Here is a 144,179-nt window from a genome sequence, read left to right as displayed (position 1 = left end):
TTTGTATACCTCAATTAGGTCCCCTCTCCTCCTCCTTTTCTCCAATGAAAAAAGTCCGAGCTCAGTCAACCTCTCTTCATAAGATAAGCCCTCCAGTCCAGGCAGCATCCTGGTAAATCTCCTCTGAACCCTCTCCAAAACATCCACATCTTTTGTGTAATAGGGCGACCAGAACTGGATGCAGTATTCCAAGTGCGGTTTAACCAAAGTTTTATAGAGCTGCAACAAGATCTCACCACTCTTAAACTCAATCCCCCTGTTAATGAAAGCCAAAACATCATATGCTTTCTTAACAACCCTGTCCACTTGGGTGGCCATTTTAAGGAATCTATGTACCTGCACACCAAGATCCCTCTGTTCCTCCACACTGCCAAAATCCTATCCTTAATCCTGTATTCAGCTTTCAAATTCGACCTTCCAAAATGCATCACCTCGCATTTATCCAGGTTGAACTCCATCTGCCACCTCTCAGCCCATCTCTGATCCTGTCAATGTCCCGCTGCAGCCTACAACAGCCCTCTAAACTGTCAACGACACCTCCCGCCTTTGTGTCATCTGCAAACTTGCTGACCCATCCTTCAATCCCCTCATCCAAGTCATTAATAAAAATTAAAAACAGTAGAGGCCCAAGGACAGAGCCCTGTGGAACACCACTCACCACTGACTTCCAGGCAGAATATTTTCCTTCTACTACCACTCGCTGTCTTCTGTTGGCCAGCCAATTCTGTATCCAGACAGCTAAGTTCCCCTGTATCCCATTCCTCCTGACCTTCTGAATGAGCCTACCATGGGGAACCTTATCAAATGCCTTGCTGAAGTCCATATACACTACATCCACAGCTCGACCCTCATCAACCTTTCTAGTCACATCCTCAAAGAACTCGATAAGGTTTGTGAGGCATTTAATCAAGCCATGCTCTTCCAGATGGTCATAAATCCTATCCCTGAGAATCCTTTCTAACACCTTGCAGACGACAGACATGAGACTTACTGGTCTGTAATTGCCGGGGATTTCCCTAGTTCCTTTCTTGAAGAGAGGAATTACATTTGCCTCTCTCCAGTCCTCAGGTACAACCCCAGTGGAGAGCAAGGATGCAAAGGTCTTCACAAGTGGCGAAGCAATTGCATTTCTTGTTTCCCAAAGCAGCCAAGGACAAATCTGGTCCGGGCCTGGCGACTTGTCAATCTTAATGTTTGACAAAATTTTCAGCACATCAACTTCCTCTATCTCTATCTATTCCAGCATGCACACCTGCTCTTCAAAGGTTTCATTCACTACAAAGTTCATTTCTTTTGTAAAGACAGAAGCAAAAAACTCATTTAGGGCTTCTCCTACCTCCTCAGACTCCACACACAAGTTCCCTGTGCTATCCCTGATCGGCCCTACTCTTTCTTTGTCCATTCTCTTATTCCTCACATAAGTGTAAAATGCCTTTGTGTTCTCCCTAATCCATTCTGTCAAGCCTTTCTCATACCCCTCCTGGCTCTCCTCAGACCATTTTTGAGCTCCTTCTTCGCCTGCCTGTAATCCTCTAGAGCTGAGCTTGACCCTAGCTTCCTCCACCTTATCTAAGCTACTTTCTTCATTTTAACGAGAAGCTCCACCGCTCTCGTCATCCAATGTTCCTTTACCTTACCACTTCTTGCCTGTCTCAGAGGGACATATTTATTCATCACTTGCAACAACTGTTCCTTAAACAGTCTCCATATGTCTATAGTGCCTTTATCATGGAACAATTGCTCCCAGTCCATGCTTCCTAACTCATGTCTAATCGCATCATAGTTTCCTCTTCCCCAATTAAATATCCTCCCATTTTGCCCAATTCTCTCCTTCTCCATAGCTATGTAGAATGTGAGGCAGTTGTGGTCACTATCACCAAAATGCTCTCCCACCACAAGATCTGATACCTGCCCCGGCTCGTTTCCGAGCACCAAGTCTAGAATGGCCTCTCCCCTCGTCGGCCTGTCAACGTACTGAGTTAGGAAACCCTCCTGAACACACCTGACAAAAACAGCTCCATTCAAATCTTCTGCTCGAAGGAGGTTCCAATCAATATTGGGAAAATTAAAGTCACCCATTACAACAACCCTACTACGCCCACACATTTCCAAAATCTGCCGACCAATGCTTTCTTCAATCTCCCTGCTGCTATTGGGGGGCCTGTAGTAAACCCCTAACGAGGTGACTGCTCCCTTGCTGTTCCTAATTTCCACCCATACTGACTCGGTAGGCAGATCTTCCTCGACAATGGAAGCTTCTGTAGCTGTGATACCCTCTCTGATTAGTAGTGCTACACCCCCTCCTCTTTTTCCCCCCTCCCTATTCTTTTTAAATGCTCTAAACCCTGGAACATCCAGAAACCATTCCTGCCCCTGAGAAACCCATGTCTCTGTTATGGCCAGAACATCATAGCACCAGGTACTGATCCATGCTCTAAGTTCATCACTTTTATTCCTGATACTCCTTGTGTTAAAGCAAACACACTTTAACTGATCCCTTGGTTCCTTCCCAGGAAAATCCTTCCCACTAGCTGGTCTACCTCTTGCTATTGCCTTATCTGCATCAACTCTCACCTCCGGTATACAGCTCAGGTTCCCACCCCCCTGCCATACTAGTTTAAACCCTCTCGAACTACTCGAGCAAACCTTCCACCCAGGACATTGGTCCCCTTCCAGTTCAGATGCAGCCCGTCCTTCTTGTACAGGTCCCACCTTCCCCAGAAGGCATCCCAATTATCTACATATCTGAAGCCCTCCCTCCTACACCAGCTGCGCAGCCACATGTTAAGCTGCGCCCGCTCCCAGTTCCTCGCCTCGCTATCTTGTGGCACAGGTAGTAAACTAGAGAACATTACCCTGTTCGTCCTGCTTTGCCGCTTCCCTGAAATCATTTTTTATATCCTCAATCCTTTTCCTGCTATATCATTAGTGCCAATATGTAACACGATTTCTGGCTGTTTGCCCTCCCCTTTTAGAACCTTATACACCCAATCGGAGACGTCCCGGACCCTGGCACCAGGGAGGCAACATACCTTCCGGGAATCCCGATCCTGACCACAAACTCTCCCGTCGATTCCCCTAACTATCAAGTCCCCTACCACCAGTACTTTCTATTCTGCCCCCTTCCCTTCTTTGCTACAGTGTCAGGCTCAGTGCCAGAGAACTGACTACTATGGCTTTCCTCTGGTAGGTCATCCTCCCCAGCAGTATCCAAAATGGTATACTTATTGCTGGGGGGAATGTCCACAGGGGATCTCTGCACTGTTTGTCCCCTATCCTCCCCCTAACTGTAACCCATCTATCCCCTGCTTTCCTTTATTGGTCAGAGTATTGAGTACAGAAGTTGGGAGGTCATGTTGCGGCTGTACAGGACATTGGTCAGGCCACTGTTGGAATATTGCATGCAATTCTGGTCTCCTTCCTATCGGAAAGATGTTGTGAAACTTGAAAGGGTTCAGAAAAGATTTACAAGGATGTTGCCAGGGTTGGAGGGTCTGAGCTACAGGAAGAGGCTGAACAGGCTGGGGCTGTTTTCCGTGGAGCGTCGGAGGCTGAGGGGTGACCTCATAGAGGTTTACAAAATTATGAGGGGCATGGATAGGGTAAATAGGCAAAGTCTTTTCCCTGAGATCGGGGAGTCCAGAACTAAAGGGCATAGGTTTAGGGTGAGAGGGGAAAGATATAAAAGAGACCTAAGGGGCAACTTTTTCACACAGAGGGTGGTACATGTATGGAATGAGCTGCCAGAGGATGTGGTGGAGGCTGGTACAATTGCAACATTTAAGAGGCATTTGGATGGGTATATGAATAGGAAGGGTTTGGAGGGATATGGGCCGGGTGCTGGCAGGTGGGACTAGATTGGGTTGGGATATCTGGTCGGCATGGACGGGTTGGACCGAAGGGTCCGTTTCCATGCTGTACATCTCTATGATTCTATCCTGAGATCAAGTTAGTGAAACTCTTTTGAATTGCCTCCATTGCTATTACAGGCCTCCTCAAGTAAAGGGACCGAAAATCTACAGAATACTCTTGGTGCGGTTGGAATAGTGATTTGCACTGTCGCAGCAAAATAACCCTACTTTTATACTCTATTCCATTCAGAAAAAATGTCAAAAATCCATATGCCTTCCTTATTATCTGCTGCAGCTGCAGACTGAGATTCATGCAAAAGGACATCCGGATCCCTCCGCACTGAACCGCTCTGAAGTTTCCCTCCATTTAGCTATTAAGTTTCCTTTCTATTCCTCCAACCAAAATAGATAAACTCAAACTTATCCACTTTAAACTTCTTCTGCCAAATTTTGACCATTCATCTAATCTATCTATACCCATTTGTAAACTTCTACTTATTCATTGCAACTTAGTTTATCAACTATTTTAGTGCCACCTATTTCTATCCCTGCATCCACAATCTTACCTTGTATCTTTATCTTTTGTGTGGTACCTCATCAAATGCCTTCTGGAAGTCCAAATATACTACATTCACATGATCCTTATTCATCTTTCTTGTTACATCTTCAAATAACTACAGCAAATTAGTAAAACATGCTGACTCTGAGGGATTGTGTTTTGACTTTCCAAATGTCTTGTTATTACATCCTTAATAATGGATTCTAACAATTTCTCAACAACACATGTTAAGCTAACAGGCATTATATTCGCATTTTTCCAATCATCTGAAATCTTTCCCAAGCCAATTTTAGACAATTATAACTGAAAGATCATTGTCACTGCTGCCACCTCCTTTAAGACCATAGGATGTAGGCCATTGGCCCTGGGGACTTGTCTGCCTTTAATTGCGATAGTTTGCTCAATACTTTTTTTTCCTAGTGATGTTGATTGTTCTAAGTTCCTCCTTTTCTATAACTTCTACACTATCAGTTATTACTGGAATGGTACTAGTGTCCTCCACCATTTAAACTGAAGCAACATATTTATTTAGTGTCCCCGTCATTTTTGTGTTCCTTACTATTAATTCCTTAGTCTCATGCTCCAGGGGAACAACATTCACTTTCGCTATTCTCTTCTCTTCCATGCATTTATAGAGGCTTTTGCTATCCATTTTTATACTTTGCATAAGTTTTCTGTCAGAATTTACCTTCACATTTTTATTATGGTTTTAGTAACCCTTTGTTGTCTTTAAAATTTCCTCAACTTTGGATTATGGGATTCATTAGTTTTTGTCTTTATAATATCCTTAACTTCTTGCTTAGCTATGGATGTTTTATCCACCTCTCATAAACTTTCTTCCTTTCTGCATTTGTTTCAGTTAGGAGCAATTCAGTATCTGCCTAAAGATCTGCCACTCCTCATTAACTATCTTAACTTTTAGTTTTCCTGCCCAGTCCACGAAAGCCAGATTTATCCTCATGCTTAGGTTTAGCCTTTGTTTAACTCCAGAACACTAGTGTGGGACTCCAGTTTCTCACCCTCAAACTGAAATTCTATCTTGCTATGAGCATTGATTATTACAGGATCCTTTACTAGGAGACTAGTAATTAATCCCAACTCATTACTCAGTACCACATCAAGAATAGCCTACTCCCTGGTTGGTTTCAGAACATATTGCACCAAGAAACAATCTCTAATGCATTTAATGAAATCTCCCTCAAGGCTACCCTTACCAATTTGATTAATCCATTCTTTATACATATTAAAATCACCCATGATTATTGTTGCACCTTTCTTACAAGCTTCCAGTATTTTTTACTTTACTGTGCCCCACTGCAAGACTGTCATTTGCAGACCCATGGATTATTCCCACCAAGAACTTTTCCTTTGCTATTTCTTATTTTTATTCAGACTGATTCCACATTTTGTTCACCAGCCCGATATTATTTCTCACTACAGCACTTTACTATCAAAACTACACCACCTCCTCTTCCTTCCTGCCTATCCTTCCAAAATACAGAGTACTCTTGGATTTCAATTTCCATACCTGGTCTCCTTGGAATTTTGGCTCCCATGGGTTTGAAGAAGGCAGGTAGATTGGAGAGCATCTCTGGAGAGACCTGAGAGGAGACTTCTGGGGTGCCAGCACAAGGTTTCTCATCCTGCTGAATGCCAACTTGCACCAACTTTTCTCTTTGAGAGAAAGGAGCACCTTAGAGTGACATCAGCCTCTCTCATATCTGTTGCTTTGCCAAAGGTGCTAAACACAAAGGGCTGGAGAAATCAAGTACATGTCTGTGTATTATCCGACACACAATGAGTCTGCTTGACCTAGATATCCATGGCAGCTGCCAATCTGCCCATGGAGGTAGCCATGGGTGCTCGCATGCTGGAGGCAGCATGAAACAGATTACATATGTGAACTTCTCCAACCTTTGAGTCAGTTTCTTGACTGCCTCTGACAAACCTGCCTGCTCTTCCTGTGATTGTTTGTGCATTTGAATGTAATCTTTAGTGAATGACACCATGAGGCACCCATCTGGGAGCAGGTGCATAGTCCTTTCATGACAGCATGGAGGAGTGGCAGTGAGGTGCTCACCTGAATGTGCTCCTGGCTATATACTAACTAAAGTACCTACCTAGGTGTCAGTATCTCAGCTGCTGAAGAACATAGGAGACAGGCTCACATGAAGTGCCAGTGCGTATCTTCTTCCTCAGAAGTAAAAGAGGGGATTATGTTCTACAGAGTTGGTGTCTACGAGGCAGTGACTGTATGGATGCCACAAATACCTGTAGGAGATGAGAGAAATAAAGAGATAGAGAGAGAGAGGTAGAGAGAGATAGGTAGAGAGAAAGAGAGAGACAGAGAGACAAAAACAGAGTAATGGCAGAACAGAATAGCACTTGAAATGAACCTTACTTATTGGCTAGGACATGGAGGTCTTGGTATCACGTGAGCAGCCATGATCTTTTCCCTTTAGGGCAAAGATTCTCTCCTCATAAGGGGTCATAGATGAATCTCGGGTATCCAACATTCATCTTTTCTCCCTCTGCTCTGTTGTGTGATCTTTTCTCCTGGAATAAGACAAAGAGAGGATTTAGTGAGATGAAGAATGCTGGTACAGATCAAGGAAAGGTGGTGAGATGTTCTGAGTGAGTGAGTAGGCATCACAGAAGGCATGCAGGATTAGAAATCTGGGGGGTTGTGGTAGGTGACAGAGAATGGGGGAGGATGATGTATGAATTATTGAGAATGCTGGACAATAAACCTTGGTGGGAGGTGGATACAGAAGCATACAGATTGAAGGTGAGCTAGCAAAGAGAAAATGGAGGCACTTACCCTTGTGGGGCACAGATCATTAACCTTCATCCTGCGCTGCATGGGATTCCTCCATACAATGGATATCACACTCACCTGACAGGCAACTTCAAGCCAGGTGGCAGGGTCTGTTGCCATGGTCTCATCTGAAGCTCCTGAGTAAAGAAGATGGCCCTCCTCTTCACCACACTGTCCACCAGAACCTCCAGGTCCTAATCAAAAAGTGAGATGCCAAGTTGCTTGTCAGCTATCTCCAAGGAAACATCTATGCCACTGAAACTGTGAATGACAGCTCCTAGCTGGCAACAATTGACCTGGTGCACATCTGGGGTTTAAATATGGTGCCACCTGCAAGAAACCCAGAAGGTCCTGGCAGTGACAAGAACTTCTGCTGGTGGCAAGTGCAATATAACATGAGAGCAATGCCATAGAGGCACTGTGCATACAAAATGAGATGATCAGAATATTATTATGTAAGAAAATGACAGGCCACATGGAGAGAAACCTTTCATGAACTTCCCGAAAATTGACCATCAATTTTTGATAAAATTCAGTCCATGATATCTGCACACTCATGCTAATTTAATTTCAGCCAAAGATTGCGGCTCTGGACCCAAGCTATGACTGCAAATTATGGAGAATGGAGAAACCATATCATAAGGATATGATACCCAGGTCCATTCATAGATGCCCAAGGTTGTAGCAGACACTACCATCCTAGGATTAGGTCCTGTATGAAGTATGAATTTTAAAACAAACACATTGTCATAGGATAATAATAATGCAAATAGAGGACACTTAATACAACAAATACAACACAATAATTTAAAATACAAATGTAGCATATCTCTTTGAAATAACAAGGCTGTGCAATAAGGGATAAACATAAGACAATGAATTGTGAGGCAAATATAGTGCATCACTTTAAAATTCAAATGTATACCATTTTACTGTTGAAAACAACTACCAGCAATATCAGCAGAAAATATATTAATGCATTCATATGACACACTTTTGTTCTTCAATTTCAATACAGATCTAAACAATTTAAAATGAAAATTTGTCCATGTCTGTACCAAACCGTGAGATGAGTAAATCAAGGGAGCTCAAGGAGGATTCAAGTGCTAATAATGTAATACTATGCAGGCAGATTCATTGCTTGTTCTTACCTTTGTGTTTACAGCTTGCCCCATATCAGGAAAATTGATCCAAATAAATTAATGAAGCAGTATGGATCAAAGATCCAGGGACTATGGGAGATGAGTATAATGAACAATCTGAAAGAATAAAGAGTTCAGCACAAATAATGGTATGCAGAGACAATGAGAGAAAAATGTGCAAAAAACACATAGGAAAAGTGCAATGTGAAAGAGTAGAAAACCAACAGAAAGATTTAAGCTAAAAAGACAGAAAGAATTTCGGTGTGCCAGCAGAAACACAATTACAGGGAAGGAGAGGCCAAATTATTTTGGTTGTCTTTTGAACGATCCTACTTGAAAAGAGAAATTATTCAACAAACATGTGTGAAAACAGCTGTTTCCAGATTAATGTATGTGCTGCACAAGTTTCAATTTTCTCTATAAATTTACAGGACCACTATTGATCACTAACTTAAATTTACTAACTACTCAATTAACAAATTTATCTTGGAAATTTTTGTTGAGCTATTAAATACCCTACCTCCTGAGTAAGGGTTTTACAGAGCCCACATTTAACTCACACATTCGTGATGGCACGGGATTGTGCCAACAGTTGAAGCTTTTCATTGTATCGTACCGTATAATTCACTATAAAATGCAAGTGACAATAAATCATTCACTTCAAACATTCCCACTTACAACTCCCACAGATATCTAACCCAACCGTCCAGGAGACTCCACATTCCTCCCACTCTGTTCTGCACCTGACCTCTCACCATGCACAGCCGAAGCCCATTTACTGCCAGACTCAATCTAATTAATACTCCCATTCCCCATGGAACCCGACCAGTCAAACCCTGGACCAGAATAGTCCTGAACCAGACTGGATCCAGCCCAAACCCTCAACCACCAACAGAACCAACCTGATACAGTCCTCCCTTTGACTGACATGACACAACCAATCCACAACCATTGTAACAAAACTCGAACCCCTCCAGGCCTATCAGAGATTCTCCCAGTGAAGCCAGTTTCTCCCACCCATCTCAAAAACTGCATCACTTATCTAGCCGCCTTCCAGTCTGGCACCCTAAACAATTAACATGCTACTTCCTTCTCACTTGGCGATCTCGCCATTTCCCAGGTGACAATCGGCTTACCTGGCATCTTAACCCCAACTCATTTGGCACCCAATTTCCTACTCCTGGCATCCTATCACTGGCATCCAAACATCGCCACAGATATTATCCATTCTGCATAACTGATACACTATTCTCCCCACCCATCTGGCACTGTATTCTCCCAGCACCCTATCATCACACCTACCTAATACCTTACAGTGTGACAACAGCTGTCAGAGTGGCTGTCAGGACAGATACATTTCAGAACACATCACCTGATTGCTGTGAAAAGGGGGCATGGTTTGCCTTCTTCTAGTAGTTCTGCTTTATGGAAGAAATAAAAAGTACCGCTCTGCATTTTTGAGGGAGCCCTAAGCATTCCTCTGAGAAATGCAGAGCTCTATTCTTTCTTAAAATGTAAATCTGAGAGAGATTGTCCCTCCTTGGAAAATCCAGCCTATTATCAGTTTCTTTAATTTCATTAATTGCATTTTAAAACATCCTTCCTAACAGATTCCACATTTTATCTCACTAAAGGTGTTAATTTTCTGAGCAAAATGCTGAACACTTTGTAAAATATTGATCCTTAAAATTACTGTCATAAATTGGTGACCTTACCAACACAGATAGAAGGGATAAATTGCACACAAAGTCTAGATCAGATGACATGATGGTGGGGTTCAACAGCTTGCAGGTAATTGGACCAATGCGCAAGGATTTAATTCAGTTCCCATTTCTTTCATTTCGTCCTTACATTTATGTAATATTTTGATTTGATATTATCAAAGTTACCGTGCATCTAAATTTTATATTGCAATGGTGTTTTTAGTTTTGGTTAACACTGTTTCTGCTGAACAGAAGATATTCAGTCCCATAATGCATTGTACATTATCACTGAAATGTCATGCATGTGCAAAAGAAATAATAAATAATACACGTTGTTTGTCAGTTTATTGCTTCCAGGTATCTGTCGAATGGGGTACAGAAATATTAGAAATGTTAATCTAGATTTCCAAAATGTCAACAGCTTTTTATTAGCGATTAGTTTTAGTTGTGGAGTTGAAGACATCTTCTGTACCTTTAAGAGAAAGTGAAAGTTGAAAAGGTGGCGAGCACCTATCATGTGATTAAGTGCAGGCACAGAGTGTACTGGACAATTTGAAGATGTAACATTTGAGGTGTAACTCAAGTGATAAATTGTTTTCACAACCATTTGAATTTAACTAATCAGTTTAAATTATGTCCCAAGACACTAAAACCCAATCGAATTCGAATTTTACTGTTTTGTCAACATCAAACCAATGAGACGATCCATTGTTTTGGGGTATAAAATGCAGATATTTTGAACAGTTAGCCAGAGACAAAGAACACCCACTGCCATTGACAGGCTGCCCACAGACCTGTTGGTACCTTTTTCACATGAAACATCTTTGCAGCAAAGGACCAAAGTTGACCCAGGGGAAATCTACAAACAGAGGAAGTTCGACACTCGAAGACGACAACTGGTTTTGAAAATTGATTCGCTGTAAATTTTATAGGGGCTTTATTGGATCAGTATATTGTTATAGAGTGGGAGGTAGATAAATAGTTAAGACAAAGGAGGCCTACAGTTGTAGATAGCTGTTGTTTAATATTCTCTTTTGGAGTTAAAGAATAAATTGTTAATTTTTTTCTTTAAATAGTGGAATTTTGGTAGTTCTCTGTCACTCATACTTTGATTATGAGGCAAAGTGAGCTTTTCTGTGAGTATGGTTTAAATTAGCAGAAGGGTTTACCCTGTGTCATAGAGATGTACAGCATGGAAACAGACCCTTCAGTCCACTTGTCCTTGCTAACCAGATATCCCAACCCAATCTAGTCCCACCTGCCAGTACCTAGCCCATATCCCTCCAAACCCTTCCTATTCATTTACCCATCCTGATGTCTTTGAAATGTTGCAATTGTACGTGTCATAACATTTTTCAGAGCTGACAGGTAAAGAACTCATTTATAACATTCTAAAGAAGAATGTGCCATCAGTATACTAAATAGTACTGAAGTATCCTGGAAAATGTAACAGTACATGCTTGAACCCATTCAAGTTAGAGTCACAGAAGAATAGTTCTCAGTAAAATATCATTCAAGCCCAGGATTTTGGTCAAAGCCGAAGCCTTCAAGTCAAAAATTAATGATGGTCTTAAAAGACCAAAAAAACCTTGATGTAAAAGTGTTATCATGTTGTATTAGAAGAAATATCTAAATAGGTAAAATGGCAGACAGTTAGAAAAAAGTTAAAACACATTTATTGCAACATGCAAATTATTGGAATTAAACTGGAAGTAATGGAAGCTGTTTTAGGAAACTGCTTGGGTTCATAATGGTAGCACAAACTGGCTGCAAACTGCACATAAATGAAAAGATTAGGACATTAGAATTGAAATTTGTTGAAAAATGAATGCCACGTGAACAATACACACCATTGCTAATGTTTAGTCTTCCAGCTTGTGCAAAGGAAGGTGAAATAACTCCTCAGCGGCTGGTATCCCATCACCAAGTCACCCTTTATTTACACTGTTTCTTTAGAGTTCGCTCTCAAACTGCCAGAATGTCTGACACTCCTCTTTTTATCGCAGCCAGCACTTCCTGATTGGACCAGATTAATAGCCCCAATCAGGGAACGCACACTCAATGAGGTCCACCTGCAGACCTTATTACAATCATTACATCTCACCCCTCTGGGTCCAAGAACATAGGCTGCTTTTCTTTCTTGGAGAGCCTTCTGGGGCAGTTTAGCACTGTGTCAGGTTCCTCTGACTCATTGGCTGAAATAGGTGGCATGTAATGCATGAGAGCCCACGCCAGGTGCACCCCAGTAGAATTTTACATTCTTCATCCAACAGCAAAGGGATTGAGATACTACATTCATCATATCCATTCTGATTCAGAGGACTCGTCAATGATTGATGAAGAAGGTGAACCCACAGCTTCTGATAGTCCTTCCAACTGTTCCAAGGAGTAGGGCACCGTTTGCAAATTTGTGGCTTTTGTATGGTCAATGTGCTTGTTCAGGATCTACCCAAACTTTATAGGACACTAATCCTGACCTCACGTAGACTATGTCTCTTACACATGCGAGGCCATTTCTGTGATTCTTAAACCAAACTTCATCCCCTGTATCAAACTGTCACTCTCACTTGGTGCAGTCTAGTGTCTGGCATTGATAACTCTGATGCCATTTCACCCTCCCCCTCAGGTTCGGGAAGATCAAATTTAACCTGGTGTGGAGTCTTAGCAACTCTGCTGGTGCTTTCCCTGTAATTTTACATGATATGGTCTTATAATCAAATAAGAACGAGGACAGTTGGTATCTAATGACGATGTAGGCTGTTTCTTCAAGCCAGCCCTCAAAGCTTGAACTGCTTTTTCTGCCAGGCCATTGGATGATGGGTGGTATGGAGCTGTCCTTATATGTCAAATCCATCAGACTTTAGGAAATACCCAAATTCCCAGCTGGTAAATGATGGCCTATTATCTGCAACCACACTACCAGACACTGTGTATTGAAAACGTTGAGCACAATTTTTCTATCGTCATCCCATATTTGATGGATGGACTCGATGCATATCCAACCACTTTGACTAGGCATCTACAATGATTTAGAATATTGGGCCCTTGAGAGAACCTGAAGAATCAACGTGCAACTGAGATCAAGGTTTACCAGGCCATTCCCACAATGTGGAGTACTACTGGAGGCAATGTTTGGCCCTGTTGGCACTCTTGGCACTGCCCCACCAATGCAGTTATGTCTGCATCCAGGCCTGGCCATTAGACATAACCTCTAGCAAACATCTTCATTTTGGAGACCCCTGGATGGGCCTGATGGAGTTTAGCCAGTATTTGATGGTGACCTTTGCATGGGATAATCACTTTTGTTCCCCATAACAAAATACCATCCTCTAGCATGAGCTGGTCTCGCTGGGTCCAAAAAGAGTTGAAGTCTAATTGTGATGGTCCTTTGGTTTCCTGCATCACTACCAGTTATTTCAGTTTTGATAGAACAAGATCTTTCTTCTGTCCAAAATCTGATATTGTCAGTTGTGACTGGGAGTATGTCCAGAAGATTTAATACCATTACAGATTCTTCCATTGGGGGTAATACTAGTAATGTCTCTAGCAGCGGGAAGTGGCTCAATGCATCTGCATTTGCTACTTAACCTTACAGATGGTGTTCCAACTTGTAATTCTATGCAGTTAGTATTACAACTTATTGCCAAAGCTATGGGCAGCAACACCTTGTCCTCTTTAAGCAGGCCAAGTAGGGGTTTGTGGTTCATTATTGTCATAAATATTTATCCATAAAGGCTTTGGTGGAACTTCCTGACTTCAACTCTGTCCGCTAAACCTTCCTTCTTTATGTGGGCATATTTATGCTCTGCATTAGCCAAAGTCCTGGGCTACCTATGAGCTAATACCACCCTGATGCCATATGGGGAGCCATTGCACATCTTTACCAGAATTTTCTTGGGAACGTAACCTGTGAAGATGATAACTGTTTCTCTACTTCACTGAAAGCTAGGACTTGTCTATGCAACCATTTCCAAGGCTGACTCCTTTTTTAGGAGTTATGCATGAGCTTTCTGTAATAATTTACCAGCCAAAGAAATGACATAAGTTCCTGAACAGATGTGGGAGCTGGGGCACATTTGATCAGCCTCACTTTATCTTCCAATGGGTGTAACTCCATCTTGTCAACTCTGTAGCCCATGCAGGTCATTTGAGGGGCCCAGAACACATGTTTTTCCCTTCTTAAGCATACACCCACCTTGGAAAAATGCCTTGGGCTATATTCAGGTTTTCTACGTGCTCCTTAACGGTTTCTCTGTTATTAGAATGTCATTTGGATGCATGGTCACCTGAGGTAGGCCTTACAATATATTCTCAATTTTTAGCAGAAAGATTGAACAGGCTGATGATACCCAAAATTGGCAGTCTTGTATACTGGTACAAGCCCTTATGGGTATTAATTGTAGCATACTTCTGGAATCCTTGTCTAAATGCAATTTCAAGTAAATATGGTTCATGTCCAACTTTGTGAAGGACAGCCTCCTGGCAGCTTTGCATATACATCCTCTATCCGAGGGATTGCATATTTATCCAGCAGTAAAAAGCAATTTACCATTTGTTTAAAATCCTCACAAAGGTGAACTGACCTGTTGTGTTCAAAATTAATATGACCGCTGCTGCCCATTCCACAAAGAGGACTGGTTTGATGATTCCTTCAGTTTCCAGCCTTCTGATTTCTACCTCTATAATTGCCTGAAATGGCACTGGGCAAGCCTTGAAGAATTGTGGAATTGCAAGGTGGCCTTGGCTCCTTTGATAGTCCCTAGACCTTTCCGAAAAACCTTCAGACATTTAATTACGGCTTCACTCAGGCTGCCATTTTCTAATTGAAAAATGTTGAGCCAATCTAAGTAAGCTCCTTGCAGCTAATTTCATCCGATCAAGCTTGGGCCTGAGCTTTTTACTAATAACTGATAATTGAACCAGCTGCTTTTCTTAAGAGCCAAGAATCAAAGTTGTATTCTTAATTTGTAAAGGTTCCCTGGTACAGTTTCTCCGTCTAGCCAAAGTCCTGTGCACACTTATGGGCTGGAGGCCAGAGTGAATTTTCTTAAAAACTGGTTCTGCAATCACTAATACTACCACGGCGGTATCAATCTCCATTAGAACCAGATGACCATTTAACCAGATGTTTATTTTGATTGGTTCTGATTTGGATGTTGCTAAGTGATTTAACTGTTCCAAACTAACTAGGTGGACTTACCAGAATATGAACTCTCCACAATACCAGCCTAAGAGTTCTCATACTCAATTTAGGTCTAGTAGGACTCCTTAGCTCTTGAGTTTGCATATTTGCAGCAACTACAATAGCTTGCCAGCCCGGATCTCGAAGACAATTTTAACCATTTGGCCAAGACTTGGCTTTGTTTTGAGATTTGGTATGGGCCAACCTAAAGTCCCTCTGATCAGCACATGCCCTGAGTGAAGCTATGTAATTGCCTGCACTCAAATGGTGTTCCTGAAGCTCAGTCAGACTGGCAAGGGTGTCCACTTCCTTTAGAATACCCTGCAACTCATATCCTCCACTTGCCACATTTCCCAATGATAAAGTCCCATAGCCTAAAGACTTCTGCCAAACCAAAAACTGCTTATCTGCTGGTATAGCTTCTTCTTTTCCAGACTCCACCTACTTATGGCTTCAAACATGTTGATTGCATACAATTTGATTGATGTTGTCACATGTACCAGTTAAATTTGGGTGCCCCCTACTTGAGGAGGGATATAGTTGCATTGGAAGCAGTTCAGAGGATGTTCAGTAGATTGATTCCAGAGGTTAGGGGTTTGTCTTATAAAGAGATGGAGCAAGTTAGGCCTACACTTTTCAGAGTTTAGAAGAACAAGAGATCTAATTGAAGTACATAAAATGACAAAGGGGATTAAAAAGATGTAAAAGGGTAGTTCTTCTTTATAGAATAAGAGGGTCATAGTTTTAGTATAAGGGGTGACAGATTTAAAATGGAGGTGAGGACAAATTATTTTTCTCAAAGGGTTGTGAATCTGTGGAATTCATTGCTCTAAGCGCAATGGCAGCATCTGTTGGGAGAACAACTCTGAAGAAGAGTCACTGGACTGAAGACATCAATTGTGCTTTTGCCCCACAGGTGCTGCCAGACCTGTTGAGTTTCGCCAACTTTTTTTTGTTTCAGATCTCCAGCATCTACAATTCTTTTAAGAAATAATTAAGCTGTTAACAGTCTAAGGGTCGCATGTAGAAACGTTATAAAGTCTGGCACTGAGTGAATGCAAATTTCACTGGCAAGAAACACTCACAGTTATGCTCATTAATATGAAAACAGGATGACTTTTCACTGAGATCTTTGTGTGTAAAATTGTTTGAAGGCTGTAAAAAGGTTAAATCTTTACTTCTGTTGTTTGTAATAAGACTTTCCACTCGTTATATAGTGCCAGTTATTTATTTTTCCTTTTTTGTGTGTAATAAACTTCAAATTTTTTTGAAAGTACATTGTTAGCCTTTTGTGAATATGTTCAGTGACTAAATTTAACTGGTACATGTGACAACATCAATCAAATTGTATGCAATCAACATGTTTGAAGCCATAAGTAGGTGGAGTCTAAAGAAATTACAACAATATAGTCAATCAAGCCAGATTTCACACTGGAATCTGACTTGTTCAGTATTACCATCAGCAGGGACCATAATGATACATTTCAACTTAATGTTTTAAAGTTGATTGCTACCAAGATAGGTCCTAAAGTATCTAAACAGTACACTGTTTCTTTTATCTTTAGTGATTTATTTAGTTTGCAAGTTATTTCAGCTACAAATGCACAGTATTGCAAACTTATGTTCCATATTTCGACTTGTACATTGTCTTATCACAGGAATAAATGTCTGAAGGAGTCTAAAGAAATTCCAGTTTTAACATTGATTTCTACGCAAAACTGATACATTTGTAGTCACAAATTTCAGGAACGCAACAGGAACTTTAAGTAAGAATGTACTGTACGAAAATTGGTGTTTCTTAATTTGATGAGAGAAATACCTTGTCAATAAGGAGTTCGGGAATTATGCATAGAGATTGTTTCCGAGCCCCACAACCTTATCCCAAATCCTCTAACGAAACATGATCTCTCTCTCTCTCCCACTTATTCCCAATTGGAATACTTGTTGATTGATGTGACCCAGTCGCTTAGAGGTCCACTTCGTTCTCCTGTGATGATACTGTCACTTTAAAAAGGTTATTTTGTTCTTGGTATTTTTGAAGAGAGGTTGTAAAGGCAGAGGTGCTGAGGAGTCTAGATAATTTAACAGTTTAACAAAGGAAGGGTAGTGGCCAGTTCTCCCAGAACAGGATTTTTCAGGTTTTTTAGCTCTAGTAATCACAAATGCTAGAGTCCAGAAGAGTTGTAAGCTTCAGTAAAGAATTCCTTTGACTTTCTCTGAGATCACTCTCCCAGGACATTGTTCCTTCCTGCTTGTAAGAATCTGTGTTTGAATTTCCCTTTTTACCAAGAGTATGTTTATGGGATGTGGCTGTATTGGAAAAGTTACTTAGTTAAGTTCCTGTATTGGGTCGGTTACGTTTCCAATAGTTAAGGTTTCTAAGTTCCGCTTTATTTTGTTTGTGTTTCAACTGTAGTATTTTAATAAATTCTGCTTTGTTTAAAGCCTAGTGGTTTGACCAGTTTCCTCATCACATCTGGGAACACCCATGTGATAACTGCCTTTAAAATAAGAAAATGTTATGGTCTTCACTACCTTCTTAACATATGTTGAGGGGTTCTAGCCTGGTCCATAACACTCCTCCTAATGAATCTGAGCCACAATGTGAGATATGATAATGCGAGACATGGAAAATGTCCATTCAAAACTTGTTCAGTCCCTTCCAAATGAACTGCAAGCCAGATAAAAATATATGGGCATATTCGAGGCAGGCACTGAAGCTGCCTTTGCAAATCTTGTTCACTCCTTTTGCCATCTAGCATACTGTGAGCCAAGTCTAATAGACAATATGCTTATCGTGGTGTGTTGGATTCAATTCCAGGACTTCCCAACAAAGTCTCCATTCCATGACTACCTTTATACCCAAGAACTCATAATCCAGTATCATGAGCCACAGTTTGGGAATCTTTGCCTAAAACCAAGATTTCCATGGCCTTTAAGCATCCTCTGCCCCATTGTTGGCATGTTATTCAGTACAAGGCTGAGTTCTAGACTTTCTTTCCTAAACCTCTTCATCTCTCAAAATAAGCATTTTGATTTGGTTTCCAATTTCTTTTGATAATGCTCCTATGAAGTACTTTTACTTTGTTAAAGGTTGAATATAAATACAAATTATTAGTGTGTCAAATGGAACTCAATACTACAAGAAGCGGTTGAGGTAAGTAACTCAAACGAAAACCACATAAATGCATGAAAGAGAAAGGGGTACAAGGATGTGCTGTAGGGTTGAAAGATTTGGATTCATTCAGTGCCTTTCACATACTCGGGCCATCCCACGTACTTTACAACTAGTGAGTATTTTTGCAACATTGCTGTTATAATTTGGCAGTGCTGAGATAAAGCAGATACAAAGACCCCAATGGAGTAAAAAATATCTGCATGGTTAAGATGTGGCAAATAGAGTATACAGCATGACTACAGACAATACAATTTAATGCCTCTTCTTCTGAAATCTTTCATTTGGTGAGATAATGCATTATTACCTGCCCAACAACTCCTCTAATCATCTTATGGATTCAGTGTGGATTTTATGAAGCAGTCTAGTTCTTCCCCACCTCAGCTAAAATGTCAAAGGAAGGGGAGCTCACAAATGATCCTAACAGTTGCATAGCAGTACTTTAATGCTGGCAATATCATGGATTGATTTAAGGCAAAACATCTAATTCTAACTTGTTGGCATGTATTGCTTTAGGATGTTGCTGGCCAACTGGCCCAAGAGCAGATGTGCCACTTAATTGTTCCCCCACATCCCTATTAAATTTCAGATATAGAAAGATGACTATCAACTGAATTTTACATGTCTCTTGCGTTCAATACAGCCAGAGGGTGGTGAATCTTTGGAGCACACAACTACAGAAGGCAGTTGAGGCCAAGTCTTTGAGTCTTTAAGACAGAGATATGTAGGTTCTTGATCAAGGGTTACACAGAGAAGGCAGGAGAATGGTGTTGAGAAACATGTGATAATGCTGCTCTTTTAACAAGGCTATGTTGTCCTTGGCTTTTTTTCAGAGAGGTCATAAAAGACACAGACTCCGAAAGTCTGGGGATGAAGGGTTTTAGGGCCAGTTTGATTATAGCTAACAGATACTGCCTCAGGTAACAGCTTTTAAGTTTTTGAAAAGAAAAGCCCTTGTACAATGAAAGGGGAGCAGCCCGTTTGGTTTGGTTTTTAGCAGTAGTGTTGAAAAAGCTGCTGGATCCCAAAGAAGCAGGTCTGTGCTGATCTCTCATTGACATCACTCCTGTATTTGATTTACCTTGTGCCAAGGGATGTTTATGGGGATTGTTGCAAGTATCAGGAAGAGCATCATTAAGTTGGTATAATTTGTTGGGTTTTCAGATAGGTTGTTATTTGCTATTCTGTTCTCTTTTGGTTGTGTTTCATTTGGTAATCTTGTAAATAAATTATTTAAATCTACGTGGTTTGATCAATTGCATCCCTCCCGGAATATTCACATTACACCTGCTTAAAACAAAGAGCAAAGTTAGGATCTGGGCCATTTTCTTGAAATGGTTTGAGGGGGTCTGGCCTGATCCATAACACACATCAGCCATGATTGAATGGGTGAGGAGACTTGATGGATATAATCGCCTAATTATGCTCTTATATCTTATTTATGTAACCTGTAAACTCAAGCCCCTCAGAAGACCATAAGACATAAGAACAGAAATTAGGCCATTCAGCCCATCAAGTCTGCTCCACCATTCATTCATGGCTGATAAGTTTTTCAACCCCATTCTCTCCACAACCCTTGATCCCCTTGACAATCAAGAACCTATCTATTTCTGTCTTAAATATACTCAATGACCTGGCCATCACCGTTTTCTGTGGCAATAAATTCCATAGATTCACCATTCTCTGGTTGAAGTTTCTCCTTATTTCCGTTCTAAAGGATCTTCCCTTTACTCTAAGGCTGTGCCCTTGGGTCCTACTCTCCCCGACCAATGGAGACATCTTCCCAATATCCACTCTGTCCAGGCTGTTTAGTATTCTGTATGTTTCAATTAGATCCCCCTCATCCTTCTGAAGTTCATCGAGTATAGACCCAATGTCCTCAAACATTCCTCATATGTTAAGCCCTTCACTTCTGAGATCATTCTCGGGAACCTCCTCTGGACATGTTCCAGAATTAGTACATTCTTCCTGAGGTATGGGGCTCACAATACTCTGATTGTGTTCTGACCAGAGCTTTATAAAGCCTCAGAAGTACATCCCTACTTTTTTATTCTGGTCCTCTCAAAATAAATGTCAACATTGTATTCGCCTTCCAACGTCTGACTCAACCTGCAGGTTTATCTTAAGAGAACCCTGGACTGGGACTCCCAAGTTCCTTTGCACTTCAAATTTCTGAATTTTCTCCCAATTCAGAAAATTATCTATGCTTCTACTCTTCCTACCAAACTGCATGACCTCACATTTTCCTACATTTTATTCTGTCTGCCACTTCTTTACCCACTCTCCTAACCTGTCTAAATCCTTCTCTTTAATGCTACCTGTCCCTCCACCTATCTTTGTATCATCTGCAAATTTAGCCAGAATGTCCTGAGTTCCTTCATCCAGGTCATTAATGTATAAAGTGAAAGGTTGTGATCCCAATACTGGCCCTTGTGGAACACCACTTGTCACCAGCTACCATCCTCAGAAGGACCCTTATATCCCCACTCTCTGCTTTCTGCCAGACAGCCAATCTTCTATCCATGGCAGTACCTTGCCTCTAATACCATGGGCCCTTATCATACTCAGCAGCTTCCTGTGCAGCACATTGTCAAAGGCCTTCTGGAAGTCCAGATACACAACATCCATTGGCTCTCCTTGGTCTAGCATGCTCATTACCTCCACAAAGAATTCTAACAGATTTGTCAGGCATGACCCCTCCTTGATGAAACCATTTTGCGCTGTTTTATCATGCACTTCCAAGTATTCAGAAATCTCATCCTTCACAAAGGATTCCAAAATCTTGACAATAACTGAGGTAAGGTTAATCAGCTTGTAATTTCCTGTCCTTTGCCTTACTTCCTTCTTAAACAGGGGGTGACATTAGCAATTTACCACTCCTCTGGCACACTCCCTGACTCCAGTGATTTCTGAAAGATCATCACTAACCCTCCACTGTCTCTTCAGCTATCTCCTTCAGAAATCTGGGGTAAGGTCCATCTGGTCCAGATGATCCACTTTCAGACCTTTCAGTTTTTCTAGCACCTTCTCTGTGATGATGGCCACCATACTCACCTCTGCCCACCTCTCCCCACCAACTCTCTTGAATTTTTGTGATGTTACTCATGTCTTCAACCATGAAGACTGCTGCAAAGTACTTATTCAGTTCCTCAGCCATTTCTTTGTTCCCCATCAAGGAAAGTCTCCCTTATCTGCGTTCTTCAGAGACCATTCCCTCAGCAACTCCCTTGTTAGATTCACACCCCCCAGCAACTCACCCTCCACTTCAGGCATCTGCCTTTGCCACCTCAAGAGGTGTAAAACCTCCTCCCACACCACCGCCCCCCTTACCTCCATCCAAGGCCCAAAAGGATCCTTCCACATCTGGCAGAGATTTTCCTGTAACCTCCAAACACCTCATCTATGTTGCTCTCAATGTAGTCTCCTCTACGTTGGAGGGACAGGACACCAACTTGCAGAATGTTTCAGAGAACATCTCTGGGGTGCACACACTAAAAAACCCCACTGCCCTGTGGCCGAACACTTAAATTCACCCTGCCACTCTACCAAAAACATGCAATTCTTGGGCCTCTTCCACAACCAAATTCTAGCCATTTTCCGCCTTGGGAACCTTGAACAACACAGGATCACTGTCGATTTCACCAGTTTCCTCATCTGCTCCTCCCTCCACCTAATCCCAGATTGAACCCTCAACTCAGCACCGCCCTCTTGACCTGTTCTATCTGTCCATCTAATTTGCCACCTATCTGCTCCACCCTCCACTCCAACCTGTCACCATCGACCCCCACCTTCATCTACCTACCACATTTCCAGCTGCCTTCCCCCTAGCCACACACCCCACCCATTTATCTTTCCACCCCCTTGCCCCCCCCCATCCCCACATTCCTGATGAAGAGCTTATGCTCGAAATGTTGACTCTCCTGCTCCTCGGATGCTGGCTGACCAGCTATGCTTTTCATGCATCACACATTTTGACTCTGATCTCCAGCATCTCACTTTCTCCTAGTTGATTATAACCTTACAGCGAAGCCTCTTCCAAGGATGCCCATCTTGAATAAATTCTCCTCCTCCCTCTACAAGGATCTCAGTGAGTTTCTCTCTCACAGCACCCCCAGGTTGTCCCCTCTGCTCTGAAGCTTTTCAGCCATGTCCTGAAGCACTACGACAGCCCCATCTCCTTCCTCAGTGCCTGCCTACGCAACTGATTGATCCCGCATGGACTCCAGACTAGATTCAGACCATCACAGTTTGGACCTGTGATGTCCAAGTGTGGTGTGGAAAAGTACAGCCGGTCAGGCAGCATCCGAGAAGTAGAAGAATCGATGTTTCGGGCATAAGCCCTTCATCGTGAATTCCTGATGAAGGGCTTATGCCCGAAATGTTGATTTTCCTGCTCCTCGGATGCTGCCTGACTGGCTGTGCTTTTCTAACACTACACTCTTTGACTCTGATCTCTAGCATCTACAGTGCTCATTTTCTCCCATGAGACAATGGGTTGAGCAGGGCAGTCAGATTTGTGAATTTTGGATAAGAGTAGAACCAGGCGGTGCAAGGTTCCTGGACTTTGAAGTGGTCGCTGTGGATGGGAGATCCCCTGAGGTGATGAGGTTGTGGATAGTCTAGGAGATGATAGTTTGGTTATGGGAGGTGAGGTTGTGATCAAGGGGGCTGTAGGACGACGTGTCCTTGTGTTGTCACCTGGCTTCAGTGGTGTACAGGTTGGTGCACCAAACTACCACTGTGCCCACCTTGTCTGCTGATTTGATGGTGATGTTGGGCTGGAATGGCAGGAGTAGAGTGCTGAACATTGTGAGGGTGAGAGGTTGGAGTGGATGAGGAGGTGGACAGGTTGAAGCAGTCAGTATCACGGCGGCAATTGGAGATGAAGAGTTCTCCAAGTTTTAGCTTTGGTATTACTGTACTGTGAAACCAATTAAAACTTTGAAAAATATATTGGATTAATATAAGCATTTCCAAGTCTTCAGATGTCCCAAAACATATTATGGCTAAAGAGATACTTTAAAGTCAAGTCACAGTAGTCATACAGGAATTGCAGTGGCTGTTTGCACACATGATCCCACAAAACAGCAGATAATGGCTAGATTATGTAATCAAGTTCCTCGAGATAGGAATTAAGTTCGTATTCTTCTGACTGAGTGGAAAAAGCACAACCACGGAGCAACAACTGACATGAAATATGCACTGTGATTATGGCTTTGCTTTCAAATCATAGGCAAAGCAAGGACAAAAGCATTAATTCCTTCACTTCATCAAAATCATAAGAAGAAAGTTATGATTAAGGCTGTGAGGGATGAGGGATTTACTTTCAATGTCATTATGTTTATGATCTGGTAGAGAAATGGCCAAGAGAAAATGTCACTATCGAATCAAGCCTGAGGTGTTTTTACAGATAACCCTTACCAAATAGGAAGATATAGAATTTTTTGAAAGTCAAAACTATATATCAAAGTTACAAGTGGCAAAAGTAAACTATTCCTCCTTATCCCTTGCAACATATTTGGAGCACACAAAGTTGATCACAACGTTGTCCAGTAGCACCTCTCTGGGGTCATCCAGCTAGATGGAACCGCACTTACCTGGTTTCATGGGAGAAAGTGAGCACTGTAGATGCTAGAGATCAGAGTCGAAAAGTGTAGTGCTAGAAAAGCACAGCCAGTCAGGCAGCATCCGAGGAGCAGAAAAATCAACATTTCGGGCATAAGCCCTTCATCAGGAATTCACGATGAAGGGCTTATGCCCGAAACATCGATTCTTCGACTTCTCGGATGCTGCCTGACCGGCTGTACTTTTCCACACCACACTCTTACCTGGTTTCATCCTTATCCATTCATCATAACCAGTGAGTCAACTGCAATGGTTTCTCTTCCCACTCCCATGATAACCTTTGGTGTTGGCCAAGTATTTATCCTTGGCCCCTTCTATTTCAGATATCACCTCATTTTCCAGAAGACAATGCCATACATGGATCTTGGAGGAACACATAGTGGCAGGAAAAATTACAGAGAACAAATGAGTTTGTTGAATGTTTGTGAGTTTCTTGAAGAAACCAGGGATGAAGATCTTAGTTCCAGCATTGTGTAATGAAGGAAGGTTTTTGAGTAATATTATAGTAAGTTGCAGGCTAGATAATCCAAGTTGGGTTCCATGATTATCCAGAATGGAGATATTGATGGAACCTTGTTCTTCATTTGTTATTTACCTTCCACTATTATTCACAATAGAATTTGGTAGGATTGTAGAGGTTTGATCAGATCCCTTTAATCTGGTATCACTTAGCTTCTACAGTACACAGCATCCAATGTTTAACATATTTGTAATCCTGTGTTAAACGGTTGGTTAGCTCATATGGCTGGTATGTGATGCAGAATTAAGTCAACAGCACTGATTTAATTGCTGTAATAACTCAGGTCAACATGAAAGTCTAGCCTTTTCAAATTTATGCAGAGACCCTCAGATTAAACACACCACCAGTCGCCTGTCTCTAATAAGAAGCAGCTGTATGGTCCTCTGGGATTATGGTGACTTTACCTTTAATCCTGTTCTATAACTTCACCAGGTTAGTACCTCATTTTTAAATAGGGTTAACTTCGGGTTAGATGATAGATGCTGCTTCTATCAGGCTGTGCTATACTCTTTAGTGAACTAAATTTGATTCATTGCCTATGTCATATAAAAACAGAAGATGCCGGAAGTAATAAGTCTGGCAACATCTGTGGGAAGTGAAACAGAGGTGAAGTTTCAGATCAATGGTCTTTCAATAGAACTTGATCTCTTGGTTTAATGGTAATGTCATTCTGAAAAATATGCTGAGCCATGAGATAGATATTTTCTAATCAACTCGATCAGAGATGTTATGTCACACCTCTGGAGCAGGTAGGTTTTGAACCAAGGTCTCCTGACTCAGAGGGAGGGACACTACCACTCTGCCACCAGAGACTCTTGGACCATAAGGTAGGTATTTCTAATCAGCCTGCTCAGACATGTTCTTGTACACCTCTTGAGCAGATGAGACTTGAACCCAGTATCCTAGATGAGAGGTAGGAACATGACCACTGTGCCATAAGAGCCCTGAGGGCAATTAGGTATTTCTATTTATATCCAGAAATGTTCTTACACACAACTGCAAGTTTTGTTTTCTCATGACCAAATCATTGGAGGTATTTTTTCATCTAAAGAACGTAACTCTTTTTCTTAATTTTCTAATCAACATATTGTTGTCATCACATACCTCATGGTTCAAACGTGCCACTGCACCACAGGCCCCTGGGCCACGAGGTATACAGATTGTAGTTGAATTAATATGGGTGCTATTGATGGCCCACAACCTCTCATAGATAACTGGCTTGTGCTGTTATATTCTGAATCTATTGCATTGAGAACGATGGTGATAATACAACATGATATTGTACGAACAAAAAAATTAGGAGAAGTATACCATTTGGCCTCTCAAGCCTGCTGTGCCAGTCAGTAAGATCATGGTTCGAGACAAAAAAAAACTGCAGATCCTGGAATCCAAATAGACAGGCAAGAGACTGGAAGAACACAGCAAGCCAGGCAGCATCAGGAGGTGGTGAAGTCAAAGGTCCTGAAGAAGGGTTACACCTGAAGCATCAACTTCTCCACCTCCTGATGTTGCCTGGCTTGCTGTGTTCTTCCAGCCTCCTGCCTGTCTAATTCAATAAGATCATGGCTAATGGTTATTGTTTTGAATTCCACATTCTATCAACCCCAGTGGACTTTGGGTCTCTTGACTAACGTGAATCTAATTCAGCTTTAAAAATATTAATGACCCCACTTCCAATGCCTTCAGGCAGAGAGTTCCAAATTTTCACAACCCTCAGAAAATAATTCTCATCTTTTCAAAAACGGTGACACCTAATAAATTTGATGAGTCCCAACAATAAACAACTTGCAAATGTACTTTAGTTTTTGAAGTGCAGATAATTCCTTAAAGACACTTTTCCCCTTCAACAACCATAAAGTAACATAATTGATACAGTTGGCTGCACGGTTCTGGTACAAATTTCAGTGGTTGTCTGTCATCATTAGGCCAGCATTTTGTTCCAGATTTTTACTAAAGTCAAATTTAACCGTCTGCCACAAACTATGTCCATAAAAAAATTAGCCTAGGTTCTAAATTACTACTTCAGTGACATCACAATACTGCCACTTCAACTGGATGGGGAGGAATGATACGGCAATGCACTCAGTTGTACTACACTGTTCCAGAAACATGAAATAAGAACACAAGATGGACCACCCTGTTATTACTAACCAAAAGGCATACTTGCCCAGTTAAACTTATAAGGCCTCTTTGTCAACATTCAGAGACTTATTTGGGAGAAATTCCCACAGCAATACTCGCAGATGTACAATCATAACTTATGGCCAATGTTTCTAACACCTACATCATCATCCCTGATTATGTCCTGTTCTATTTCCAGGACAGATTATCCAAAGGTTATAATGCAGTTGGGAGCAGTCATGGGAGTTCTCAACATTGATTCCAGACTTCATTGAATCTCATGAAATAGTATAAATACTGGCAGGGAAACCCACTGATTACAACCTTCTTCCATGTCTTAGCTAATGGTCAGTTCTTGTCCATATTGAAAACCACTTGGAAGAAGCCAGAGCATAGAATGTTCTGTTAATTGGTATGAAACATAACTGCTTGTCTCCACACATGGCGTCTAACCTGTTGAGTGCTTGCCACATCTTTTGTTCTTACTTCAGGTTTCCAGCATCCAAAGTACTTTAATTTTGTATTAGGGCACAGAATGTACTCAGGCAGTGGGGACTTTATTCGTTACCAAGAGTGGTTCAATAATGCCACTACTGAGCTTGTGGAATCCTAATGGATATACAAGGCTGAGCTTGAGACAGGTGGTGGCAGAACCAAGGGAAAAAAACTCAACTGACTTCATGAATCCAACTGTCATAGATGTAATTATTGATAATATTTATCGTGCTGACCACTTTGCAATCCCTATGTAATCAAGTCTTGACAGATTGCCCAAAGATGGTAGTACAGCTGAGAGTAGTCATGGAATTTTCATCATTGACAATTTCAAAAAAGCAGTTATGGGCAAGTTACAGGAATCCATTCTGAAACACAGCCATGGAAACTTGGACAAGTATCAAAGCGGATTTGTTGTGGGTAAATCACGTCTGATCAATCTCAGTGAATATTTTGAGGCAGGTGTGAGCAACAGGCTTCTCATTTCTTAGTGGAGTACATGGATGATTTATTTTGTGCACAACTACTCAAAGATTGTTCTGGGTGGAATGGCTTTCGGTTTGTGGGGTGCAGGCACCAGTACTGGCATAGGTGAGAGCTGTTGTAATGAGATGAGCTTAAACTGTACTGGGACTATGGCTGTAGAGAGAGCTTTAAACTAATTGTGTATGTGGTTGGGTGCTGGGGGAAGAGGGAAGAATTAAGAAGGGAGAGGGGAAATGTAGGTTTCCATAGCAATAGGATATGAAGCTATTTGGATAACGATAGCCAAAGTGGAACAGAAATTGACAGGGGATAAAAGCATAGAAAAACAGCAGCAATACGGTGTAAAGGAGAAATAAAGGGAAAAAAGCAAAATTAATGGCTGTTTGCCTGAATGCACACAATGTTTGAAACAAAATAAATGAATTAATACAGATACAGCTTAATAAGTATGATCTTGTAGCCATAACAAAGACATGGTTATAAGGAAATCAAAGCTGTGAATAAAATATTTAAGGATATTTGACTGTTTGAAATGAAAGGCAGGAAGGGAAGACTTTTGGGGTAGCATTGTTGCTACAGGATTGAATAAATATAGCAAGAATCGAAAGATGTTGAATCCATATGAATGTAAGATATAAAACAGGTAAGACAGCACTAACCATCGTCTATAGATGCTGTAACAGTAGCTACATAGCCGGATTGGGAATAAATTCAGGAGATAATGAGGGTAGTAACAAAGGTGAAAGTTTAATCACGGGTGGCTTTAACCTCATGTAAATTGGGATTGTCAGATTGACAGACGAAGGATTCATTGAATGTATTACAGAAGAGGAAGCGCTGGAGGTCTTAAAAAACATAAAGGTAGATAAATCTCAGGATCTGATCAAGTGTATCCCAGGATGTTGCTGGAAGTTAAGGAAGAAATTCTCGGGCCACTAACAGAGATATTTGTATAATCTACAGCCATTGGTGAGAAGCCAGAGGACTGGAGGGTAATGCTGTGCCTTTATTTAAGAAAGGCTAGAAGCAGAAGCCTGTGAGTCTGACCTCAGTGGTGGTATGGTTGTTGGAAGGGATTCTGAGAAATAGGAATTCCATGCATTTGGAGAGGCAAGGACTGATTAGGGATAGACAGCATGGTTTTGTGCGTGGGAAATTGTATTTTGAGGACCAAAAAAATTGATGAGTGCAGAGCAGTAGATGTTTTCTACATAGACTTCAATAAAGCCTTTGATAAGGTTCCACATGGCAGATTAAGTTAGATCACATGAAACTCAGGGAGACCTTGCCAATTGGATCCAAAATTGGCTTAACAACAGGAGACAGAGGTGGTTGTGGAATTTTGTTTTTCAGACTAGAAGCCGGTGACCAGAAGTGTTCCACAAGAATTGGTGCTGGGTCTACTTTTGTTTGTCATTTATATAAACGACTTTAGGAGGCATGGTTAGTAAGTTTGCGGATGACACCAAAATTGATGGTATAGTCAAAAGTGAAAGTTATCTAAAGTTATAAAGGGATCTTGATCAATTGGGTCAATGGGCTAAAAAGTGGCAAAGGAGTATAATTTGCATAAATGTGAGAGATTGCATTTTGATAAGACAAATAAGCGCTGAAAATGTGTTGCTGGAAAAGCGCAGCAGGTCAGGCAGCATCCAGGGAACAGGAGAATCGATGTTTCGGGCATAATCCCTTCTTCAGGAATTGTTCTTCAGACAAATAAGGGCAAGACTTGTCCAGTTAATGGTAGAGCCCTTGGTAACGTTATCAAATGGAGAGACCTAGGGGTTCAGGGTACATAGTTTTTTGGAAGTTGCATCACAGGTAGACAATGGTTAAGAAGATGTTCAGCATGCTTGCCTTCATTGCTCAGACCATTGAGTATAATAGTTTGGACATCATGTTGAGGTTGTATTGGACAGTAGTGAGACCACATTTGGAGTACTGTGTACAGTTCTGGTCAACCTGCTATAGGTAGTATATTATAAATTGAAGAGGTTTCAGGAAAGCTTTACCAGGATTACGGCGTTTGGCTTATATGGATAGACATGGGACTTTTTCCAATGGAGTGCAAGAGGTTAAGGGGTGACCTTATAGAGGTTTATAAAATCATGAAGGGCTCAAATAAGGTGAATAGCAAATGCCTTTCTCTAGATGGAACAGTTCAAAACTAGGGTACATAGGTTTAAGGTGGGAGGAGAAAGATTTAAAAGGAACCTCAGAGGCAACCTTTCTACACAGAAGGTGGTTCATATGTGGAATGAACTGCCATAGGAAATGGTAGATGCAGGTACAGCGATAACATTCAAAAAACATTTGAATAGGTACATGAATAGGAAAGGTTTTGAGGGATATGAGCCAAACGCAGGCAAGTGGATGTACTTTAGTTTGGGAAACTTGTTCGGCATGGCTGAGTTGGGCCGAAGGGTCTGTTTCCATGCTGTATGACTCTATAGTACGTTGTGGATCCAACCAGGTATCAGGTGATTTTTGGATCTTGTAATATGTAATGAGTAAAAGACGGAGGTGGGGAAAAAATTGTGGCTGTAAGAGCTGCTCCTTTTTTTTGAGGCATTTTAGGTCTTGCCCATGATTTTCTTGAATGCCAGGAGCAGTAATTATAGTTTATAAGCTGTCGTATTGTTTTGGAATTTTGGAGAAAAACAGATCAAAACAACGGATATGGGAGATTAAGGGGAGACTTTCAATGTTACTGATGATTATGTCTGCAGAAAGTGTGTTTGGTTGTGAATCCTATCATATCACATGGGTTGATTGGAGCGGCAGTCAAAGCCAATGAAGAATTTATAGGAGTGGGGAGGAGGGATGCATGGCAGTTATAGGTAGGAAGCAAAAATGCAATATAGTCAGGTAGATGGATTACCATCAGGAAAGGTAGGAGAGGGAGGCAAGAGTCTCCTCTGGCTACCCCATCTCAAATATCTGTGCTGCTCTGGAAAATGTAGGTGGTGATGGACTCTCAGGGGAATGTAGCACAAACAGCCAAATTCCTGGTACTGAGACTGGCTATATGTAACGAGGGGCACATCAAGTTCCAAGTGATTGATTGTGTTCGGGAACTCTCTGGTCAGAGGCACAGACAGACATTTCTGCGGCCGACAGCCAGAAATAAGAATGGTGTGTTGCCTTCCCGCTGCCAGGATCAAGGATAACTCAGAGACAGTGCAAAATATTCTCAAACGGCAGCAGCAGGTCATTGTACACATTGGAACTAATGACACAGGAAGGAAAAAGGATGAGATTCTGAAGGGAGAATGTAGGATGTTAGGCAGGAATTAAAAAGGAGGTCCTTGAGGATAGTAATATCTGGATTATTCCCAGTGCTACAAGCTAGTGAGGGTAAAAATAGGAGGATAGAGCAAATGAATTCATGGCTGAGGAGCTGTGCAGGAGAAGGGTTCACATTTTTGGATCATTGGAATCTCTTCTGGGGTAGAAGTGGCCTGTAAAAGAAGGATGGATTTCAGCTGAACTGGAACGGCACTAATATATTAGTAGGGAGATTTGCTAGAGCTGCTTGGGAGGATTTAAACTTGTATGGTGGGGTGGGGTGGGGGAACCCAGGGAAATAGTGAAGAAAGAGATCAATCTGAGACTGGTACAGTTGGGAAAAAGAGCAAGTCAAACAGTCAAGGCAGGCAGGAACAAAGCTGAGAATGAGGTAGAACTGATGAATTAAATTGCATTTATTTCAATGCAAGAGGCCGAACAGGGAAGGCAGATGAATTCAAGGCATGGTTAGGAACATGGAACTGGGATATCATAGCAATTACAGAGACATTACTCAGGAATGGACAGGACTGGCAGCTTAATGTTCCAAAATACAAATACTTTAGGGAGAATAGAGAGTGGGAAAGACAGGAGGAGAGAACCCGTATTTGATAAGATATAACATTACGCTGTACCTTGGGAGGATATTCCTAGGAATATGTTCAGGGAAGTTATTTGGGTGAACTGAGAAATAAGAAAGGGATGATAACCTTATTGAAATTGTACTATCGACCCCTCAGTAGTCAGCAGACAATTGAGAAGGAAATTTGTAAGGATAATAAGGTGGTTATGGTACGGGATTTTCTCTTTCCAAACACAGATTGGGACTGCCATAGTATTAAGAGTTTAGACAGAGAGGAATTTATTAAATGTGTACAAGAAAATTTTCTGATTCAGTATGTGGACGTACCTACTAGAGAAGTTGCAAAACTTGACCTACTTTTGGGAAATAAGGCAGGGTAGGTGACTGAGGTGTCAGTGGGGGAGCACTTTGGGGCCAGTGACCATAATTCTATTAGTTTTAAAACATTGATGGAAAAGGATAGACTGGATCTAAAAGTTGAAGTTCTAAATTGGAGGAAAGCCAATTTTGATGGTATTTGGCAAGAACATCCAAAAGCTGATTGGGGGAGAGGTGAGATGTTCACAGGTAAAGGGACAGCTAGAAAATGGGAAGCCTTCAAAAATGAAATAACGTGAATCCAGAGACAGTCTCTTCCTAGTAGGATGAAAAGCAATGCTGGTAGGTGCAGGGAATGCAGGATGACTAGAAAAATTGAGGTTTTGGTTAAGAAAAAGAATGAAGCATATGTCAGGTATAGACAGCGAAGATCGAGTGAATCCTTAGAACAGTATAAAGGCAGTAGGAGTACACTTAAGAGGGAAGTGAGGAGGACAAAAAGGGGACAGGAGATAGCTTTGGCAAATATGGTTAAGGAGAATCCAAAGGAATTTTATAAATATGTTAAGGATGAAAAGGTAACTAGGGAGAAAACAGGACTCCTCAAAGATCAGAAAGGCAGCCTCTATGTGGAACTGCAGGAGATGGGGAGATAATAAACAAATACTTTGCATCAGCATTTACTATGGAGAAGAACATGGAAGATACAGAATGTGGGGAAATAGATGACGACATCTTGAAAATGTCCATATTACAGAGGAGCAGCAGCTGTATGTCTTAAAATGCATAAAGGTGGATAAATACCCGGGATCTGAACAGGTGTACCCTAAAGCTTTGTGGGAAGTTAGGGAAGAGATTGCTGGGCCCCTTGCTGAGATATTTGTATCACTGATAGTTGCAGATGAGGAGCCAGAAGACTGAAGTTGGCTAATGCAGTGCCACTATTTAAGAAAGTTAGTAAGGAAAAGCCAAGGAACTACAACTGCACCTGACATTGGTGATTGGCAAGTTGTTGGAGGGAATCCTGAGGAACAGGATTTACATGTATTTGAATCGGCAAGGAATGATTAGAGATAGTCAGTACAGCTTTGTGCGTAGGAAATCATGTCTCACTAACTTGATTGAATTTTTGAAGTAACAAAGGATTGATGAGGGCAGTGTGGTAGACGTGATCAACATTACTTTAGTAAGGCATTTGACAAGGTTCATAATGGTAGATTGGTTAGCAAGGTTAGATCACATTGAATACTGGGAGAACTAGCCATTTGGATACAGAACTGGCTCGAAGGTAGAAGACAGAGAGTAGCCACAGACGGTTGCTTTTCAGATTGGAGGCCTGTGACCAGTGAGGTGCCACAAGGATCGGTGCTGGGTCCGCTGCTTTATGTAATTTACAAAATGATTTTGATGTGAATACAAGAGGTAGTTTGCAGATGATACCAAAATTGGACATGTAGTGGATAGCAAAGAAGGTTATCTCAAAGTACAATGGGTCAGATGGTCCAATGGGCCGAGGAGCGGCAGTTGGAGTTTAATATAAATAAATGTAAGGTGTTGTATTTTGGAAAGGCAAATCAGCACAGGCCTGGTCCACTTAATGGTAAGGTCTTGAGAAGTGTTGTTGAACAAAAAGACCTTGGAGTGCAGGTTCATAGTTCCTTGAAAGTGGAGCTGCAGGTAGATAGAATACTGAAGGTGTTTAGTATGCTTTACTTTATTGGTCAGTGCATTGAGTATATAAGTTGGGAGGTCACGTTACAGCTGTGCAGAACATTTTTTGGGCCACTTTTGGAATATTGTGTGCAATTCTGGTCTCCGTCCTGTAAGAATGGTATGAAAGGGCTCAGAAAAGACTTATATGGATGTTGGCAGGGTTGGAGGGTTTGAGCTATAGTGAGAGGCTGAAATGGCTAGGGCTGTTTTCCCAGGAACACGGAGGCTAAGGAGTGACCTTATAGAAGTTTATAAAATCATGAGTGGCATGGATGGGGTAAATAGACAAGGTATTTTCCCTGGGTTGCGGGAGTCTAGAACATAGGTTTAGGGCAAGAAGGGAAGATTTAAAAGGGACCTAAGGGGCAACTTGTATGGAATGAACTGCCAGAGGCAGTAGTGGAGGCTGTTACAGTTACAAAATGTAAAAGGTATCTGGATGGGTATATGAGTAGGAAGGATTTAGAGGGATATGGACCAAGTGCTAGCAAATGGGACTAGATTAATTTAAAATATCTGGACCAAAGGGTCTGTTTCTGTGCTGTACACCTCTATGACTCTATAAAAGATTCCCTCAGGAACACTGATCACAACATGGAAGAATTAAGCATTGAGTTTGAGAAGGAAAAACTTGAGTTGGAGATAACCATTTTAAATTTAAATATGGGTAATTACAAAAGAATGAGGACATGGAATATATGTGGAAATGTGACTTTATGTACTTTGGTAAGAATAGAGATGAATATTATTTGTCTGTAAATTACAAAAAATTAGCAGTAAACAGCAAGGCAAATGGAATATTGATCTTTACTTCAAAGGGAATAGAATATAGAGGGAAGGGGGTTTTGCTAAAACTGTTCCAAGACACTAATCAAATCTCATCTGGAAAACTAAAGTTTCAGACATCTTATCCAAGGGAAGATATACTGGTATTGGAGGAAGATCTGAGAAATATTGGGCTGACATCAAGTATGGAGGGACTGCCTTCTGAAGAGTGATTAAGTAATTGGGCATGTACTCGTTGAAATGAAAAAAAACAGATTTTTTGAAACATACAAGATTCTTAAAAAACTTGACAGGGTAGATGCAGAAAGATCATTTCCCCTTGTGGGAGAGTCTAGGATCAGAGGGCATAATGTCAGAATGAACGATTGCCAATTTAAGACAGAATGAGGAATTTCTTTGCTGACAATTGTGAATCTGTGGAATTCTTTACCGCAGAGGACTACTGAACTGGGTCATTAAGTATGTTCAAAGTTGAAATAGATTTATTTTGAACTGGATCAGCAAGGGCATCAAGGGTTATGGAGAAAGGGCAGGAAAGTGGAGTTGAACACTTTTGTATCTTATTAAATGGTGGAGCAAGCTCATGGGGATGAATAGCCAACTTTTGTTCCCACGTCATATGGTCTTAATGAAGTGGGCAGCCTTTTTCTGGCAACAGCATACAGACAATTTAAAGAAACCAATTTGTACATAGCTTCACTGGGGACTTTTGTGTTGGTATGCAGTGTAGAGGCAACAATGGTACTGAATATTGTAACTACTCTAAATGATCAAAATCAAAAATCAATGTATGTGGAATTGGATGCAACTTTATGACAGATATTGGCAATTGGCTTGGATGGACCTGGTAGCAAATTGCAATGAAGTGCTTGATTTGCTGAAGTAGACAAATAGTAGCCAATATACTGAGCTAACTGAAGCCGTTGGCTTTTCAGGATATATCTACAACTCAGAAGGAACATACATCCAAGTTTGAAGATATTAATTTAGGTTGTACTGGTACAACTGAAGACATTGGTAGACTCAGTGATGAGACAAAAACACAGACGCTGGAATACAAGGTAGAGAAGCAGAAGACTGGAAGAATACAGCAAGCCAGGCAGCATCAGGTGGAGAAGTGGTGGCTTAATATAAAAGCAGGAGGTTTTTATTTTTCAAACATGAATCTCTTATGTTTTAACATTCCATTTCTTTAAATATCTGGAGAAAATCAAAGTTCTACATACCTCATGAATGTATCCCTGAGTGCAAACATTTAATTTGAAGACAGAAGTTTCTGGCTTTTAAATTTCAAAACACACTTGAGGAAAAACACTTTGAAGAAATTCGTGCCCAGTTCTTCTTTCTCACCGCCTGAGGTCAAGTCGGAAGGTGATAGATGCAGAAAGTGATAAAAGCTGGAAACTTCCTTCCTCGGATTAAATATTTGCACTCAGGGATACATTCACAAAAAGGTTAACTCTACTTTCACTCCGCTGCCAGACCCGCTAAGTTTTTCTAGCAATTTCTGCTTTTGTTTCGAGTTCCTATTTTTGTACGCTGATCTTCTAATGGCATATTCCACCCAATGAATGTTTGAACCTTCAGGTCTCTATCCGTTGCTCTGCGGGTTCCCACTGTGTGGGCATATTCCCATTCCAGGTTCTTCATTCCCCACCCCCTCCAAAGAAAACTACATACATTACCTCACCCTAACCCATCTTACATTGGGAGGGTAGGGAAGAGAGACATAACTTATCTCTCCAACCCTTCAGGCTCTCTGCCTTTATTCCTGATGAAGGGCTTTTGCCCGAAACGTTGAGTTTACTGCTCCTCGGATGCTGCCTGAACTGCTGTGCTCTTCCAGCACCACTGATCCAGAATCTGGTTTCCAGCATCTTCAACCACATCGCATCAAGCGACACAAAATAATCGAGGAAGTAAAACGCTGGGAACTGACGACAACTCACAACCCTGCAAGGACCGACAGCTCATCCACAAACTTCCGGCCAACGCACCAACATTCCACACTTCCCCCTCCCCCACCCCGTGTCGTCATCAACCCCGCCCTCTCGACCCGCACGGCCGCAGCAAACCCCATCCACGGCTCCCAACATGCCCCGGGAACATGGACCAACCGAAACCGGCCACGTGTCCTACCCACGAACCACATTACAGTCCGCCCCCTGCAGGCGTCTTTGGGATGTGCTGGATGTAGAGTCCCGCTCTGCAAGTTACTGTATTTTTACAAGTCAAGTTAACGTCGCTCCAAATATTTTAAGCCTCTGTTTTTAAACAGGTTACGCTCACGTTAGATAGGCTGCATTACACAGATGCTGGATTCTGCAGTCATTGTTTTTACCTCTGCATTACACAGATGGTTTCAATGTCATGATTTGGAGGTGCTGCTGATGGACTGGGGTGTACAGAATTAAAATTCACACAACACCAGGTTTATAGTCCAACAAGTTTATTTAGAAGCACTAGCTTTCCGAGCGCTTCTCCTTCATCAGATGGTTGTGGAGTGTAAGATTGTAAGACACAAAATTTATAGCAAAAGATTACAGTGTTATATAACTGAAACAATATATTGAAAAAGACCTAGATTGTTTGTTAAGTCTCTCATCTTTTAGTTCTTTTATCTGTAAACTCCAGAACTTTTTAATATTTAATTTAATTACATTCTTAAGTGAACTTCAACAGTACTGTCTCCGAGGTCCTTTCTCACTGGGACCGTGCAAAGAAAGTTCTCCAAAGGGCGCTCCCCAACTGCGTTACCATGGCTGCCGCTCATGTCCTGCGAGCGCGAACACATAATGGAGAGGCGGAAGATCCGGCTCCGGCTTTTGCTCCGCCCCCTCCAGGTGACGCGATTGTTGGGATTGTATCTAAACAGTGGAACAATTGCTGCCGACGGTGGGGGGGGAAACAGGTCGTGGTAGAGAACGTGAGCCGGTAAGAGAATGTGAGCCCAGAGCATTCCGACAGCATCTGCAGCAATCGCGGTTGCTGTTCTTTTGGAGGGACTGCGATCCCGTGGCAGAGCTGGAAACCGGTCAACTCTGTGAAAGGAATGTATCTGTAAACAGCTTTCAAAACAAACCCGGGTCGCCTCTATATGGTTCCCAACGTGATTCAGATCGGAGTGTTGTTCTTCTGCTGTTAATAGCATAGTTATCATATTTCTGGAATGTAATTAGGCAAAGTCATCTAGGCAATTGAAGTTGATGTTTAGTTTTATTTGTTTTTGATCAACTGCCTTAGTTCCTCATCGTTAAGCCTTTACTTACTTACCTTGTCCACACTGTAGTGTTTGTTGAAAGAAAGTGAAAGTTTTTTTAAAAGGTGTCGTGTGCATTTCTCAGTTCGCAAGTTACGACATAAAAGTCGGTGGACCGACGCTACGACTGTTCTGTTATAATTTGGTGGAGACTGTCAATGCATAATGTTTTTCTTTGCGGGGAGTGGCGTTTGTTGAGACAACGCATTTCAACAGTATGCGGGGAAGTCTAAATTGATATTTAATGTCAACATTTTGTATCATCATTTTAAGTACGAACTGTTTATTCTGTGTATGTATCAGCCGTATCATGTGTTTCAAATTTCAATCAACCATTGTCAATGGTATAATATGGAAGGAAGTAGTGAAATCTTACGTACCTTCAAAAATACATTTGAAAACTTCTGGTGAAAGTCTTCAGTTTCTATTCAAATTTTGCTTCCGATGGAGAGAGATGTTTATAAATAGCTGCCCTAAAATTTACATACTGTGCAGCTGTTTTGATAAGCTTCAGTGCACTGAGTTGACTTGATTCTTTTAAATATTCTTTTTGTACAAAATGAGCCGAACGTTCAGTTAAACACGAACATTTCACAGAAAAAAGAGCCTTTCATGACCATGGTATATTACAAAACGTTTGCCACTAAGCACAATACTTTTGAAGTGAAGGTACTAAATTGCAGGGAATGGCAGAGTTGCATGCAAGTTCCCACAACATAAGGTGGACCAAATAACCATGATAATCCTTTTTAAATTCATGTATGGATTGTGGATGTCACAGGATAAGCCAGCATTTTATTATCCGTCCTTGAGTACCCAGAAGGTGATTGACAGATAGAATTGAGAGAAAGTGAGGGCTGCAGATGCTGGAGATCAGAGCTGAAAATGTGTTGCTGGAAAAGCGCAGCAGGTCAGGCAGCATCCAAGGAACAGGAGAATCGACGTTTCGGGCATAAGCCCTTCTAGAATTGACCAGGTAAGGACAGCAAATTTCCTTCCCTAGATGACATTAGTGGATCTGTTAAGTTTTTAAGACAATCATCATTGCCATTAGGTTAGCTTTTTATTTCAGATTTTTATTGAATTCAAGTTTACCCATCTGCAATAGTAGGGTTTGAACCCACAAACCCAGAGCATTAACCTGGACCATCTGTTCAGTGATAGTATCCACTATGTCAATGTCTCCTGACAATTTTTGTTATGTTGCTGGAGGAATAAAAGTTGGCCAAAGTACTGTCTTTAAATAACTCTCATAGAAATTCTTATGTGGTTCCCAAGAAAGCACATCAGACCTAAGATTAAATATCTGAAAATACATGATAATTGGAAATTGCTAAAAGCTACTAAGCTCCGATCCAAAGCTTGCTCTAAAAAAAAGTTGAGAAACCTTTTATGGGTAGAGAAAAGTGTAATTCAGGAAGGAATTCCAGATATTGGGGCTGAAGTAGTTGAAAACTGACGGAATGTTAGACTACAAAAACAAAGATTAAATGAGGGAAGCTTACAGTTATGACCAGAAGAGGACATTATATAACGAATATAGGGAATGCAGAGGATTGAAGCTGAAGGGTGACAGTTAAAATTAATACATTATCGACATAAGGAACATGGTTATGCTTGTTGGAAAACAGTTAACTCACTAAGAACTTTGCTGCACCAATTGCTCAGGGAGTTATTTGAGGTGCAAATATCTCCCAACAATCATCCCTCCAATGTATATTCAGGATTGAGAAGGTTCACTGATGCTTTAATCAAATGAATGTTCAGTTTCTTTTACAAATAATAAAAGCAAATTACTGCGGATGTTGGAATCTGAAACCAAAAGAGAAAATGCTGGAAAATCTCAGCAGGTCTGGCAGCATCTGTAAGGAGAGCAAAGAGCTGACATTTCGAGTCTAACTGACCCTTTGTCAAAGCTTTGACAAAGGGTCAGTTAGACTCGAAACGTCAGCTTGTTTCTCTCCTTACAGATGCTGCCATACCTGCTGAGATTTTCCAGCATTTTCTCTTTTGGTTTCTTTTACAAATACCGTGGGTAATAAAGTAGTTCATGCCTACGTGCTGCAAGGTGTAGAAAACATCTAGGTCACACTGAAAGTGGCAATTAAGGTTTGTGCCAAACAATGATCATTTCTGTAAAAGAAGCCTGACCACCTCCCCTTGACATTTAGTGGCCATTGCTGAATCTCTGAACGTCCTTGGAATGGCTCAGCCATATAAATACTATACTTCAAGAGTAGTTCAAAGGCTAGGTATTCTGTGATAAGTGACTCATCTCCACAGTATCAAGTGTCACAAGTTATAATAGAATGCCTTCCATTTAACTGCATGAGTATAGAACCAACAACACTCAAGAAGGAAGGATCTGAAGAGAGAGCTAAGAGCAGCAAGGAGGGGACATGAAAAGTCCTTAGTTGGTAGGATTAGGGAAAACCCAAAGGCTTTATATAGGTAAGTCAGGAATAAAAGAATGACTAGGGTAGGAATAGGTCCAGTCAAGGATAGTAGTGGGAAGTTGCGTGTGGAGGCTGAAGAGATTGAGGAGACACTGAATGAATACTTTTCGTCAATATTCACTCAGGAACAGGACATTGTTGCCGATGTGAATACTGAGTCACAATTAATAGAATGGACGGCTTTGAGGTATGTAGGGAAGAGGTGTTGGAAATTCTGGAAAGGGTGAAAATAGATAAGTCCCCTGGGCCTGATGGCATTTATCCTAGGATTCTCTGGGAAGCAAGGGAGGAGATTGCAGAGCCATTGGCTTTGATTTTTATGTCCTCGTCTACAGGAATAGTGCCAGAAGACTGGAGGATAGCAAATGTGGTTCCCTTGTTCAAGAAGGGGAGTAGGGATAACCCTAGTAACTATAGGCTGGTGAGTCTAACTTCTGTTGTGGGCAAAGTCTCAGAGAGAATTGTAAGGGATAGGATTTATGAACATCTGGATAGGAATAATGTGATCAAGGATAGTCAGCATGGTTTTGTGAAGGGCAGGTCGTGCCTCACAAACCTTATTGAATTCTTTGAGAAGGTGACTAAGGAGGTGGACGAGGGTAAAGCTGTATATGTGGTGTATATGTATAAGGCATTTGATAAGGTTCCCCATGGTAGGCTACTGCAAAAAATACGGAGGTATGGCATTGATGGTGAGTTGGAGGTTTGGATTAGGAATTGGCTGGCTGGAGGAAGACAGGGGGTAGTAGTTGATGGTAAAGGTACATCTTGGAGTGCAGTTACTAGCGGTGTTCTCCAAGGATCTGTTTTGGGACCATTGCTGTTTGTCATTTTTATAAATGACCTGGAGGAGGGGCTAGAAGGTTGGGTGAGCAAGTTTGCAGATGATACGAAAGTCAGTGGAGTTGACAGTGAGGAAGGATGTGTCAGGTTACAGCAGGATATAGATAAGCTGCAGAGCTGGGCAGAAAGGTGGCAAATGGAGTTCAATGTGGGTAAGTGTCAGGTGATTCACTTTGGTATGAGTAACAAAAAGATGGGGTACTGGGCTAATGGTCGGATACTTGGTAGTGCGGATGAGCAGAGAGATCTTGGTGTCCATGTACACAAATCTTTGAATGTTGCCACCCAGGTAAATAGTGCGGTGAAGAAGGCATATGGCGTACTGGCTTTTATTGGTAGAGGAATTGAGTTCCAGAGTCCTGAGGTCATGTTGCAGTTGTATGAGACTCTGGTGTGGCCGCATCTGGAGTATTATGTGCAGTTTTGGTCTCCATACTATAGGAAGGATGTGGAGGCACTGGAACGGGTGCAGAGGAGGTTTACCAGGATGTTGCCTGGTATGGTGGGAAGATCGTATGAGGAAAGGCTGAGGCACTTGGGGCTGTTTTCATTGGAGAAAAGAAGGTTTAGGGGTGACTTGATAGAGGTGTACAAGATGATTAGGGGTTTTTATAGGGTTGACCATGAGAACAGTTTTCCACGTATGGAGTCAGCTATTACGAGGGGGAATAGCTTTAAATTAAGGGATGGTAGATATAGGACAGATGTTAGGGGTAGATTCTTTACTCAGCGAGTCGTGAGTTCTTGGAATGCCCTGCCAGTAGCAGTGGTGGACTCTCCACCGCTGGGCATTTAAACGGCCATTGGATAGGCATATGGAGGATAGTGGGCTAGTGTAGGTTAGGTGGGCTTGGATCGGTGCAACATCGAGGGCCAAAGGGCCTGTACTGCGCTGTATTTTTCTATGTTCTATGTTCTAAGAAGCTCATCATTATCTTGGAAAATGTAGTTACTTGTTTGGCAACTCCCCAGCATCTGAAGATTCAATCTCTCGTTATAGTTAATGTATTCCATCTTCGAGGGGCCGTGTAGCAATTTACCAAAACTTCGTCAGCAATTCCCATGCCCATGACTAACTGGAAGGGCTTACATGCATGTGGAAACATCACAGTCTTCAAACTCACCTCCAAGTGACATGCCATCCTGACTTGAAATATATTGCCAATCCTACACTGTTGCTAGGTCAGAATACCAGAATTCCCCACTTATCGGTGTTTTTGCCACATGTTGCAGCAGTTCAAGAAGACAGCTCACTCTCCTCCTCCAGGGCAACTGTGAGTTGTCAGTAAATGCTGGCCTTGCTAGTGACCTACATCCCATTAATGAGTTTAAAAAGTGTTGCTATGGACAGATGTCATAGGGGAGTCTGATTAGAATTGGGCAGCTATATTTTGGGCATTTATGAGGGTTGGGCCAGCAAGGAAATAATAGAGTCCAGAGAACAAGACAGAAGTTTTAGCAGATGAAGTATTTGAAGTGTAGGCAGAGATAGGCAAAATCTAGGAATAAAATTCAGTATTGTTGGTGATTAATGGGATTGAAGTAATCAGTGATTGTTACTATTTCTCAGGCAAACAAGCACCAAGACTTAACCATCTAAGTTTAGCCTAAGTGAGTGGTTTAGGGAAGGAAACAGAATTAGTTATAAGGGATTAGAAATTACAACGAACGGATCAAGGCAATAGCTTCAGTCATCCTGATTTTGAGTTAAATGAAACTGAAGGTCTTTTAAGCCTTATACCACAGAGGTTACCTGTCATCTGGTAGGGGCCAAAAGATGGTAGGAGTAGAAGTACTTGTCATTGCTGGATGTACGTAAGTGATCATCATTCCAATGTCAGAAGTTCTACAACACCAGGTTATAGCCCAACAGGTTTATTTGAAATCACAAGCTTTTGGAATGCTGACCCTTCGTCAGGTGAAGTGATGAAGTGGTGTCATGTGACTTTTGACTTTGCCACCAGTCCAACACTGGAAATTCAATATCATAATTCCAATGAACAGTATTGTGATGCAGAGCATCAAAATTAATGTTAGAGACTATTTTCTGCCAAAATGCATAACCTCACATTTCCCCACTTTATATTCCATCTCCTCATTCCTCTATAATTACCTTTATTCAAATTTAGCTAAGTTGTTCATTCTTCTCAAACTGAAAATTCCACCATGTTACGGTCACTGTTTCTGAGGGAATCATAGAATCCCTTCAATGCAGAAGCAAGCCAGATCCATGGTTGAATCTGATTTGGAGACTGCCCTGAATACTCTAAATTCTTCTTCATAATTTCTTTTGTCAATCTGTCTATCCCAATCTACACAAAGAATAAAGTCACCCATGATTAATGTACAGACCTTTTTACATGTCCTCATTATCTCCAGCTTTTATCTCTGTTCCATCATGTAGGTACTGCTGTTACAGGGCCAGTAGACTACTCATACCAGTGTCTTGCCCTTTTTGTTCCTTCCTGCGACCATATGGAGTCTGTCTTCCGATTCAAGATTATCTCTTGCTTTTGTACTTTTTCCATACCAATAATGCTACTCCACCAGCCTGTCCTTTTGAAATCATGTATCCTTGAATATTTAGTCCCCAGTTTTATTCTCCTTATAACAGTCTTTCTGTATAGCTGTAAGATCATACCCTTTAAACAATATCTGTGTGGTTAATTCATTACTTTTGTTCTGAATGCTATGTACATTCAAGTAAAGAACCATTAATTTTCCCTTTTAATGATTATTTCCCCTTTTGACCCTATTTACTGCTTTTTTGTTTTGTTTGTGTTATTTGTCCCTTGTTCCACTCATGGTATCATTATCCAAAAAGCTGCCTTGTAATTCTGACATATTCTGTTGATGTGTAAACATACATTTCCCTTCTCCTAAGCCTTAACCTCCTACCCAATCACAAATTAGTCTAAAACTCTCTCTACAGTCCTTGTTATTTGATTTGCCAGGACACTGATCCCAGCATGCTTCATGTGAAGCCCAGCTCACCAGAACAGCTCCCTTCTCTTAACAGCTTCTCAGTTAATTTGTATTTGTTCAAATTTGGCATTCAAAATTAAAACACATTCCATGCTTTTCATAGCTTGGTGGGTTTGAATATGTGTTTGAACAGTTTAACTTGCCACCTGTTGTCCTACCAATTTGTAAAATTTACCAATCACAGTTTTTTTCATATACTTCAGAAGATCATGTCATGATCTGCAGTAAGCTGAAGTAATTTCCCAGGGTTGTTTTCTTCCTACCCTACTAACCTGCTAAATTTTAGTATAACTAGAACTAATAGCATTTGTACTGTGGAAGATTTTTTATGTTTTTTATAAAACCTTTTAGCAATGAGTACTGTCATGACACTTTCATAGCTTTGTTTTGGTTGATCCTTTGGCGTACATGACCCCAAAACAGTGCGCATATTTTGATCTTAACATTTGTTGTGTCACGTAAATGTGGGAAGAAGATATGTATTATTTCTCATTAATGGGTATCAACTAGTATATAAAACTAAGATGGGCTTATGTGAATGGTCATATTTTTATCTGAATGCAGCATGGTTCGTCCTGAGGTTGGAGATGAGATACATTGTTGAGGAAATATCAAACAAAGTTTTACTTTGACTAACATGCAAATGATGAATGTAGATAATGCATGAAATATTTGAGAAATACATAGGACTAACACTTGCTCTTTCTACATCAACCTCCCCCGCTAACCCCCCAAAAATTTGAAAGAACCCAAAGTTTCCTCATTCTAAGCAGAGGAGAAATTTCAACCTATTCAATGCTTTGTGGGGTTGGGCAGGGAGTAAAATTGCAACTGGCTTATTGAATCAGCAACCCATTTTATATAAGCATGTTTTGTGTTTAATTTCACTGCCAGATCTTTTATGAAACCTTATAATGTGCTCTCATCAGATCCAAAACTAAACTCTACATGATATGCATATGCAAAATAATGAGCAATGTAATTTTACAAACCTTGGACTTGCACTGTAGGCCTTACTATGTTTTTTAACTATTTTATTGATTTGATAATTAGAACATAGAACATAGAAGAATACAGCGCAGTACAGGCCCTTCGGCCCTCGATGTTGCGCCGATCCAAGCCCACCTAACCTACACTAGCCCACTATCCTCCATATGCCTATCCAATGGCCGCTTAAATGCCCATAATGAGGGAGAGTCCACCACTGCTACTGGCAGGGCATTCCATGAACTCACGACTCGCTGAGTAAAGAACCTACCCCTAACATCTGTCCTATACCTACCCTCCCTTAATTTAAAGCTATGCCCCCTTGTAATAGCTGACTCCATACGTGGAAAAAGATTCTCACTGTCGACCCTATCTAAACCCCTAATCATCTTATACACCTCTATCAAGTCACCCCTAAACCTTCTTTTCTCCAATGAAAACAACCCCAAGTGCCTCAGCCTTTCCTCATACGATCTTTCTACCATACCAGGCAACATCCTGGTAAACCTCCTCTGCACCCGTTCCAGTGCCTCCACATCCTTCCTATAGTATGGCAACCAAAACTGCACACAATACTCCAGATGTGGCCGCACCAGAGTCTTATACAACCTCAACATGACCTCAGTACTCCGGAACTCAATTCCTCTACCAATAAAAGCCAGTACGCCATATGCCTTCTTCACCGCACTATTTACCTGGGTGGCAACTTTCAAAGATTTGTGTACATGGACACCAAGATCCCTCTGCTCATCCACACTACCAAGTATCCGACCGTTAGCCCAGTACCCCATCTTTTTATTACTCTTACCAAAGTGAATCACCTCACACTTAGCTACATTGAACTCCATTTGCCACCTTTCTGCCCAGTTCTGCAGCTTATCTATATCCCGCTGTAACCTGCCACATCCTTCCTCACTGTCTACAACTCCTCCGACTTTCGTATCATCCGCAAACTTACTCACCCAACCTTCTAACCCCTCCTCCAGGTCATTTATAAAAATGACAAACAGCAATGGTCCCAAAACAGATCCTTGCGGAACACCGCTAGTGACGGCACTCCAAGATGAACCTTTGCCATCAACTACTACCCTCTGTCTTCTTCCAGCCAGCCAACTCCTAATCCAAACCTCCAACTCACCCTCAATGCCATACCTCCGTATTTTTTGCAGTAGTCTACCATGGGGAACCTTATCAAACGCCTTACTAAAATCCATATACACCACACCTACTGCTTTCCCCTCGTCCACCTCCTTAGTCACCTTCTCAAAGAATTCAATAAGGTTTGTGAGGCACGACCTGCCCTTCACAAAACCATGCTGGCTATCCTTGATCACATTATTCCTATCCAGATGTTCATAAATCCTATCCCTTACAATTCTCTCTAAGATTTTGCCCACAACAGAAGTGAGACTCACCGGCCTATAGTTACTAGGGTTATCCCTACTCCCCTTCTTGAACAAGGGAACCACATTTGCTAGCCTCCAATCTTCTGGCAGTACTCCTGTAGACAACGAGGACATAAAAATCAAGGCCAATGGCTCTGCAATCTCTTCCCTTGCTTCCCAGAGAATCCTAGGATAAATGCCATCAGGCCCAGGGGACGTATCTATTTTCACCCTTTCCAGAATTTCCAACACCTCTTCTCTACATACCTCAAAGCCATCCATTCTACTTAGTTGTGACTCAGTACTCACATTGACAACAATGTCCTGTTCCTGATTGAATACTGACGAAAAGTATTCATTCAGTGTCTCCCCAATCTCTTCAGCCTCCACACGCAACTTCCCAATACTATCCTTGACTGGACCTATTCCTACCCTAGTCATTCTTTTATTCCTGACATACCTATAGAAAGCCTTAGGGTTTTCCCTAATCCTACCAACTAAGGACCTTTCATGTCCCCTCCTTGCTGCTCTTAGCTCTCTCTTCAGGTCCTTCCTGGCTACCTTATAACTCTCAATCGCCCCAATTGAACCTTCACGCCTCATCTTTACATAGGCCGCCCTCTTCCATTTAACAAGGGATTCCAATTCCTTATTAAACCACGGCTCCCTCACACGACCCTTTCCTCCCTGCCTGACGGGCACATACTTATCAAGGACACTCAATAGTTGCTCCTTGAACAAGCTCCACATATCAATTACACCCTTGCCTTGAAGCTTACTTTTCCAGGCCACACATCCTAAGTCATGCCTCACAGCATCATAATTTCCCTGCCCCCATCTATAACTCTTGCCCTGTAGTGCACACTTATCCCTCTCCATCACTAGAGTAAAGGTCACCGAATTGTGGTCACTGTCCCCGAAGTGCTCACCTACCTCTAATTCTAACACCTGGCCTGGAAATGAGGAGGTGTATGGCTCGTGTGCAGGCAGCTGGGATCAAGGGAATCCCGAGAGATATAAAGGGGATTAGATTAGATTATTTACAGTGTGGAAACAGGCCCTTCGGCCCAACAAGTTCACACCGAACCGCCGAAGCGCAACCCACCCATGCCCCTACATTTACCCCTTACCTAACATTACGGGCAATTTAGCATGGCCAATTCACCTGACCTGCACATCTTTGGACTGTGGGAGGAAACCGGAGCACCCAGAGGAAACCCACGCAGACACGGGGAGAACGTGCAAACTCCACACAGTCAGTTGCCTGAGGCGGGAATTGAACCCGGGTCTCTGGCGCTGCGAGGCAGCAGTGCTAACCACTGTGCCACCGTGCCGCCCTAAGGCACAAATTACAAATTTGAAATCATTAAAGCAGTACATTACTGGTTGGCAAATTTGGAATCGTGTTATATTATTTCTGTTGTAATTGTTCTCATTGCTTTAAATATTAGACTCTGGTAGAAGAAACGTGGTCCCACCATGGCAGAAGGAGGCTATGACCCTTGTGAATGCATCTGTTCACATGAACATGCTATGAGAAGGCTGATAAACTTGGTAAGAAATTGCAAACTTTAATTAAAATTTATGTATTTAGTTTCCATAATTTAAGGACAGCAGGCAGATTTAAAATTGAAGGCTAATACAATTTTACTTTGCATTAAATAACTTTTATTTAGCATCTTAAACAGTATTGGTATTGTTGTTCTAAGGAGAGAAAAATGTTCTTTCTGTCTGTATAATACGGCCCTATGTATTTATGTGCAGCTTCCAGTACATGCATGTGTGAGCCTGCATTGTGAGCCTGACTGACAGTCCTAAGTTAATTTTCAGCAAAATTCTTAGCACACCCAGGAATATTTAGCAAGTGTTGCCGAAATTCAGAATTCCATCTAAAGTTGACATTTGTTTGAATTTTGCAAGCACAGGTTGGTACGGTACAGTCAGTACCTTGCCTGTTTGGAACATCTGAAGGGGACCTGCTGTTTGATACGATCTGCCGATTTGTGTGTCATTCGGCCTACGTACTTGGCATCGCACTGGCACTGAAATTTATATTTTGTTTTGTGACAGAGTGTCTTTTACCATAATAGATGTGCCTTGAGTCTGCAATTGGTCAACATTTGCTTGTGCCAGATGTAAAACCTTGACAAATGTTGTCTTCTTTGCAAAACTTTAATTTTTGCTGAAACAATATATTTTCAATATAACCTGATAGTAAGGCTCATTATTTTATTGAGGGCTGATGATTAACCCAAGGATCTTTAACAGAACAGAGCTGTTACTAGTCAGTTGTAGCTTTTTGAACCAGTACATGTTACTTGTAAGGATTGCTATAGGTCATTTTTTTTAACTAGATCTATTGAATTCTGATTCCTATACATCGCTGAGTTTTAATTTTAAAGCACATTAATAATTTTCATACAAGTCATTGGATGAAAACTAAATTAGGAGAAAGTGAAGACTGCAGAATCAATTGGATGATTCTAATGTTTACCATATATTTTCCATATTTGGCAGCTCGAGGACAAATATTTCAAGTTGAAAATTGCAATGACTGCAATAAAAATTCATTTACCATGTTCCACTCAGTACAAATTCAATATCCTTAAAGTTTAGCTTGTATATTCCTTATGATGCCTACACCTAAGGTATTCCACAGTCTCGAGCCCCTCTCTGTATTTTAGCTGAAAGGCTTTGGAGAGTGACCTTCTCCATTGTGCCTCTCTTGAGGCTGCCTCAAATATTTGCACATCCATCACCATGTAATCCTGGACTTTGGAGCATGCCAGTCCGCAACACTTGATTGAGGACATCTATTTTGTATTGGAAGAATATCAAATTAAAGCATGTCTTTAACTAAGTTGGTAGTACTCCAGCAGGGGTTGATGTTTATGTGCATGTCCATGGGAAAAAAAATCTGTAGAGCATAGTATCTATCCTGTGTCTTAGAGTTGCCTGTGGTGAACCTTGACTGCTGCATCTTTCTTCAGACCTTTGCCAAAGCACATTCCATAAGGAAGTAAAGATTTATCCCTTCCCCACCTCCGCCACCTTGAGGGCAAGGTACCGAGGGGCTGAAGCCTAGACTTGTAGGAAGGATCTGACAGGAATGGACTTTTTCGCCATGCGCCAAGACACTCATGAGTGCTCCTTTGTACTTTCTGGTGAATGAGGCATTCGACCAAATAATGTTTAATGTCTGCTCAAGGAACCATGCAACAGGATCTAACTATCTCATTTTCAGTTAGAGTCTCTAGAATGTTATGTACTGACTGATGGACATGTGGGCAATAGTGTTTTTCTCAAAAATAAACCTTTTCTCACAGTCCAATCTCACTGAGAATTCTGCAGTGATGTGGTCAGACCTATCCTTGGCATCACTGGGGATGGGTAGAATCAAAGCATGTGGTAACACTTCATTTTGTGCTGAGGCTCCACATACAACATGTTGAAACTGCACACAAATAATGAGGACAATGTTGATATTTTAGTTTCCTTCTTAACTCAAAGATTTGTATATCGTTTCCCTAGTTATGGTTCATATCCAACCTCTCCATAAAGTGAGGGGACTAGGTAATTGTATTGAGTATAGGAGTTGGGAGGTCATGTTGCAGCTGTACAGGATGTTGGTTAGGCCACTTTTCGAATATTGCATGCAATTCTGGTCTCCTTCCTTTTGGAAGGATGTTGTGAAATTTGAAAGGGTTCAAAAAAAATTTACAAGGATGTTGCCAGGGTTGGAGGATTTGAGCTATAGGGAGAGACTGAATAGGCTGGAGCGGTTTTCCCTGGAGCGTCGGAAGCTGTGGGGTGACCTTTATAGAGGTTTATAAATTAATGAGGGCCATGGATAGAGTAAATAGACAAAGTCTTTTCCCTGGGGTGAGGGAGTCCAGAACTGGAGGGCATAGGTTTAGGGTGAGAGGGGCAAGATATAAAAGGGACCTAAGGGTCAACCTTTTCATGCAGAAGGTGGTGTGTGTATGGAATGAGCTGCCTGAAGAAGTGGTGGAGGCTAGTAGAACTGCAACATTTAAAAGGCATCTGGATGGGTTGATAATTAGGAAGGGTTTAGAAGGATATGGGCCAAGTGCTGACAGATGGGACTAGATTAGATTGGGATATCTGGTCGGCATGGACGAGTTGGACCGATGTACATCTCTGGCTCTAATTGCCATAACATAGGACAGACGAGTAGGTCACAACTCTGCCTTGGTACAGTAAGGCGTTTGATAAGGTTCCCCATGGTTGACTATTGCACAAAATACAGAGCCATGGGATTGAGGGTGATTTAGCGGTTTGGATCAGAAATTGGCTAGCTGAAAGAAGACAGAAGGTGGTGGGTGATGGAAAATGTTCATCCTGGAATTCAGTTACTAGTGGTGTACCGCAAGGATCTGTTTTGGGGCAACAGCTGTTTGTCATTTTTATAAATGACCTGGATGAAGGCATAGAAGGATGGGTTAGTAAATTTGCAGATGACACTAAAGTCAGTGGAGTTAAGGATAGTGCTGAAGGATGCTGCAGGTTACAGAGGGACTTAGATAAACTACACAGCTGAGCTAAGAGGTGGCAAATGGAGTTTAATGTGGAAAAATGTGAGGTGATTCACTGTGGAAGGAGCAACAGGAATGCAGAGTTCTGGGCTAGTGGTAAGATTCTTGATAGTGTAGATGAGCAGAGAGATCTCGGTGTCTGGGTAGATAGGTCCCTGAAAGTTGCCACCCAGTTTGATAGAGTTGCAAGAAGGCACACAGTGTGTTAGCTTTTATTGGTAGAGGGATTGAGTTTTGGAGCCATGAGGTCATGTTGCAGCTGTACAAAACTCTGGTGCGGCCGCACCTGGAGTATTGTATACAGTTCTGACCATTGCATTATAGGAAGGATGTGGAAGCTTTGGAAAGGGTTCAGAGGAGATTTACCAGGAAGTTGCCTGGTATGGAGGGAAGGTCTTATGAGGAAAGGCTGAGGGACTTGAGGCTGTTTTCATTAGAGAGAAGAAGGCTGAGAGGTGACTTGATTGAGAATATAAGATACTCAGAGGGTTAGATAGGATGGACAGTGAGAGCCTTTTTCCTCGGATGGTGATGGCTAGCACGAGGGGACATAGCTTTAAATTGAGAGGTGACAGATATAGGACAGATGTCAGAGGTAGTTTCTTTACTCAGTAGCAGACTCGCCAACTTTAAGGGCATTTAAATGGTCATTGGATAAACATATGGATGAAAATGGAATAGTGTAGGATAGATAGGCTTCAGATTGGTTTTAGAGGGCAGTGCAACATCGAAAGGCCTATACTGCGCTGTAATGTTGTACGTAGTTCCACGAATATACACTGTTTATTAAAGCAATTGAAGTTATTCCTGAAATCAGGCAGCCATGTATTTTATTATGATAAGCATCCAAATTCTCAGTATATGCAGTGTGCCACCAGAAATTGGTGGATAATGACTAGCATTTAACAGCTGACGTCACATTCTGTACATCACACGTGACGAAGCCAACTGTAATTCATTTAACTGGGGACAGGCAGTGGCTCAAACCTGGGAGCTTTTTATTCTGAATGGATCAGCTACTCATACTTAAAATATCTCAGCTGTTGGAGGAGGTCAACAGCAGAGTTTAGTTTGGTTTTATACTTTACCTCAGTTTGGCATTGCAATGTTTGCAGCAAAAACAGGTGGTATGGAAAACCAGTTTATCATAAAAACCAGGTGTTCCATGGGGTACACAGTTTTATTGCAAGAAGCACAGGACTCTTTCGATACAGTCCTTAAAGCCTGGAAAGAAAAGCACAGTACACCTCGTTAGCCTCGAATGTCTGGTGAAAAATGAAATTCAACAACAATAACAAACAAAGTTAACATTGCTTCAAATTCACACAAGAAAATAACTGATGATCAACTGAAAAACCCTAATTTCCCTCCACCCCCAACCTGAGGAACAGAATGGAATGGTTTTTAACAGGATAGCTTCAAGATGTGGCAGCAGCAAACCTGAATTCAAAGTGAGCTCATCTTGAAAAATCTGAACATAGGATGAAGAAAGCAGATGTACAAACATTCATTTTAGAGGGGCAAACTTGCACATTCATCTCTTCAGGAAATAGATACCCATCATTGTCGTTCCTCGAAACATCATAATGAGGAGAGATTGCTGTTCAGTCCACGTGTTGCATATTTTTGTTTAATAAGATGTTAGTTTGCAGAAGGTTTGTGGCTACCAACTGCCTCTTCTTAACCAAGGACATGTAGTCACTTTAAATGTCCGTCCCCATGAGGATGGTCTTGGTGATCTCCACTTCTTCCTGGAAAGAAGACTCCAACTATTGCCATAATGCACCACCCACCCTCCTTCACCTGACTGAGCTCATCCTCACTTTGACATGAAGAAAGTGAAAGGAGTTAAGGGAGAAGTTCTTCAAAGATGTTGCCATGGATACTCACCATGGGCCCCAGTTATGCCTGTCTCTTTGTAGGCTACGTGGAACATTCCTTGTTCGAATCCTAATCTGAATCCTCCCATGATTCGTTTCCCAGTTCATCAATGACATCACACTGCTTCCCCCTCTCATAGGGAAATGATAGAATTGATAAATTTTGCTTAACATCTTGCTGTCACCTTTACCTGGTCCATCTCTGACTCCTCCCTTCCCTTCCTCAACATCTCTTTTCATTTTGGGGTTATCAGACTTTTGAACCGACCTCTCAAATGTTAATATTGATCTCTCTGCACCTTCTTTGTAATTGTAACACTATTCTGCACTCTTCTGCTAGCCTTAAGGACCTTTTTATGGTACAGTCTGCCTTTATAGCATGCAAAACAACACTTGTCACTGTATCGCAGTACATGTGAAAATAATAAATTAAATCAAATTGCACCCTGCTTCCCATAACGACACTATTCCATTCTCCAGGTTTCTCCATCTCTGTTACATCTGTTCTGATTATGCCACCTTCTGCAGCAGGGCCTCAGAAATGTTCATCTTCTTCCTCATCTAAGCATTCCCCACCACCGTGGTTGGCAGGGTCTTTAGCTGTGTCCAAACTAAGTCTGCAAGGTGTTAGAAAGGACTCTGAGGGATAGGATTTATGACCATCTGGAAGAGCATGGCTTGATTAAATGCAGTCAACACGGTTTTGTGAGGGGCAGGTCATGCCTCACAAGCCTTATCGAATTCTTCGAGGATGTGACTAGAAAAGTTGATGAGGGTCGAGCTGTGGATGTGGTGTATATGGACTTCAGCAAGGCATTTGATAAGGTTCCCCATGGTAGGCTCATTCAGAAGGTCAGGAGGAATGGGTACAGGGGAACTTAGCGGTTTGGATACAGAATTGGCTGGCCTACAGAAGACAGCGAGTGGTAGTAGAAGGAAAATATTCTGCCTGAAAGTCAGTGGTGAGTGGTGTTCCACAGGATTCTGTCCTTGTGCCTCTACTGTTTGTAATTTTTATTGATGACTCGGATGAGGGGATTGAAGGATGGGTCAGCAAGTTTGCAGACGACACAAAGGTTGGAGGTGTCGTTGACAGTATAGAGGGCTGTTGTAGGCTGCAGCGGGACATTGACAGGATGCAGAGATGGGCTGAGAGGTGGCAGATGGAGTTCAATCTGGATAAATGTGAGGACGTGCATTTTGGAAGGTCGAATTTGAAAGCTGAGTACAAGATTAAGGATAGGATTCTTGGCAGTGTGGAGGAACAGAGGGATCTTGGTGTGCAGGTACATAGATCCCTTAAAATGGCCACTCAAGTGGACAGGGTTGTTAAGAAAGCATATGGTGTTTTGGCTTTCATTAACAGGAGGATTGAGTTTAAGAGTCATGAGGTCTTGTTGCAGCTCTATAAAATTTTGGTTAGACCGCACTTGGAATACTGTGTCCAGTTCTGGTCGCCTTATTATAGGAAAGATGTGGATGCTATGGAGAGGGTTCAGAGGAGGTTTACTAGGATGCTGCCTGGACTGGAGGGCTTATCTTATGAAGAGAGGTTGACTGAGTCGGACTTTTTCATTGGAGAAAAGGAGGAGGAGAGGGGACCTAATTGAGGTATACAAGATAATGAGAGGCATAGATAAAGTCGATAGGCATAGATAAAGTCGATAGCCAGAGACTATTTCCCAGGGCAGAAATGGCTAACACGACGGGTCATAGTTTTAAGCTGGTTGGAGGAAAGTATAGAGGGGATGTCAGTGGCGGGTTCTTTACACAGAGAGTTGTGAGAGCATGGAATGCGTTGCCAGCAGCAGTTGTGGAAGCAAGGTCATTGGGGACATTTATGAGACTGCTGGACATGCATATGGTCACAGAAATTTGAGGGTGCATACATGAGGATCAATGGTCAGCACAACATCGTGGGCTGAAGGGCCTGTTCTGTGCTGTACTGTTCTATGTTCAATATTCTGTGTTCTAACACTGAGTGCCTTGCATATGATGGTTGGATTTTTACCAACAGTGGAAAAGAAGCATAGATTCTACATGCCCAACTTTCTTTTACCATAAATCTATCACTGAATTCAGTTTTTACTGCATATCCTAGATCCTCTGAGTTATATCACTAGCACGTCTGGGTGGTCTAACCTGATGGCCAAAGAGTTTGCATCAGCCAACTTTGCACAAGAATGCGGTTTTCCATTTGCCTTGGATCTCAAGGCCAGATCAAGCTGGTAGCAGATGCTGATCAGTCAGGACACTGATAGCAGTTCTGAGTAGAAGATGGTGACATGATTCATGTTCAGGGCAGCTTTGACCAAGCCTGTCATGCTGAAATCATGTTTTTATCTTTTCTGATGGAGTTGGGAAATGGTTCAATGCAACACAGTATCAGGAAAGGACAGAGAAGGCAACTCTGCCTCACTCCCTAACTCCTTTGAGCAAGCCTTTCTAATTCCTACCCGTTACAGTATTCCCCTCTAATTTTCATACCAGCCCAGCTGCGAGGGTCTTGACCATGGGCAGCAGTGACCTCTGGAAACAGCAATCTTTGCAGTGATTAGTATGCCCAAAATGATCACTGTGCACAGAGCCTTGCACATGCAGTTGGACAGCTAAGAAGGACCATTGCCCATTTGAAATTGTACTATTGATGTTGGTGTAGAGCAGTTTTATTCAATTGCAGTTCCCTCCTTAAACCTTATTTTGAAGACAATATCATATGAATATGCAATATTCTGTCAAGGACTTTCTTCGAGGTAACCTCGTATGCTGCACATAGGCAGTAATACCTCTGAATAGCATAAGGCTCTGGGATCTTCATCAGCTCAGCACAGGTGTTGTCAGGGTAGTACACCAATTCAAGAGCAGACTCTACTTGATTGACAGTGACTTTGGACAGAAAGGTTTAGTCCATGTTCAGCCGTGAGTTGGACTTCTAGTTTCTAATTTTTCCCCTTCCACTTATAGCTGAGGGTAACGATGTCTTTCTGACATGCTGTTAGCCAGAAGCATGTTCACATGCATCTCCTTAAGGTCTGGGCCAATAGTCTCACTGAGTTGAATGCCAGTCTCCTGAAAACAATAGCTCACTGGCTGTTTTATTCTTCTCCATGGACTGAAGGGCATTAGTCAGTTTGTCTAGACTTAGCAGCTTGAGCAGATTTAGGTGTTTGTCCAAACTCTTCTGCTCACTGGTATCAAAGGCACCCAGGATAGAGAAAAGGAATGGTTGAGAGGACATGCTGCCTGCCGGTTTCATATCATATAATCTATCACAACAGAATTTGTGATCTTCAATGTCAGATAATATTACTGAACCATCTTCTTTCTTCAGGCTTCTGATCACAGCTGTATACGTTTTGGAAACAGAAATGCATGTGTGCATCATTCTGTACCATGGAGCAAGTACTTGGCTGGAAGATGACCATGGAAACTTCCAAATCAAAAACTGAAGCTTACTAGTTCTTCACCTCTTGCGTTTCCTTCGTGCCCCATGACCTGCAGCTGATGCAGATTCTGCAAGATTTACTGGAGTTGGCTTATTTTCTTCTGTTCTTCTTGAATCTTTTGAATACCGTTTAAGGATGGAGAATCTCTTGATGTTTGTTTCCCATCAGAGGTTCAGAGACTGAGGCTGTTCTCCAAGCATTATAATTTCTTTTGATTTCCGTGATGGATTCTGAGGTTAACAAACTATGTTGTTCTGTCAACCCTCTCACCCTTTAGGTGATAATCGACCAGTGGAAGGCCAGAGAAGTTTGACACCATTGCATTTGACAGTGAATACTTGACACCTCAACAGGAAATCTATCTTAAACATTTGGATCCATCTGGCCTTGACTACTTCAATATCTCTGAAATACTTGTGCACCTTGATTTATTTTTCTATTAGGAGTCCAACATGATGTCCAGTTGGCTGTCGGCCCTGACTGATCATTCAGCTGCTAATGCATTTGAAGTTATTCCCCAGACAACCAGTCTAGCTTAAGCTAGTAAGAGTTACTGATAGGTGGCCATTCTTAGCACTTAAGGTGAGAAAGTGAGTGGCGATGGTCATTTTTGTTTCTCATTCCTTTCCCAACTTAAAACATTAAGGCAAGAAAGCATATAGCCTCAGTTCAGATTGAACTCTGCACAAAGCAAGGAGTAATCTAACCTACTGGGTGACCAAAAATAATTGCAGAAGTGTAATTGTATTGTTGTGGACTTGAGTCTTTGGATTCCCTGACTAGTTTCATCTCATAGCTGTACAAAGCTTGAGAGTTGAGATTACATGCCTTGTAAAATTAACCCTTCCCAACTCTCCCTGACCTTTTTTCAAACAAATCAGTGGCTGGCAATTAGCTCAATACTGCAGCATTGTTGATGGCTTTGGTTCTAATTCAGCAATGGTGCAGAAATAGGCCTGATAAAATGGTGCATTGCATGGAAAAGTGGGAGATGGACCGATGAAGAAAAGAATAATTGAATAACTTTACATCTGTTGAAAATTTAAGTGGTTAAGCATACATGTCACACTGGGATTACCAAATAAATGTGGGAAGATTATTTAGCGTGCTTTTACTCATCCATCCAATGTGAAATAGTTTTTCATTTTCCTTATAATTATTTTAAATATTTCTTGTGTCAAGTTAATGTTTCTGGAACATGTTCCTGGTGATGAGGAAAGAAAGCCCATTGTGGCAAAGGTTCAGCCTCTTTGGGCATTGCGCATTTAAAAGGAAACTCAGTGCCCCCACCTGACAAGGTTGTCTACGAGGCTTCAATGACAGATTGCCTGCTCAAAAGGAATTTAAAATTAAAGTTTTTTCTACAACCCAGTGGCATTTATAGGATCTTGATTTGCATTTATTCATGAGGCTTATACCTGTTCTACCTGTTTTCCAAACTTATTAAAGTTCCTTGTTACATTTCAAAATGTATGGGCCCCATCAACAATTTTAGCATCACTTCATTCTGTATTTTCCTCTTAGTACTTATTGTCACTTTGCTAGCAAGCACATTGTGCTTTTTCTCTTAAACCAATCCTTTAAAGACATTGGGGTTTTATGTTTGAATTTCTACTGTCTCCAGTATCAGTATTCTACCACTCCCAGGTATTTTGTATCTTGATGTACAGATGACATATTTGGTGAATCAAAGGTATAGTCGTCTTACCGTTTTCTAAACATGTCAGTTAGAATTGCTTGTTATTGCACATTGAATGTTCAACATATAATGTACAGTAAAAAAGTAACTTTTTTTCAACCATTGGCAACAAATGTGTATAAGGATTTTTTTCACTTTAATACAAGTAAACAGGCAGATGGCAGAAGTGTGGTACATTAATTAACTTCATCTGTTATGTCCTTTCCTTCTGTCTTCTGAACTATCTTTTCATTCTTTGAAAAAAGTAAACATTCAATCACCTAATACTGTTATAATATTTTTAATTTAGCACATTTGCTTCTGTTATTCTTGCATGATATTAAGCAAATAAGAATATGTCCAGAGAATTGTAAAACTGCCAATGTAACACCTTTATTTAAAAAGGAAGGAGATTAAAAATTTGAGTAATTATAGGCCAGTTAGCTTAACATTTGTCACTGGGTAAATATTAGTCTATTTCTAAAGGGTGTAAGAGAAGAGCAATTTGAAATTTGTGATCAAGCAGAGTCAGCATAGCTTCACATTTAGAAAGTCATGTCTGACAAATGTATTACAATTCCTTGAGATAACAATAGAATAGATGAGAGGATGTAATCTATTTGGATTTTCAGAAGGCGTTTGATAAGGTACCACACATTAGGCTACTTAATAAGCTAAGAGTGCATGATATTGGGACGTCGCACATTAGCATAGAAGATTGGCTAGTTAATAGAAGACTGAGTTTGGATAAACGGATCATTTCATGATGGCAATCTATAATTGATGGAGTGCCACAGAGATCAGTGCTGGGGTCACGTTATTTATGATATACAGGGCCACCCCCGAATCCGCGGAATCATTTTCCGTAATTTCGGTTACCTGCGGTTTAGCTCCCATGAGATGTTCTGGTGAACGTTCATCACATTCTTTTTACTGTATATTAATGCCTTGGGTGAGTTTGTGATGCCCAAACCAGGGGAAACAACCTCCTTGGATCTGACCTGTCAAGCCCCATAAGAACTTTGTATCCTATAGTGAAATCAGACCAGGTCTCCTCAATTTCTCCGCACAGGATGATACAGGGCGACCCCCATATCCATGGATCCGGTTACCATGCTTTCAGTTACCCGCAGTTTACTGCGGTCTGACCATATTACAGGTAACATTCCAGAACCAGGGATCTGGGCTGCCAGGAAGGTAAATTTCCCATTTAAATGATGGGTTCGCTCCTATCCGTGGTTTTGGGCTTTCACAGTAGGTCTTGGGAGTATCCCTCATGGGTATTGAGGGGAACTACTGTACCACCATCCTATGAGATGTTCTGGTGAACTTTCATCACACTTTTTTTATTGCAAATTTATCCTTCCTTCGGTAAGAACACTGAAATTTTACGCAGTATTACAAGTGCAGTCTCACCAAGGTTCTACAATTGCAGCAAAATGTATTTTTGACTTCTATGTTCAAATCTTGCAATAAAGGTTTCTCGCTGCAATTTTTATGGATCTCTTAAAACGCCAATAACAGATGCTCATGGCTATTTGCATTGATTCCCTGTGGGTTCTGATGGTCAGTTGTGGAGTTACAATGAGACATCAATAGAACCCATGTCATGCAATTACGTGAGCAAAATATGTTTGTGTGAAAAGCTTTCCTGTCATAAAGAAAACCTTGACCTATGCTGTGTCATTCATGCCCAGAGGGTGTTCAAGTTCTCTTACCAATCAGTGAAATACCTTTTGAAATGTATTCACTGTAGAAATTTAGAAAAAGTAGCAACTAATTTGCACACAGCAATGTCCTGCAACAGTAATGTGAGAATGTCCATTTGATATGATAATCTATCAATTGGAAGTTGGTGCAAAGATTTTTTTTTGCAGCTTGTTTGCATGGGCAAATTACTGCTACAGGCGTCTTTTCCCTGAGTCGATTACCTAGACATTACCTGTTTTGTGCTAAGGTTATGATAATCATCCATAAGAAGTTATCACTGAAGAAAGAGGTTGAACTAGAGAATTTGGAAAATTAGTGCTGTTTTCTCCATTCCAGAAACTTTATTTAATGATCTAATACAACTTTTGATTAAGAAAGACTCAAAGGTGAGTGCAATTCCTCTATTTGTGAAAGTAGGTGCTCTCAATCTCTGCACTTCCACTCTAGTTGCATCAACATGTGTCGATTTGGGCAGTGTCTGTAGTTTACTTTCACAAATATCATCCAAGTTTTTTGTCTCATGTTTTTCACCAATTTTAGTTGTTGTGATTGCAATAGTTGTCTGACTGTCAGTAACCTCTTAACTCCCATATGAGCATAACTTGATTGGTAACCAATCAGATTAAGTTTGCTGGACCTTTGTCAGTAAATAGATTGCAGAGTTTGTCTTCTTGAGTTATCTTTGTTTAGAATCTATACTACAGTTTCGAGTATTCTATGCAGGCCCGAGCTTCAAAATACAGGAAGAAGATTGAAGCTGATTCACTGGGATACTGCCTGGTATGAAGAACTACCAACATAAAAGGAAAAGGTTTTGTGTTGTGCTGTTCATGACTTTAGGACATTCTGCAGCCAATCTAGCATTGTTGAAGTGTAGTCACTCATGCAATGTAAGAAATATGAAGGAAAATAGGGACTTGGAATGCAGAGCTGTGAGTTGTTCAAAAAATTCATCACGTACATGATTGGAACAGAGAGGAAATCAGTGTTTATAAATAGATTGTACGATTGATTGAAGGAACATAAAACAAATAGATTCGTGAACTGGATGAGAATTTGAGATTAGGATTTTTGCTTGGGTAGAAGATAAACACTAACCTGAACTGGTTGGGCTCAGTAGTTTATTTCTATGCTGTAATTCCTTCATATGACAAATTTCATTTAATGCAGACAATTTGACATTTGTGGACTTTGGAGAAAGTGAGGACTGTAGATGCTGGAGATCTGAGTCGAGAATGTGGTGCTAGAGTTTGGTTCAGTGGGGTGAATTAGAAATAAGCACTCGATGTTTGGAATACCAGGAAGTTAAGAATTTTTTATGCAAGACTTGTCCAGGAAATGCAACATAGATCCTGCTTTGAAGGCAGATTATTTTTGGTTGAGAGCCTAACATTCATTTGTCAGGGAATTTACTCTCGTTTCCATTCAGGTTTTACTAGTTGAACCAAATGGAATGGCTGCTGACTACAACCTGGTCTCAACCTCAGAAATTTGTTCATTATTTCCCTGTAGAGACACTCACCTCTGATCAGAAAGAGAAACAAGGAAAAAATAATTATTTTTAACTCTCTAACCATTAAAATATGAAAGAATGAGGTTCTACACCAATTGATGTCTATTAGCAGTAATAAAGTTATAGCTTTGTTGAAGTGGCACTTGGATTGGAATGGATCTCACTCAGTGTCTGGAGCGAAGTTAGTTCAAAGCTCTTGTGCAAATGCAACAATATCAAAACATTCTGTGCATTTCAATGAGACAAGCAGTTTGGAAGAGTGATGAGATTTTGGAGGCAGAGTTTAGAGAATTGGGAAAGAAATTATGCTAGCAAGATCTCAAAGGTAGCTATCTCCAAATTGTTGATACCATGCAAAAGTGAATTGCTATGATCAGATGAGGAGGGGTCAGGTGGCTTTCCTATTCGCATTTCACATTTGATCCCAGCAGGTTTTTTTGACATTATATAATTGACAGTTTGGTGAGTGATGTGGAGATGCTGGTGTTGGACTGGGGGTGAACAAAGTTAAAAATCACACAACACCAGGTTATAATCCTACAGGTTTATTTGAAAGTACCATCTTCCAGAGCTCTGTTCTTCATCAGGCAGGCATTGGGCCAAGAAACAGAGGACACAGAATTTATAAGTAAAAGATCAAAGTGTCATACAACTGGTGTGATGTATTAGATAAACCTCATCTTTAATCACTTAGAATGGGGATGCAGATTTCATTTGATTAATGCATTGTTTGAGCTGAGATGTCACTTTTTTAATATACTGATAAAACCTTAAATTATCTTGAGACTGTGACTTGAAAGAAATTTAGGATTTTCATATTAATCAATCGAAACCTGCATCCCCATTCTAAGTGATTAAAGACTTAACAGCCATTTAGGTTTGTCTAATATATCACATCAATTGTGTGACACTTTGATCTCTTACTTATAAACTCTGTGTCCTATGTATCCTGCCCCACTAGCAACCTGACGAAGGAACAGCACTCTGAAAACTTGTACTTTCAGATAAACCTGTTGGAATATAACCTGGTGTTGTGTGATTTTTAACTTAATAAACTAAGTGTTTAACTGTTTTGTGTGCTATGATAAATAACATGATCAAATAACCTTTAATGTTTTATAAAGAAAAGAGGTTAGTTTTCATTTCATGTAACAACACTAATTGCACTTATAAAGTTAAATAATTTAATAAAATAATCTGGTTTTCTCACTTGCACTCCCTCTCTCAAAATTCACACACAGATGGATTACACAAGCTGATGATACTTTACGTGATTTAAAGCACACTAAAAGTAATGCAGTATGCTGCTCTTGAAGGTTGGTCAGTTTACTGTCTGTAGGATGAGTTCAGTGGTTCTGCTGTTTTCAGCATTGAGATGATTTAAAGATGTAGATTGATGATTTATGTGTTCCACTTGAGACAACAGCATTGGGTTGAGTTCGTTTTAATGTTCTGTGACATCTGGGTAGTCAAATTCAGCAGACAGAATCCAGAAACTTAGAAGCTGACTAGAGAGAAAAGAAAAATAAACAGTCAGGGTATTATTCCTTCTGTGTTTCAGTTATTTGTTTTATTTTGCAGATAAAACTGCATTGGCTTCTCTCCACAAATAAGTGATCCATCTATCATGCTATAGGTCATTTGACTGAGGTAAATTGGAATCAAAGATTGGCGGGCAAAAACTGGAACTGAACAATTAGTGAAAAATTATGTACAATTGAGGTATATGCCCACAATAGGGAAGATGGGACAAAAGATGAAGAGTGAGTTGAAGGAGAAAAAGCATGTAAATGTCAGATGTCCAGTAGATAAAATCATTGATAACCAGATTGAATGTAGAAAGTTCACAGGGTAAGTGAAAAAGCAAATTTAAAACATACAAAGAGAGAATTTAAGAAGAAACTGGCAGCTACCATTTTTAGTAAAGGGGTCCAACAGACTTCAAAGCCTTGTGAATGCTGAAGGTTGATGAAAATAGTTGATTTACGTATGGAGGCAGGGGCTGTGGCTGAGATACTTAATACACACGTTTGTCTTTGCTGTGGAGCTAGGTTGGATAAAGGTTAGTTGTACTTAAAGTTGATAACTCACCAGGTCTTGATTGGATGCTTTAGAGGATGTTGAGGAATACAAAGCAGGAAATTGCATTGGCACTGACCACTGTCTTCTGTTCCACACTAGATATAGTGGTAATACCAAAGCTGATGAATTGCAAATGTTATTTTCAAGAAGTGTCAGTGGAAAAGCTCAATAATTGGTTAAATTGGGTGGTGAGAAAGTGCTTGGTGGTAATTAGAAATAACAATAACAGTTATACTTATGAACATGGATTAACTTAAGTTTTGCTAAGGGCAAACCGCATCTGACTAACTTGGGCTCTTTGAGGGTCGACTAGAGTAATATATTTGATTAAGTGCTATATAACAAGCTTGTCAGCAAAATTGGAGCCTATGGAATAAAAGGAACAGGAGCAATATTGTTAGAAATTGGCTGCGTGATAAGAAACAAAAGTTGTGGTGAATGATATCTTCCTTTGGACTAGAGGAAGGAAATGGTAGGGGACCCCAAGGATTGCAGCAGGGATTGCTACTTTTCCAGATGTATTTTAATGACCTAGTCTTGGCTGTACAGGGCACAATTTCACAACTTGTGATTGAAACAACTTGAGTATTTTGTAAACTGGGGAGAGTGATTAAACTTTAAGAGGAAGTAGACTGGATGGTGGAATGGGGTAGACAAGTTGCAGATGAGGTTTAATCCAGAAAAGTGATGCATTTTGGTAAGAAGAATGAAAGAGATTACTGATGTATATGGCACAGAAACAGACCATTTTACCCAACTGCGCAAGTTGGTATTTATACTTAAGCTGCCTCCTTTCACATCTAAAACTATAATTGGAACCATCCATTCCATTCTCTCTTATATGCTTATCTAATTCCTTAAAAAATGCATCTACATTATTCTTTTCAAGCAGTCTGCTCTCACATTCTGCACTCTTACCACATTTTGACGTAAACAATTTTTCTTCTGAATTTGCCATGAAATTTAATGGTGACTATTTGATATCAATGGAGAAAAGAAGTTTGGGTGAAACCTTATGGCCTTTCTGTTAGTGTGTTTGGAGGTGAGAAGATCATTTAGGTATACTGGAGTCTGATCCCAGAAAAGTATCTAGTGGCACTTAATACTGATGGGTCTGTCCAGAGGAAGAAACAGCTCTCTCCAGCTGACAGTCAAGACCCCAGCTCCTCTCAAATCAAACTAATTTGCTCTGTATATATACCCAACAAAATCTTTTATTTACCTTTAAGATTTTTATTATGCCACCACTCAAATATCTTTTGAGAGAGAGGACCTGTCTGTCTATTCTTCCCTTAAATGCAAACTCTCACACTTTTGATATCTTCCTTATACATCATTTCTGCATCCTCTCCAGTATCTCCATATATTCTTTTCATAATATAGTGACAAGAGCTGCATGCCGAATTGTTAAAAGTAATCTAACCAAATGTCAATTCTGTCTCTCAAGGAAAGGAAAACAGTGCTTGGTTTGCTTTCAACAGCAATATATTTTGAAGGGTATAATTCTATCAGAAGCGCGGGAGTAGAGACACCTGGAGAGAGGCATCATGGATCATTGAAGTTGGTAGGCGATAGTTGAGCTACTGGTGAATCAAGCCCATGAGATACATAATTTATAAACTGGAACATGGTGTGCATAAACAGGACTTGATGCTTCCCAGAGATTATAGAGTCAGAGTTCTGACAGAACCATCTCACCTAGTTAATTAATGCCAGGATTAGTAACATATGGAGTCTAGGTTGGAGGATGGAGTTAGGATTTAGATGAATCATAAACCCATTGAATTCTGGAACAAGGACTTGAAATCCTACTCCAGTTCCATATTGCACCCAATTTCTTCAAGCAGTTGAAAGACAGAAGCATTTTTGACCATGTTTGGGGTTCAGGCTCGTTCATTCATTTTATTAGTACAGCAAAGAATAAGTAAAATGAGCCTCTGACAAGGCATTGCTCACAATTACTTTTTTCCCCTCTTCTCCCCACAGTCCAATCTTGCTTAAGCAAAGCCAGTGATCTGTTGAGGTAAGCTGACCAAACAGACCAGAAAGTTTTAGGTAGTGCATAACAACAATTTTGTGCTGTAGCAGACATGAGATAACGATAGCCACATATTGCAGGATAAAGGTTTGTGGGACCTTTTCCAGGAATGTTTTCACAGTGTTGATGACAATGTTATTCATTATGCGCTGAGCAGTTAATAATGGAGCGAATTTTTTAAAATGTCCAGATTACTGAACGGCATAGAAATTGTTTCTGATCATTTTAAATAACAATGAACAAAGGGTTAGTACAGATAAAGGACATTATAGTAAAGCTGACATGATGTGACTTAATCATTCAAAAATATTATTTTTCTAATGTTCTGAAAGAAATGGAGAATGTCACTTCAAAGAAGAATGTATTTTAGACTTGGATTTGCTGGGTCTTTACTAAAGCTAATCTCATTTTCTCTCCATAACTTGTACGTTTGACCACTTTAAAATGGTTATCCAATTTCTTTCCTTTGTGACACAACAGTCTGTGCCTTAATCTATTTCCCGTGGTGGCAGTTTATATTCTGACTGCTCTGCCCTGATTCTTTTTGTGTTATTAAACAGAGATAAGGAATCAAAATCTCTTTGACTGGGGAATCAGTAACTGGGGTAAGATGATCAAAACTCTTCGTAATTTTCAAAGACTTAATTAACTTTTTTTTCCCTTTGCCTCCTTTACTCTGGAACTAGATCTAGAACTTCAATTTTTATTTTTTGAGCTATAATTTTCCATTCTGGGCACATACTAGTAAAATTAACTCATATCCTTGTCAAGATTATTGTTACTAAATTAATCGTTACCTGATTAAATTCTTATCACTTAATCTAGCTGCATATACTCTATTTTCACATGCTGTTGACTTTTTTTGTTATTTTGTCTAGCTACTTACAAAATAATCTGAACGTGTAAATATATTTGAGCCCAGTACGTCACCACCCATGTCTTTCATTGCCTTTCCTTTGCGTGTTTCTTTTTCTCTCATAACAGGAAAAGGTAATTCAGCCCTTTGTTCTGTAATTCATTTGGATCATTGCAGATCTATGCTTCAGTTTCATTTATCTGCCATTGCTCTATAGTGTTCAATGACTTTACCTGCAAAGTAGTTCACGCTTATCCACACTAAATTAAATCTTTCACCAATGTAACCATTCTGCTATACAGTCCTTCACTGTTATCCTTTATTCGCCAATCTTGCTTTTGTATTCTTAATACATTTCCCTATCCTGAGTCCAAATGTTTTATATATGCAAAGGACAGTGATGTTGAAGTATCATTTCTGAGCCTTTCTCTAATTCCTGTTATCCACAAACCAACTTTATATTCATGTTACTATGTTTCCTTTATTCCAATGGTTGAATTTTTCTAAGCAGCCCTTGAGACGCTTCCTTTTTCAAATGCATTCTGAAAAATCTTTTTTAAAAAGTTACATTCTTTTTATCCAATTGATATGGTTATTCAACAAACATTTACACAGACGATGGTGCATGTATGGAATGAGCTGCCAGAGGAAATGGTAGAAGTGGGTACAATTGAAACATCTAAAAGACATTTTGAAAAATACAAGAATAGGAAAGGCTTAGAGGGATATGGGCCCAAAAGCAGGCAAATGGGACGAGTTTAGTTTGGGAAACCTGTTTGGCATGGACAATTTGGGTGAAGGGTCTGTTTCCATACTGTATGTTTCTATGAACTGGACGATCAACCATAATTGTATTGAAAAGTGAAGCAGGCTCAAATGGCCTGGTACAATTTTCTGTTTCTCTGTTAATATGGAAATAGTCTGGTACAATGGTGAGCATAACTGCCTTCTAAGCAGTGACACTGCTTTGATACCCCTCATGACTGTGATGTAATTTGCAGTGTCGTATCATGCATTTGTGCTAAATTCTGGCACTGTTGACCGATTTTCCCAGCAGGCTGGAATATTTTGCTATTTCCACTTCTTCAATGTTCCACGTCGCACAAATAAATATGAAGAATTTCCTTAGCCATTTTATTGGGTTGTCTTACTTAGTAGAGAAAGTATTTATTTGCAGCCCAGGGCAGGACTTCCTATCTGTACTATATCCTGTTTTAGCATCCTTGTAGCATTGTTATGTCTTAACTGCCAACTTTGAGGCTTTGTTTGCCTTTTGGTTCCTGACCTGCCTCTCTTAATAGGTTCTGCCTGAAGACCTGTTATGTGCCAATTATTGTACGGTCTCTTTTTAAAGCTCCCTTTCCATAAAACTGAACAGGGAGGGATATTCAGTTTTTGGGAGTTCTGGAAAGGGCTAATTACTTCCTTTTTGATTTTCATGGATAGTTTGGCTTTTAATGCAGATTTACTCATTTATGGTGTCAGTGGCCTTTTTTTTAATCCACTTGCAATATTTTTAAATTGCACCTGTTCAAATCCTTTTTCTGGAAGAAGTCAACATTTTACTGTGCTTTGAACATATACTGTTTAGAGTTTGATTAACGAATGCATTGAGAATACTAAAGACATAACTGCTGAGGCATTTAGCTAATGTTATTTAAAAGATATTAGTAAAGCACTGAGAAGCATCAATTAAATTGAAGAAATGGTTTGTCCAAACAAGTTATTACCTTTTATCATGTACCTTGTATGTATCCATTTGCTTAAAACTGCAGTTGTATTGGCCATTACTTTCATCGGGGAGCTATAGATTAGGCATGAATTGCCCCAAACATATTTTGGTAACGTACTGTTTTACAAATAGACTTCATAATAATCTATTACTGTAGGTTGTAGCATATTTACTTTATAAAATAACACTATATATTTTTTATTTTCATTGAGATCAAGTGAGAGTGACAGCTCTAGATATCAAAGCTGCATTTGACTGTGGCATCAAGGAACTCTAGCAAAAACTGGAATCAATGGGTATCAGGGGGCAAACTCTCTGGTGGTTGGAGTCACACCCAGCACATAGATGGTCATGGTTGGAGGTCAGTCATCTGAGCTCCAGAACATCTCTACAGGAATCCCTCAGGATAGTGTCCTAGGTCCAATCATCTTCAGCTGCTTCATCAATTATCTTCCCTCCATCATTAGGTCAGAAGGTGGGATGTTCACTGATGATTGCACAACGTTCAGCACCATTTGCGACTTCTCATATACTGAAGCAGTCCATGTTCAAATACAACAAGGTGTGAACGATATCCAGGCTTGTGCTGACAGGTGGCAAGTAAATTTGCGCCACACAAATGCAAGCCTATGACTATCACCAATAAGAGACGATCTAACCACTGCCCTTGACATTCAATGGTCAACTATCAACATCCTTTGAGTTATCATTGAACAGAAACTCAACTGGACTCACCAAATAAATACAGTGGCTTTGACAGCAGGTCAGAATATTGCAGTGAGTAACTCACTTCCTGAATACCCAAAGCCTGTCTGCCATTGACAAGGCACAAGTCAGGAACGTGATACAATACTTGCCTAGATGAGTCCAGCTCCAACAACACTCAAAGCTTGACACCATCTGCAACAAAGCAGCCCGCTTGATTGGCACCTCATCCACAGGCATCCACTCCCTCCACTGATGCTCAGTAACAGCAATGTGTACTATGTACAAGATGCACCACATACATTTGCCAAAGGTCCTCAGGCAGCATCTTCCAAACCCATAAACACTTCCAACTAGAAGGAAAGGGCAGCAGATATATGGGTATGCCATCACCTTCAAGTTCCCCTCCAAGCCATTCACCATTGTGACTTGGAAATGTATCGATTTTTCTTCACTGTCGCTGGGTCAAAATCCTGACGTTCCCTCCCTAATGGCATTGTGGGTCAACCCTGAGCAGGTGGACTGCAGAGGATCAAAGGCACCTCACCATCACCTTCTCAAGAGCAACTAGTAACCAGCAATAAATGAAGGCCAGCCGGTGACATGCACATCCCACAAATGAATTTTTAAAATTGACCTTTATTAAAAAGATTTAATTCCATTTGGCTGAAATTACCATTCTATATCACAAGTTTAGAAATGTAGAATTGCTAAGATACATCTGTTAAAAATTTATATAATTTTACCCATCCACGAAGTAAATTATGGGCACTGCAATGGGCTTTCTGGTCCCTGTCCCATCAAAAAGTTGACTCACTAATCATTCAATGAATTGCTTTCTGCATGGGACAGTGCAAAACTTCCGTGCCCAAATTCAAAGTGTTACAGACTGGCATGTTGCAAGGATTAGGGTGATATGCTGAGGGACTTGGTACAATTTGGGGTATAGGTGTTGCAAGATTTTATTTCTACCTAGTCTGGTCCATCAGGTTTACTCTGGATGTCAATAACCCAAGACAGTTCTAACAGCAGGATAAACCTAATTGCTCCTTCTCAAAGCAAGATACACTGCAAAAATACTTCAAAAAAAGTAATACATCAGAAGCTTACCTACACGATACTTACAATCTCAAGTGACCTAGCTTATATGGACTTGTCTGGACGATCTGACCAAAACAGGTAATCAGCTCACACTACCTCAAACTCTAGTCACTGATCAGATCACTCCTGCTCTGAGGCATGCTTTCTTATGTTCCTGTTCCATGCAAGCAACTTATGTGATCAAACCTTCACACTGTCCAGCAAACATCATGTGCAATGTGTTCCATGGTCCAGTTAATCTTTTGCTCATTTAAACAGCTGTTTGTTTTTTCTGGAAAGACGCTAATCTCTCTGCTTTAAAAGTACCTTGACCTCAGGCCAACTTGTTTCGGCTGCCCATTCCATCCTGATTCCTTGCAGCTTTTGTCGTTTAATCAACCATATGAAATTTACACAGCATGTGATCAACAATTTTGTTTTGCCTACAAATAGTACATTGCATGTTTAGTGAATTGCATTTCTTTTACATTAGACCTAACCCAGACTCTGTCACTAACTACAACATAATGTAAAACACACATCCCAATCCAGAAAACACAGAAAGATTGAAGACATCATCCAGCCAATTGACCTTTCAACAGAACAGGCTTAATATGTTTGTTTTCTCATTTTGGCTCACTGTGCAAATTTAGGAATACTATAGTGTAAATGCTGACTTTGGAAAGACCATAAAATAAAACCACAATACACAAGGGGACTGAAAATTGTGTAAAACCCCTCAGGCATTGTGTTTGACATTAAGTGAGTGGCATATAATGCATTAAAAGAAATTGATTTGTTTTTCACTCTATACAGTGTTAAGTTTTATTTACTCTTGCATGGGATGTGGATGTCAGTGGCAAAGTGCCATTTATCTATTCCTAATTGCCTTCTGAGGTGGTGAGCTGTCTACTCAAATTATTGCATTTTATCTAATGTCGGTCCAAGATTGTATTCAGCAACTGTGAAAGAACAATAATAATCCCAAGTCAAGATGGTTGGGGCTTAGAGAGACACTTGCCTTTCTAGAAGTAAAGGTTCTGGATTTAAAAGGTGCGATCAAAGAAACTTTGGTGAATAGTTGCAGCACAGAAGACCATAAGATGTAGGCCAAATGGCCTAGTTCTCCTATTGAGTCCACTTTGCAATTCAAAGAGATAATGTCTGATCTACATAGGGATAGGAGAAGGCCATTCAGCCCCTCAAGCCCACTCCATTAGTCAATGAGATAATTTGGTGTTCTGTGCCCTACCTCCATAAACTTGCTTTTGGCTCATATCCTTTAATAGCTTTGCTTAACAAAAGTTTATCTACTTCAGATTAAAATTAACAACTGATCTAGCATCAACTGTCATTTGTGGAAGACAGTTCCAAAACTTTATGACCCTTTGTATGTAGAAACGCTTCCAACATCTTTCTTGAATGGTCTGGCTCTAATTTTTAGATCATCCTCCTCTTTCCTGCCTTTTCCTATTTCTCTTGAATTCCTTAGTAATTGGAAACGAGTCTATCTCAGCCTTGAATATAGTTAATGACCTAGCCTCAGCAGTCTTCTGTGTGGTAAAGAATTATAAAGAGTCAGTACCTTCTGAGGAAAACAATGTTTTAATCTTGACTTAAATGGACTGTGCAGTGGTCATTCCTACCAGATGCCTGTGTTCCGGTAGATTGGGAGGACAAGATCATGTAGGCTTTGTCCACTCTTGGTTCTCTTGCTATATTCCTTCAGAACACTGCCAGATTAGACTATTAAAATCCCCTTCATAGTTCATTCTATGCCCTTCAATAAAATATGGAGCTGGAAAACGCACAAGTCAAGCAGCCTCAGAGGGGCAGGAAATTCGATGTTTCGGGCAGCACCCTGTTCTATTGCTCCTATGATTCTATTGCTCCTCTGATGCTGATTGACCTGCTGTGCTTTTTCCAGCTCCACATTTTATGTGTTCTGATTTTCCAACATCTGAAGTCCTCAATGTCTCCATTCTGTGCCCTTCCCATTCTTGGGGCTTCCTGCAAGTAACTTTTGAATGAGTACTGATTTGAGTACTGATTTAATCAAGGGGAAGAAATGTAAATGGGAACGTGGTATGTGATAGTCAGCAGGAAGTAGCCTTGTTCATGCTTGAACTAATACCATGAGATTTCATGAGATCCAGAATTAATGCAGATTCCACAGGCAACTGTATGTCATAGGATCTTGCCGGTGTTTGGTCTTACTTTAATTTTTAATGCTTAGACATGGGGTAAACAATGTAGGCTAATTGTGGGAAGCTTAATGTTCAATCTTGACCGCCTGCAGATCAAGATGTATAAAGCAGAGTTTTGAACATATTGGAATCTATAAAAGGTGGGTGAGAGGAAAGCAGAGAAAATGTTGGAGTGTTTAGGGCTGGAGATGAGAAAGGCACATGTGAAAATGAATGGGCTAAGGAAGACACATGCCGATGGTTTGTTTGGAAGAACGTTATAACAGATTACGAGAAACAAATCTCTCTGTATTGGAAAAGACAGTAAATAGTCAAGTCATTGACTTTGTGGTTTACAAGATTACAATCCTTTACCTTTTATTCTTTGCTCTTAAATTTCAGCTGCGACAGTCACAATCCTATTGCACAGACAACGAGTGTCTGCAAGAATGTAAGTTCTCCTTGAATTTAAATTGATCTGTCAATAATTTTGTGAAATGCCAATATGTATAATAGAAATTTGGTTGCCCTTATTTGTCTTACCAAAATGCAACACTTCTCATTTATCTAAATCTGAAAGACTTAGATCTAAATCTGAAAGACTGAAAGAATACGAGTGAACCTGATGAGTTATTATGACAATAGACATTGTTCACACCATCACTATTAGGTGAGCTTTTTACTTCAGATTTTTATTGAATTTGAATCCCACCATTGACCAGAGTGGCCTTTGAACCCATGTCCCAGATCATTTGCCTTAGATTCTGGGTTCCTCCTTAATAACATTATCACTACATTCCAAATACTGGCCTATTAGATCCAAACACAGAAATAAATTAGCTTTTTACTGACCTTGCTTTTTAATTTTTAATCTAATGGTGTAAAGAAGGTAGTAATACTTTTTGGTAGGTCTTTTAATTACTTTCATTGGTGTTCACAGCAATATGGTAGTTTCCAAATGAGATCCATATTTTGAAGCTTCCAGTCAATGTTTGATCTGAATGGGATAATGGGTTGCATCAATCGATACCACTATGACTGTAAATTAGTTGAGCTGCCCTTGATTCTTAGTGCTTAGACTAAACTAATAACCAAATTCTCAACAAGTGAGGTAATTCCATTACAACAGCTTGCAGCTTTAATAATGAAGTGGCTTGAGACATCGTGCTTAGTGTCAAAAGCTTGGCCATAGAGTCATAGAGATGTACAGCATGGAAACAGGCCCTTTGGTCCAACCCGTCCATGCCGACCAGATATCCCAACTAAATCTCGTCACACCAGCCAGCACCCGACCCATATCCCTCCAAACCCTTCCTATTCATGTACCCATCCAAATGCCTCTTAAATGTTGCAATTGTACCAGCTTCCACCACTTCCTCTGGCAGCTTATTCCAGACACGTACCACCCTCTGTGTGAAAAAGTTGCTCCTTAGGTCTTTTTCATATCTTTCCCCTCTCACCCTAAACCTATGCCATCTCGTTCTGGATTCGTCGACTCTAGGGAAAAGACTTTGCCTATTTACCCTATCCATGCCCCTCATAATTTTGCAAACCTCTATAAGGTCACCCCTCAGCCTCTAACGCTCCAGGGAAAACAGCCCCAACCTGTTCAGCCTCTCCCTATAGCTCAAATCCTCCAACCCTGGCAACATCCTTGTAAATCTTTTCTGAACGCTTTCAAGTTTCACAACATCTTTCCGATAGGAAGGAGACCAGAATTGCACGCAATATTCCAAAAGTGGCTTAACCAATGTCTTGTACAGCTGCAACATGACCTCCCAACTCCTGTACTCAATACTCTGACCAATAAAAGAAAGCATACCAAACGCCTTCTTCATTATCCTATCTACCTGTGACTCCACTTTCAAGGAGCTATGAACCTGCACTCCTGGGTCTCTTTGTTCAGCAACACTCCATAGGACCTTACCATTAAGTGTATACGTCCTGCTATTTAATCTGTTGTAATCTGAGGTAACTCTCTTCGCTGTCCACTACACCTCCAATTTTGGTGACATCTGGAAACTTACTAACTGTACCTCTTATGCTCGCATCTAAATCATTTATGTAAATTACAAAAAGTAGAGGACCCAGCACCGATCCTTGTGGCACTCCACTGGTTAGGCCTCCAGTCTGAAAAACAACCCTCCACCACCACCCTCTGTCTTCTACCTTTGAGCCAGTTATGTGTCCAAATGGCTAGTTCTCCCTGTATTCCATGAGATCTAACCTTGCTAATCAGTCTCCCTTGGGGAACTTTGTCGAACACCTTACTGAAGTCCATATCGATCACGTCTACTGCTCTGCCCTCATCAATCTTCTTTGTTACTTCTTCAAAGCCATGTTGACTATCCTGAGTCAGTCCTTGCCTTTCCAAATACATGTACATCCTGTCCCTCAGGATTCCCTCCAACAACTTGCCCACCACCAAGGTCAGGCTCACTGGGCTATAGTTCACTGGCTTGTCCTTATTACCTTTCCTAAATAATGGCAGCACGTTAGCCAACCTCCAGTCTTCCAGCACCTCACCTGTGACTATCGATGATACAAGTATCTCAGCAAGAGGCCCAGCAATCACTTCTCTAGCTTCCCATAAAGTTCTTGAGTACACTTGATCAGGTCCTGGGGATTTATCCACCTTTACCCATTTCAAGACATCCAGCACTTCCTCCTCTGTAATCTGGACATTTTGCAAGATGTCACCATCTATTTCCCTGCAGTCTATATCTTCCATATCCTTTTCCACTGTAAATACTGATGCAAAATGCTCATTTAGTATCTCCCCCATTTTCTGCGGCTCCATACAAAGGCCTCCTTGCTGATCTTTGAGTGGCCCTATTCTCTCCCTAGTTACCCTTTTGTCATAGAGTCATAGAGATGTACAGCATGGAAACAGATTAATGTATTTGTACAAACCCTTTGGATTCTCCTTAATTCAATTTGCCAAAGCTATCTCATGTCCCCTTTTTGCCCTTCTGATTTCCCTCTTAAGTATACTCCTACTTTCTTTATACTCTGAGGATTCACTCGATCTATCTTGTCTATACCTGACATATGCTTCCTTCTTTTTCTTAACCAAACTCTCAATTTCTTTAGTCATCCAATTCCCTAGACCTACCAGCGTTTCCTTTCACCCTGACAGGAATATACTTTCTTTGAATTCTCATTTCTGAAGGCTTCCCATTTTCCAGCCGTCCCTTTACCTGTGAACATCTGCCCCCAATCAGCTTTCAAAAGTTCTTGCCTAATACTGTCAAAATTGGCCTTTCTCCAATTTAGAACTTCAACTTTTAGATCTGGTCTATCCTTTTTCATCACTATTTAAAATCTAATAGAATTATGGTCGCTGGCCCCAAAGTGCTCTCCCACTGACACCTCAGTCACCTGCCCTGCCTTATTTCCCAAGAGTAGGTCAAGTTTTGCACCTTCTGTAGTAGGTACATCCACATATTGAATCAGAAAATTGTCTTGTACGCACTTAACAAATTCCTCTCCATCTAAACCCTTAACACTATGGCAGTCCCAGTCTATGTTTGGAAAGTTAAAATTCCCAACCATAACCACCCTATTATTCTTAGAGATAGCTGAGATCTCCTTACAAGTTTGTTTCTCAATTATCCTCTGACTATTAGGGGGTGTATAATACAATCCCAATAAGGTTTTAGATTAAATTACTTAGAGTGTGGAAACAGGCCCTTTGGCCCAACAAGTCCACACCGACCCTCCGAAGAGCAACCCACTCAGACTCATTGCCCTACATTTACCCCTTCACCTAACACTACGGGCAATTTAGCATGGTCAATTCACCTAGCCTACACATTTTTGGACTGTGGGAGGAAACCGGAGCACCCAGAGGTGATCATCCCTTTCTTATTTCTCAGTTCCACCCAAATAACTTCCCTGGATGTATTTCCAGTAATATCCTCCCTCAGCATAGCTGTAATCCTATTCCTTAAAAATACCACTCCCCTCCTCTCTTGCCTCCTTTTCTATCCTGGAACATTAAGCTGCCAGTCCTGCCCATCCCTGAGCCATGTTTCCGTAATTGCTGTGATATCCCAGTCCCATGTTCCTAACTATGCCCTGAGTTCATCTGTCTTCCCTGTTAGACCTCTTGCATTGAAATAAATGCAGTTTATTAGTCCTCCCTTGTCCCTGCCTGTTTGACTTGTTTCTGTTCTCAACTGTACCAGTCTCAGATTGATCTCTTTCCTCACTATCTCCCTGGGTCCCACCCCCTTCACCTCCCGAGCAGCACTCGCAAATTTCCCTGCCAGTATATTAGTACCCTTCTAATTTAGGTGCAATCCGTCCTCCTTGTACAGGTCACTTCTACCCCAAAAGAGATTCCAATGATTCAAAAATGTGAATCCTTCTCCCATACACCAGCTCCTCAGCCATGCATTCATCTGCTCTATCCTCCTATTCCTGCCCTCACTAGCTCGCAGCACTGGGAGTAATCAGATATTACTACTATCGAGGACCTCTTTTTTAAATTTCTGCCTAACTCTCTGTAATCTCCCTTCAGAATCTCAACTTTTTCCCTTCCTCTGTTGCTGGTTCTCATGTGGACAGTGATTTCTTGCTAGCCCCTCTCCCCTGTGAGAACATTCTGCACCCTCTCTGAGACATCATTGATCCTGGCACCAGGGACGCAACACACCATTCTGCTTTTTCGCTGCTGGCTACAGAAACGTCTGTCTGTACCTCGGACTATAGAATCCCCTAACACAATTGATATCTCAGAAGCCGACGTACCCCTCGTTGCATTAGAGCCAGTCTGAATACCCGAAACTTAGCTGTTCATGCTACGTTCCCCTGAGAATCCATCACCCCCTACATTTTCCAAAACAGTATACCTGTTTGAAATGGGTATATCCACAAAAGACTCCTGCACTAGCTGCCTACCTCTGTTACCTTTCCTGGAGTTAACCCATCTTTGTTATAGTATCTGAGACTTTCCCCTTTCCTATAACTGCCATCCATCACACACTGTTGCTGTTGCAAATTCCTCATTGCTTCTGTCTCTCCAACCGATCCATTCGATCTGATAAGATTTATATCCAACAACATTTATGGCAGATATAATCTGCAGTGACCCTTAAACTTCTTTAAACTCCCACATCTGACAAGATGTGGGAGTTTAAAGCTTTAAATTAAGGGGGGGTAGATATAGGACTGAAGTTAGGGGTAGGTTCTTCACTCAGCGAGTCGTAAGTTCATGGAATGCCCTGCCAGCAGCAGTGGTGGAATCTCCCTCTTTATGGGCATTTAAGCGGGCATTGGATAGGTATATGGAGGATAGTGGGTTAGTATAGGTTAGGTGGGCTTGGATCGGCGCAACATCGAGGGCCAAAGGGCCTGTACTGCGCTGTATTCTTCTATGTTCTATGTTCTATAAGTACATATCACTGCAAAGGCCATTTTTGCTCCTTCACAATCTACAGACCCAGAAAATAACACCGTCTTATTCCTCTACAAACACTGCCCCAGGTTAAATGAATAGTTATGGCTTATATTTTAAGTTTAATCAAGAGACATAGCTCCAAAAACATATAATCAAGAAAGAACCCACTCTAATCACTACTGCAGCCTTTCTGTTGGACACACTTAAAACAACGATTAACTTACCTGATTCTGTGCTGTGAACTTTGCCCAAACAGGTTCCTCCAAGATTAGTTGTGAATTTCACTATTGGTTAATTTTCCCAGACGCATTCCGATGTCCAGCAATACATGAATTCAAAACAGTAAAAGCAGTAACTGTGCAGGTTCTCTCACACTCTCTCTCTCTCCTGAACTGTCCTCTCCATGTAAGGAACTTCAGAAAATTAATGCAGATGTGGGAAAGCAGTTGTATTTCTGTTTGTTTCTTGAAATCCAGACATGTAAATGTTTGGGAATCCTTCTTGACAATTAGGGAATTGTGATACAGATCATTTCTACTGCTCAAGTAGCAAAGGAGTACATGGCAGTTTCTTGATTGTCTGTCAGTTCACGAACCTGCTGTGGCATTTGATGAGGTCATGCCTGATTGTGATCTCAACTCTACTTCTTGTCTATTGCCTATAACCTTTGACTTGCCTAATAATTAAGACTCTATTTAACGTTGTCTCAAACACATTCATTGACCTGCCTCTGGGGAAGAGAAATTCAATACCAATGAGCATTGGAGAAAGAAATTCTCATCTCCATCTTAAATGGGAGTCCACTGTGTTTGAGGGTGAGGCATCGTCTCAGCATTCACCTTGTCATGTACCCTTGGAACTTGCCAGAGCACAAATGGAAACAATTGACCTGAAAAATGTAAAGTATCTGACCTGAATTCTGAGAGTGCATCTGTAACAATTCCTTTTTCTATTCAAGGCTAAATAGAGACCACCTATGCATTAAATTGAATTTCCTGTGTTTTTTTTCATCTTTCAGTATTTATGCTCATTTGGTTTACTTGTAAATTTAAATGATTTATACTAGCACTAATGATGTAGTTATGACAACAACTTTAGGTGCTGTGCACCTTGGGCTTCTAGTATGAAATGCAGTTATTTTGCACTGTGCTTAATGGTTTTGCATACGGTCTGGACATTAGCTTGTTTAAGGAGTAAGAGGTAAAAATTAATCATTAATGCATTATACTTACTGATATGCTGACTTGATTCTTTCCCCACTGTTTGCAATAAAGTTAATAGTTGGAAAAATTGAGGATAGCAATTTTTGACAAATAAGGAATTGTTTTGGCACAGGTTTTTTTTCGTACAACAGAATTTGAGAGATCTTTAGAGATAACTGTCTTTAGTATAATCTACATTGAAAGACACAAAGTTTAGAGTACAATGGTTCTGTATTAGCTATGGGCCAGTGTCAGCACATTCTCCACTGAGTTCGGTTGTTGGTTTGGAAACTAGGATTCCTTTAAATCTAAATTTCCTTAGTATTTGCTATATAGCATGAGATTTCATTTAATTGCTATTATAGTAATTGACTTTCTAAATTTCTAGCATAAACAAAGGTAGGAATCACAAAAATCTCCAAGGTCACGATATGCCATTGAGCAAGTGTCAACAATTTGTCATATAAACTCTATCAATAGTGTAGTATTTGGGAAAATAATTTGTTTGATCTGCAAAAGAATGGTTAACAAACCCTCTGATAAAGAGGGCACGGCGACCACTATCATCCTGGTGTTAGGAGTAGCTGGCTGTGTACATTAGCCAAGAGGATTGACAGAGATGATTGCCAACCCCCCAAAATAAGATAAGTCAACATGGGAACAGTGGGGGAGAGAATCCAGGGGAGAAAGGGGATCTGGGGGTGTGAGTCACCATATTCTTTGGAAAAAGAGTCCCACCCCATCAACCTGAGGGAAGAACAAAGAGTGTTACTAATATTATGAAGATGAAAACATGTACTGTATCTTTGAGAGAGAGAACTGAACTGAAAGATTGTAAGCACCTGTGTATATGACTACATGACAGTCCTAGAGTATACTGGAAAGTTGAAAATATGTAACATTTGGCTGTAAAATGGATACCTGGGTTTTGGTTGCTGTTTTGGCAACAATTCAAATTTAACTAATCAGTTTAAATTATTCCCCAAGATACTAAAACCCAACAGACTTTGAATTTGTTTTGCCAACATCAAACCAATGAGGCGATCTGTTGTGGGGGGGGTATAAAATGTGGACATTCTTGAAAATTGGTCAGAGCAATCACAGTTGCGAGAGAAACGCATGGAGAGCTAACATTTTGCTCTCCAAGAAATTAGGAAACACGCTCTATCAAAGGTAATTTTTCAGATGAAACATACTTGCAGTAAAAAGAAACATGATGACCTGAGGAGATCCTCAGCTGGAAGAGGAAAGACAGAAATGGCTATGTAGTTTTGAAATTAAGTTGATGTAATTTTAAGAAGTGTCTTATTGGAACAACATATTGTTATAGTATTGGAGGCAGATACTAAGCAGTTAAGAGAAAGGGGGGGCTTATAGTTGTGAATTGTTGTTTAATGTTCACTTTTAAAATAAAAAAAGAGATGTTATTTTCTTTAAATTGTGGAATTTTGGAGCTCTCTGTCACTCAAATTTTAATAGATTACGAGGCAAGGTGAACTTTTCTGCAGTATTTGGTTTAGTTAACAGAGGAGTCCACCTCCATGTCATAACACTAACAAAGCTTACCACTTGAGGTTGCAAGGCATTAGGGATGAATGCCCTACCATTCCAAAACCACTACTCCTGTTTGTCCATTCTACAGAACAGCTTTGGGATTGATGAAGTGTTCTCATCTGTCATTGATCGTGCATTAGATGTACAGTGATTCCTTCTTCACTTCTTCATTGTAAAATCCAACTGCGCCCAAAATCAAAACCAAAACAAATAAAAAAGTAAGGTGTTTACAAGTAGTTTGGCCTTTACATCATAGGTCCAAATACATTTTGTTGATCACAAAACACTTATTTTTAAGAACATATCCTTGATATTTTTCTAAATGGATCTCTGGGTTTCACCAGATCTTTGCAACATACATTAATTGCTGCTCACTGTCAATAAGACCATAAGAAATAGGAACTTAAGTAGACCATCAATGGCTGCTCACACCTACTCCACCACTTATTAGGTTCATGGTCGATCTAATATTTCTTGCATCCATTTTCCTATGTTTTCTCCACAACTCTTAATTTGCCTACTGATCAAAAATCTATTCATCTTAGCCTTAAATGTACAATATCTCTGACCCCCAGCTCTCTTGGCAAGGAGCTCCAAAGACCTTAAAACCCCGGAAGAAATTGCTTCTTGTCTCAGTCTTAAATTAGCAACTTTTGTTCTGAGACTATGCTCTCTCGTCCTAAATTCTCCTGAGGGAAATGGCCTCTTACATTTACCCTGCCAAACCCCTTAAGCTTTGACAAAGGGTCAGTTAGACTCGAAACGTCAGCTCTTTTCTCTCCTTACAGATGCTGCCAGATCTGCTGAGATTTTCCAACATTTTCTCTTTTGGTCCCTTAAGAATGCTATATGATTCAATTAGATCACTTCTTCTATTCTTTTAAATTTCAATGAACAGAATCCCAACCTGTTTAACCTTTGCTCATAAGACTATGCATGCATTCCAGGGATCATCGTAGTGAACCTTCTCTGAACTGTCTGCAATGAAACAATATCTGTCCCCTAAGTAAAGAGACCAAAACTGCTCCCGGCACTCCAGATGTAGTCTCAGCAGTGCCTTGTAGAGTTTCAGTAAGACTCCCCTACTCTTGTACTCCAACCCCCTTGAAATAAGGGTCAATATTCCATAAGCCCTCATGATTACCCGCTGCATGTGTGCTAGCTTTTGTGTTTCAGGGATAAGGAGCCCCAACTCACTTTGTATAGCAGCTTTCTGCAGTTTTTCTCCATTTAATTAATACTGTTCTCTTGTTCTCCTTCCAAAATGAACAACTTTACATTTTCCCACATGATACTCCATTTGTCTACTTACTTAATCTATTAGTATCTGTCTGTAAACTGTATGTATCCCCCTCACACCTTGTCTTTCCACCATTTTTATGTCGTCTGCAAATTTGGCTACAATACATTTGCTTCCCCCCTTCAAAACATTAATATATTTGTAAACAGTTGTGGTCCCAGCACTTGATCCTTGTGGAACCTCAGTAGTAACCCCCCTTGTGTTACCTCATTGCCAACCTGGAAAAAGCCCATATCTCCACTCACTATTTCCTGTCAATTAGCCAATTCTCTATCCACACCAATATATCACCTCCAGCACCATGGGCATTTTTCTTATGATTCAATCTTTTGTCCGGAACCATGTCAAACGTCTTCTGGATGTCCAAATATAAGTCAGGTTTCTTTTATCCACTCTGGTTGAGACTTCCTCAAAATACTAATAAATTAGGCAGACACTATTTCCCTTTTGTGAAGCAATGCTGATTCTGCTTGATAGATTAATTTCCAAATATGCTGTTGCTTCCTTAATAATAGATATTAGGCTAATAAACTTAGTTGCCTTCTTTTTACCTCACTTTTTGAATAGGATGTCACGTTGGTAGTTTTCCAATCTTCCAGTACTTCTCCAGAATCCAAGGATTTTTGGAAACCTACAACCAACACATTATCTCAGTAGCTACTTCTTTTAGGATCCTAGGGTGCAAGCCATTAGGATCAGGGGACTTATCTGTCTCCAGCCCCATAGTTTGTCTACTGCTACTTCCCTAATGGTAGTGATGGTACTTAATTCCTTCCCCATATTCTTTAGTAATAATGGGATGTTCCCACTTGTGTACAAAACTACAAGTTTCATTACAGTTTCACTTGGTGTGAGTGAGTAGATGTTTGCTGATGGAAATACTCCCATTGTTTTTATAAACAAAAAAAGAGTTGGAAACTGCCTGCTTGACATTGGCATGCTCCTAAAGATCCAATATCTACTTTTCAAAACAGCAATTTTAACTAGGCATGTTTAGCAGGAAACGTAGAGAGTCAGGTGGAAAACTTCTTTACACACCCACCGAATATCATGTTATTTGGCTTAAGTATGTAGTAATAGTGAGTATGACATAAAATCTGTTGCACCCAAATGGATGCATCAAGTCGAACATTCTCCCATTATGTCAAATAGTACAGTAATTTGATCTGTTCTGTTCCTATAGTGCCTGGACCAAATGCTTCCAATGACAGTGGAATAACATTGTCTATGATTATTATGGCTTGGGTGATTATTGCCCTTGTTTTATTCCTGATGAGACCTGCTAGTCTGAGAGGATATCAAACAGGTGGAAAAACACATGGGCCACAGAATGTAAGTTAGTTCAGATTACTTTCACAAAGTTACCTTTTGCTTATTCATTCTACATAGTGATGTTTGTAAGTTACCCAAATGCTCAGTTGCATCCTATGTGTGACATCAGGTTTTCCAGAATGCGCCCATTATTTCATGATCTAAGTTATTCCAGTGGCAGTGTTTCTGAATCTACCGGGAATTAAAAAGACTTGCATGTAATTGTTGAATTGAGATTCCTTTTGAAAGATATATTTGGGAATTTGTTCATTGCTATTTCCAGGTCTGAAGCAAGAGCAACTACAAACTCTGCACCTAAAATGATGGGCAAGGTGTTTATACATAATGATAGATGAGCAAGAGTAGACCACTCAGTCCTTCCAGCCTGCTCTGCTGTTCGCTAAGATCCTTGCTGATCTGAACTCTACATTCCTGCAAATCCCTGATAATGTTTCATCCTCTTGGGATCAAAAATCTGTCCGTTTCTGCCTTGAAAATATTTAAAGAGTCTGATTCCACTGTGTATGGCCAAAGGGAATTCACAAAGATGCTCAAGTGTCCATGTGAAAAGAAAATCAGTTACTTTGTGTCATTAAAAGCTTCCAATGGGGAGTTAACTATTTGTTGCTTGAAACAAAATTGACTAGCTGGAATATTGGTTGATGCCCCACAATAGGTTCCAGGAATTGAAGTGCAGTGTACCATTTGGGAGGGGCAAGCAAAGCCCACAATTATGATGCTTGGATGCACTTGGAAAATTAACATTTCATTCGAGTTCTGCTCCTGCTTACTCATGCTGACCAATTTCCAGGAACATTCACACTCGAGTCATGAAATTGTCATTTCAAGGATTTGAGGACAGAAATTGAGGACATTAGAGTACAGAAGGACTTAGCACTGTCAGAGATTCTGATAACATATTAAACTAAGACTTCATCTTTTCTTTTCAGTTGGATCTCATGACAGAGTCTTGGGCAATGTTTATCTCCCAATTAATGTCACATAAACAGATTAGCTCGATATTATAGCATCCCAACAGGGTTTTGCTGTGGAAATTGGCTGCTGTTTTTCTTGAATTGCAGCACCGACCAGAAGTATTTCATTGTCTGAAGAAGGTTTAAGCTCATCCTGTAGTTGTGAAAGACATTTGTATAAAGGCTAGTCTTTCTTCTCGTATTTCCCCATTGTATGAGCAAAATAAACTTTTGTGTTCCCTATATATACTTGTATCCAAATTTAGTCATTTTTACAAGGGGCAAGATTTCTCTTTGCATATTTAAATTGGACCAATGCTGCTATGAGCCACTACTGTCAGAGCATGCTGTTTTTTAAAAACATGCATTTTAATCCACCATGTTGCCCACATTCCTGTTTTGTGTATTTCAATGACCTGTAGGTTGGTCTTGTTTCATTGATTCATGACTGCTGCAACCTGTGTTTTTTTAAATTAATCAATGCTGCACATACTACTTCAAAAATCTGAGATTTACAACGGTATTTTGGAGCACTTGTCAAATGTTTTCTATTTATTTACCCTGCAGCATTCTAGTGATGAGGTAAACAATATTCATTCCAAATTTATATTGCAACATTTTGCTGTCTGATCGTGTATTTTTGGAACCAATTGAATATTGATAGTATATACTGTTAAAAATGGTCAAATAAGCCAATATTGCTGAGGATGTGTAAATAATGCAATTCAATTTATTTTCCAGAATCCAAGACAAGATCCCCCTGCTCCACCAGTGGATTAACTTTGTGCATATCTTGCAATTCAGTCAAGAAACCAATGACCAAATCATTGACTGTGGCCTGAATAACTCTCAAACTCTTATTAGTTTACTTATATTTTACTGATATTTTCTTAAGTACTAAATATAGAACATTGATCTTAACAGTTGAACAGTGAATTGTACCACTTACAAATTCAAACTTATATATTTGAAACTAATGAAGTCATTTCCTTTTACAAAAGCAACTTTGAATGCTGGTTCAGTATTCCTATAGAATAGCTGATTTTTACCCGATTGAGGACAGTGCAGATGATTTTTCCTTTGAATTGCACAGGGACAGTGAGATATGTGCACATCTGGCACTGGACCATCACATAACACAAACAGGACCAAGCAAATCAGATGTTTGTGGCCCCAGTAACACTAAACTGTTAACTTGTATGTGTGTCAGCATTTTAAGTGATTATGGGGTGAGAGGGTGTGGAGGGTGGGTAAGTCGGTTGAGCATTACTAACTGAAACTTCTATTTTGGTTGTTCCTTTTAAGTTTTTAATAACAGTAGATCTTTTACCTCCTTTGAGATCTCTATCCAACAATCCTTTTGTAACAGTTATACTTGGAGACTACTTGAACATTTTTATTACTTTCCTGTATGATGCAGTACATTCCAGACCTCCCCACCCACCGTACCCCACTTTCAAGTTTATCAGTATGCTTAAATTAAATGTTCTGGTATTCTGAGGTCAGTATAGTTACAATTGTCTTGGTGCCAACCTATATTGCAAATGTATTATTTTTTAAAAAAATCTCACAATAGCTGTCTATCATGAGGATCTTCTGCCTACTTTTGTTAAGATTCCAGTGCCAACACCATTGAGTAGCTGCTGCCAATTTGTCATGTTCAACTGGAAGATAGCTTATTCCAGACATAGTCCACTACCAGAAGATTCATATTAGCATGGTGCCAGGTTGTGTGTTATGTATAGTTTTCTCCATTTGATGTTTGTGATTTTTTTTACATTCTATTGAATTACTTCATACCCAAGTTTAAAAGTGTCAATTTTTACAGGAAGTGTTGGTACTACCACATCTGGTAGTCAGTTGTATTGATGACTTGAAAGGGGCTAGGAGAAAGTGAGGACTACAGATGCTGGTGATCAGAGCTGAAAAATGTGTTCCTGGAAAAGTGCAGCAGGTCAGGCAGCATCCAAGGAGCAGGAGAATCGACGTTTCGGGCATAAGCCCTTCTTCAGGAAAAGGGACTGTGTGTGAGACATACACATTACCAGAGTAAAAGCATAATACTGCAAATGCTGGAGATTTGAAATGAAAATAAAGTACTAGAGAAATGCAGCAGATCTAGCAACGTTCATGGAGAGAGAAACAGAGTTATTTCAAGTTGAATAGGACTCTTCTTCAGAAGTGAGGGAAAAGTCATGAGTTTGTACTATAGAGAGGGGCAGGGAGGAGCCAGTAGAACAAATGGTAAAGATATCCCTCTGCAAGATGCAAAATGTCTGCTAGTAATGGTAGAGATGTGATATAGATGAATAGTAGGTATTAATGGCAGAAAATTGATTAGTTCTGAGAAAACCATAACTGGGAATGGAGGTAAATGGAGAACAGAGTTTGTGGTCTGAAGTTGTTGAGTCCTGATGCTTGTAAAGTACCTAATTGGAAAATGAGATGATGTACTCCAGCTTGCATGAGGCTTTACTGAACCACTGCAGGAGGCGCAAAACAGAAGCAAGCAAGGTGACATACAGAAGTGGCAAACGATTAAAAGGTAGGTGTCATTCTTGTAGACAGAACAGATGTGTTTTACAAAGTAGTCACCCAGTCTGCATGTATTCTTACCAGTGTAGAGCAGCCTGCATTGTCAGCTGTGAATACAATAAACTAGATTGAAGTACAAGTAAAAAGCTGCTTCATCTGAAAGGTGTCTTTGGGACCTTGGACAGTGACAAGGAAGGAGAAAAAGAGGACAAGTGTTACAACTACAATTGGATAGGAAAGACGCATGGATTTGAAAAGATGGCACCTTATTTTCTTCAGTGCTTCAGTGCTTTATAGCTTTCCGGAATCAACAATGCATTCAATTCTGTCCTCCATTTTGATTAGATTATCTACACACTTCTTGTTAACATGGGTTTGCTTTCGGTAAAGCTGATCTGTTTCTGCCACTAACACTTAATCGTCATCTATATCTCTTTAGTACTATCATTTTCCCTTTACCTTTTTCTCTGGCAGCCTTATTATCTGATCGTTTTACTGTTAGTTCTTTTTCTAGAGCATAAAGCCCATCACTCTTTCTGCCTCCTTCAGTTTGGAAGCAAGATCATAACTTGAATCATTAACTCTGTTTCTGTCTCCACAGATGCTGCTTAAATCTTCTGATTTTGTTTGACATTTTTAAAATTTCAGATTTACAAGTCCCATGTTTGCCCTTTGGTCTGTGCTGTAGTAACTGGTTTAAGCATGAAATTTAAAGTGAAGAGAAAGGAAGTTTTTATCTCAAATTTGCTTAAAGGAATTTCATGTGTACAGATGTTGATAACATTGAACCCAGCTATGAAGTTCCCTGCGGTTGAATTGCCACCAAACTAACCATGTTAAATCAGATGGATCAAAACCTTAATGAGAGGATGAAATTGGAAAAAAGCTAAACCGGTGGTAGTTCAGGTTACTATTGTCCTATCATTCTACATTTCAAATGAATGATCATGTTTGAAGTAAATGTAAACTCATATCTCTCGGTGTTTAAATACACAGCTTATTCAAAATAAAATTACTTTGTGACAGTATTTAATCTACAGTAAGTTAAATAGGTTGAGAGATGAGTAGAAACGCATTGTAAACAAATTTTATTCAGAACACTTACCAGCAATCAATCTGCACCCAACACTGGTTATAACCAGTTATTATTTTCCTTGTAACAAAGGGGTATCTCCAATTTATTAAAACCCTTCAATAGAGTAATTCATGATACATGAACCATTCGTTCACATTACATCTGAGGAGTTCAAGTTCGTTTACTTTTGTAATTTGTAGCAAACATGTAATTTATTAATTGGTGGATTCTAAATTAAAGACCAAATTCATGACTTGCCTGAGGTAGAACCATTGTTGTATACATAGTGCAGTGACTTCTTAAAAGGAGACAGGTAAGGAGTCACTGACTTTGGCCACTTTTTATCAGAATAATTATGTATCTTAGCTGAGGATCAAACTTTCTGGAAGTATGGAAATAGATCTTTTTCAACCTTTATAATATGGGCGGCATGGTGGCACAATGGTTAGCACTGCTGCCTCGCAGCGTCAGAGACCCAAGTTCAATTCCCGCCTCAGGCGACTGACTGTGGAGTTTGCACATTCTCCCCGTGTCTGTGTGGGTTTCCTCCAGGTGCTCCAGTTTCCTCCCACAGTCAAAAGATGTGCAGGTCAGGTGAATTGGCCATACTAAATTGCCCGTAGTGTTGGTGAAGGGGTAAATTTAGGGGTACGGGTGGGTTTCGCTTCGGCGGGTCAGTGTGGACTTGTTGGGCCGAAGTGTCTGTTTCCACACTAAGTAATCTAATCTAAGAAGTAAGCTGAGTGATCCTTGTGTGAATAATACTTTCTATTGGAGAATTTGAAAACAGATGTAAATTCCTGTTTGAATGTGCTCAGTTCCATGCTTTGTACATTATAAGAAGTGGAAACAAATTAAATGTAACCTCACAATTTATCAGTATAGGAATGTGAGCTAAATTATGAAAATGAAACCATTTTGATTGTGTCAATATCTTAAGAAAATACTGCTAACCATTTATTTTGTATTTTGGTCCCATGAATTTAACAGATCTTCCAGATATATTAAATTCATGCTGCTTCATGTTTTAAAGAGAATCTGCTGTTGAATTATTTTTAAAATAACTTATTTCCCCAAGGGTCAGCTGTTCATGTCATGAATTCCCACCTGAAATCTCATAATTCTTTTGTTCCACAGTGTAATTTAGTTTGTACTGATTTCTCAGTTTATATAAATGTTTCTGTTTGTTAGTTTGAATGGTGTGACAGATATCAAACTCTAGATTACCTTAACATGATTTTCAATAAATTTCTGAGATAAATGTTTCATTTTACTCAGAAAAACTCCAATTTAGTTTAATACAGAGAATGATGCTGTCTTTGTACATGAAAGTCATTTTGTTTCTAATATCTTGTTTTGGTTCAATTTCAATGGCAACTTTTAATGGAAAACACTTAATTTGATTATTTTCACTGAACTATTTTATTCCATGATTCAGGTCTATGATTGACCCTCTTTTTCATGTCTGTGTATTGTACACTACCTGTAAACTTGTACTGAGACTTTTAGTTGATAACATTTTAATGGGTAGCTATGTCATCTCATCAAAATATTATGGTAGGATTCCAAAAAAACCAGAAAATGCACAATCAGTTTGAAGAATCTCTTTTATAACTCCATATGAGAGATCGAGAACTAAGAACCAAACACAGGCCATAACAAGACAGGTAAAAGTTGGAAGGATGGGATACTCTACACTTTTTTTCATAACACTGAAAATCCACACATGAACGGGCAACTTGACTGCCTGTTTTCTAAGATAAAAGATGTGAAGATCAACGCAGAGGAACAAGGTGATAGTACCTTTGGGGAAGCCTTCCTTAAATTAAAAGTTGTAATGTATCTAATACTGTCTTACTGCTATCAATTGTTACAGGAGGATTGATTCTTTCACAGTGGAAATATGTAATTTAGAATTCTAAACATGCCAAAAGATGATATCATGTAATTGTTAACATTGACTGCTTGCTTGATCCTTGCTGTAGTATTGTAATTAGTGCTGTTCAAAGTTTTAAGCATTATTATTGGGAAAATGGCTTTTACTATGCACTTTTTTGTTCAATATTAAATGGTTATAAATATGGAAATAAAGATTGCTTTTGTTTTCTATGAATGGAAATAGAAGGTACTGATTGAAATAAATAATTAGACTACTTTTGGTGATTATTAAATTACTATTTCCCACTGCTTAATCATGTTCATTCTTTTCAATAAAGTCTGTTATTTTACTCATACAAATAAATCATGTCAGGAAGTCTGGAAGCTAAACATTTTAATCCAAATTGTGATTTTTGACAATGTAGAAGAAATGCATTAGTTTGGTATCATATTTTAGCCTATTATGCCATATAAAGTTAAACCGTTTATAAAGTTCACTGAGCTGGTTTCCATTTCAATCAATTATGAACATGGCTTGGTAGCAGGAGTTGGAATAGTTCAAACTTGACAAACCTGCTTCAGGGAAAATGCCAGGAAAGATGGAATTTTGATTCTTGGCAGGAGAGGATGCAAGTACAAACCAGAGTTGGGCCAGCTGATATGGGAGAAAGTTCAGAGGCGGAGGGTGTTCATGTAATAGTGATTTGGAGATGCCAGTGTTGGACTAGGGTGTATAAAATCATACAACACTAGGTTATAGTTGATCAGGTTTATTACAACCTGATGAAGGAGCAACGCTCCGAAAGCTAGTGTTTCCAAATAAACCTGTTGAACTATAACCTGGTGTTGTGTGATTTTTAACTTCATGTAATAGGACTTCGTTTTTTCTAACTGGGACAGAGACCCTCCAGCCCTAACATTCTCCATGCACCATCCAAGTTCCCTCAACCCACCCATAATGTACACAATAGCCCTAATAATGACATTTTTTCGAAGATAATTCAAAGTCACTGATAGAGAAAGATGATTGAAAATATTCTAAGTAGAAGTCTCTGCTATCCAGACCTTTTTTAAAGTTACACTACCTGAAACTGCAGTCACTTGAAACCTTTTAACTTGAGAAAATTAGCATTGTGAAACTGATAGGAGATTAGCCCAGAAATACTCCACTGAAAGATGGGCTCATAAGTTACCCTAATTTTGTGGTTCTATTTTTTTCTTTAATGTATTTGGTAAATTTTGAAAAATATTCAGTATCTTGTAACAATTATACAAAATGTGCTGATATCCTTTACCTGCACTCCCTCCTCCCTCCTTTCAATCTCAGTTTTCTCAACCACCTCCTTTTACCTCTAACCGATGCACATAGAATGCATCCTCTTCAGATGCATCACAGCTTGGTATGGCAAATGCACTGCTCAAGATCGCAAGAAATTAAGAGAATTGTGAACACAGCCCAGTCCATCATGAAAACCAGCCGCCTCTCCATTGACTCCATCTACACTTCCTGCTGCCTCAGGAAAGCAGCCAACATAATCAAAGACTTGTCCCACTCTGGCTATACTCTTTTCTATTGGGCAGAAGATATAAGTTTGAAAACATGTACCAACAGGTTTTAGAACAGCTACTTCCTCGCAATTATCAGACTTACGAATGGACCTCTTGTATATTAGACTTGACCTTTCTTTGCACCTTCTTAATTGCTATAACACTTTGTTGTGCATTCTGTTTTATTATGTATTGATATAAGGAATGATTTGTGCGGTTAGCACTCAAGAAAATACTTTTCACTGTATCTGCATATGTGTGACAATAATAAATGTAATATAATCTCTCCCCTTCTATGCCACATTGCCATCCTGCTTTTTACTATGCCCTTTCCCTCTCCTACCCGTTTTGTTTGCCGTACTCTGCTCCTTTTAATTTCAAGAAAATAATCAGTGGAACTTTGCCCTCCAAATGTTTCCATTAGAACTGTTAGCAAACGTTTGGTGTTGAAAGCGTGCAGTTCTTTTTAATGTTACTGGAGAAATTTAAATACAATTTCATAAAGGCAATTTAAAAAAAAAAAATTCTTTCGCACATAAATTCCCATCCTGCTATCAGCATGGAAGTGCGAGTTCAAACTAATTGAGCACCCAGATTCTCCAATTACCCAGTTGTAGTGTCCTGACTGACCATAAGGGAATGCTGTGATTCTGATCAATGCCAAAGGTTTTTGGGAAATACAAAGTTAGCATGAGTGATCCAGTGGCTTGTCTATGATTCCCTTCCTCTTTGTCATTGCCTGATTTCCTTTCTGCCCTCTTACTTCCATTGCCTTCTCCCCACTTGGGTGGCACAGTGCTTACCGCTACTGCCTCACCACCAGGGACCCAGGTTTGATTCCCATCTTGGGTGACTGTCTGTGTGGAGTTTGCACATTCTCCCATATCTGTATGGGTTTCCTCCCACAGTTCAAAGATGTGCAGATTAGGTGGATTGGGTGTGTTTTAAAAAAAGGTTACCCTGTCGCATCCATGGATTGCACGTTAAATGTGTTAGCCATGGTACAAACCCTATTCAGGGTTACAGAGTTTAGGTGAGTCTGTGTGGGATGCTCTTTGGAGGGTTGGTTCAGATTTGATGAGCAAAATGTCCTCATTCTGCACAGTAGAAAGTCTATGATTCACAGAGCAACTCTGAATTCCCTTTCACCTTAAGTTAGAGTCTCAGTTACAGCTTGCTTTTCCCAGAGTTGATTTGCAGACTACCACAGTTCCTCCACAGACTGGTTTTCTTCCATGTTTGCTGCCAATAAGCCTGCCACAGCAGAAATATGTCTCTGGAGCAGCTCATTAAAAATACTTCCACTTTATACTTAGTCTCTCTTCCACAGGGCGGAAGATATAAAATTTGAATATGTGTACAAATAGATTCAAGAACAGCTTCGTCCCTACTATTATCAGACTTCTGAATTGACTTCTTTAATGTTGATGTCTCTATGCACCTTCTCGGCAGCAGTAACTCTGTATCCTGCACTCTGTTCTGTTATCCTGATGCACTTGTGTAGTACAATCTGCTTGTAAAGCATGTAAGAAAACTGTTTTCACTCTGTACACGTGAAGGAGTAATAAATCAAATCAAATAAAAAATTTCTGACTTGAAGTAAAACAAGTTTTTAAAAAAGAAACACTTTTCCTTTACATACGTTCTTTCCTGCTCTGTGTGATCCTTTTCATAGTCAGGTTATGTGATTAATGATAAGAACCCTATGAATGAGCTGTAAATATATCTATGAGTAGAGCGGAAGTTGGGCAATACAAAATGCTGTGGGTTTGGCACCAATTCCGTGTGGGATTTCTTGGTAACAATCTTGTATTATTAAAAACTTCTATTAGGGCCACCTTTTTCTAGAGCAGGACGATTCCACCTGTTCCTCATGCATTTCTGATATCATCCTTGAACTCTATACTTGAATATTGCATGCATTTCTGCTCACCTTGTAAGTGTGGTCTGACCAAGATTCAATACAGGTTTAACATAACTTGCTACTTCCTATTTTCAATTCTATCACTTTCTTGAAATAAAACTAAGTGCTTGGTTTGCATTTTCTATTGGTCAGCAATGTTTATCAATTAGTGTACTTGCACTTGGTGATTCCCTTGTTACTCAATGTCGCCTAGCTTTCCAACTTCCAAGTAGTAAGTGACCTCCTTATTCTTCCTACCAAAATCTACTAATTCCCATTTATATGTGTTGAATATCATTTTCAATTATAACTGTATATAACTTGTAATTTTAAAGATCCTCACATTGTACCTGTCATTCATTTTTCTGACATTCCTTCCCCACCCCAAGTACCTTGTTGGTGTATTGTTTACTTTGATCTTTGTATAGAGGATCTCTTCCCTCCCTTTCCACACCTTAAATTATACTATTTTACATCTCTTTCATTCTTCACCATGAACAACTCCTTTTGTCTTTTGAACTGGATGTCCTCCTCTGTCAAATGTATATTTTTAAAAATTTTTCAACAACTTCCAGTTCTGAAGCAGAGCCATAGAGGACTCAAAATGTTAACTCTGTTTCTCTTTTGACAGGTGGTGCCAGATCTGCTGATTTTCTGCAGCATTCTGTGTTTATTACACATTTTCAGCTTCTGCAGTATTTTGCTTTTATTAACCTATCTGATATCCTTTTTAAGCCTCCTTTTGTCACTTGATAACTTACTTTCCTCCCTATCTTTCTGTCATTAACAAATTTAGTAACCCAACTTTGGTCATTTCATTCATGTCATTTATATAAATTGTAAAATCTTGAGGCCTCAGCACTGATTTTGTGAAATATCACTCATACATCTTGCAAATCAGGATATGACATATTTATGCCTACTCTGTTTACCTTCTCGTAGCGAGTCAATTTTCTATCCATGCCAATATGGAACCTGCTACGCCAACTAGCCATATTTAAGATTCTAGGATGAAGTCAATCACGATCTGGGAATTTGTCAGTCTGCAATCCAAGAATTTGCTCAGTACAACTTCTCTGGAGTTTGGAATTTTCCTAAGTTCCTCCCTCCCTTCTGTTTCTTAGTTACATCTATTTCTCAAATGTAAGTGAAGACCAACCAGTTCAGTTCATCTGTCAGCTCAATATTTTTCATTATTAATTCCCCAAGTGAGGACTCATTCTGCATAGTACCAATACTTATTTTGTTAACTTCTATCCATTTCTAAAAAAAACTTGAGTTCTCTCTTTTTATATTTCTAGCTAGTTTTTGTCTTGTACTCTAATTTCCCCAAGTTTCTAACCTTTTAGTTTATTCTTTTTTTTTAACATTCTGCCCAGCTATCCATCACTGCATAATTAGAATCATACATTTAAACTGCTTGGAAGCAGACCCTTCAGTCTAAATAGTCTATGCTGACCATATCCCCAAGCTAAACTAGTCCCATCTGCCTGTGTTTGCCCATATCTCTCCAGACCTTTCCTAATCATGTACTTAGCCAAATATCTTTTAAACCTTGTAACTGTACCCCGCATCCACCACTCCCTCTGGCAGTTCATTCCATACACTAACTACTCTCTGTAGAAAAAAATGTTGCTCTTCATGTCCCATTTTTAAATCTTTCTCCTCTCACCTTAAAAATATGCCCCTAGTTTTGAACTCCCCACCTTAAGTAAAAGACCTTATCTAAGCCCCTCATGATTTTACAAACCTCTATAAGGTCACCCTTCGACCTTTTATACTTTAGTGAGAAAAATCCCAGTCTATTCAGACTGTTTTTATAACTCAAACACTCCATTCTCAGCAACATCCTGCAAAATCTTTTCTGAACCCTCTCCAGCTTAATAATATCCTTCTTATATCAAGGCCACCAGAACTGCATGCAGTACTTCAGAAGAGGCCTCACCAATGTGCTATACAACCTCATCATGACACCCCAACTTAGATGCTTTTTCTTTAAGTTTTATACAGTGTTTAAAAACCACAGATGGTGAGTCTTCGCCTTGGGATTTTTACTATTTGTTAAAATGTATCTATTCCACATTCTCTGAAATACCCCTTAAAAGATCTGACAGTGCACTCCCTATTACCTATCCCTCAACCTGGTTTGACAGTTCACTTTTATGTCATCATAATAGTCCTTAAGTTTAAAATATTTGTCTCGAAGCTTGCTGTTTTCCAAAATGAATGTAAAATTTGATTATATTATAATCAGTTTTACCTAGGTGCACCTTCACTATGAGGTCATTAATTAACAATATCTCATTGCACAATACCAGGTTTGTATAGCCTGCCCTCCAGTTGGCTTCAGAACATGCCATTCTAAGAACCTATCCAAAAACATTCTATGGATTTGCCTTGAAGGCTACCTTTACCCATTTGATCTTTCCAGTCTATATGTAAATCAAAATTCCTCATGATTATTGCCATATTTTTCAGACAAGCTCCTATTATTAATCTTTCAATTAGTGCGTATCTCAAATAATTCTATTAGTTCTACATATAAATTCTTGTTAATTAATAAATAGAGATGGGTTTTGTGTCAAGGCTCTGATATCTGGAAATTTGTGGATATTGAAACAATCTTAGATTTGACACATTTGCAGGAAATGTCTGTAAGTTGTTGGGTTGAAGCACAATTTGAAGAGACTCAGTCACATAAGGGGAGAAAAGGAATTTCTAGATAATGTGGTTATATCTCAGAGAAAAGCACAGCTGGAGGAAGGCAAGAGTGTGACTGTAAATGAACTGGCTAGAAAGAATCAAGAGGAGATAGCTAAAGAGGTCATAGACCCTGGCCCTATCCAACAGGTACAAGTTTTGCCACTTGTGACAATAAAAATAAAATTCTGCAGGGACATGCCAACATGAATAACATGATTTGGAGATGCCGGTGTTGGACTGGGTACAAAGTTTAAAATCACACAACACCAGGTTATAGTCCAACAGGTTATTAGATTAGATTACTTACAGTGTGGAAACAGGCCCTTCGGCCCAACAAGTCCACACCGCCCTGCCGAAGCGCAACCCACCCATACCCCTACACATCTACCCCTTACCTAACATTACGGGCAATTTAGCATGGCCAATTCACCTGACCTGCACATCTTTGGACTGTAGGAGGAAACCGGAGCACCCGGAGGAAACCCACGCAGACATGGGGAGAATGTGCAAACTCCACACAGTCAGTCGCCTGAGGCGGGAATTGAACCCGGGTCTCTGGCGCTGTGAGGCAGCAGTGCTAACCACTGTGCCACCGTGCCACCCATGCTCCTTCATCAGGTGGTTGTGGAATCCACAACTACCAGCACTCCGAAAGCTAGTGCTTCCAAATAAACCTGTTGGACTATAATCTGGTGTTGTGTGATTTTTAACTTTGTAAACATGAATAACCATTGCTTCATAGCACAAGAGAAAGTCCACAAGACCATAAAAAAAATAGGAACAGAATTAGGCCATCAAGCCTGCTCTGCCATTTAGAACATAGAACCATAGAACAGTACAGCACAGAACAGGCCCTTCGGCCCACGATGTTGTGCCAACCATTGATTGTCATGTAAGGTAAACCTAATGTACAAACCCTCAAATTTCTGTGACCATATGCATGTCCAGCAGTCTCTTAATTATCCCTAATGACCTCACTTCCACAACTGCTACTGGCAATGCATTCCATGCTCCACGATCATAGCTGATATGTTCCTCAACCCCTGTCTTCTCCTCATAACCTTTGATCCCCTTACTAATCAAGAACCTCATCTAGCTATGTCTTAAATACACTTAATGACTCAGCCTCCACAGCCGTATGTGGCAATGAGTTCCACAGATTCACCACCTCTGACTGAAGATATTCATCCTCTTCTCAGTTCTAAACAGTCCCTTCACTCTGAGCCTCTGCCCTTAGCTCCTAGTTTCTCCTATTACTAGAAACACCCTCTCCACACCCACTGTATCCAGGTCTCTCAGTATTCTGTAAGTTTCAATGAGATCCCCCCCATCCTTCTAAACTCCATCAAGTACAGACCCAGAGTCCTCGATCACTCCTCATTTGACAAGCCAGGATCATTCATGAGAACCTCCTCTGGATCCAATCCAAAACTAGCACATCCTTCTTTAGATATGGAACCCAAAACTGTTCATACTACTCCAAATGCAGTCTAACCAGAGCCTTATACAGCCACAGAAATATATCCCTGCTCTTGTATTTTCATTCTTTCAATATCAATGCTAACATTGCATTTGCCTTCCTAACTGCCAACTGAAGCTGCATGTTAACCTTAAGAGAATCCTGAACTCAGACTCAAAGTCCCTTTGTGCTTTAGTTTTCCAAAGTATTCCTACCAATATGCATAATCTCACGTTTTTCCACATTGTATTTAACTTGCCAATTCTTTTTCCACTCTCCTAACCTGTCCAAGTACCTCTGCAGCCTCACTATCTCCTCTCCCTCCACCTGTCTTTAACACATCTGCAAACTTAGCAACCAAACTTAGACCAAGGAGGGAAAGAGAATTTTTTTTTAAAATGTAGTAATTGTGTACTTGATAATCTAGAGGATAGAGTTTTCTGTAATCTTGATCAAGAGCCCATGTTTTACCTATCTGGTGTAAGTTTAAAGAGAAGCTCAGAAATGCAGGACATTGAGATAAAGGGAGAAAGTCCTATTGTGGGAGTATCAGAAGCTATGATCTCAAGGATGGTAATTTTGAGATTAGCTGGGCCAAATGCTAATTGGCAGAAGAAGAGTCTGATCATGAAGATAAATGCTTGGTTGGAAGACTGGTGTGCAAAGCAGGCTCCATTTTATAGAACAATCAATGAGAACAAATTGTGTGCACCTCAATGCACATGTTATGATAACTGTAAGAGATATAAAGGAGGCACATAATTCATTGAGGAGACAGGAATAACTGAGAGACGGCTTATAAAGAACAGGATTGGCTGATAATTAATGCAAGATACAATGAATTTATGAAAGATGAATGGTGTGAAGTAGCCAAAATTGCAAATAACATAATTGGAGAAGGAAAAGGATGCAACAAATTTTGAGATAGAAACATATTCTACATGGATTAAGACAAAGGATAATAAAGATCAAACATGGTCGTAACTTAGAACTCATCTTGTATTGGAAGGGAATTGCGTAAGAATTTGTCAGTAAATGTATGAAATGAGTACAAAAAATGCTATGGCCAAATTTCACAGGCATTAGCAAAAACACAAGCATTCGCTGTTGATCATGAAGAAAACCTAAAAGCACAGATTACCTCTTTATTGACATGTTTCAATCTTGTGCCAAGTCAAGTGTATTCCAAACATACAGCAACAGTGATGTTATCAATTCGAGTAAGTGGCTAATCATATTGAATTATTCAACAGACACAAATCAGAAATAAAATACACAAGTTTTCTCTTATAATTTATATATTACATAGATTGAAAAAATGGTCAGGACATGTAGATGGCTTCAGGTAGCAGGTGTAATATTATGATTTTTAAAAATTAAGTATGTTATTTAACATATTAGAAAAAATTAGCATTCCCCAAAATATAGTTAGTGTTTCAGGGCTAGTGAGACTATTAAACACTCGTTAGGAACTATTGAACAATTTTTAAGGGTCTATGCAGCAGAATTAATAGCTTAAAGGTGGAACCTCTTATTTGCTTAATGATTACTATTTGATGGAAATATACATGGATTTCAACAACATGCTTGATGTGAAGATGATAGCAATTTCAGAATTTCTGCTTTTATCTGCACGTGCACTTTCCAAACTTTGCTTTCAGTTTCAGAGCAGTGACTATATGAAAACTAATAGTCGTATCCTCATTATTGCTATCTAGGGGATTGGTTTGCTCAGTTGGCTGGAAGGCTGGCTTGCAATGCAGAATAACAGCGTGGGTTGAATTCCTGCATTGGCTGAGGTTACCATGAAAACTCTACTTCTCAACCTCTCCCCTCACCTGACATGTGGTAACCCTCAGCTTAAAACACTGTCAATTGTTTCTCTCTCTAACGAGAGACTTATGCTCCAATAGGACTATGGCAACTTTACCTTTATTACCACCAAATCTAGGATAATAATCAAGGGAAGTGTTTACTATCATCAAATAAACTGATAAGAAGAGATAGGAAAAGCAGACCAGGGAATGTAGATGTTGCTGTGTGTTCAGAATTTCTTTCTTACCTAATGAGGGGAATTATTAAAAATGTAGTGATCAGTGGCCAATAAGCAAGGCCCAAGGCACTGGGGTGCCTAACCTCTGTTGTTGGTAAAATTCTAGAATCCATCATTAAGGATGAGGTTTCTAAATTCTTGGAAGAGCAGGGTCAAATTAGAACAAGTCAACATGGATTTAGTAAGGGGAGGTCGTGCCTGACAAACCTGTTGGAGTTCTTTGAAGAGGTGACAAGTAGGTTAGACCGGGGAAACCCAGTGGATGTGGTCTACCTAGATTTCCAAAAGGCCTTTGATAAGGTGCCACACGGGAGGCTGCTGAGCAAGGTGAGGGCCCATGATGTTCGAGGTGATCTACTGGTATGGATTGAGGATTGGCTATCTGACAGAAGGCAGAGAGTTGGGATAAAAGTTCTTTTTCGGAATAGCAGCTGGTGACAAGCGGTGTCCCGCAGGGTTCAGTGTTGGGGCCGCAGCTGTTCACATTATATATTAATGATCTGGATGAAGGGACTGGGGGCATTCTAGCAAAGTTTGCCGATGATACAAAGTTAGGTGGACAGGCAGGTAATACTGAGGAAGTGGGGAGGCTGCAGAAGGATCTAGACAGTTTGGAGGATTGGACAGGAAATGGCTGAATGGAATTCAATGTGAGCAAATGCGAGGTATTGCAATTTGGAAAAAAGAATACAAACATGGATTTCTAAACGGTGAGAAAATTTGTAAAGCCAAAGTACAAAGGGATCTGGGAGTGCTAGTTGAGGATTCTCTAAAGGTAAACATGCAGGTTGAGTCCGTGATTAAGAAAGCGAATGCAATGTTGTCAATTATCTCAAGAGGATTGGAATATAAAAGCATTGATGTGTTACTGAGTCTTTATAAGGCTCTGGTTAGGCCCCATTTGGAGGACTGTATCCAGTTTTGGTCCCCACACCTCAGGAAGGACATACTGGCACTGGAGCGTGTCCAGCGGAGATTCACATGGATGATCCCTGGAATGGTAGGTCTAACATATGAGGAACAGCTGAGGATCCTGGGATTGTATTCATTGGAGTTTAGAAGATTAAGGGGAGATCTAATAGAAACTTACAAGATAATACATGGTTTGGAGAGGGTGGACGCTAGGAAATTGTTTCCGTTAGGTGAGGAGACTAGGACCTGTGGACACAGCCTTAGAATTAGAGGGGGTAAATTCAGAACAGAAATGCGGAGACATTTCTTCAGCCAGAGAGTGGTGGGCTTGTGGAATTCATTGCCATAGAGCGCAGTGGAGGCTGGGACGCTAAATGTCTTCAAGGCAGAAATTGATAAATTCTTGATGTCACAAGGAATTAAGGGCTACGGGGAGAATGCGGGTAAGTGGAGTTGAAATGCCCATCAGCCATGATTGAATGGCGGAGTGGACCCGATGGGCCGAATGGCCTTACTTCCGCTCCTATGTCTTATAGTCTTATGTGCTCAGGTCGAATGGACCCTGCTGTGTTCAGATCAGAAGGCGATGGCCCAGTGGTGTTAAAACTACTAACTCAGAAGCTCAGCTAATGTTCTAGGGACTGGATTTCCATGATATATGGTGAATCTGAATGAAAAATAGCTGGAATTAAGAATCTACTGATGACTAAGAAACCATTGTTAATTGTTGGAAAAACCCAACTAGTTCGCTAAAGTCCTCCAGGGAAAGAAATTTGCCATTCTCATCTGGTCTGGCCCACAAATGTAGTTGACTCTCAATTGCCCTCGACTCAGCCATTCAGTTGTACTAATCACTATAAAACCTCTTCAAGGGTAACAAGGGCAATAATGCCAGACAGCCAGCGACACCCACATCCCACAAATGAATAAAGAAAAGAAGCAGCACCAACCCCCTAGCTTCTGTCCCTAGCCCTGGGCAGGACATTAGAGTTTTGGTCTGATCCATAAGCTGTGGGACTGTTTAGCAAGCTACTTCCAATAACTTCATCAGTTTGGCACCCTGTTTTTAGTGCACCGACCAGAATCACGTCATTCTCAGTCTATGCACAACTCAATTAAATCAAAATTAGAGAATAGGGAAAATACTACAATGATTAAGGGCCAAATACTGGGTTTAAGTCCTGTGCAAAGGAAATGTGAAGATTTTAATTAAATGTCTTTGGGGCATAATTGTTCTGTTTAAAGAAATTCTAAAGTTATAATTTGAACTACTTACCTGTGAAGAATTATATTGATAGATTATCTAAGCTCTCAGAAAAGTTTGAGCAAAGGGGTTTCAAGGATATTTGCAAGACTTGATCGGATATTTCTGAGCAACAGCATTAGGGAACAGAATTAAAGTTTTACTTTCCTAGTTCAGACAATTAAGCTGCATGTTTCATAATGTGCATACCATTAATCACAAAGGAATGTGATTAACTCAAAGTGACAGCATGAAAGTCCCATTTTGCTCTTAGCTGTAAAAGCCAGTGTGGAATAAATGTGTTGAGTCAAAATTAACTTTGGACAATAGATGGGTCCATTACATAGATTGGCTGTAACTTATTTCCTTGTTATAAATGTAAAAGACAGCTCCCAATAGTAGGACCACAGCTCTTTGGTGACCCTGTTCTGTAGTGGAGACAGTGGATGTAGTTCTGAAGAAGTTGTACTGAATTTGAAACTATTTCCACAGATGCTGTCAATTCTGCAGTTTCTCCAGCACTCTCCTGTGATTTACCATGTGTCAGGGCTAAGACCAATCCATTTACCTATGGGTCATAAAATCAGGTGGGTGTAAAATGAACTGTGATGGACAGTCTCCAATTATTATAATTGCTCAAGAGGAGATTCCACCATCTCATGATTAAATCCAGTCTTTGATTGTCCACTGATCACTGTGAGGGGATATTGCCCTGGAATTTAACATAAAGATCCCAGATATAGTCTTCTGTCTGTGCCGAGTTATCTGATCTCAGCCTGGTAATTGTTTGCTCATAGCAGAGAGTTTATTTGTTGCTGGGAAAAGGGAATAAATAAACAGCAATGTTTCTGCTCCTAGTGAAATCCTCTGACCCAAATTGAATAAGTCTGCATGTGGCATGAGGATTGGGCTCAGCTGTGATGGTCTCATTAGTCAAATAACACACTGACTGTTATCAACTCCTTATCTGGTGGAAATTGAATAAAGATTGGTGCACTTTGTGTCTTTCACTGTGTCTCACACCTGCACACACACACCATGGGTGCTGGGGATAAAATAAGCACTACCGCACTTAGGCAAAGAGAAAAAAAAAAAAAAAAAAAAAAAAAAAAAAAAATCAACTCCTTATCTTTTGCATGCAAAAGAAAATAACTACAAGTGTCACTTACTAACTAGATATCACAATGTTCCTGGCCAACCCATGTTAACTTCATCAATCTTTCACTGAATGCAGCCAGAGGCCCTCATGAATATGTAACTGCTGCTGCCCAATGACCCTGTTGTGATTTTAAATGCTGAGCCACTAAAACGGTGACTCCTCTTTCAAGATCTGTTAGGAAATTGAATTGTGCTTAGGAGAAGCACAGGTAAGTATAATCTTGTAATGCTTTGTAGGTTCCAAGTGGGAACGGAGGGAAAGAATAGATCATTCAATCCCTCAAGACTGTCCCTTCATTCAGGCCCTCTCCAGACCATTCCAAACCTTTGACAAACTACTACAGATTTTCTTCCCCTTCTCAGTTGTAATCACTTCAAATATTTTCCTTAACAACCGTCATGATGTCAGGGATCATTCTCTCCAATCTCAACTGGTGACCTTATGAGTATGGAATCATACCCCATCCCCACCAGCCACCTCCTCGTTCCTGCTGAATTCTGGTTTGCCTATGCAATTTGCCACTGCTTCAGGGAATAAAGAGTCCGAGAGAATTGCAGGTACATTTTGAGTCTCGTGCAGTAAAATTTCCAATCAGTCAAATTCAGGGATTGGAACTGTCCATTATGAAATCACTCCAGGTGTTGTGACAATGTGTTTCTTCATGTCTCAAGTTTCAATATAAAAAGATGTTAAAACACCATGTAAAACTGTTTCCGAGAATAGTGATCAAGCGATGACTTGCAGGAGTCTTAATACACAGTAATAAAATCAGCCCAGTACCTCATTCATAAACAGTGTTATTGCAATGTTCACTGAGGTAAAGTCAAACCCAAAAGGCAGTCCAGAGTCTAAATTCCATTTGTCCAATCATAAATTTACAGAGTCTACATTTCAGAGCAATGAGTGGAGCTGATTTTTACATTTATATGATTCATATGTTTCTGATTCTAAGATTTTGTGTACTCCCCATTCCAGATTCCTACACCAATTGAAAATGTGTCTCTTTATCAATCCTAAAAATTCCTTCCAATATGCCAAAATAAATTATGTCTACCCTGATAATAATAGGCTGGGGCTGTTTTTGCTGGAGTGTCAGAGGTTGAGGGGTGACCTTATAGATGTTTATAAAATCATGAGGGGCATGGATAGGGCAAATAGCATAGGTCTTTTCCCTCAGGTAGGGGAGTCCAAAATGAGAGGGCACAGGTTTAAGGTAAGAAAGGAAAGATTTAAAAGGAACCAAAGGAGCAACTTTTTCACACAGAGGGTGGTGCGTGTATGGAATGAGCTGCCAGAGGTGGTGGTGGAGACTGGTATAATTACAACATTTAAAAGGCATCCAGACGGGTATATGAATAGGAAGGGCTTAGAGGGATATGGGCTAAATGCTGGCAAATGGAACTGGATTATTTTAGGATATCTGTGGGCATGGACTAGTTGGATCAAATATCGGTTTCCCTGCTGTACAACTCTGACTCTATAATTAATAATTATCCTGGTACATTCGTGGTTTAAGTATTCTCTCTCCACAATCAAATGGGCTCCTGCAAACATTCTGAAGATACAGTACACTCCTTCCAAAGACCAATATATACTAAAGGTGTGTTCTGCAGAACTGTACACAGTACACTAGGGCGTGTTAAAACAGAGTTTTGTTACAGCTGTCATAAATCGTATTCATGATTTGGAGATGCTGGTGTTGGACTGGGGTGGACAAAGTTAAAAATCACACAACACCAGGTTATAGTTCAACATGTCTATTTGGATGCACTAGCTTTTGGGGGCGCTCTCCTTTATCAGGTGGTTGTGGAGTATAAGATCATAAGACACAGAATTTATAGCAAAAGTTTACAGTGTGATGTAACTGAAATTATATATTGAAAATGATCTGGATTGTTTGTTAAGTCTCTCATCTTTTAGAGTGACCATGTTGGTTTCAGTTCTTTCATGTGTAAATCACAGAACAGTTTTAAAGTTGCATTCTCAAGTGAACTTTAACAATTGGTATCATGTCGGCACAGATAATGCATTGAAGGTGTTAGGTGCCCTGTGTGAGGCTGTGCCACAATGGTCACTCTGGGCTGACTTGAGAATATAACTTTAAAAATGTTTTGCGATTTACCTATGAAAGAACTGAAACCAACATGTTCATTCTAAAAGATGAGAGAGTTAACAAACAATCCAGGTCTTTTTCAATATATAACTTCAGTTACATCACACCGTAAACTTTTGTAATAAATTCTCTGTCTTACAATCTTATCCTCCACAACCACCCGATGAAGGAGCAGTGCTCCGATAGCTAGTGCTTCCAAATAAACCTATTGGACTACAACCTGGTGTTGTGTGATTTTTAACTTTGCAAATCTTATTCCACTTTATAAAGACAAACGTTGCAGTGGGAAACGATGACAGCAATGTACACAAAAACAAAGGGGATATTTGGAGAAAATTGGGTAAAGGTAAAGATGGGGAGAAATGAAAATAGTTCAAAGTGTTCACTGTCCGCGCAGCCAGTCACACCAAGACCAGAAACCAATCTTTCCTGAGGTGAGTTACCTTATCTAAGAGTTGCTCAGTTGAGTTCAAGTTTGAAGAGTGAGGAGCCCTGCTCCCTACACACTAGGGGCTGGACTGTGCTTTACAGGTTGACGAATGGTAATTTTAATACGGGAACAGCTGGTCAAGAGTCAAACGAGCGCCACAAAACACGGAAGAGGCATCCGAGAGGATTCGAAATTTCAGATCGAGTTATACCCAACTGTTTGAAACTGGCAGAAGGTAAACTTTTTTTGTTGCCGAGATTAAGCTCAGGCATATTCCCCTCGCCTTATAAACATTGGCTTCCTTTCCAAGTCTGTTCATGTCCACGCGCGAGAGTCTCTGGGTCTCTCAGGACGATTGGCATTGACGCTCTGAACTGTGGGCTAGTGCCACCTGAATGGAGCTGAGCAGTGCTCCTGTGTGTGCTCACAATCTCTCCGCACCTCTAATCGAAAAGTTTTTCAAAAGTCTGAGACATTTTGACGAGCAAACTGTTTTTTCTTCTCGTGAAAATAGACGTGTTCCTTTCTCTGGGAAGAAACTTCCTAACGATAGAAATTCCATGAGAAATCAATACACCTCCCCCGCCCTCATTGTGACCGTTCCATTTAAGGTCGTCCCAACTCCACAATTTTGTTTAGAGAGAGACACTATGGATTCGGGAAATATAAACTGTTTTTCGGTATTATTACTTGTTCACGGGTTGTGGGCTTTGCTGGCTCATTACAGATTGTCTAGGAGAAGGTGGTGACTATAAAATTCTCTCAGAAAGTTCAAACATATTGCATCTAGGGATGCACTGTCCTAACCTATTAGGTTAGCGACTTTACCAATGACAGTCAACGGCCTTTCTTCCACCATAAAGTCAGAAGAGGGGTCATTTACTGATAATTGGACAATACACTGCAGCATTCCTTTGACCCTGAAGCAGTCCATGCCCTTGAACAAACGTGAGGAAGGGAGTTGCACGATTTTGACACTTTTATTAATGAAAAAAGGTGTCATGTGTCCAAGTCAGGATGGTTTGTGGTTTGAAGGGGAACTTGCAAGTGATGGTGTTTTTATGTATCTATCCTTCCAGTAGTGATTGTGGAGTTTGATAAGCGTTGCTGGTACTAATTGCAGCCCTGGTGCATTGGTGGTGAAGGGAATGAATGCTAAAGAGGATGAATGGGATGCCAATCAAGTGGGCTGTTTTGGCCTAGACGGCATCAAGCTTCTCGAGTGTTGTGGGAACTCACCCATCCAGGCAAGTGAGGAGTACTCTGTCACACTCCTGACTAGCACTTTGTGATTTGGGAACAGACTTTGGGGAGGCGGGGGTTGAGTTACTCACTGTACCATTCCTAGTCTTTAACCAGCTGTTGCAGCTACAGTATGGGAATGGCTGATTTTGTGCAGTTTCCAGTCAATGGTAACCTCCAGGTTGTTAATAGTGGTGGACTCAGATTGGTGATGCCACTGAGTGTCAAAGGACGATAGTTAAGACTTCTCTTGTTGTAGATAGTCATTGTTTGGCATTCGTGTGGCATAAATGTTACATACCACATCAGCACAAGCTTGTTAGTTGTTCAGACCTTGCTGCATATTGGCATGAACTGCTTCAGTATCTGAGGAATTATGCAGAGCATTGTGCAATCATTAGTGAATGACCCCACTTCTGACTTTATGATGGAGGAAAAGCAATTAACTGTCGTTGGTGAAGCAACTGCAGATGGTTATTCTAATAAGTTAGGGACAGTGCATCCCTAGATGCAATATATTTGAACTTTTGATAAACTTTTGCAGCACACAGGGAGCTGATTGATACAGTGGAGATGAACAATTTAGTACCACACCTCGCCCAAGCCCTGCAAATTAATCCATTTTAAATACATGTCAATTGAAAATTTCAATGGAATATAGTTCCGTCTTTGTTTCAGATATAGTACTATACTAATAACTTCTTTATGAAGAAATTGCTCATCATTCCCTGTCATGAAAGAGAAACTTGCATTATATAGGGTTTTTCATAACCTCAGTACACCACTTTAGGGTTAATAAAGTATTTTGTTTAAGCTGTCATCAGGACAAATGCAAGAATAACACATTTCAAGTGAATGCAATAACTTTTATGGCAGAGAGAAAGGTGAAGATTGATTTGCAAGGTAACATGGAGGAAGCAAAGGGCAACTATGGATTGCTCAGCTCCTGGGTAATTCACTAAATGCAAAAGGCTTGAATATAATTGTTTTGTTTATGGAGAATGAATCCAGCATATGAGTTTCTAGTAAGCATAAATGAGCCATGTTATAGTTTGATTAATTTTCTTAAATTGGTGGTTAATGTAGCTATTAGCAAAATCAAGGTTCTTCAACAAGTGCTGATCAATTTTGGAATTAATCTTGGATGTGACAAAGTAGAAACAGAAAGGATGTTTTCTCATGTGGGGCAATCTAGAATGAATGGGGTCATTGTTTTAAATCGGCTACCCCTTATCCTAAAACTGAGATGAGAAGTAATCACTTCTATCAAAGGGCCATAGAGTCATAGAGATGTACAGCGTGGAAACAGACCCTTTCGTCCAACCCGTCCATGCCGACCAGAAATCCCAACCCAATCTAGTCCCACCTGCCAGCAGCCAGCCCATATCCCTCCAAACCCTTCCTATTCATACACCCTTCACTTCCTCAGAGTGTGGTGTATGTTGCGACTTGAGTAAATTTAAGGAGGTGGTTAACAGATTTTTCATTAGTAATGGGTTGTAGAGTTATGGAGGGCGGTCAGGAAAGTGGAGTTGAGGCCAAGATGAGATCATCCATGGTTGTATCAAATGGAAGAATAGGATCGAGGGGCTGAATTGCCTCCCCCTTTGTCTACCACATAATTGTGCTGTTGTTAGCTAAGAATCAGGCTAGCTTTTAGTAGAGAAGCTGAAATTATTCTTAAGAAAGACAGAGTTTTAAAGCATTTTATGACTAAATTTAGTAACTGAGATGTTAGGGAGATTGCTGATTTGTAAGATCTATTTTAGATGTATCTGTCATTTAATGTGTTACTTAAAGTTTATAATTGGCTGTGTCATAACGATGGTCCGGGCGTGTCATCAAAGATAGTCCTTGAACTGAAAATTTGCACCACACTCATGACCCCACTTGGTCCATGCTAACCATAGTGCCCACTCAGCTATTTCCCATTGCCTGCATTTGGTCCATATCTCTCTCAACCCTTTCCATCCATGTACATATCCAAATGTTTTTTAAATGTTGCTATTGTACCTGCCTCAACCACTTTCTCGAGCAGTCCCATTCCATATACACACCACTCTCCACATGGAAAATTGCCCCTTAGGTCCTTCTTAAGTCTTTCCCTTCTGACCTTAAACCTATTCCCTCTAGTTTTTAATTCCTCATCTGTGGAAAAAAGACTAAATACATCTATCCTTTCTATGTCTCTCATGATTTTTTACACCTTAATAAGGTCAGCCCTCATTCTCCTTTGTTCCAAGGAATGAAGTCCAATCCTGGCCAACCTCTCCCCATATCTCAGGCCAACTAGCCCTGGAAACATCCTTGTAAATCTGCTTTGCACTCTTTTCAGTTTAACGAAGTCTTTGCTATAATAGGGTGACCAAAACTGTACACAATATTTCAAGTGTGGCCTCACTAATGACTTATGCATCTGTAACATAACGTCCCAACTCCTGTACTCAATGCCTTGATTGATGAAGGGCAGCATGCTAAATGCCTTCTTCACCACCCTGTCTACCTGTGATGCTGCTTTCAAAGAACCATGTACTTGTACTCCTAGGTCCCACTTTTCCACAACACTCCTTAGGACCTTACCATTTACTGTATAAGTCTGCCTAATTCTGAAATTATTTAACTGGGATAAATTTGATCACTATAATGCAGATATAAGAATAAAAGTTAAGTAAAAGATGAAACTGAAATTTGTCTCTGTCATATCTGCAGGCTTGGCTTGCTGGAGGATTCAGCTTTGAAATTAAAAGGATTGAAATTATGAAGTCAGATTCATCAGCTGAGATGGCTTCTGTTGTTGAATAGGTGGAGGTTGCCATTACCGGTGCCCTGAGCAAAACAGGTCTATGGAAAGAGTGGAGACTCCTTTGTTTCATTTTTATGCCACTGTAGATTGTAGCTCTGGAGTCTAGTACAGTTCGGCTGCCCTGAAAGTTCTGAGATGGCTGTTGCACAGACACAGAAGATGAGACTGAGGAGAATAGTTATAATTATTTTATAAATGAGAATAGGAACAACCTACTAATGTAGAGATGTATATTTTGTTAATTAGTTTGTACTACTATGGGCAGTTAACTTATATTGTCATATTATAACTACTGCTATATGTAAAAGACTGGAGCTAAAAGATTCCTATTTGGCCTTGTTTCAAGAAGTTTTCACAATTTGCCTTCAAAAAAGCTGAAGGATCTTTCTGCATGTTGGATACAACCAATTTAGATGACATGGCGATTCTATTGTTGTATCCTTGGTGTCTGCAATCATATTGTTTGATATTGGATTGCGTGTTCAAATCCCGTTCATAAGATGCTGAGACTATTTACTGGAGTAGACCTTTATACCTGAAATAATGTCTATGGCAAGCCTCAAACTTGTAACAGTAATGCTAGAATAAAATATTGTTGCAGTTAGTTTGATCATTTTGATCAAACTAACTCTAGGATTTTCCTACACTGTATGCTTCAGCAAATCAGTGGATAATTTGCTGAGATGTTTAGAAGGTGCCAATCCTGAGGGTTTAAGGTATTATTGTGGAGAGGGTAAAGTATAAATTGACATATTCTGTTTTAGCAGAAGATCCCCATCCCCAAGACATTACAATTAGTGCATGCAGTGTAGAACACAAGTTAATGAGATTGAAATTATGAGATAAAATTAGATAGCATCTGGGCAGTAGACAAAGGTGATAAATTTCGGACTGAAGAATCAAAAACTCTAATGTCAGCACTGACGTTATTTTTCATTTTCCACAGATATTATGTTTGAAATTAAGAAGATCTGCTGCATTGGCGCTGGGTATGTCGGTGGGCCAACATGCAGTATCATTGCCTACATGTGTCCCGAGATTCATGTCTCAGTTGTAGACATGAATCACGAAAGAATAGAGGCCTGGAACTCAAACTCACTTCCAATCTATGAGGTTCAACATCAAAACATTTATCCAATTTATTGTAAACTTTGCTTCACAAAACTTTTAAGTTTTTGCTATTTCAGTTGATGTACAATCCTGGTTGTTCTTTGTTTTCCAGCCTGGTTTGAAGGAAGTGGTCGAGTCATGCAGAGGAAAGAACCTTTTTTTCCTGACTGACATCGATGCTGCAATTCAAGAAGCTGATCTTATATTTATTTCGGTAATTTCATCCTCCAATATTCTCCCCTCCTGTCCTGAATGTGATTTCTCAGATTACAACAGGATCTTGACCAGATGGACCAATGGGCCAATGAGCTGAGAAATGGCAGATGGAGTTTAATTTAGATAAATGCAAGGTGCTGCATTTTGGGAAAGCAAATCTTAGCAGGACTTATACACTTAATGGTAAGGTCCTGGGGAGTGTTGCTGAACAAACAGACCTTGGAGTGCAGGTTCATAGCTCCTTGAAAGTGGAGTTGCGGATAGATAGGATAGTGAAGAAAGCATTTGGTAGGCTTTCCTTTATTGGTCAGAGTATTGACTACAGGAATTGGGAGGTCATTTTGCAGCTGTACAGGACATCAGTTAGGCCATTGTTGGAATATTGCATGCAATTCTGGTCTTCTTCCTATTAGAAGGATGTTGTGAAATTTGAAAGGGTTCAGAAAAGAATCACAAAGATGTTGCCATGGTTGGAGGATTTGAGCTATAGGGAGAGATTGAATAGGCTGGGGCTGTTTTCCCTGGAGCGTCGGAGGCTGAGGGGTGACCTTATAGAGGTTTATAAAATCATGAGGGGCATGGATAAGGTAAATAGACAAAATCTATTCCCTGGGGTGGGGGAGTCCAGAACTAGAGGGCATAGGTTTAGGGTGAGAGGGGAAAGATATAAGAGAGACCCAAGGGGCAACTTTTTCACACAGAGGGTGATGCGTGTATGGAATGAGTGCCAGAGGAAGTGGTGGAGGCTAGTATGATTGCAACTTTTAAAAGCCATCTGGATGGGTATATGAATAGGAAGGATTTAGAGGGATATGGGCCAGGTGCTGGCAGGTGGGACTAGATTGGGTTAGGATATCTGGTCGGCATGGATGAGTTGGACTGAAGGGTCTATACATCTGTACATCTCTATGCCTCTATGACTCTATTCTTTCAGCTACACCCAACTGGCTAGCCTTCATGTGTAAACTAATCCAGTGAGTGCTGGCAGGCTTTAAAATCATGGACAGCATTACATTCAGCCATATCTTATTCACCACGCCATGCATTTTCGCAGGTTCATTACCTTTCAATGAAGGATGCAAACCTCAATTCATTGAGGGCTATGTGCAGGGAAAGGGTAGCGGATCAGCAGGATGCAGAATTTTGTTTCAGCCTTGGAGGAAGTTTAGTCTTGAAATCTGTTTGGCATAAAGTTATGTTTGAAATGTTAAATCATTGAGCTTTTACAAATATTCCAGGTGACAATCAGCCAGTAACCAGAGCAGCTTCATTAGAAAGGAAGGAAGGTGAGACACTGAGATGCAATGCAAATGGATGAAGAGAAAAGGCACAAAGTCCTTTGAAAGATGTTTCTGCTAAACAAGTATTCAAATACTGAATACCTGGGTTGTTTAGCTCAGTTGGCTGCATGGTTAGTTTGCAATTTGAATTAATGATTTCTATTGTCATGGCATTTCATAATGCAAAATGCAATACAATTCAGTATAAAGCTTTCATTTGTCATCATGATACTGCACAATTTTGATAGTTTTAAGAATAAGAGTTAAATGAAAACGTGTAACTTAAAGAGAATTTGGAAAAGTGCTAACAGCATAGGTTCAATTCCCACATTGGCTAAAATTACCAGGAAGGGTTTTCCTTCTCAACCTCTTCCCCTTGCCTGAGGTGTGGTGATCCTCAGATTAAACCACTTCCAGTTGTCTCTAATGAGAGAACAACCCTATAGTCTGGAAGGACTGTGGTGACTTTACCTTTACTTCTGACAATAACTGTGGCTCAGAGGAAGCAATCATTACTGGCTGGAGAAATGATTATGAAAAGAGAAGTTTTGGTGAACTTTGAAAATAATGCTAATGGGACCAGTGTCATTAAAGTGAATAAAATAGAGATCCTACAAAGAACCATTCAGGAATTCAATTAAGGAGCAGGATATTAAATGTGGCAAACCCCAGGAATAGAGTCAAGATTAGTGTGGTGCTGGAAAAGCACAGCAGGTCAGGCAGCATTCGAGGAGCAGGAAAATCAACGTTTTGGGCAGGAACCCTTCATCAGGAACCCTCGGATTTTCTGCTCCTCAGATGTTGCCTGACTGCTGTGCTTTTCCAGACTCTAATCTCCAGCATCTCCAGTCCTCACTTTCACCTAGTTGATTTAAACTTCAGGAATTGTTTCAGTGTTATGTAATACTTAACATGGGAATAACACAATATAGCACAACTTTAAGTTTGTGCAGGGGTAATGGGTTCAAATTCCTGGGATAATGATTCAAAATCTGGAACAGGAGTGTTTTAGTGGGTTGGATGAACTTTACCTAAACAAAGCTGAACCACTGTCCTCACTGGTAGAGTAACCAGTGCTGTGGCAGAAGGCAAAATGTCGTGGCAGAAGGGAAGAAGTAGTAAATGAAGCAAGGGTCAAGGAATAAACAAGTGACAAACAGCAAATTTACACAAATCAGATCTGAAGAAGGAATTTTAAAGAGTGAGGTGGACAAACAAGCAGCTTTGAGATGTAAACATGTAATTGAATGGAATTTTATAAATTAAACTGGTGAACAACAGCCCAAATTACTATGGGTGGATACAGTAATCACAGTGAAATATGTAGCTTTAGTTAATATTGGATTGGCACCAGAACATTTCAGATTGTGAAACATTTAGAAGAGGTAAACATGAAAAATGGAAGAGGTGTGGTTCCATTAATCAAACATTTCATGGCAATTACAGTGCTAGAATCCAGGGAACATATAGATGTAAAAATTAAATCTACTTGATTAGAATTCAGGAGCAAGAGAGGAAAATATTTTTTCTTTAAGAAGTATGCTACAGATGAAAGAACTTGGTTAGAGACAAAAAACTGCAGATGCTGGAATCCAAGGTAGACAAGCAGGAGGCTGGAAGAACACAGCAAGCCAGGCAGCATCAGGAGGTGGAGATGTCAACGTTTTGGGTGTAACCCTTCTTCAGGACGGGGGAGGGGTAGGTGTACGGGGAGCTGCAGATAAAAGGGGTTGGGAGAGGCAGCGTAGTGAGGTGGATAGGTGAAGACAAGTAGAGGGTAAGAACTGGTTGGTTGATGGGAGGAATGAATCCAGTTGGTGGCTAGAAGGAAGGGTCGATGAGAGGAATGGAAGGGATTGGGAGGAGCTGGGAAGGGAGTTGGGTGATGGGAATGGAGGTTATTTGAAATTGGAGAACTCAATGTTGAGTCCTCTGGGTTGTAGGCTGCCCAGGCAGGAGATGAAGTGTGGTTCCTCCAATTTGTGGTCTGATTCATTGTGGCAATGAAGAAGGCCAAGGATAGCCATGTCGGAAAGGGAGTGGGAAGGGGAATTAAAATGGGCGATGACTGGGAGGTCAGGGAGGCCTCTAAGGACCTGGCTGAGATGCTCGGCAGAACATAGGAAACATTCATTGTGACAACAAATCATTCATTGCCCCCTCTACTACCACAATGAATCAGAACGCAGATTGGAGGAACAACACCTCATCTTCCACCTGGGCAGCCTACAGCCCAGAGGACTCAACACTGTGTTCTCCAATTTCAAATAACCTCTATGCCCATCACCTGACTCCCTTCCCACTCCTCCCCCTCCCTTCCATTCCTCTCATTGACCCTTCCTTCTAGCCACCAACTGGATTCATTCCTCCCATTGACCAACCAAGTGGTACCCTCTACCTGTCTTCATCTATCCCTACCTCACCACCCTGCCCCCACCCACCTCCTTTATCTGCAGCACCCCCACATCCACCCCCAGTCCTGGATAAGGGTTACACCCGAAATAGTGACTTATCCGACTCCTGACGCTGCCTAGCTTGTTGTGTTCTTCCAGCCTCCCACTTGTCTACAGATGAAAGAACAGCATGAAGTAAACAGCAAGATATATAGACAATTCTAAGAGTATGAAGAAATGTGGCTGGTTTGAATGAATAGGGGCATGGTTCTCGTTGTGTCGATAAGATTATCCATTTTCTATGTTTGAAATCTTGCACTTTTGTACAGGAAGACAGGATAAATTGGAAGCGGGTAGTCTATGGTGTAAATAACATTGTGCCACTCTTTTGTACTTTCAAGTAGCTGGCTTTAGAGTTACAAAAATAAAAAATGCTGAAAACACAAGCACCAGTGAAACAAACTGATATTTTTTTAGATTCATTCATGGGTAATGAATCTTGCTGTTATATCGTTACCTTACTGACTATCCTTCATGTATAAACTCATCTAGTGAGTGCTGGAAGGCTGTATAATCATGGACAGCATCACATTCAGCCATATTGTATTCTAATGTTTATCATTTTGAGGGTAACTTTTCAACAAGACCAGAAAAAGGAGTAATATTTAAATATGATCAAATCAAAATGGAGGATAAAATAATAAAAGAAGGACACAATGCACTATTTAGCTTTCTGAAGAGGCTGACACCTGACATCCAACCAACACTGGGGGCTGGTTCTCTTCCTTTCAAACTAGTGAATCCTGCCCGGCTTCTGCTCCCTTTTCAGACTTGCCTTTTAGCTGATTTGAGGGTCCATTCTGCCTCCTGCAGCTCCTATTTCTTACAGTTTTATTCACATCTCCCCACCCTGTCTGTCTTAAACTTAATATCTCTGAGCGGGTTGATTAGAAAAAGGTGTTTTGTTTTATAAGGGATGTTTCTTCTCAACATGGAGTCATAGAATCATACAGTGAGTAAACAGACCCTTTGGTCCAACTCATCCATGCCGAACATAGCTCCACACTAAACTAGTCCCACCTGCCTGTTCCTGGCCCATATTCCTTCAAACATTTCCTATCTCTATGCTTACCTAAGTGTCTTTTAAATGTTGTAACCACGCCTACATCCACAAGTTCCTCAATAAGTTCATTCTACATGCAAACCACCTTCTGTGTAAAATAAAAATCATGTTACTGTAATCTCTTACCCTGCCACCTCCTGTTTTCTTTTGAAGCACAGTATGGAACAATTCACTTCTATTTTCTTGTGCTCCGCGGGTGTCTGTGTACTTGTTTCCTTCTTATGCTCTGATCCTATTTAAATTATGATGATGTTTCAGTGTTCCATTTCTCTTAAAAGCTTCCAGTCAAAATGTCAATTTGTCTACTTGCTACAAAGATGTTTTCAGTTTCTTCTATTTTGTTTCAAGATGAGTAGTTTGTTTTGTTCCCAAAGGTTTTAGAATAGATTGATTGACCACCATATTGTTTCTGAGAGTAGTACATGTCATCTAGGAAAGTATTTTTAAAGCAACTTTTTTTATGATGAAACCCTAGAAAGACCAATTTCTCAACATCTCCAGAGAATCACAGTTTCTCCTAAGCTATAAATTTGAACAATTATTGTTGCTATTCAATAGTTCAACACTTTTATTTTGATAATGAAGAAATTATTTCACAGACAGATTAGTTCATCTGTGTCCATATGCAGCAAGACCTAGATAACTTTTAAGGCTTGGGCTGAGAAGTAGCAAGTATCATTCATGCTACACAGATGCTAGGCAGGGATCATCTCCAGTGACTGAGAATCTAACCATTGTCCCTTGACATTGAATAGCATTATTAGTGCTAAGTACCCCATTATCAATATTCTTGGGGTTATCATTGACTAAAAACTGAACTGGACCTGCTACATAAAAGTTGTGGCGACAGGAGCAGGTTGGGGGCTAGAAATCCTGCAGCAAGTGACCAGCCTCCTCACTCCCAAAAGTCAGTCCACCAACTATAAGGCACAAATTAGAAATGGTAAAGATACTCTCCACATGCTTGACTGGATTCAGCTCCAACGACACTCAAGAAGCTCGACACCCACTTGACTGGGACCCCATCCACCATCCTCAACATTCACTTTCTACACTACCAACGCACAGTAGCGGCGAAGTGTACATTTACAAGTTTCACTGCAATAACTCACCACAGTTCCATCCACAACCCCTTTCTAAACCTGCAATCTCTTACATCGAGAAAGACAAGGGTAGCAGATACATGGCAATGCCACAATATCATATCATCTCATCTTAGAGCCATATTACCATTCGTTCACTGTCACTGAGTTAAAGTCCCTCCCTAACAGCCCTGTCTATCTTCATACATTTCAAGGGCTTCACCTGCTCAAGAAGGCAGCTCACCATCACCATTAAGGATTGGTTTGGCCAGCAAATTTGACATCCTATGAACAAATGAAAAGAAACATATTCAATACTGAATAATATCAATGACAAGAACAAATATGTTGATCAAACCAAATGATTCTAAATTAATGCATATTTGACTTTTATAGCTTGATATCAGCCATGACTCAAGATTGCACTCTTGTCTTTGAGTCACAAGAGTCCGGGTCCAAGTTCCACTCTGAGGCTTCAACATAAATGTCAAGGCTGACAGTTCCATGCAGCACTGAGCAACTGTTGCACTGCTGGAAATGCTGCCTTCAGGATGGCCTGTCAAATAAAGGACTGTTTGCTCTTCTCTAGTGGATGCAAAAGATCCCAGGCCAGCTCTTGAAGAGACCAGGGGGCTATCACTTGTGTTCTGATCAATAATTAATCATAAAGGAAATAGATGATCTGGTCATTTTCACATTGCTGGTATGGGAGCTTGCTGTGTGCAAATTGGCTGCTGCATCTCCTACATTACAAAAGTGACCACTTGAAAATATTGTAAAACTCTTTGAGACACCCATTGGTCTTGAAAAACTCTTATATTGTTTCTTTTATAACTTACAAGAAAGACCGTAACCACACATGCTCTGTTTTTAATTTGTACTAGGTGAATACACCCACCAAAACGTATGGAATGGGTAAAGGTCGAGCTGCAGACCTGAGATACATCGAATCCTGTGCTCGGAGAATAGTGGCAGTGTCAAATGGACGCAAAATAGTCACAGAGAAGAGCACTGTGCCTGTGCGAGCTGCTGAGAGCATTCGCAGGATTTTCCATTCAAACACAAAGCCAAACTTATCCCTGCAGGTGAATTCAAGCATTGCTCTAATGGATAATATAGCAACTCAATAGCTATCGTGCTGATTTGTATCAGATGGAACTTAGCAGTAGATTTAACACTGGTAACAGCATAAAATTAACTAATGAGTACATCAATAGTGGGAGGTAATTTCCTCACAACACTCAAATAGAAATATAGAATTTAAAAAAAATCTTATATTGCAGATGTACATTTTTACCAAATGAAGCAGAAATGAAAAAAACATAACAGTTGGTCTTCAGTCTTGCATTTACTTTTGACTGGCACATTTCAGAAATAACCTGATCACAGACTTATTTTCAATGTAGGTGCTGTCAAACCCAGAATTCCTGGCTGAAGGGACAGCTGTTAATGATCTGAAGAATCCAGATCGAGTGTTGATTGGTGGAGATGAAACACCAGAGGGTCAGGAGGCAATTCGGGCACTCTGTGCTGTGTATGAACGTTGGGTACCAAAAGACAGAATCATCACTACCAACACATGGTCATCAGAGCTTTCCAAACTGGTATACTCATTTCCAATTTAAATACAACCTGTTGTTAACTTGTATCTGATAATGCTCCAAGAAGCATGTTTGTCCCATGCAAAAGGAAGAAAATGTGCCACATAAGATGATGACCTCGTGATATTATTGCTGGACTATTAATCCAGAGACTTGGGTAGTGTCCTGGGGGACTCAGGTAATATCCAGCCACCTCCCCTTTACCATGGACGTGCAATCCCTTTACACGTCCATTCCCTACAGGATGGTCTTAGGGCTCTCCACTTCTTCTTGGAGCAAAGGCCTGACCTGTCCCCATCCACCAATATCCTCCTTCGCTTGGGCCAAGTTCATCCTGATCCTGAACAACTTCTCTTTTAACTCCTCTCATTTTCTTCAGGTCAGAGGGGGTGCCCATTAGTACCTGCATGGGCCCTAGTTATGCCTGACACTTCATGGAGTACAAGAACATTCCTTGTTCCAGTCCTATTCTGGTGCCACCAACAACTGTTTCTCTGAAATATCAATGATCGGTGCTGCTTCCCTCTCTCATCCAAAATTGGAAAAGTTAGTCGATTTCGCTTCCAATTTCCACCCCGCCCTCACTTTCACTAGTCTATCTCTGACCCCTCCCTTTCCTTCCTTGATATCTCTGTTTCAGTTTCTGTGGATAGACTGGTCACTAATATTTATTATAAATTCATTGACTGGCACAGCTATCTGGACTCTACATCCTTACACCTTACTTCCTGTAAAGACTTCATTCCATTCTCCCAGTTCCTCCGTCTCCATCGCCTATGTTCGGATGAGGCCAACTTTAACAAGGGTGCCTCCAAAATGTCCACCTTCTTCCTCAACCAAGCATTCTCCAGCTTCGTTATCAACAGGGTCCTCATCTATCTTTACTGACAATGTTACACATGAGTGTTGGTTCTGGGTGTAAGTTTTATATGAGCAAACTTACATCCAGAACCTCAACTTGAGCTACAAATCTTCTCAAAACTCTATGAATGTTGGTGTATTGAACTTCTACTATAAATGTTTTTAACTTGTCTTTGTGCCCTTAAAATAGTGCTTTTATTTTCAAGACATCTATACTTTTTTCAAGATGAACGGTTGATGTATTTTTTCGTTTTGAAGAATTGAGTTGAGGTTTTGAGCTTCCAACAGACACAATGTTGGCTGCCATAATGGTCCGTAGACACTGTATGAATTTTTGTGATTAAGTTTTGCTCATGGACTCCACACTAATAAATAAATAACATTGACCGACTAAGCAAATCACAAGGTGCATTTGAAGCATAACTCGGTTGAATGTTTGTATTCCTCAGCTAAAGAATGCTAGCCAATGTATCCTAGAGCATTGCTTTATCCAACCTGTATTGCATTACCAGCAAATAACCAAGTTGTTTCCAAGTTCTGCCTAGTATATAGCAGTCTGTCATTCTGTTCATCATTGACCCACGTTTGTTATTTCTGTGGGTCACATGGGTAGTAGTTTTCAGATTAGAATTAGAATCCCTGGCAGTTAGCATGGTTAGATCTCACGGAATACACAGAGAACTAGCCATTTGGATACGGAACTGGCTCAAAGGTAGAAGACAGAGGGTGGTGGTGGAGGGTTGTTTTTCAGACTGGAGGCCTGTGAGCAGTGGAGTGCCACAAGGATCGGTGCTGGGTCCTCTATTTTTTATCATTTATATAAATGATTTGGATGTGAGCATAAGAGGTATGGTTAGTAAGTTTGCAGATTACACAAAAATTGAAGGTGTGGTGGACAGTGAAGAAGGTTACCTCAGATTACAACAGGATCTTGATCAGATGAGCCAATGGGCTGAGAAGTGGCAGATGGAGTTTAATTCAGTTAACTGCGAGGTGCTGCATTTTGGGAAAGCAAATCTTGGCAGGACTTATACACTTAATGGTAAGGTCCTAGGGAGTGTTGCTGAACAAACAGACCTTGGAGTGCAGATTCATAGCTCCATGAAAGTGGAGTCGCAGGTAGATAGGATAGTGAAGAAGGCATTTGGTATGCTTTCCTTTATTGGCCAAAGTATTGAGTACGGGAGTTGGGAGGTCATGTTGCAGCTGTACAGGTCATTAGTTATGCCACTGTTGGAATATTGAGAGCAAATCCTGTCTCCTTCCTATCGGAAAGATGTTGTGAAACTTGAAAGGGTTCAGAAAAGATTTACAAGGATGTTGCCAGGTTTGGAGGAGTTGAGCTATAAAGAGAGGCTGAACAGGTTGGGGCTGTTTTCCCTGGAGCGTCGGAGGCTGAGGGGTGACCTTATAAGAGGTTTACAAAATTATGAGAGGCACGGATAGGATAAATAGGCAAAGTTTTTTCCCTGGGGTCGGGGAGTACAGAACTGGAGGGCATAGGTTTAGGGTGAGAGGGAAAAGACATAAAAGAGACCTAAGGGGCAACCTTTTCACACGGAAGGTGGTACGTGTACGGAATGAGCTGTCAGATGAAGTGGTGGAGGCTGGTACAGTTGCAACATTTTAAAGGCATTTGGATGGGTATATGAATAGGAAGGGTTTGGAGGGATATGGGCCGGGTGCTGGCAGGTGGGACTAGATTGGGTTGGGATATCTGGTCGGCACGGATGAGTTGGACTGAAGGGTCTGTTCCCATGCTGTACATCTCTATGACTCTATGACTCTCTGACTCTACCGGGTCCGACCCATCTCCTGCACTTCCACCCTCACCCCCTCTCTTCCCTCCCACAACAGCGATAGGGTTCAGCTTTTCCTTACCTATCATCCCACCAGCATCCACATCCAGAAGATCACCAGGCACCATTTCCACCACCTCCAGTGAGATACCACCACTAAATGCTTTGTCCCCTCCCTGCCCTTGTTCGCCTTCTGCAGGGACCGTTCCCTGGATCCACTCTTGCTTCACTCCTAATACACCCCAACAGCCCCACTTCACCTTCCCCTGCAACCACCAAAGATGTAACACCTGCCCATTTTCCTCCCTCCTCAGTATCCAAGGGTCCAAACATACCTTCCAGGTGAAGCAGCACTTTACCTGCATTTCACACAACCTACGAGGAGAAAGTGAGGACTGCAGATGCGGGAGATCAGAGCTGAAAATGTGTTGCTGGAAAAGCGCAGCAGGTCAGGCAGCATTCAAGGAGCAGGAGAATCGATGTTTCGGGCATATGCCCGAAACGTCAATTCTCCTGCTCCTTGAATGCTGCCTGACCTGCTGCACTTTTCCAGCAACACATTTTCAGCTTTCACACAACCTAGTCTACTGCATTCGCTGCTCACAATGTGGTCTCCTCCACATTGGGGGAATGAAGCACAGACTAGGTGACCGCTTCACAGAACATCTATATTCTGCCTCCAAAAAGACCCTGTACTTCCAGTTGCCTGCCACTTTAAAACACCACCCTCTCCCCTGGTCAACATCTCTGTCTCAGGCTTGTTGCAGTGTTCCAGTGAAGATCAACGCAAGCTGGGAGAACACCTCATTTTTCACTTGAGGACACTGCGGCCTTCTGGACTCAATATCAAGTTCAATAATTTTAGGATCTGAACTCTCCCATGTCCTAGCCCCCTACCCCACACACCAGGCCTTGTTATCACATACTCTGCCATTACAAACGACCTGTTAGATTAGATTCCCTACAGGGTGGAAACAGGCCCTTCAGCCCAACAAGTCCACACTGACCCTCCGAAGAGCAACCCACCCAGACCCATTCCCCTACATTTACCCCTGACTAATGCACCTAACACTACAGGCAATTTAGCATGGACTGTGGGAGGAAACCAGAGCACCCGGAGGAAATCCACGGAGACACGGGGAGAATGTGCAGACTCCACATAGACAGTTGCCCGAGGCGGGAATTGAACCCGGCTCCCTTGCGCTGTGAGGCAGCAGTGCTAATCACTGTGCCACTGTCCCGCCCCAAAGGCCCGTCACCCAATCTAGTCTGCATCAACCCTCTGAGAAACATCCCACCCAGACCCCCACCTCAATAACCATGGCCAGTCCACCTAACCTGCACATCTTTGGACTGTGTGACGAAAATGGAACACCTGGTTGGAAACCCTTGCAGATATGGGGAAAACATGCAGACTCCACACAGTCTGTCACCCATAGCTGGAATTGAACCTGGGTTCCTAGTGTTGTGAGGTAACAGTGCTAACCACGAAGCCACCATACTGCCCTATTAGCTATTAACAATCTCTATTAACAGCTATTCACTTTCCCAGCCAGATTGTTATCCATTCCTTTGTCTGCCCAACTTTCTCTCTTTTTTCTTCTCTCTCTTTGGCCTCTATCCCCACCTATCATTTATTCCCACCCCCTTCCCCCAACTATCTTCTGAATTTAAACTGACATTTTTCCTAGCAACCATCAGTTCTGATGAAGAGTGATTGGACTGAAACATGAACTCTGTTTTCTCTTCACAGACGCTGCCAGACCTGCTGAACGTTTCCAGCAACTGCTGTTTTTGTTGTTGTTGTTGTTAATTTTCTGGGGACCTGGGTTTGAATCCTGCCATTGCAGATGGTGGAATTTGAATTCAATAAAAATCTGGAATTAAGAGTTGAATGATGACCATGAAACCATTGTTGATTGTTGGGGAAAACCCATATGGTTCACTAATGCCCCCTTTAGGGAAGGGAACTGCCTTCCTTACCTGGTCTGGCCTTTATGTGACTCCAGACCCACAGCAATGCGTTTGACTCTTAAACTGCCTTCTGGGCAATAAATGCTGGCCCAGCTGGTGAAGCCCTCATTCCATGAATGAATAAAATAAACATAAATATGAATTGTTTGTCTAGCTCTTTTGAAGGTTATTGCTTTCCTTTAAAATTCCAAATTGATAAAAATTTCAGTTTTCAGCAACTTAATTTTGTTAGTTTTATTTAAGTACTTACTGACGTTCATAATATCAGATTGCTGAGCATCGCAGTGGAACCTGTGAGGACAACGTGAAACATAATGCTTCAAGTTTCACTTTAAAATGTAATTATATTCCTGTTTTTGGGATACACTTTGAGTTGCAATTGCTCATAAAATATTAGTCACAACTCAAAAGTAATTTACTGTTTCTGAAACATTTTGAGAAATTCAAAAAACATGAAGGGCACAAACTATATTGTTTTTTGTTTCCTTCTTTGTTTAATAAGGCCTCTTCTTCGTGAGGAGGAGTCTGAATATACCAAGTCTTTGTAACTCTTTCTGACAGAGTCTGAACTTTGTTATTCTGTACCTTTTGCAGAAATGAAGTCAGCTCGTTTGTCTTACCAATCAGAAATATATATGATTTGTTCACAGCTCTGTATATCCTTGGCATAACCTCTGGCAACTTGATAAAATGCACAAGGACAAATATCAGTCACATTTATTAATTTTTCTTTGATTACTAGGCTGCCAATGCATTTCTTGCTCAGCGAATCAGCAGTATTAACTCAGTCAGTGCTTTGTGTGAAGCAACTGGTGCTGATGTTGAGGAGGTAGCACGTGCTATTGGCATGGACCAGAGAATTGGAAGCAAATTTCTCAAAGCCAGTATTGGTCAGTAATTTATTTTGTAACAAAGAGACCCTTTTTTCTATATATTCTAGTTGAGAATTGTAAGTTACTTTAATTGATAGAACCTTTCTACTTTTACAGGATTTGGAGGAAGTTGTTTCCAGAAAGATGTTCTGAATCTTGTGTATTTGTGTGAAGCATTAAATTTGCCAGACGTGGCTCAATACTGGCAGCAGGTAAATTCTTGAGCTATGTCAGTGAAATTATAAAATGGACTTTGTGCTTGACAGCTATTTTTGGCATGCACAACAATTACATATGACAAATTATTCACTTACTAAGATATGTCATTCAGGATTTTGATTTTCGTTCATTTCAGGAGGGAATATAATTAAAATGTGTTTTTAAATTCATTAAAACTAATTCACAGTGGACAAAGTCACCACCTGTTTGTTGGAATAGACAGCCAAATTTCACTTAGGTGAATTTTCAGACAGTGACCGTACGTATGGGCTGAAGTCAGAAATAGCAAAGGTGCAGTCACCTTGTTGGGTGTTTACTATAGGCCCCCCAATAGCAGCAGAGATGTGGAGAAACAGATTGGGAAACAGATTTTGGAAAGGTGCAGAAACCACAGGGTAGTAGTCATGGGTGATTTCAACTTCCCAAACATTGATTGGAAGTTCTTTAGATCAAGTAGATTGGACGGGGCGGTGTTTGTGCAGTGTGTACAGGAAGCTTTTCTAACTCAGTATGTAGATTGCCCAACTAGAGGGGAGGCCATATTGGATTTGGTACTTGGTAACGAACCGGGACAAGTGATGGGCTTGTTAGTGGGTGAACATTTTGGTGATGGTGACCATAATTCTGTGACTTTCACCTTGGTTATGGAGAGAGATAGGTGCGTGCAACACAGTAGGTTTTACAATTGGGGGAAGGGTAAATACGATGCTGTAAGACAGGATCTGAGGAGCATAAGTTGGGAGCATAGGCTGTCAGGGAAGAATGTCGTGGAAACGTGGAACTTTTTCAAGGAACAGATACGACGTGTCCTTGATATGTATGTACCTGTCAGGCAGGAAAGAGATGGTTGTGTGAGGGAACCTTGGTTGACGAGGGAGGTTGAATGTCTTGTAAAGAGGAAGAAGGAGGCTTACATAAGGTTGAGGAAACAAGGTTCAGACAGAGCATTGGAGGGATACAGGATTGCCAGAAGGGAGCTGAAGAAAGGGATTAGGAGAGCTAAGAGAGGGCATGAAAAATCTTTGGCGGATAGAAGGCATTTTATGCATATGTGAGAAACATAAGAATGACGAGAACGAGGGTAGGTCCAATCAAGGACAGTAGTGGGAGACTGTGAATTGAGTCGGAAGAGATAAGTGAGGTCTTGAATGAGTACTTTTCTTCAGTATTTACAAACGAGAGGGACCGTATTGTTGAAGAGGAGAGTGTGAAATGGACTGGTAAGCTAGAGGAGATACTTGTGGGAAGGAAGATGTGTTGGACATTTTGAATAACTTGAGGATAGACAAGTCCCCCGGGCCTGACGGGATATATCCTAGGATTATGTGGGAAGCAAGAGAGGAAATTGCAGAGCCGTTGGCAATGATCTTTTCGTCTTCACTGTCAACAGGGGTGGTACCAGGGGACTGGAGAGTGGCGAATGTTGTGCCCCTGTTCAAAAGAGGGAATAGGGATAACCCCGGGAATTACAGGCCAGTTAGTCTTACTTCGGTGGTAGGCAAAGTAATGGAAAGGGTACTGAGGGATAGGATTTATGAGTATCTGGAAAAACACTGCTTGATTAGGGACAGCCAGCACGGATTTGTGAAGGGTAGGTCTTACCTTACAAATCTTATTGAATTCTTTGAGGAGGTGACCAAGCATGTGGATGAGGGTAGAGCAATGGATGTAGTATACATGGATTTTAGTAAGGCATTTGATAAGGTTCCCCATGGTAGGCTTATGCGGAAAGTCAGGAGGCACGGGATAGAGGGAAATTTGGCCAGTTGGATAGAAAACTGGCTAACCGGTCGAAGTCAGAGAGTGGTGGTAGATGGTAAATATTCAGCCTGGAGCCCAGTTACAAGTGGAGTTCTGCAGGGATCAGTTCTGGGTCCTCTGTTGTTTGTAATCTTTATTAATGACTTAGAAGAGGGAGTCGAAGGGTGGGTCAGTAAATTTGCAGATGATACGAAGATTGGTGGAGTTGTGGATAGTGTTGTCGGCTGCAAAGGGACTTAGATATGATGCAGAGCTGGGCTGAGAAGTGGCAGATGGAGTTCAACCCTGCCAAGTGTGAGGTTGTCCATTTTGGAAGGACAAATAAGAATGCGGAATACAGGGTTAATGGTAGGGTTCTTAGTAACGTGGAGGAACAGAGGGATCTTGGGATCTATGTTCATAGATCTTTGAAAGTTGCCACTCAGGTGGATAGAGCTTGTAAGAAGGCCTATGGTGTATTAGCGTTCATTAGCAGAGGGATTGAATTCAAGAGTCGTGAAGTGATGTTACAACTGTACAGGACTTTGGTTAGGCCACATTTGGAGTACTGTGTGCAGTTCTGGTCGCCTCACTTTAGGAAAGATGTGGAAGCCTTGGAGAGGGTGCAGAGAAGATTTACCAGGATGTTGCCTGGAATGGAGAATAGGTCGTACAAGGATAGGTTGAGCGTGCTAGGCCTTTTTTCATTGGAACAGAGAAGGATGAGGGGTGACTTGATAGAGGTGTATAAGATGATCAGGGGAATAGATAGAGTAGACAGTCAGAAACTTTTTCCCCGGGTACAACAGAGTGTTACAAGGGGACATAAATTTAAGGTGAAGGGTGGAAGGTATAGGGAGGATGTCAGGGATAGGTTCTTTACCCAGAGACTGGTGGGGGCATGGAATGCGCTGCCTGTGGGAGTGGCAGAGTCAGAATCATTGGCGAACTTTAAGTGGCAATTGGATAGGTACATGGATGGGTGCTTAAGCTCGGACAAATGTTCGGCACAACATCATGGGCCGAAGGGCCTGTTCTGTGCTGTATTGTTCTATGTTCTATGTTTTATAATGTGAGCGAACCTAGTTCATAATAAAAGCCCAGCCTCACCATGTAGCAATTTACAAGTTACAGTTTGCCAAGTCGAAAATTGCCCATTTATCCTGATTCTCGAATTAATCAACCCGCTCTCTCTACTAATATCTCACTATATCACCCTTTTCCACAACTTTCCAATACCCAGCTCCTCCCACAGCATGGCCTCTTATACTCTGTAGCAATCTTTCGCATAGCACCTTATCATGACGTTTGGAAATCCAAATATTGTACACTATATTTACTGAAGGCAAATGGAATGTTGGTGTTTGCTGCAAAAAGAGGGGACATTCAGATGTTCAGGACCTCAGTGCGACAATTTTGGTGTCCAGCCGAGGAGTAAAATAGAAAAACAAAGAAATAAAAAGTACACAGTTTACAGTCTTCCTACCCCAGTCCGTGTAACTCCAGTCCTTGCCAAATCTCACCTCAAGACAATGTTGGGGTCTCCCCTCCAGACCGTGGGATGGGGACTCTCCTCTAGTCCCGCTCTGGGACCTCATCTCCAGTCAGCATGCTGGGAACTTGCCTCCAGTCTAGGTGTATTGAATTGCAGTGCAGACTTGAGGGGTCAAATGGCCTATTTATGTTCCAGATACACATATTTCTATGATATTGACATTTCAAATCTTTTCTTGGTTGTTTTGTATTAAGTCATGTTAATTCATTGACATTCGACCTAAAATGTTAAAAGAGAAGCACTGAAAGACTGTCTAATATATAGTTTTGAAACAACACTTTTTGTCATTTTGTCATTTAAAGTTTGATTTCTTCTAGGTGATTGACATGAATGATTACCAGCGGAGGAGGTTTGCTTCCCGCATTATTGGCTGTCTCTTCAATACTGTGACAGGGAAAAAAATCGCTCTATTAGGGTTTGCTTTCAAAAAAGATACGGGAGACACCCGGTAATTTTAATATTCTGAAATAAGTCAATATTTCTAAAGTTGCGTTAACAGCATTGTAATGCCTAGAGCAAATGGATCTTATTATTTGCTGTCAAAAATATGTCGAATCTATTCTCAAATAATCATCTACCTAATAGGAACTTATTGTTTTGGTTGAAATTAATATGACAAAACATTGAAAAAAAAGCATGTTTATTTCTGTACTCCTTGAGAAATTATCTTTGGAAAAAGAAAAGACCATGTAGCTGGTGAATAGTAGGGAAACTAAAAGAAACAAACTATAGATCAATTAGCCAAACATCTGTCATTGGGAAAATGTTAGAATCCATTATTAAGGAAGTAATGACAAGTCATTTGGAAAACCACTCTTGAAATTACTCTTTGAAAGTGTAATAACCATGGTGAATAAAGGGGAATGGGTTTATGTAGTGTGTAAGATTTACCAAAAGACATTCAATAAGGTGTTACATTAAACATTATTACACAGGGTAAGAGCCTTGGCGTTGGGAGTGATGTATTAACTTGAATCAAGGATCAGATAGGGAATGGAGAACTTTCTTCAGCCAGAGGGTAGTAAATCTGTGGAACCCATTGCCTGAGAAGGTTGCAGAGACCAAGTCATTGAATGTGTTTAAGACAGAGATTGATAGTAAGGGGATCAAAGGTTACGGGGAGAAGGCAGGAGACTGGGGTTGAGAAACATATCAGCCATGATGGAATGTTGGAGCAGACTCAATGGGCCAAATGGCCTATTTCTGCTCCTGCTTCTTATGGTGTTACTGAGTAAATAACTGGAAGTAGAGTTGAGATATATGTGTCATTTTCAACTTGGCAATCTGTATCTGGTGGTGTATCACAGGGATCGGTGCTGGGCCCTTAACTATTCACAAAATATTTTAACATCTTGGATTAAGGAACCCACTATACTGTAGACAAATTTGTTAACCCCAAATGTAAGTAGAAAGAAAGCTATGAGGAGGATCAAAGAGTCTGCAAAGTGATACGGATAGATTAAGTGAGTGGGCAAACATTTGACAGATAGAACATAATGTGAGAAAATATAAGGTGCCACTTGGAAAGGAAGTATAGGAATGTGGAATATTATTTAAATGGACAGAGATACAGAATGATATGGCACACAGAAATTTAGGTGACCTTGTACATGAATTACAAAAAGATAGCATGTACATTTGACAAGTAATTAAGAAGGTGAATTGTATTTTAGCCTTTGTATAATAGGGGAAGGAGTATAAAAGTGGGAGTATTGCTACAACTGCACATGGCATTACTGAGGCCACAGCTAGCATATTATGTGCAGGTTTGGCTTTCTTAAGAAGGGATACATTTGCTTTTCAAGGTTCATTAGGTTGATTTCTGGGATGCAGGGCTTATCTTACAAGAAAAGTTTGAGCAGGTTGGACATTTTAACCTTGTAATTTAAAGAATAAGAGGTGTTTTATTGAAACAAATACGATTCTGAGGAGGCATGACACGTTAAATGCTAACAACATATCTTCTCTAGTGTTTGGTAATGTGAACTAAAGGGCATTGTTTCACAATATGGCATATTCTATTATGTTTGAGATGAAGGTGAAGGGGAATTTCTTCTTTCAGTCTTTGGAATTTCATTTCTCATATTCTGATAACTCTAGCGTTGGGGTCACTTAGCTCAGTTGGCTGGATGTCTGGTTTATAATACAAAGTGATGCTAACAGCAAGTGTTCAATTCCAACACTAACTGAGGTTTTTGTGAAGAGCTTTCCTTCTCAACCTCTTCTCACTTGGTGCAAGGTGACCCTTGGGTTAAATCACCACCAGTGTTTTCTCTCTCTCTTTTTAATGAGAGAGAGCCCGGTGGTGTGGTAAGACTATGGTAACTTTAATTTTTGAAAGAATAGACTTCCAATGCTTTCCACACTAACATCCTTCTCCAATGGATGAATTAGTTTAAAAACAATTTTCTCAAAAGAACAAAGCAGCTTTTGTTCCATTCTTCATTAATTTTTTTAAAATTCAGTCATGGAATGTGTGCATCACTGACTGGGCCAGTATTTATTGCCCAGCCCTAACAGTTCAGAGAGCAAGTAAAAGTCAACCACATTGCCGTGGATCTGGATTCACCTGGAGGTCAGACCAGATATAGAAGGCAGATTTCACTTCCTTAAAGGACGTTAGCAAACTCAGTGGGACTTTGCAACATTTTTTTTAAATTGCAGAATTTTATTGAAATCAAATTTCACCATCTGCCCTGGTGGGATTTGAACTGATTTACCCTGAATACCTACCTGGGGATTCAAGTCCAGTGACATGACCATTACACCACTGCCTCCACATTAATTTGGCTAAAAAAAAAATACACTTCCATTCTCCACAGCTGCTGTCAGACAGCATTCTTTGTGTTTGTTTAATTGCTAAATGCATTTCATTTTATTTTAGAGAATCTTCCAGTATCTACATCAGCAAATACCTACTGGATGAAGGTGCAAATCTTCATATCTATGATCCCAAAGTTCCTAAAGAACAGATTATCAAGGATCTGTCACATCCCAGCATCACTCAGGACGCTTCAGATGAAGGTATAGTATGACGAACATGTTTCCTTTTTAACTTCTCCTTTCATTTATTAAGACACAAATGACTTTTGTTTTGGTTAAAAAAAAGTTACTTGCGCCATACTCTACATTCTATTGGGTGGGAGTGGGCAGCCAAGTTTTTAAAAAAGCTTTCAAAACTGCAAGTAAAAGTACAATCTTGGGAGGTGTCTTTTGTCCGTCAACAGCACCCCCACAAAGAATATTACTTCCCCTTTCTTCTATGCCTCCTCCGCTTGACTCCCTAAGTTTGGAAAACTCACTCTACTTAAATTCTCCTGACTTGCCTCCCTCCAGGCTTCCATTCAGCCTCCTCTGTGGGTCTGCCTGTAGTCCTGGTAATGCCCACTACCGAGTTCCAACACTGCTGGAATATCAGAGTTGTTGGCCAAACAAGACAGCCCCAGAGGGTGTACTATTTTAATTAATGCACTATTCTGCATTATTTAGCAGGCATACAGTGCATTATGAATGCATTACTAAACTTCATTAACATATATTTGCCTTGTTTGAACACTTTAGAACTTCTAATAAGTTTTAATTATTTGCACTATTTAGCACGCATACAGTGCGTTATTAGCACATTACTTAACTTGGTTAAAATAAATTTACCTTGGTTGAACTTCTAATAAGTTCTAAATAACTAAATCATTTTTAATAACTTCTAGTAATAAGAAATGGAGAGGAATTGAGTTATAAGGAGAGGCTGGACAGGCTGGGACTTCTTTCACTGGAGCATAGGAGGTTGAGGGTGACCTTATAGAGGTCTGTAAAATCATGAGGGGTATAGATGAGGTGAATAGCAAATGTCTTCTGCTTAGGATAGGGGATTTCACAATGAAGGGGCATATTTTTAAGGTGAGAGGAGACAGATTTAAAAAGAACATGAGGGGTAATTTTTTTTATACAGAGAGCAGTTTGTGTGTGGAATGTATGTCCAGAGGAAGAGATGGATGTGGGTACAGTCACAATGTTTAAAAGTACGTGAATAAGAAATGTTTGGAGCAACATGGGCCAAGCGCAGGCAGGTGGTACTGACTTAGTTTCGGATTATGGTCGACATGGAGTGGTTGGACCGAAGCATTTTTTCCCATACTTTATGATTCTGTGACTTTAAGTTATAAAGTAACAGTTCAAAAAATGGTTAGAAATTCTTTCAATTCAGAAAAATAGCCATTCAAATTTAAGTTAGCAGTACAAATACTTACTATACTGGATAAATCTTTTTTTTTTAATCACACAGTGCCTTCCTTAGTCACTATCTGCACTGATGCATACCAAGCCTGTGAGGGAGCTCATGCCATTGTCATCTGCACTGAATGGGATGAGTTCAAGGTAAGAGAAAGCCTGAAGAAAGGTGAGCTCCGAATCAGAACCTGTTTACAGCAATACAGCTTATGCTGCACTGAAAACAAGTATTAAGAAACTTTAGAAATAAAATATACAAGTTACCCAGATCAGACCAGCACCAAAAAACAAAAAAAAAAATATTAAAGCTGAATAAAAACAATAGTTCAGTCTTAACTGGATTATTGTGTCCGGTTCAGGAAAGGATGAGAATGGTTCCACAGATGAGGAACTGTAGATAGATTGAAAGAAGCTGAATTGTCCTCCTTGAAGAATGGAATGTTGAGAGAAGATTTTATAGAGGCGTTCAAAATCATGAGGGGTTTGGATATGATAGATCAAAAAAACTGTTCCCCTTGTTAGAAGGATGGACAACCATGGGGTACTGATTTTAGATGATTGGGGAATGATGCAAGGCAGCATGAAGAAGAACCTTTATTAACTAGCGAGTGGTTAGGATCTGGAATGCACTGCCTGAAAGTATGGTGAAGGCAGGTTCAATTGTGGCATTCAGACGAGAATTCAATCTCTACCTGAGGAGGAATCAATTGTCAGGCTGTGGGAAAAAGGCAGGGAAAAGGCACCAATTGAACTGTTCTTGTACAAAACTGACATGGTCAGGATGGGCTGAATGATCTTTGCTGGTAACCCCATTCTAAGATTCACTCCAGGATCAACAAGAAAATGTCATAAGAAATATACCTGGCACATTTAATGTTTCTATGAACTACATCTGTTAAAAAAAGGTTTAAATGAGGAAAGAGGCTAGGAATTGCTGAGTCAAGTTTTGCAAAACTCTAGGGCCCTAAGCTTCTTGTTCCTAGTGAACCCCACCTTTAAAAATGTTACTGGGTTTTTGGGTCTGGGGAGATTGCTGGTTTGGGAATCGGGGAGTACAGGAGGCTGGCTCTTGATCTCCCAGGCTGGCTGGGTGGAAAGCTTCTCCAAGGACTTCAGCACAGTGTTCAAAGTTTAATATAAAGAATAAAACATAAACAGAAATTGCTGGAGAAATTCAGCGGACCATAGCAGTGGTGAGAAAGCAGAGCTAATGTTTCAAGTCCAGTAATCTTGCTTCAGAATGGGAAAATATGGAATCAATGGGAATTAGGGGGAAAATGTTCTGTTGATTGCAATCACACTTTGCACAAAAGAAAATGGTTGTGGGTTTTGGAGGTCAATCATTTCAGTCTAAGGATATCGCTACAGATGTTCCTCAGGGTAGTGTTCTACAGCTACATTCAGCAACTTCACTATTCCTCCATTATAAGGTCAGACGTGGGGACATTCACCAGGGCCTGTATAATGTGTGGCACTATTTGTGACTCCTCAGATACTGAAGGACTCTGTTACTATATGCAACAATATCTGGACAATATCCAAGCATGGACTAGTAAGTGCCAAATAACATTTGTGCTACACAAATGACATGCAATGACCGTCTCCAAAAAGGGATAATCTAATCATCACTGCTTGACATTCAATGGCATTACCAACATGGAATCTCTCACTATCAATATTCTGGGAGTTACCAGTATCAGAAACCGAACTGGACTAGCCACGTAAATACTGTGGAACCAGAGCAGGTCAGTGGCTAAGAATGCCACAGGGTGTAACACCTGCTACCTCCCCAAGAGCTGTCTGCTATCAACAAGGCACAACTCACGTGTGTAACTGAATTTGCTCCACTTGCCTGTTTGGCTGCAGCTCCAACAACTCTACACCATCCAGGACAAACAGCCCATTGAAGACAAAGCCCAACACCAATGGCAGTACATGCACTGTAGTAATTCATTAATGCACCTACAAAAGCACTTTCCAAGACCCCAGACTCTAACATTTAGAAGGACAAGAGCACCAGTTGGATGAGAACACTATCACCTGCAAGTTTTCTTCCAAGCCACACCTTCTTGACTTGGAGCTATATCGCTTTTCCATCACTGTTGCTGGTTCAAAATCCTGGAAACCCCTTCAGAACAGCAAGTGGGTATCGCTACACCCCAAGAATTGCAGACGTTCAAGAAGGCAGCTCACTCACTCCTTCTCTAGGACAATTAGGGATGGGAAATTAATGGTGGGCTAACCAGTGAAATCCCATCACATGAATGACTAAGGAAATATGTTTATTCACATAGAAGTGCGTGAAAATGTGCAGTAGTTTAAATGCTGGTTTTGTGTCTTTAAATTCAAATCTAGCTCTGATTGATTGAAAGAGATCCATCTCTGTCTTCTATAAGTGTCCTATGTGAAATAAGTTTAGTTCCCAACACTAATTTGCCCCTAATTTGGCAACTAAGTTTGCAACTTGAGGCCTGAGAAAGTGTTACTAGTTAAATGTTAACTCTGCTTTCTGTCCATACATGCTGCCAGACCTGCTGAGTTTTCCAGCAATTTCTGTTTTTGATTATTTGTAGTGCTTGTTGCTGACACAAGAGCAGTAATTTTCTGTCTTCATACTACTACATTGCTGGAATAGCATACAGAAAATCGTTCCAGTTGCTGAATAGCTAACAAGAGTCATGAGTAAGGTTATCATTAAAAGGGGTAAAATGTGGAGTAAAATACAAATGTTATAGGAGATGTGAAAGGGGAGGGTAAGAGGACTCGGTGTATTGTCAGTTCTGAGAGGTGCATAAGAGAAATGGAGTAAATGGCAATTTGTGAATCATGCATGTTCCTAATTGATGAAAGGCAGTAAACCACCAAACTATCCTTGCTATTCTGAGGAAAAAATGTTTAAAATTTTAAAAATTATTTTTCAAACATCTGCAGTTTTAGATTAGATTCCCTACAGTGTGGAAACAGGCCATTTGGCCTAACCAGTCCACACCGACCCTCCGAAGAGTAACTCATTCAGACCCATTCCCTCTGACGAATGCATCTAACATTTACTGGATATAAATTCTCTTTGCCCCCATAGTCAAGAGGGTTTTTACAGTAACTCAAATGGCATCAAAGAAATAGAATAGAGTAAATAACAATGTATTAATTTTTGAGTTGGATCATTTGGGAGAAATTGCATTAGAAGTAAGAATCAGAAAGAATAAGTCAGATAAATACAACACCTACTGCATCTGTCACATGAATGATAAAGGTTGGTAGACAGAACAGGTATTGCCTCAGCCTGTGATTCTGTGGCACAAAGGAGGGATATTGGAACAAAATGATTGAACTAGGAGAAAACATTCATTGAAATGGATGAAAATTTATGAGCTGAAAATGTGTTGCTGGAAAAGCGCAGCAGGTCAGGCAGCATCCAGGGAACAGGAGAATCGATGTTTCGGGCATAAGCCCTTCTTCAGGAAGGGCTTATGCCCGAAACGTCGATTCTCCTGTTCCCTCGATGCTGCCTGACCTGCTGCGCTTTTCCAGCAACACATTTTCAGCTCTGATCTCCAGCATCTGCAGACCTCACTTTCTCCTCGAAAATTTACGAGCAGCAGGCTTCAACTAATTTTCATCTGTCTTCATGTTCTCAGGTGCTAGATTATGAACGTATTCATAAGAAAATGCTAAAACCGGCATTCATCTTTGATGGCAGACGTGTTCTCGATGATTTGCATTCCAAACTTCAGAGGTTGGGATTCCAGGTAAAGAGGGGTTGACTTTCCGTCTAATAGGAAAGCTATTCTAATATTTGTAGAGACGTGTTTAATTAATGCTTCTCAAGTGATTTAAATCTCAAGGAAACAGAACTCAGATCATTCTGAAACTTGTTGGTTCATGTTTTTGAATCTTTTTGCTTCTAGGTTGAGACTATCGGCAAGAAGGTAACCCAACAGAGGATTCCTTTTACACCCACAGCTGAAGTCTCCAAATTCAGTTTACAAGATCCTCCATTTAAGAAAGTCACAGCATAGATATTTGGATAAATATTATGTCCATCAAATAATGAATGTGTAATTTTAATGGGGGCTTTGAAATGAAGAAAATATTGATCAATTTTGAGACTATCTAATTTTCCACTGATTGTAATCGGTAATATTTTCTTTCAGAGTCGAGAGTGTAATGCTGGAAAAGCACAGCAAGTCAGGCAGCATCCGAGGAGCAGGAGAATCGACATTTTGGACACAAGCTCTTCATCAGGAATCATTCCTGATGAAGGGCTTATGCTCGAAACGTTGATTCTCCTGCTCCTTGGATGCTGCCTGACCTGCTGTGCTTTTCCAGCACCACACTCTCGACTCTGATCTCCAGCATCTACAGACCTCACTGTCTCCTAGTATTTTCTTTCATTCAACCTCCCTGAAGATGCCAACTTGCAGTGAGTTGTGGTGCAGATACTGGTATTCCTGCACTCAAAAGAAACACGTTGGAGAAACAACCCTGGGATCGGTCTGACAATCTACAAGGTAAACATACGTACACCAAGAATAACTTAGAGTCATAGAGTCAAACAGCTTGGAAAGAGACCCTTCAGTCCAATCAGTCCATGAAGACCATAATCCAAAACTAAACTTGGGCCATATGCTTCCAAACGTTTCTTATTCATATCTTAATGTTGTTTAAACATTGTAACTTGTACCCTCATTCTCTGGAGTTCATTCCACACAAGAATCACTGTCTGCGAAAAAAAATCGTTTATTTTTAAATTCATTAAATTCATTCAAAAATGCCCCCTTGTCTTGAAATCCCCCACCCGAGGGAAAAAGCACCTGCCATTTACCTTAACTGTGCCTCTCATGATTTCACAAACCCCTATAAAGGTCACCCCTTAACTTTTTGTACTCCAGTGAAAGAAATCCCAATCTATCTAGTCTCTCCCCATAACTCAAATCCCCCATTCCAGGCAACATCCTGATAAATCTCTTCTGAACCCTCTTCAGCTTAATAATATGCTTCCTAAAACAGGGCGACCAGAACTGGACACGATACTCCAGGAGAGACCTCACTAATGCCCGAGGCGAAAGGGAGGACTACAGATGCTGGAGATTAGAGTCGAGAGTGTGGTGCTGGGAAAGCAGAGCAAGTCAGGCAGCATCTGAGGAGCAGGAGATTCGACGTTTTGGGCAAAAGCCTTTCATCAGGAATAAGAGCTGATGAAGGGCTTTTGCCCGAAACTTCGATTCTCCTGCTGCTCTGATGCTGCCTGACCTGCTGTGCTTTTCCAGCAGCACACTCACTTAATGCCCTGTACAATCTCAACTTGATGACTAATCCACCACCCCCTTAACATGTTTTCATATTTGGCATAGAGCAACCTGGTAAAAGGAGACTCAAAGAATGAGCTTACCTAAATTTAATGAAAAAAAAACTCCACAAGGTGCATTTCAAAGTGAAGCAAGGAGGAAAACTGGTCATCATGCTGACATTCATATTCTGGCTTCTCCATAGGGCAGAAATAATAGATTTACAAGTCTTTCTTAACATTTCACTTACAATTTGCTCAGGATGGACTTGTTAAGAATACTCCTCCATGGGGAGGCTTGGTAAACGGCCTAGACTCAGGATAGACCATAATTACACAGACTCATCAGTTAAACTTCACAGCTATGTTCATATACCAGAACAACCATGAACAAAGGCATGGAAAATCAGCTTTAGATAATTCAGATAAAATAGAACGGGGAGAGTAGTCAAGACAAAATGCCTTTTTCTTTCATCCAACTGGGACTTCATCATTACCGAAATTTATTATTTGTTGATGTCAGTAGCTGGTCATTGAGTAAATTCCTTATGTATAAAAGTCTTTGAGCCTTTAGTTGCAATTTGTATTTCAAACAACATAAAATGGTACAAGGCAAATTGGTTGAGCACACTGCTTTCCTACACATTGGTACCTGATTAAAAATCTGCCCCTTGTTGATAAAAGTCATTTTAAAAATTGCACTTTTACAGAGAAATCCCATCCAATGGGTGTATATTTAGAGTATTTATGGATTAATTTTAAAGGTATGGAAAATCATCAAAATCATAAAGCAATCTTGGCAGATGAGGCCGCCTGCCATAAGCACACGATGTACAATTTAACTTATAAAGAAAGGCTGGATAGGCGGAATGTTTTTCCCTGGAGGAGGTTGAGAAGTGACCTGATAGATGTTTATAAAATAATGAGAGGTGTAGACAGAGTTGACAGTAGTTGTCTTTTCCCTAAGCTGGGAAGACCAAGGGACACGTTTTTAAGGTGACAGGAGAGAGATTTAAAAAAGACATAAGAGGCAAATCTTTCACAGAGGTTGATTCAAGTGTGGAATGAACTTCCTGAGGAAGTGGTGGATGTGGTACAATTAACGTTTAAAAGACATTTGGATGGATACATGAATAGGAAAGGTTTGGAGCGACATGGGCCAGGAGCAGGCAAGTTTAGATTGGGATTATGTTAGACATGGACTGGTTGGACCAAAGGGTCTGTTTCTGTGATATATGACTCTATAACTTTAAATGTGAAATAATTTTGGATCGCCATGTCAGGTAATGGTAATATGTGTCCATATTTAAAACTGCCCATTTCTCAGCAAAAATTGGAAAAGTCACCCAAAGATCACCTAAAGTGACTGGGGCTGTTCAAAACCATGTCACAGCAATCCTTACGTAATCAGTGAGACATAGCTTTCATCTTCTTTCTAACAGTGTTGAAAAATGTTGTGCTGGGAAAACACAGCACACCTGGTAGCGTCCGAGGAGCAGGAGAATCGATGTTTTGGGCATAAGCCCTTCTTCAGGAAGAACTGCTTATGCCCGAAATGTCGATTCAATTCCTGAAGAAGGGCTTATGTCCGAAACGTCGATTCTCCTGCTCCTTGGATGCTGCCTGGCCTGCTGTGTTTTTCCAGCACGACATTTTTCAACTCTGGTACTCCAGCATCTGCAGTCCTTACTTTCTCCTAGTTCTTCTTTCTAACAGAAATGGAATCAGTTATAACCTTGTACCTTGTCAAAATCCACATTTCAACCAATGCTTCTTTATCCATAGAACATAGAACAGTACAGCATAGGAACACACCCTTTGGCACACAATGTTGTGCCAAGCATGACACCAAGTTAAACTAATCCCGTCTGCCTGGCCATTGTCCATACCTTTCCACTCGTTGCCTATTCATGTGCTTTTCTAAAAGTTCCTTAAATGTCCTTATCTTATCTGCCTCCACCACTACTCCTGGCAGTGTGTTCCAGGCACCTACTATTCTCTTGCCCCTCACATTTCCTTTGAACTTACCCCTCTCACCTTAAATGCATGCACTGTAGTATTAGACATTTCAACTCTGGGAAAAAGATTCTGACTGTCAACCCTATCTATGCCTCTCATAATTTTATAAACTTCTATCGGGTCTCCCCTCTAGTGTCTCTAGCCTCTCGTTATAGCTCACATTGTCTAATCCTGGCAAACCTCTTCTGCACCCTCTCCAAAGTCTGCACATCCTTCCCATTGCGTGGCAACCAGAATTGAATGCAATACTCAAAGTGCGCCCAAACGAAACTTCTATAAAGCTGCAACATCACTTTTTAACTCTTATACTCAATGCCCCAACCAATAAATGCAAGCATGCCATATGCCTTCTCTACCACCTTATCTACTTTGTGGCCACTTTCAGGGAGTTATGGACTAGGACCCCAAGATCCCTAAGACAATCAATGCTGGTAAGAGTTCTGCCATTAACAGTATACTTTCCCTTAACATTTGATTGCTTGGATTAAACTCCATCTGCTACTTCTTTGCCCATATCTGCAACTGATCTTTATCCCACTGTATCCTTTGACAATGTTCTACACTCTCCATGACTCCCCCAATCTTTATGTCATCTCCAAACTTACTAACCCACCCATCCACATTTTCATCCGAGTCATTCATACAATTGAATATTTGGCAGCATTGTATAATCCTCACAAAAGCTGTCAATGATTTGAATGTTTAATTTATCAGCTGCAATTTGAAAAACCATTAAATAAGTTAATTGGGAACTTCTGTGCTATTGTATTAAATAAAACAAGTTTTAGTGGTGCACTGCCTAGTAAATATGAATTACATTTTGATAATTTTTCATTCTAAATAGGAACCAAATGTCAGAACTTTTCCATTTGTTACTGAGGCCAAGGTATAATTCTAAAAATATTCTTTTTTTTGTGAAATTCTTTGTCAATTTTATAACTGTATTAACTTACAGTATGATCTTGGGTTAGATTTGAAACCTGTGTTGAATAAACTACAGCATTTCAATTAATCTGATCAAATATCTTTTTATACTCCGTACTTTGCTTCCATCTGTGCTTGAGAGACTTTGATTGCTTTCTGAGATCCAATTCTATAGACTTCACTCACTTCTAAAGCCTTGTTTAAATTTGTAAGCTCCATGAATTAACTCATTGAGCCAAAAAAATATATTTATGAGACAATTTAATACTGAAAAAAGATTAAACACACTAATTATTGGGTATGTCAATTGAGACCACCAGTCATTTGTGCCAGGGTCACAATATAGCTTAACTGCAGCCATCTCATCCTAAAATGTTAAATATCCTAACATAATGGGGATACAGCAGATTATAACTTATCATTGTGGGAAATTGTTGGTATTACTGTTGTTGAATAAATACAAAACAATTAAATTTCAAGCAAAAGACTATGAATGCTGGCAATTTTGTAAAAAGTTTTAACAGGATCTGAGTAATGCTGATAAGACCAACAATTATAAATTATCCCTAACTGCCCTTGAGAACATGGTAGTAGATGACTTACTTCAATACAACTCATTTCACACAGCTATTAAGAATCAGTCACATTGCTGTGTGTATGGAGACACATACAGGCCAGACCAGGTGACAATGACAAATTGCCTTTTCTGGTATACATGTGACTCCAATCCCACAGCAACGTGATTGACTCTTAACCACCTTTTGAAAGGGCCTAGCAGCCACTCAGTTGTATTAATTGCTAGAAGGTCTCAAAAAAGGAATGAAACTGAAGGGACCATCTGGCACTGATGAAAGTACCAGAAACAACCACAGAAAACTCACCCTATTGACCCTGCAAATTCCTTCTTACTAACAGTGGGGAGTAGTGTCGAAAGTGGGAGAGCTGTCGGACAGACTCATCAAATAACAGCTAGAAGCATACTGTACGGACAATGTCCCAGACACCACCATCACCGTCCCATAACATCAAGTTGAACATGGGCAAAGAAACCTAGGTTGATGAATCAGAGTTCTGCCATGTTGAACAACACCTGGAGGAAGCATTGAGATTGATAAGGGTCCAAACGTACTCAGTGTGGGGATTTCAATGTCCATCACCAAGAGTAGTGTGGCAGCAGCACACTGAGCTGGTCAGGTCCCAAAGGACATTACTGCTAGACTGGGTCTGCGCCAGGTGGTCAGGGAACCAACAAGAGGGAAAAACATGCTTGATCTCATCCTCATCAATCTGCCAGCTGCAGATGCATATGTCCATGTCGGTATTGGTGAGAATGACCATCGCACAGTCCTTGTGGAGATGAAGTCCAGTCTTCACACTGAGAATGCCCTCCATTGTGATGTGTGGCACTGTCACTGTATAAGTAGGACAAACTTCAAACAGATCTAGCAACTCAAGACTGGACATCCATGAAATGGTGTAGGCCATCAACAGCAGGCAAAATTGTACTCCCACCACAATCTGCATATTCCCCACTCGACAACTTAAAGGACATAGTCTCAAATTAAAGGGGTGCCAATTTAAGACTGATATGAGGAGGAATATCTTCTCACACAGCATTGAGAGTATTTGGAACTCCTTGCCACAGAGAGCTGTGGGGGTCCTTGTGTGTGTTAAAGGCTGAGATAGACTCTTGATCGGAGAAATCAAAGGTTAGGGAGAAAGGGCAGGAATGTGTATGAGGAATGTTGGATCAGCTATATTCATATCGAATGGTGGAGTAAAATTGAGGGGCTGAATGGCCTACTCCTGTTCCTATTTCTAATAGTCTTATGGTCTACCATTACCAGCAAGCCAGGGGTTCAATGCTTCAATGGAGAGTGCGGGTGGGCATGCCAGGAGCAGTACCAGAAACAGTTAAAAATGAGTTGTCAACCTAGTGAAGCTACCAAGTAGGACTATTTGTATAAGCAACAAGCAGTAGGCAGAGCTAAGTAATCCCACAACCAACAAATCTAATCTAAACTCTACAAATCTGTCACATTGAGTAATGAATAGTGGTTCACAATTAAATAATTTACTGGAGGAGGAGGTTTCATGAAATATCCCCATCCTCAGTGATAGAAGAACCTAGCACATCAGTGCAAAGGATAAGCTGAACCATTCACAGTAATCTTCAGCCAGAAGTACCAAAAGGATGATCCATCTCAACCTTACCCAAATTGTCCCCAGCATCACTGATGCCAGTCAACAGTTAATTAGTTTCACTCTGTGATATCAAGAAATGGTTGGAGGGATAGGATACTGCAAAGGCTATCGGCCTTTGCAACATTCCAACAACAGGACTGAAGACTGATGTCCAGAACTTTCTGCTCCTCTACCTAGCTGTTCCAGTATGTCCTATACATAAAAGATAGGATGAACCCAACTTGGCCAATTACTGCCTCATCAGTCTACTCTCGATTATCAGTAAAGTAATGGAAGGTGTCATCAACGGTGCTATCAAGCAATACCTGCTTAGCAATAACCTGCTCAGTGATGCCCAGTCTGGGTTCTGCCAGAGCCACTCAGCTCCTGACCTCATTACAGCCTTTGTACAAACATGGACAAAAGACTAAATTCCAGAGGTGAGGTGAGAGTGGCAGCCCTTGACATCAAGGCAGCATTTGATTGAATGTGGCTTCTAGGATCCCTAGTAAAATTGGAATCACTGAGTATCAAGGAGCAAAATTCTAGGACATCAACTTCAGGACATCATAGCAGGAGTTCCTCAAGGTACCAAGGGCCCAACCATCTTCAGCTGCTTCATCAATGACCTTCCCTCATCTAAGGTCAGAAGAGGGGTGTTTGCTGATGATTTCACAATGTTCAGCACCACTTGTGACCGATACATAAACAGTCCAAGTTCAGCATGACTTGGACAATATCAAGGTTTGGGCTGAGAAATGGCAAGTAACATGCATGCCATACAAATGCCAGGAAATAGCAAATTCCAACAAGACAGAATTTAACTTTTACCTCTTGACAATCCAGTGGTGTCACTATCACTGAATTCCCTACTGACAACATCCAAGATCTTACCATTGACCAGAAACTGAACTGGGTAAGCATATAAACACAATCGCTACTAGAGCAAGTAAGAAGCTAAGAATACTGCAGTGAGTAACCTACTTTCTAACTCCCAAACCCTGTCCACCATCTACAAGGCAGAAGTCAGGAGTGTGATTGAATATTCCCCACTTACCCAGTTAAGTGCAACTTGAGAAGTTTGACACAATCCAGGACAAAGCAGCCTGCTTGTTTGACACTACATCTACATTCACTCACTCCATCACCAATGCTCATTAGCAGAAGTGTATATAATTTTTAAGATGCACTCCAGAAATTCACCAAGGGTCATTAGATAGCACCTTCCAAACCCATGACCATTTCTTGAAGAGTAACAGATATGTGTGAACACCACCTAAAAGATACTCTTCAAGCCATTCATCATCTGGACTTGGAAATATAATGGCCATTCTTTCACTGTAACTGGGGCAAAAAGTTTGAACTCCCTCCTAACGGTATTGTAGATCTACCTATACCAAATTGCTGCAATCTCTTTAAGAAGGCATGTCACCACTACCTTCAAGGACAACTTGTGTGGGGAACAAATGCAGACCAGCCACATCCTGAGTGGATAAAGAGTTTTATTTCAGGTTTTAATTTAGTGAATTTAAATTCCCCAGCTACGGCCTTGGGATTTGAACTCATTTGTCAGATTGAGAGTCCAAACCTCTGGATCACTAGTTCAGTAACAAATATTATACTACTATATCCCTGATGTTGGAAACTTAAAATATAAACTGAAAATTCTGCAAATAGTCAGCAGGTAAGAAGCAGTTATGGAGAGAGAAATTGTGGGTAGCACAGTGGTTAGCACTGCTGCCTCACAGCGCCAGAGATCCGGGTTCAATTCCCACCTCAGGCAACTATCTGCGTGGAGTTTGCACATTCTCCCCGTGTCTGCATGGGCTTGCTCCAGTTTCCTCCCACAACACAAAAATGTGTAGGTTAGGTGAATTGGCCGTGCTAAATTGCACGTAGTGTTAGGGGAATGGGACTGGGTGGGTTGCTCCCTGGAGGGTCAGGATGGACTTGTTGGGCCGAGGGGCCTGTTTCTACACTGTAAGTAATCTAATCTAATCAAAACCCCACACATTTTGTCAGTGGTTAGCACTCTGCCTTACAGCACCAGTGAACCAGGTTCGATTCCAGCCTTGCACGGCTGTCTGTGTGGAGTTTGCACATTTTCCCAGTGTCTGCGTGGGTTTCCTCCGGGTACTCCAGTTTCCCCCTACAGTCCAAAGATGTGCCAGTTAGGTGAATTGGCCATACTAAATTGCCCATAGTGTTAGGTGCATTAGGTAGAGGGAAATGGGTCTGGGTGTGTTACTGGATCTGAATCTGACATTGCTGGAGCAGATCTTCACAGATTACCTTCATACTGGCTGCTTCTCTGGAGAAAATATATGGGTGGATGGGTGGCAGTGGGTAGAGAGACTTTTGTTGAATCTTTTACCCATTGCACGTTCAGGGTTTAAGGTTTCCATCTCAAATTCACTTGCACCACAACAGACATTAAATCCTGTTCTGGCCTCATGATGAAATTCAGGCCACACCCAACCACAGCAAATTCCTTCCCTTTCTAAAATGACAATACCAGGAGTCCCGAGGCTATGCTTCCACAATTAAGAATAAGATATAAATTACTGGTGGAAGTTGTCTTTTGTTTAAAATTGCATTTTGCTGAACTTACTCCAAGAACTGGTTTGGGTCTGTACTCTGCCAAGTTGTTTTTCTTGCTGCTCGTGGTTCATAGGTCTTCGCAGTACTAGTCTGAAGTCCTGCTGCTATTGAAATATTAATATAAAGCAGTGAGCATTGGGGAATCCTTTGTGGGTTCTAACTTTGCTACTTGATGTGAATGTGGTAGTTAAGCTCATGAAAGGCAGGTTATGCTTAAGTAATCTACTGGAATCCTATGAATACATTACAAGCATGCTACAACAGGGTCCCAGTAGATTTCTAGATTTCCAAAAAGGCATTTGATAAGGTGCCGCACAAAAGGCTGCTGTACAAGATATAGATGCAAGGTGTTACGGGCAATGTATTAGCGTGGATAGAGGATTGGTCAACTAACAGGAAGCAAAGAGTGGAGATAAATGCTTACTATTCTGGTTGGCGATCGGTGACTAGTGGTGTGACTCAGATCAGTGTTGGGACCACAATTATTCACAATTTACATAGATGGTTTGGAGTTAGCGACCACATGTAGTGTGTCAAAGTTTGCAGATAACACTATGATGAGCAAAATG

The 144,179-nt window shown here is 40.5% G+C and overlaps 2 protein-coding genes and 1 long non-coding RNA gene across 7 annotated transcripts; 2 read left to right on the top strand and 1 right to left on the bottom strand.

Moving 5' to 3' along the window:
* Positions 1-36,587: 36,587 nt before the first annotated feature.
* LOC148152133 (uncharacterized) lies at positions 36,588-104,650 on the bottom strand. 3 transcript variants are annotated; one of them, XR_015757237.1, is made up of 7 exons: positions 104,512-104,546; positions 82,568-82,705; positions 81,754-81,833; positions 79,915-80,085; positions 62,274-62,571; positions 51,925-52,060; positions 36,588-37,406 (listed from the first exon to the last, which is right to left on the bottom strand). It is a non-coding gene; the product is annotated as an uncharacterized LOC148152133 (long non-coding RNA). The 3 variants fall into 3 exon arrangements; XR_015757239.1 differs by lacking the exons at positions 36,588-37,406; positions 51,925-52,060 and adding an exon at positions 57,814-58,094 and having other exon boundaries at positions 62,334-62,571; XR_015757238.1 differs by lacking the exons at positions 81,754-81,833; positions 82,568-82,705 and having other exon boundaries at positions 104,512-104,650.
* smim14 (small integral membrane protein 14) lies at positions 37,212-89,284 on the top strand. Of its 2 annotated transcripts, none has more exons than XM_043692823.2 (5): positions 37,212-37,299; positions 47,732-47,834; positions 72,145-72,193; positions 82,386-82,534; positions 84,229-89,284. In XM_043692823.2, exons 2-5 carry the CDS (start codon positions 47,760-47,762, stop codon positions 84,265-84,267), a joined length of 312 nt encoding a protein of 103 aa, XP_043548758.2. In that variant the 5' UTR covers positions 37,212-37,299; positions 47,732-47,759; the 3' UTR covers positions 84,268-89,284. The 2 variants fall into 2 exon arrangements, with proteins under 2 accessions (XP_043548758.2, XP_043548759.2); XM_043692824.2 differs by lacking the exon at positions 37,212-37,299 and adding an exon at positions 37,304-37,415.
* On the top strand, positions 104,347-139,124 carry ugdh (UDP-glucose 6-dehydrogenase). Of its 2 annotated transcripts, none has more exons than XM_087987364.1 (12): positions 104,347-104,502; positions 109,490-109,656; positions 109,766-109,867; positions 116,632-116,832; positions 117,154-117,351; positions 122,725-122,872; positions 122,972-123,066; positions 126,686-126,816; positions 129,253-129,392; positions 130,651-130,742; positions 134,234-134,344; positions 134,504-139,124. In XM_087987364.1, the coding sequence occupies exons 2-12, from the start codon at positions 109,495-109,497 to the stop codon at positions 134,612-134,614; spliced, it is 1,491 nt and encodes a 496-aa protein (XP_087843490.1). In that variant the 5' UTR covers positions 104,347-104,502; positions 109,490-109,494; the 3' UTR covers positions 134,615-139,124. The 2 variants fall into 2 exon arrangements, with proteins under 2 accessions (XP_087843490.1, XP_043548721.2); XM_043692786.2 differs by lacking the exon at positions 104,347-104,502 and adding an exon at positions 104,632-104,733.
* The last annotated feature ends 5,055 nt before the right edge of the window (positions 139,125-144,179 follow it).

The sequence above is a fragment of the Chiloscyllium plagiosum genome, unplaced genomic scaffold (genome assembly GCF_037043375.1).
Source record: "Chiloscyllium plagiosum isolate Xiang-an unplaced genomic scaffold, Cpla_swu_hap1 HiC_scaffold_1, whole genome shotgun sequence".
NCBI classification, from domain to species: Eukaryota; Metazoa; Chordata; class Chondrichthyes; order Orectolobiformes; family Hemiscylliidae; genus Chiloscyllium; species Chiloscyllium plagiosum.
This window is presented reverse-complemented; position numbering and strand designations above follow the sequence as displayed.

Excerpts from the sequence above, each read along its gene's own strand:
- ugdh (XM_087987364.1), top strand. The coding sequence starts at position 109,495 with ATGTTTGAAATTAAGAAGATCTGCTGCATTGGCGCTGGGTATGTCGGT. Across the intron at positions 116,833-117,153 it reads AGCCAAACTTATCCCTGCAG|GTGCTGTCAAACCCAGAATT; the intron begins GTGAATTCAAGC and ends TTTTCAATGTAG. Across the intron at positions 126,817-129,252 it reads AAAGATACGGGAGACACCCG|AGAATCTTCCAGTATCTACA; the intron begins GTAATTTTAATA and ends ATTTTATTTTAG.
- smim14 (XM_043692823.2), top strand. The coding sequence starts at position 47,760 with ATGGCAGAAGGAGGCTATGACCCTTGTGAATGCATCTGTTCACATGAA. Across the intron at positions 47,835-72,144 it reads TGAGAAGGCTGATAAACTTG|CTGCGACAGTCACAATCCTA; the intron begins GTAAGAAATTGC and ends CTTAAATTTCAG. Across the intron at positions 72,194-82,385 it reads CAACGAGTGTCTGCAAGAAT|TGCCTGGACCAAATGCTTCC; the intron begins GTAAGTTCTCCT and ends CTGTTCCTATAG.